Source organism: Malaclemys terrapin, chromosome 10 (genome assembly GCF_027887155.1).
Source record: "Malaclemys terrapin pileata isolate rMalTer1 chromosome 10, rMalTer1.hap1, whole genome shotgun sequence".
Taxonomy (NCBI): Eukaryota; Metazoa; Chordata; order Testudines; family Emydidae; genus Malaclemys; species Malaclemys terrapin.
The window spans coordinates 16,753,566-16,897,744 of record NC_071514.1 but is presented as its reverse complement, the minus strand read 5'-3'; the positions used below and the strand labels follow the sequence as shown (position 1 = coordinate 16,897,744).

Below are 144,179 nucleotides of genomic sequence, written 5' to 3'. Positions count from 1 at the left end.
ATTGTAAACAAAAAAGGCCACAAAAAATTCAGAAAATGTCTTAAATGTTTGTTTTGAATTTTTGATTTTCATTTTGAAATTTCCTTGAAAAAATTTATTTTTTTTAATTTAAAAGGTCAAAACATAACAAAATACTTTGTAAACTGATTTTTTTTAAATTTAATGTAGAAAAATTAATACAATTCTAAAAAAAAAAAAAAAAAAAAAATCCCAAGCAGAGGTGGTTGATTTTTACCCCTGCAGATCATTGGTGTCTTTACTATGGTAGATTTAACAGAAGATTCTGCAAAAACAGTTTTTTTTTAAATGTGACCCAATTGTGGCACGTATCATGTCTTAAATAACTAACTCACTTTGTCTGAGTAGGGTGCCTTAACTCTGATCAGGAGAGACCACCTCCAATAATTCCTTAGCTTTTCTGTTAATACTGGTAACAAGGCCACATTTATGCTATGGACATTTGCATCCTGTGACAAAGAATCTGACTGCCAATTTATTTCATATAAATTAGCATATTCTAATACCTTTCAAGCAGCTGGATCAAATCTGATACTGTGGCATAGAGGGGGAAGGCCCTGTAGAATATTACCTGTCCTCTCAGCCATCCGACCCATTCATACAGATACATTCATTTTTTAAAATAAAAATTACATATATCTTTCTCCGCCGTAGCTCCTTGACACATAGCACACAAAATCACACCTTAAGAAAAGCCTCCTCTTCTTCACGACTCAGTTTGCACAGCACCTGACTCATATCACGTTGAGGGGAAAGGCTCAGGTCACTGCAACAGATGCAGATACATTGAAAAATAAATTGCTAATTCATCTTCATTAACAAAGAAGTCCTTCCAAAGTGGATGCAGAGGCAAACAGAGTGTGTGGCATTTGCAGAGATTTAGGGAATATCTGTGTTTGTAACGACAGAAGATTCATTGCATGATAATGGAGCTAAAAGTCCAAAGGAAAATCGTTTAATTGGCAAAAATAAAACTAGAGGGCCAACTTTCACTATTTTTTTTTTTTTTGGTAGATTTGCTCATTGACATATGGTAATCTGATCACCTTAGTGCAGGGGTTCTCAAACTGAGGGTCGTGACCACTTAGGAGGTCGAGAGGTTATTACGTGGGGGTCACAAGCTGTCCGCCTCCACCTCCAAACCCCACTTTGCCTCCAGCATTTATAAGAGTGTTAAATATAAAAAAAAGTATTTTTAATTTATATGGGGGGGTTGCACTCAGGGGCTTGCTGTGTGAAAGGGGTCACCAGTACGAAGGTTTGAGAACCACTGCCTTAGTGCTACGGGTGGCATTCCTACAGGGCAATGAGTGCTAGTCAAAAGGGAACAAATTACATACACACCACTACACGCTTTACAGTTGTGGTCCATCTTTTAGCTTCTTTGTTTAAGAGAACAATGTATTCTAGTTTAGAATGCAAATTTCAGGGCTTGTCTACAAACACAAATTGCACTGATTGAATTAAATCAGTTGCTAAATTGATTCATAGTTAAATTATGTGGGCACCTTAAACTGCTTACCAAATTAACCTACATCAATATTGGCTACTCTTAAATCAATTGAAAGTTATCCACACAAGAGGGTTGCACCGATTTAACTAAATGAAGTTAGAATTTGATTTAATTAAATCAGTACAATTTGTGTGTAGATTAGACCTAGGTTTTATTTAAAAAGGAGGCTCCAGAGGGGGAGATATCTTAGCAATCTTAACAAGAACAGTGAAGCTGTTTTAAACAATGTATATGGAAGCTATCATAATATTTGGCAGAAAAGAACAACAGAATTGCATGAGAGTAACAGAAACAGGAAATGATAACCATAAACAAAAAATGAAACTGACCAGTCTAGTTTTATAACTCAGTATTAGAGCTGGTCAGAGAAACTTCGAAGGAGCCATATTGCATAAAAATATACAGTTCTGTCAAAATCAAAAAGCTTCAGAAAATCAGGTCAATTTTGCTGGAATTTTGGTTTAATTTTTTTTTAAATGTTCTGAGAACATCCACACATTCCCTTTCAATATTTTGGGAATGAAATATTTTGATTTCTTGTTTTGAATTTTTATTTTGCATTATACTATAATACAGTATAAAATAAAGTCTAAATTGATTGAATCAAAACAAAACATTTTGAATAACCCAAAATTATTATTATTTCATATTTTCCTTTGTGGAGAATTTTAAAGTTTTAGTGGTTGGTTTTTTGTTTTTTTGTTTTTGGTAAGTTTTTGCTCCGATTTGGAATGAAGCCAGATTTTGACATTTGAAAATCCTTTGCGAAATAGAATTTTTGTCCTCTGCACAGCTCTACTCAACATACATGAAGAACAAAATGTTAACTAAAGCACCTAGAGTGGGGACCATTACAGATGTTTCATTTACTAATATATTATTCTAAAATAGGGAATTATCACAAATACAGTAAATATAATAAACAGTAAAAGAGAAGTTAGTAAGTGTGCCCATTGTACTTTAGGAGGAAAAGAAGCATGTATTTAATGTGGCTAATACATTGGGCTAGATGTATGGAGATACTGAGTCCCATGGTATTTCAGGCTTAGCCTCTGAGTTGCATGTGTGACCTTGGGTATATCACTTAGCTGCTCTGTGTTTCAATTTACATGTCTGTGTAATCTGGATAATAACAGTTAAGTTAGGAGTGCATTAAGGCTTTCCTTAGTATTCATAAAGTACTTGAGATCCCCAGGTGAAAGGAGCTATTTGAAGCACAAAGTATTATTATTTAAAATTCTTTAGGTTTTTTAAGCCCACGCTTGACACGTTATTTTTATTAGTTCTTTTTTTATAATGGTTGTACCAATGGCATAATGGCATAATAAACACACTTTACAAGAGATGGATAAGGAGGAAATTCTCATTGACAAAGTGAAGCATAAAAAGACTGATCATAAATTATTACACTTTGACAGCCTTCTTCACTGCTGTCTAAAGAACAGTACATACAAGTTCAAAGCAAAGTGTAGATCTGATCCTAATCCATTGAAATCAGTGGCAAACTTTGCATTGACTTCAATGAGATCAGGGACACGCTCTAGAGCAGGCCTGCACAACATGCGGCCCGTGTGGGCTCATTGTGCGGCCCGCGGGGGTTGAGTAGATGGGCTCACTGTGCAGCCCGTCGGCGGAGGGGGGGGCGAGTAGACAAGCGGCGGGTGAGGGAGGTGGGGCTGAGTAGGTGAGCGAGCGGGCAGTGGCAGGGAATGAGTAGGCGATCCGGGAGGGTGGAGGGCTGAGTAGGCGAGCCGGGGCAAGGGAGCTGAGGAGGCGAGTGGTGAGTCGGTTGCTGACCTATTCTACTGATCTGGTCTCGCTTCCATCCCCTCTCCCAAGGCCGGCTCCAGGCACCAGCAAAACAAGCAGGTGCTTGGGGCGGCACATTTCTAGGGGCGGCATTCTGGCGCCGGCCATCATAGATGCCGGCTCCGGGGCATGGGAAAAAAGTGCCCTCGCTACCCCAGCTCGCCTCCGCTCTGCCTCCACCTGCTCCCCTGAGCGCGCTGCCACCGCTCCGCTTCTTCTCCCTCCCTACCAGGCTTGCTGCGCGCGAAACAGCTGTTTTGCGCAGCAAGGCTGGGAGGGAGGAGAAGCCAAGCGGCGGGGCGCTCGGGGGAGGCGGCGGAGGTGAGCTGGAGCGGGGAGTGGTTCCTCTATCCCCCCGTTACTTCCTGCACCCCCCCACCTTAGCTCACCTCCGCTCCGCCTACTCCCCTGAATGCGCCGCTGCTCCGCTTCTCCCCCCTCCCTCCCAGGCTTGCCACGTGCGAAACCGCTATTTCGCGCAGCAAGGCTGGGAGGGAGGAGAAGCCGAGCGGCGGGCGCTCGGGGGAGGCGGTGGTGGTGGAGCGGAGGTGAACTGGAGTGGGGAGCAGTTCCTCTAACCCCCCCATTACTTCCTGCGCCCCCCCCACCCTACCTCACCTCTGCTCCGCCTGCTCCCCTGAACGCTCTGCTGCTCCACTTCTCCGCTCTCCCTCGCCTGAGAGGGACGGGGGAGAAGCACAGCGGCGGCATGCCCGGGGGAGCAGGCGGAGTGGAGGTGAGCTAGGGCGGGACGTCACGGGGGGCCCGTAGGAAGCAATGGGGGCGAGAACTGCGGCACGCCAGGGGAGGAGGCGGTGCTGGGGATTTGGGGAAGGGGTTCGGAAGGGGTGGAGTTGGGGTGGGGCCGGGGGCACGAAAAAGAAAGGGGAGGCGGCCAAAAATTTTTTTGCTTGGGGCGGCAAAAATCCTAGAGCTGGCCCTGCCCTCTCCAAGCGTTGCAGCTGTCCAGAGGTGCCTGCCTTCCACGCCTTCCTCATTCACACCTCAGTCATTCAACAGGGCAATTGATTACAAAGTGGGGGGAAGATCTTATTCTACTTCTAGCAAAAAGACATTTTTCTTTTACCTTAATTATACTACCTTAGGGGCCGCTATAACATATTACCGAGGTTCAATACTGCTGTTTCGGTGGGGCAGCGCTGGGGAAGAGGGATTAATTCCGTGGAGCAGATGGCGCGCGGGGGGGGGGGGTTCGGCGGCGCTGGGAGGTTGTTTCCGTGGGGTGGGCGGTGCTGGGGTGTGTGTGTTGTGTTTCGGGGGGGCTGGGTGGCACTGGGGGGGGGGTTGGCGGTGCTTGGGGGGTTTCGGCCCTCAGTTGTTTTCTTTGGAGTAATATGGCCCTCGACGCTTTACGAGTTGTGCAGGCCTGCTCTAGAGTTCACATTCTAATGAAGAAAACTATTGTGGGTGGCAAAATTGTACTGAGAACTCCATGAATTTCAATCTACTGCATTCCCAGTTATCCATTCTACCGAGAGGTGGGGTCTTCCATCCTGCAGAGGGGTCATGAGATAGCCACATAGATGTCTCAAGATCCAAAGTGAATTCGCATGAATCTCTGAACATTCTTGCAAAGGGCTGGACTCTGCTATTCACCTCCTCCAGTGCTTTCCCCAACTGACTCAATATTTAACTTACTGTAGATATCTGCATATAGTGTGTATAGCACCCCCTCTTTATGCTGAAAAATCAACCAGAAGAACCCTCCAAAGTTAGGGCTGTAAAACTGTAGCTTAAGTTTTTCAGCCAGCTGGCCTTCCACCAGAAAACCCATCATGCTAAGTATAGGGTGCTGTTTGTGGTCATCCACTTGCATGCCAATCTGTCACCCTCCATGCTGCTTTCTTTACTGTGAGTGCACATGGTTTAAGAAGGCAGAAGGATTTTCCACCTGTGTCCAGGGCTTGTTGGTGATGGCCTCATAATCATTCTTATTTTATGAATTCAGGTGTTTCAGAAATGACCATGCGTGGTGGGCTACTGCTAAACAGGGAAGAGTCCAGAATGGTATGGTATGAAGTACAAATATAGTGTCAGCTTAGATACGAGTAGAGACAGCAATGCTGGATTGCATGACTAAGCCAGTCTCCTGTTACCAGAGGGGAGAGGGAGGCAATGGGGGAACTCCCTTTTGATCACTGTTGCTGTTGGAGAAAGGATAGAACCAGAGTCTCTATTTATATTGATTAATTGAGTCTACACTAGGGATTTGTACTGGCGAGCTATATAAGTATAGTATACCTGTGACTAAAAACCAACTGTGAAGATAAGGCCTTACATAAGTTTCAGCTCTCCTTAATAGGGTGCTATATGACTTATACAGGCTTTTACTGATTAAAGAAGTTCTGTGGTAAAATAACAGAGATGCACAGGATTTTATTTATGAGACTTGCATTGATTTTAATACACTGCTTTAAAAATTTATACCTGACATAAGAAGGCAATAGTCCATTCAAAATTACAAGTTTATTTTCTCCTGCCCAAATCTGACCTGTACTCTCATTTACCCCATTGCAGGGTTTTGTAACAAATGTAATTCATCCCCATTTCAGCCATCTTGGCTTTCTGGCTAAGATCATGTATATTGTCAGTTTATTATCTGTTGTATCCTTCATTGGGAGACTTTTGTAAGGGGAATGGGGTGAACTTAGTGAGCTCTTAGATACCTGGAAGCCAGGAAAAGAAAACACCTATCTTCAACAAAAGACTAGAAAAAACATTTGCATTACACATGTATCCCTTTTAAAATATGTCCTCTGCATTTTAAAGGTCTTGCTCAGTGAATTCCATGATTATTGAATCATAAATGCAGACTTTTATATTGAAGTTGTGTCAGCACTAATTTTCCCCATGCAAAATCTATTTTGGATAGATGAACTTTATTGCTAACCCTTGTTAATGCTGTTATTTGTAGCCCAGATCTCCCATAATAACTTCTTTTAAATAAATATGATGTTAAGTTAGGGTTAAATATCATGCTGTACCTTGAAAGGTAAAAGGGGAATGAATTAATTTGGAGTTCTTCCAAGGACAAAAATGTTGTTATACATCACTGTAATGTGCCTTCTGTTCAGATCAATCAAATCACATCCATTTGGACTACTCCAAAGTGAGGAATAATTGTCTTTTTCTTTTGAGAATTATAAAAAAAAATATGAGAAAATCTAGTATGTTGAAAAGTTAAAGGTGTGCTAATGGATTATCAAATGTCTCATTCAAGCTTAGTGGAAATGTTTTCATTGGGAAAACTCAATTTAATGCAGCATAATATTATTTGATGATACATTTTGAAGTCCATATAATGAGGTTTAAAAGCAAAGAATGAAAGTCCCTTTGGAGCAGTCTGCTAACATTGATAGTTGGAAATAGCCATAACCTTATAACTTTTTGGCTGCATGATGCGATAATAATATAATTCTGGGGCTGGGTGGTATGGTGATATATGCTTCATTTATATCCATTCTACCAAGTGACATTTATTGAAAACTGACTGTTGAACTGCTTTCCATGTCGGTTGCTATCTATCTGCCTTGGTGCTGTTGGAGATTGTAATTACATTTTGCTTCATTTCCTGTATAATTTATGTGAAAAATCCTTCAATGGCAGGGAAGTACAAAGCCCAGACAATGAGAACATGACACTGTGTAAGATTGAAGGTGGTTGTTTGGAACCAATAGAAGCTGGCCGTGACTCCGGCAATTTCAAGGTCATCCAGTGCAGACAGAGCCCAAGCAATGCAGCAGTTTTGTGACTGTGGAAGCTAAAAATGGTTTGCTACTTCTATAAACATTGATCTTTTGTCATTCTCAGAAATTAAGGTGTGTCTTATGGGGAGAATAATTAGAGGTTATTAATTTTGTTATGTTTAGTTACCAGGACATTTAGAGACTAGGATATATAGATAAGGTGTAGAGTGATTAAAATGTTTTTAGTTCCAGAGTTTAACATTTTGTTATATTGTTTTGTTTAACCTCTCATAATTTTTTTCTTTTGGCTGTTTCTTGATGGTGCTAGCCATTTTAAAAAAATTAACAAGTATTTTAGTACCAAATGATTATTGCCTGGCCGGGGGGGGGGAAATTAGGAATTTTTTCTTCCTAAATCTTCATCCTTCTGGCTTCTCTCAGCACTACTCAGGTGTAAAACGTTACAGTTTAGCGATAATAAGCTGGGTTCATTTCTCCAGGAAAAAAACAAACCTCTCTTCAGCGGATGCTTTAAAAATTGTTCAGTGTTTTTCTTCCGAAAATATTAGTTCTGTCTACTAATGACATTGCTGTTGATTTCCATAATGACGTGTGAATAGTAGAGGAAGGCAATCTGCAATATGTATCCATAATCTGTGTTTGGAGACCACCTAGCACAATGAAGTCCTGATCCATAACTGGACTCCTAGGCTTTACCCACAATGCACATAATAAATAATAATAATAGCATTGTATACAATAAATAATGCTGGGCTAGATTTCCCCTCCTGAATTGCTGGTGGTGGATAACGCCTCATTTGTAGAGAAATAATTTAATTGTCTTAATTCATTATTGAAGGCCTTTTTAAATTGTGGTGCACTCTGCCTCTACTGAATTTTAATACTGTGAAAATGAACTGACTTGCTGCTAAAAACAAGGAACACTGAATGTGCGTATTGTGCAAAGGCCCTTCCGCATGTCTGCTCAAGCCCATGGCTCCTAACCTGAAAGAGACACTTCCTTAGCATGTCCAGATCAGAATTTCTCAGTCAAGCCAAAATGTTGTATGAGTTTGACACAATTCCTTGTTAAGATGTTGTGCTATATTAGGTGTGAATAATTTCCAGCACGATATAATAGAATACTGCCCATCATGTTAGAAATTAGAGACATGATTGAATCAGCCCTCCTCCCCCAGGTCTGAATACCCCCAGATTTGTAGTATTTGAAATCTGGAACTAGAATTTGCAAAAGCCCACTATGTATATAGTAGTTTAATCCAAAGGCATAGGTCTGAACACCTCAGAACCTTGAGATGTATGAAGCTTGAATCTACATTTTGTGGGTTGGGCCCATCTCTATTTAAAAGTTACTAAAGGAGAAAGCTGGTAAAATCTGCAAGAATTATTTTCTTATTCTTTCAATGCATCTATTTTTCTTAGTTTCTCTTTAAGACACCCAATGTCTCTTTAAGTAATACTTACCAAGGAAATAGTTTTTCACTTGATTAGCCAGGCATGTGGAATGTTCGTTTCTAAAGCCTTTCCCAAAATATTCACTACAGACTCTTTAAAATTAAGCCCTTGTGTTTCATATTTAATGTTTCTTATCAATATTTCAGGACACTAGGATTCTAACGAGTCATCTTGCAACTGGAATAATTGGAATGCAAATTATATCATTTCATTTCAGAGCTGAAGTTGATTCTGCACAGATTATTGTTGAACATTATAAAGACACACACCCCCAACACAGTGTTTCAGATTTATTGCAGAGCAGAGAGCATCCTCTATTGAATTAACCTAGATGATCATCATCATTCATGGGCCTGCCAGACTTTCTGTTGCAATTTACTACTTTCATTTTGTTGCATTTGATTGTCCTGTCATTATGTCATTTATTACATTGCAGATGTCTAACTGTACTTGGTCTCAGTACTGGATGATTTCCATCATCCCCGTTATGCATGTGATGGCTTTGCAAAAATATAATATCAGAAAACATTTTGAAATCCAAAGCACTGCAGAGTAAAGTAGAATAGCTCTGACTCCAATACACTGAACTTCTGTATAGGGCCTCTCGGACAAGGATCTCAAAGTGGCTTACAAATATTAATTAATTAAACCCTAAACCTCATAACAGCCCTGTGTGGGATAAAGTATTATGCCCATTTTACAGATGAGATTAAATAATTTGCGCATAGTTCAACAATGAAGCAGTGGTACAACATGGGTTAGATACCAAGTCCCTAATTTAGCATGATGTACCACATGAATAAACCCCCTGGGTCTGTGCAGAGGCCCATTGAAGTCAATGGGGCCCCACACCATGCAGGGGTCCACCCCACTGTATTCTTGAGGAAGCAGATAGCAAATGTTTACATTGTGAGCAGTATAGTAGCACAGCTATGGCACAGTAAGTGTGCTGCTGTAGCACCGTAGTGTAGATGCATCTAACACCAACAGAAGGGGTTTTCCCATCCCTGTAGATAACCTCCCTCCCTGAGCTGCAGTGGCCAGGTCGACGGAAACATTCTTCCACTGAGCTAGTCGTGTCTACGTCCGAGGTTAGGTTGGCACAACTGCAGCACAGATAGGATAAAAACTGACTTGAACTGAACCACAACCAAACTTTCTGAAGCTCAAACAAGTCTGGGTTAACTTCACCCCTCCCACATTATCCTTCGTTTCTGCAGGTCTTTACACTTCCTGGAGCTGGCCAGAAATGGGAAAAGACAAGTCTGTTAATTTCACGAGAGTCTGTGCTCACAAGATTTCTAGGGCAAATCTGCAAAGTCAAGATATTCAAAGGGTCAGAAAAGCATCTAAACGTTTGGCCGCTTTTCCCAACCACTGAATTTCTTAAGGTTTTTCCCCCTCACTAATATGCTGATTATTTTTTTTTTCACTGCATCCTATGTCTGCCTTGTAATGATTCATGTTAGCGAGAAAATAATTTGGTTAACATGCTTTCAATGAAGTCCCTGGTGAAATTAATATGTTTGTAATATACTTAACACATTGATGTCCTCTGAAGGACAGGCAGACTGGAATCAGGCAAGGTGGAATCTTATACTAAGTACCGCTTCTCTAATGGCAACAGTAGACTGCCTGAGGCAATAATGAATCAAGCTTTCTTATAGTTCATAGTTGCTCCTCTTCCCACCACAGCAGACAGTGCTGAAAGTCACAGAGCCCAGATTCTAACCTGTGGGGCCAAAGCTAGGGCATATTCAGAGAAAGGAACTCACTTCCACTGAAACCCAGGCCAAGTCAAAGTCTTTTCATTTTTAGCACAAGATGCAAGACTCCACTCTTTCTGCATGTTTTCTCCTCACAGCTATGTTGTGGAATGGGCACAGCTGCATGCCCCAGAGAAATAAGTCACCCGCATTACTTCTTTTCAAGTAAGTGGCTTTGTGATTGAGAGGGAGTGCTTGAAAACGGCAACCTTCTTAAATGAGGGACTTGATGTATTTATGGCATAAACTCACATAGGACTAGACCCTGGCATAACATCAAAGCCCTGCTCCGGTAGTCAGGCAGGCTGTGCCCTCATGACAGATCAGCAGTACACCCACAGGTGTGAAGAGTGGGTGGGGCACTCCTGTCACGAAGTCCCTGGGCGATGTTCTGGAGCTGCTCCCCACAAAGCCAGTCAGGACTTTGGGGAGCCTCCTCTCCCTCAGAGCAGACCGTCTTCAGGGCAAGCTCACACGTCTTCACCTCCTGGGTCTGACCTTGGAGCATTCAGCATATGCCCCTCCATGCGCTTCCCACAGCGAGTCCGCCCAGGTGGGGTCCTGGGGAAGCCAGAGGTCCTGCACACACCCCCACTTTGCAGTCAGACGTGACTCTTGGCCAGCCAGTAAAACAGAGGTTTATTAGATGACAGAAACACAGTCTAAAACAGAGCTTGTAGGTATAGTGGTGAACGGGACCCCTCGGCCGGGTCCATTATGGGGTTCAGAGAGCCAGACACCCCCGTCTGCACTCCCTTCCCCGTTCCCAGCGAGCACCCCACTGAAACCCCCTCCAGCCCCTCCTTCTCTGGGCTTTGTCTCTTTCCCAGGCCAGGAGGTCACCTGATCTCTTTGTTCACCTTTAGCTATTTCCTTGCAGGGGAGAAGGGCCCTGGCCATTTGTTGCCAGGGAGACAGAGTGTCAGTGATTTATGCACACTGGCCTTTATCCCATCACCTAGAGACTTAAGAAATGCATAGGGGAAACTGAGGCACCCACACAGTATTCAGAGGAAACATTAAGAACAGTCTCACTTCATCACAACCCCTACTTAAGCAGAAGAAATAATCTCACTGCACTGGTTATTTATGGTGCATAGCTGTGCCGATTGCAAAGGGTTGTTTGTGGTCAGCTAACACACCTCACTCGAGGCACTGCGTTACATCATTGTAATTTGGTCCAGCTGTCCCAGTCAGCACAGTTTGTTAGGGATGGCAGCACTGACTACCGCTTGCTGGTGTCACACAATCTGTAGAGAGGGATTATTTGCAATAGCACAGTGTTTCTCAAACTGGGGCCGCCGCTTGTGTAGGGAAAGCCCCTGGCAGGCCGGGCCGGTTTGTTTACCTGCCCCATCCGCAGTCTGGCCAATTGCAGCTCCCACTGGCCGCGGTTCGCTGCTCCAGGCCAAAGGGGACTGCTGGAAGTTGCGCGGGCCGAGGGACTTAAAGAAATTCCCCCCAAAGTTGTCATATTATCAGTTCAAAAGGTTAATTTTATTTCTATAAATCCTGTAACATATTTTGCTGTCTTCCTTGGAGAAATTAACCTTGCCTAAAATAAGAAAACATTGGCCACTAAAGTTGATGGGTACTGACTAGAGCAATCAAAAACTAGCAGGTAAAATTCATAAGAATTTTTGCAAAAAACATTTTCTCATCTTTTTGTTGAAATTAAAAATGTCAATACAAAATTTTGTTGACATTTCTCATTCTTTGAAATTTCTACCAGGTGTAAACTGACCCCATCATATCAACCCAGACCCATCTCAGATAAGTGGACCAAGATATAAAGAAGATGGACCAATGACAATTTACACCAGCTGAGTATTTGCTCCCAATTTCATACCAGAATTCCTGTGTCATATTTATAACACATAAGATCACCCTATAATGTTTGTACCTAAGAGCAAACTTTCTTTCTTTCTTGATCAACTGTATTGTCTCCTAATCTTAGCCTCAACCTGCCCTGAAAGTGAGGGCCCCCCAAATTGTGTCTCTGAGTTTTTCGATGAGTTCATAGTAGATAAATAAATACAATTTGCCTTGAGTGTAAAGGACTTTGTGCTTAGCATATCTCAGGCTGCTGCTCAATAAAAATGCACAAGGTGCTGATTTTCCAAGCTTTTGAAATATATAGAAAAGTGTGGACATACCACAGGGACAGAGCCATATAAGAACTTAGAAGGCTAGATAGACGCAAACCCTGATTTTATGGAGCTCTTGGGGAACATCTGTAACCTTTGTAAAATTGCAGGTTGAAATAACCAGGCGCTTCAATCCTGTGAACCTCCTAAGCATAGAAACTTCACAGGGAGTTAAGGGCTTAATTTCAGTCCTCTGGATCTCCCTAAAACCAAAGCTTCACAGGACTATGCAAACTCAAGGAACATAACGTTTTGTTAACCTGGAATTTCAGCTAACCAGAGTTCAGAAAATCAAGGTTGTGTTGTATGTATTTGTAAATATATGAAAGTTGCTGCATGACAAATAAGTCTCCCTGCCATGCACAGATAGCAGCAATTATGTTCATGTGTTAAAGGGTTAAAATGCTCTTTGAACCCTGAAGATTATAAAATATTAAAACACCAATTAGAATCAAGAATATAATCACTGTAATATTCACAAGAAAAAGAATGAGTCAAAATGCATTTTTGGCTGAAATACAGCATATGGGAGTTGGTAGCTGGATTTTCTGGCTGTTATCCTAATGGGTAAAAAAGTTAGCGAAGGATTCTGCTCCGAGCTCTGAATTAATAGTTCTGTTTTTAAAAATAGAATCACAAGAATGGTGGACAATGGTTGAGTGCCACCAATTCGTCCAGTGAGTGCTCTGTGCCTGCTTTCCAGTCTCTCAGAAAGCGCGCTTTGCATCCCAGGGTATAAGACAATTTCACAATTCATGACTCATTGTCCATTTTTGTTTGTGCTTTTAGCATTGAGTAGTAACTTCAAATGAATGTCAGTAATCTAACTCCAGCACTAGCAGCATTAGAGTTATGCTATGCTAAATTGTCTCCTTGTTTTAAGATTAGACTTCAAGGGTCTTTTTTTTTTTTTTTTTTTTTGTAATGAAAGGGAAACTAATATCCTTCCTTTTGACAAGTTAGGAAACATTAGCCAATTAAATCTGTTTATAAAACTCCCCTGCATCATTTTCTCAAGCTCTGTTTTTCATTAGCTCAGCAGCATACTGTTGCTGGCGTATAAAAGGACACAGTTTTATTCATGGAATGAAAAAACCCTAATGAACTAATATTAAACCTTAATCTTTCTTGTGTAATTCCCTAAAGTGTAATCTAGGGCTTCTGGGAGCCCATCTTAAGGTGAACATTGGAAGTCTTGCCAGGAACAGCAGCACGGAATGAGGGTCGGGCAATTTCTCTGCTACCTGTTAGTCATCACTCGTCTTGAGTAGAAGGATGTGAGGCAGCTAGGTACCATGAATAAAAGAGCTGCCCTTTCAGTCAAACATTTCCAGCGACATCTGAAGATGTGGAGATATAAAGGGCCCCAGGCAGTCAACCAAAATTGCAGTAAGTTAAGTGTAGGAGCAGAATCCTTTTGTGGGGAAGGGTAGCTTCTGGAAAGAGGAGAGATCCAGCAAAATTTCACCTCTATTGACTGAACATGCCCTGGTGGGAATGTTAATGTTTTAACTTAGCCTTGAGTTTGCAGCCATTGGCCTTGCTTTTCAGCTGCTAGTACGGTCACAGCATGTAGCTTCCTGACATTGCTTAAAACTACATCACTCAGCATCACTGCTCTATGTCTACTACTGAGAAACAAAGTCAATGTACCATAGTAATCCTCATCCTTCCTTCCCTGTCCCCTCCCTACTCTCTGTCAGCCTGATTTAGTGTGTCACTTTGACTAGTTAGACTGATTGAGGCAGAGAACATGTCCTTCTCTGAGGTGGCTACGTTAGGTTCTATTGTAGTATCTTACCAATGAGTAGATTGGTTTCAAGATACAAACTCTTTCTTGAGAATGAAAACTATGTACAGCAATAAGGTCACAAAACTTTCTACTACTTTCTAGCTGTAGCCTGCGACTTTGCTGTCCAGGGTTTTTGTGTTGGCTCCCCAGCAGCAAGTGTGTCTCAGGAAACTCAAAGACCACGTGATATTGTACAAGAAGTGTGGCACCTGCTACTCTCTATCACGTTTTAGTTTAATGGTTAGGTTTATTGCAGTTCATGCATATTAGCCCCCATGCTGGGCATTTCCTATCCTCATGCAAGTTGCCACATCCCTGGCATTGTTTCCTGCTTTCCGTGTTTCTGTCCTTGTCCATTTTAATTTCTGTGAACTTCTCCCTGGCTGCTCTAACTGTTGTACAAAAAGTCATATGCTTTGTGCCTTTCTCTAGGCCAAGGATCGGCAACCTTTGGCACGCGGCCCATCAAGGTAAGTCCCTGGCAGGCCAGGACAGTTTGTTTACCTTCCGTGTCCGCAGGTTCGGCCAATCGCGGCTCCCACTGGCTGCGGTTCGCCGTTCCAGGCCAATGGGGGCTGGGGGAAGAGGTGGCCCGACCCGCACCATTTCTCGCAGCCCTCATTGGCCTGGAACAGCAAACGGCAGCCAGTGGGAGCCGCGATTGGCCGAACCTGCGGACACTGCAGGTAAACAAACTGTCCTGGCCTGCCAGGGACTTACCTTGATGGGCCGCGTGCCAAAGGTTGCCGATCCCTGCTCTAGGCTTTCTGTTTGTACATATATTCACCTTTCTAAAGTCAGATTCATCTCCTTTAGTCGTTCATGGACATTCTTATTGTTACACCCCAGATCAGTCTGGTCTTTAACAAGCGAGTCTGATTTAATATTCTATATTCACAGGATTGATTTTTTTTTTTTTAGTTATAAGCCTGTGAGAAACACCTCTATAGAGGACACAATGATCCGCAAACCTTTTAATTGTTTCTGCAAAGCTTTCCTCTCTTTCCTCACCACCATCTGTATGGGATGCATTGCATACATCTCGCACTTTCGTCCTTGCCACTAGCAGCAGAGCAATATGTTGCTCATCCTCCCGTTTGCACCCGTGGCTTTCATGAACCTTGAAGCATTTCCAGATACATTCCGCATTTCCGCTGATTCTCCGGCCTGGTGCGGGAGTTACTTGCAGTTGCACAGGCTGTAGCATCCACTTCAATATTACCCCTCCCACTGGGGCTTCTAGTATTCTGTTGTAACTCCTGCCTGCTTGGTGTGGCGCTCTGTCTCCCTCTAGTGGCACCTAGCCCAGTTAGAGATTGATGAGTCTGCTACAGGCTTAGCTAAGGGCCTTGTGGCAGTAGAGACTCAGACACTAAGCTTCAGAGGTCCCACTTTCGACCCTGCCTACCAGGGTCTGTCAGCGTTACACTTTGCCTTCCACCGCTGGTGCCATGTAGTATCTTACCGACGAGCAAGCTATATCCTTTACTGAGAACAGAAACCAAGTACAGCAATATGGTAACAAAACTTCCTACTATTCACTAGCTGTAGCCTGTGACTGTTCAGTCCTGGACTCCTTTGTTTTTGCTACCCAGCAGGAAGTGTAGCATCTCTGTTTCCTGGAGAACTTACCCTACAGCACACTGTTAACCAACAGTTCTCTACCAAATGCTATTTGCTGCAATGGTCTAATGGGCTGAGCATAATAGGGATGTGAATAGAGAGCCTGGCATCTATTCACCATTTCTCTGCCACTAGCTTCTTTGCTCCCTCCTACAAATCTCAGGGTATGTCTACATTACCCGCCAGATCGGCAGGCAGCAATAGATCCAGTGGGGGTCGATTTATCGCGTCTAGTCTAGACGTGATAAATCGACCCCTGAGTGCTCTCCTGTCAACTCCTGTACTCCACCTCCGCGAGAGGTGCAGGTGAAGTTGATGGGGGCAGTTAACTCACCGCAGTGAAGGCACCATGGTAAGTCGATCTAAGTACGTCGACTTCAGCTATGTTATTCACATATGTTATTCACATAGCTGAAGTTGCGTAACTTAGATCTTCCTCCCCCACCCCAGTGTAGACCAGGCCTCAGTGTTTGAGAGATGCTTTAAAAGTAGAGTTAGCTTTATGAGTCTGAGCCACACCCAGGGCCAGTTTTAGGAGCAGTTGAGCAGGGTAGTTATCCTGGGCACCAGTTTCCACTGGGCACTGCCATATCGCTGTGCTGCTGAGCTTTCCCCCCACCCCTCTTTGCTCCGCTGATTCACTGGCTGTTTTGTTTTGTTTTTTGCTGAGCCACTCGGGGGATTGGCACTTTCTGCACTGACTGGCAAAACAGCTCGGGCAGCTCCTGGCTATACCACACATCCTGCTGAAGTAAACTCCTCAGCTGTACTAAACTCCCAGACTTGAGTCAGCTCCTTAAAGCTAAAGCAAGACCCTGGCTAGTCTGAGCTTCCAAACAGTCTTGACACTCTCAGGGCAGGAGCAGGTTCCTGGTTAAACCAATGTTGCCAACCCTCACAATTTTTCACAAGTGATGGGATTTCAAACTGGGCTGGCACCTGACTCACGATGATGTGAGAAGCTCCAGCCCTGTTGTGAAGTTCAGCCCTGCCAGAAGCCAACAGAGTATCTCTTCACCACTTGCCATTCTCACGATGGGGGGGAGGGGCTGGCTTAGGGCAACTCCTCCCATCCTGTGAGCAATGGAGATGGGATGGCACCTCTGTTCCTCCCCCTTGCAGCACCCGGCCTTGGAAGGGGGGGTGAAGAGCCCCCAGAGCTGTCCCCCCCCCATCCTGGGAAGGAGAAGAGGGGAGCCTGCTGCAGTCCCCCAGGTCTGGGAAGTGGGGGGAGGCATTGAAGAATCCCAGGAGGACCAGAAGTGAAGCTGGGGCAGGCGCTGTGTGGGGACAAAACTGATGGGAGGACTGGAGGACATGATTAATTGTTGGGCAAGGGACAAGCAGATGTGCAGGAGAAGTTCAAAAATCAAAAGACAGATCCAAAACACAATGTAATTTTAAATATATGTATATTTAGTAATTTAAGGGGGTTCAATCACATGATTTGGTGAGGGGACTCATATCTCTTTGATCTCTTGAGGTTGGCAATACCGTTAAACCATGGTTCCAAACTGCAGGGAGTTTCTCTAGGCTAAAATAAGCTTTTCTAATCTTAGTCCTACCCACTAATGGGTTCTGGCCCATCAACTCCTTCCACCTAACCCAAAAAGGAGTCTCCCAAGCAGCTAGCAGCAAAAGTCACAGTTTTACCCAACTCCAAGAAAACGCTGCTAGCACACTACTCCACTGTAAAGGTGTCTAAATTGCTATTATTTCTGAATAAGGGAAAGAGGAAAGGAGATACTCACCATGTAGCACAAATCCTGTAGTTGGTTTCTATTTTCCTATTCCTGTTTGGGCCGCACTGAAGATTTAAAATGTAAAAACCATCCATTTATCTTTACACAAACCAGCAGTCTGGGCCTCCACTCGCCTTGTGAAGCCTGTTCTATCACACTGACTGTCAAAGCTAAAAACACATCTTAACTATATAAATCAGCAAAATCATTTGAGGATATGTTCTTCTATGGGCTCTGGATCAAGGGTCAAGTAAATGGAAGGACTCCCATTAAATGGATGGCCTTTAGATTGCGCCTGAAAGGAGCTGACTGGCTAAAGCAGTGTACAAATGGCAACATATGCAAATACGAAAGAAAACTAATGTCAGTATTTCTTGATAGTTGTATGAAGTAAAATTCCAACATATGTTTAACAGAGTTTGTTCATTTGAAATCTTTGCTAGTGTGGTTTGACGTTAAACCTGATAGGTGTTTTGGGGTGTAATGTTTAATGTGACTATTTGTGGACATATATTTGAAATTTCTCTCATTTCAGAAGATAGGTTTTATTGTGTTGTTCAAATTGTGCTCTGTCTTTTGCATACCTTTTTGAAAGCACCTCTACTTTAAGTTAATGTGAAACAAACAGAGCATTTAGGTCATGAATTTCAAAATCCTAATCATCAGAAGTAGTGTGGCAGCAGTTGGCTATATCAGCATACTTCACAGAGACCTGAATCACATGTGACATGAAATCGAGCATTTTAATTTCTTTTTGATGTAGTTATCTAAGGTGATCGGCTTGAAATCTATAATATGCTGCATGGAGTTTTGTGGAGGCTTAATTAAATTATGTTGGTAATGTGCTTTGAGAGACATATAAGTTCAAATATTTTAATTTTCAAAATGAGAGCAATAGATAAATATCAGAATATAGCTGGAATAAATAACACTAATGGTTTTCAAAGGCTCAGCTTGTGGAGGAAGGGGGGCTATTCAGCATGAATGAAAATGGCAGAATCTGGCTCCTAATAACTAATCACTGACCAAGATGGGCAGGCACATGACTAAACATAACATAGGAAATATACTTGAACTGACTTCTTATTGCCCTTAAATCATAAAATTAGAGGCTTATCTCGCAGCACTACAAACAAGTAGTTGCTCAGGCTCATTTGCAATAATGTTAATGAGCATAAAGGATTTCATGGGCTTCTCTGGCATTCAAAACAGTCCTCTTGTTTGTTCATTCCAGCTGGGAGGAGGTGATAATCCTTCTAATGGCAGAAAAAGGAAGTGTGTGTTTCTGTCCTGATATACCCCTGACTCTTGGCTGCTTGCTTTAACCTGATTTATGTTCTGATACATAGCTATGTAGTCAGGAGATTTTCTTGTGTTGTGAATTAGTAGCCAAAAAGCATGCTGTCCCCAGGCTGGTGGATTTACGTGCAGTACACATGGCTTGATGTGTCAGAGTTCTAACAGTCTTTGTTTTATAGATTTCATTATTGAGAATATTAAAATGTAGCATAAAGAAAGTCAATATAGACCTCTTTTTGGAGGTGCAGTGGGAGGGAAGATTATGGGAAACTAGCAAGCAAAATCCTAGTCCTCCAGCGGGCTTAGAGGAGGTGTGTATCAAAAAAGGAGAGTAGCAGTTTTCTACTTTTTGCATAAGGTGAATTTATTGGGGCCAGCTCTGCCCTGAGTGTCTTCACAACACCTGGGTGCACCAATGTGCAGTAAAAACCAAAAGTGCAGAAGCCACTTTGAGTTAGCCTAACATGCATCATAAAAGGCAGATTAAAGGGGATGGAGTGGCATGTAGTGGAGTGATTTTACAAGATTTGGCCCTGAATGTGGACATTTAGTTATCCCATGGTGGGGATCCTGTTCATGTGTGTGTGTGTGTGTGTGTTTGCTGATTTTCATGGGAGCTCCACACAAGAAGCAACTGTGGAATTGGGCCTCATTGTGGAAGTTTTTAGAGCACAGTCACGTCTTTATCAAACCTGGTCCTTCCCTGTCTGCTAAAGAATGTACAGTGAATTAAACCAAACTCATTTAAATTAAACCACAAAACGTTCTGAGTAACCCAGTTACGGACAATAAATTATGATGCCTGTGACAATTTAGCATTTTGCTTACTTAGCTGTGTGCTGTGTTATGTTTATAACAATGACCATCAAAAAGTGACATTTCTCAGCAAGCCTCACACTGTAGATTAGTCGACGGCATGAACGAAAGCAGGCTCCATGCTGTACTCTGCAGCAAATCTAGTGGAGAGAACTTAATGTTCTGTCTTGTCAGAGGATGCAAATAAAACTTAAGTACCATGGAACGTTGATTTATGCAACTTGAAGCCTTACACCCCATCTCGTACAGAGCTTTTATGGAGAGAGAATACTGAGTTAGGAACCAGACGTATCTTTTCCTGCGTTGTTGTTTTTTTAAGTGGAAGGGCCAAATTGTGTCAGTAAAATCTATTGATTTCAGGGCCTGTAGGTTGTAATTTTGTTCTCTTTTTATAATTTGACCCAGATCCTCTGCCAAGCCTCAGCTGAGTGCAGTTCAAGAGAAAGACCATCAAGGAGCTATTTACAGCTCTCAGATCCTGTGGCTAGTTTTTTCCCCGGTCCTTCGCTCCGAGCGGGAGTGAGGGACCGTCTGCCAAATTGCCGCCGAATAGCTGGACCTGCCGCCCCTCTCTGGAATGGCTGCCCCAAGCACCTGCTTGCCAAGCTGGTGCCTGGAGCCGGTCCTGGCGTCAGCTATGAAAGCTCTACTCAAGCTGGTGGCTCTTCCGTGTCAGGGGAGTTCCCATCAGGGGAAATGCAACCAGGTCCTGCTCCTATTGCATTGCTGGAACAGCACAACGGGATTGGCACAAAGTGCCAGCATTTGGTCCTGAGTTCCCACCCATATTAGGCTAAATTGTATCAGGGTATAAATAATGGGCCCCATCCTGTTCGTGTCAAAGTCACTTTAAAATCATTTTCAATAATTTTGTAAAAATTGTAAAATCTGTCAGTATAACGAATAGCACTGCTCTTCCAAGTGTATGATTGCCTGTGACAATAAATGAACTGATCATCACTGTGATGAAAACTATGCCAATACAAAAAAATTGTAAATCAGGTAAAGCACAATGTATTTGTACATAAAACGTGCACTAGAAGAGCAGAGTGCTATATAGAGGAACTGCTTTTTAAATACAATGTAAAGTGGGTAAAAGCTGTGGTTATGGATGTTTGGTTTTCAGATCTGTCTTTGCCAGAGCCTGGGGTTTATAAGGTCTTGATGTTCTTAAGGCAACGGCAACATCCCCATCTACCCACCCTCCTCCCCAATTATTTATGCTCTGGGAATATGAATATATTTTAAAACGTGGTACATTCCAATTGAATGGGTAGGTTTTCAGAGGCTATTTTAGATTGTTTATCATGCAGGAATATACTACATAAAACATTGTAGCACATAGGGAAGTCCAAAACAAAATAATACATGTGAATGCCCCTGAACATTGGGGAAAATGCAGACCCAGAGTTAAACTTTGTGACTCAGGCTTATCTGTGGTATCCTGCCACCCTTGGAAAAACATTAAAAAATGACACAGTGGGCAGAAGGGGAAATCATTTATTTCTTGAAAAAATTATACTGATTTCTGTCTAAATGTAAATTCTATATGGTTCTTATATAATGGTAGTTCTTACATTATGGTAGTATTCAAGCACTTCGCACTCTTTAATGGATTTATCCTCACAACACCCTTGTAAGGCCAGGCAGTGCTGTTTTCCTCATTTTACAGATGGGGAACCAAAGCACAGACAGACTTGCCCAAAGTCCTACATGAAGTCTGTGGAGGAGCAGGGACTTGAACTCAGGTCTCACAAGTCCTAGGCTAGTGCCTGAACCATAAGATCGTTTCTTTTAAAGCAGACATACATTCTCTACATATCACATAGACAAAATCAGTATCATGCCTTTTAAATGTATTTAAAAACTGGCTCACTGATAGATCGCAACAAGTAATTGTGAATGGAGAATCTTCATCAAATGGCAGTGTTTTCTGGTGTGGGACCTTCTCAGCCCTGTGATAATCAATATCTTTAGTAATGATTTGCAAGATGTTGCTTGTAAAGTCTGAAGATTACACAAAGATTGATATATCTTGACTTTAGTAAGGTTTTGATACTTCTCATAAACAAATTAGGAAAATGCAACCTAGATAGAGCTACTATAATGTAGGTGTAAAACTGGTTGGAAAACCGTTCCCAGAGAGTAGTTAGCAGTGGATCCTAGTCACGCTGGAAGGGCATAACAAGTGGGGTCTCACAGAGATCAGTTCTGGATTCAGTTCTGTTCAATATCTTCATCAATTATTTAGATAATGGTAGGGAGAGTGCACTTATAAAGTTTGCAGATGATAGCAAGCTGGGAGGGGTTGCAAGTGCTTTGGAGAAGAGGATCAAAATTCAAAATAATCTGGACAAACTGGAAAAATGGTCTGAAATAGGATGAAATTCAATAAGGACAAATGCAAAGTACTCCATTTAGGAAGGAACAATCTATTGCACACATACAAAATGGGAAATGACTGCGTAGGAAGGAGTACTGTGGAAAGGGATCTGGGGGTCATAGTGGACCATAAGCTAAATATGAGTCAACAGTGTAACACTGTTGCAAAAAAATGAACATCATTCTGGGATGTATTAGCAGGAGTGTTGTAAGTAAGGCACAAGAAGTAATTCTTCCGCTCTGCTCTGCACTGATTAGGCCTCAACTGTAGTATTGTATCCAGTTCTGGGTGCCAAGTTTCAGGAAAGATGTGGACAAATTGGAGAAAGTCCAGAGAAGAGCAACAAAAATTATTAAAGGTCTGGAAAACATGACCTATGAGGAAAGATTGAACAAATTGAGTTTATTTAGTCTGGAAAAGAGAAGGCTGACGGGGGACATCATAACAATTTTCAGGTACATAAAAGGTTGTTACAAAGAGGGATAAAAATTATTATTTTTAACCTCTGAGGATAGGACAAGAAGCAATGGGCTTAAATTGCAGCAAGGGAGGTTTAGGTTGGACATTAGGAAAAACTTTCTAACTGTCAGGGTGGTTAAGCACTGGAATAAATTGCCTAGGGAAGTTGTGGAATCTCCAGCATTGGAGATTTTTAAGAGCAGGTTGGACAAACACCTGTCAGGGATGGTGTAGATAATATAGTCCTGCCATGAGTGCCGAGGACTGTACTAGATGACTTCTCGAGGTCCCTTCCAGTCCTATGATTCTATGATAAGATTGGTGGAGCTGTAAATAATGACAGCTCAGTTACACAGAACAAAGTGAATTACTTGGTAAACTGTGCTCATTCAGATAACATGTGCTTTATTACATCCAGATGCAAAGTCATACATCTAGGAACAAAGAATGTAGGTCACCTTTACAGGAATAGGGGACTGTATCTTGTTCAACAGTGACTCTGAAAAAGATTTGGAGGTCATAGGGACATCTAGGTCAGCTGAAGATCTGGAGGAGTGCTACGCTCTGGCATTGCAAAGCAGCTGGCTTTGAGGCTGAAAATCTAGCCCCCATATTCTCAGTTTATCACAGTTATAAGAAATCAGTCTAAATGTGCTACATTTGTTGCAATGCATCACTTGCAATGACTTCCATCTCTTTAAGTGCTCCTCATCACACTCTTGATTTGTGCTGAAAGAAAAAATGATTTCTAAGTCTGCAAAGCAGAGACACTGTAGACAGCCCCTCTATATTTGTTCTTCATGGTGCTTTGACCCAAAGGAATTAAAGTAAGGAGGAGCTGAGATTTATCTTCAGTACAATCTTCGAGCACTGAATTCTCCCCAGATACGTGTAGATGGCTTTCACAGATGGTACTCGAGGACTATACCCCTATAATCTCGGGCGCTTTTCTAGAGACCTGTGTCCTGTGGCTATTAATGCTGTAACCCTGGGGTGTCTTGGTGCCACATGGCAGAGGGCACCAGAGTGCATCAGGAATTCCCCTGGGTCTGGTATCCACATAGTAGTTCACCAAAGAGTATCATGAAAGGTGTCTAATGAAAGCCTGTGTCACACCGGTCTTCATACTCAGGGTAAAATATACGTATGGATAATATATAAGAAGTTATGTGTGTATACTAAAAATTATGTTCTTAAGTTCTGCGACTTGGGGCTAGTCACCAAAAGGTGAGAAATGGGTTTCTTTCAGGCAAGAAACGTTTATTTATCTGTCTATCAACATATAACTTGAGTATTGTATGTTTCGCAACGGTCACCCATTTACAGTCTGAGCAAAATGCTAATCGAGTAATTGCACAGTCTCCGGGGTTGATTCTAGACAGAAAAACACAAGTGAGGGTGGGGATCCTGGTTTTAAATGCAGACAGTGGATTTTTGGACTATAACAGGACCGACAGAGCAGAACTCTGGATCTTTCCACCGAGGAGGCAAGAGGACAGTGGGCTTGTTTCATGAACGGAAGACCACAGCCAAACCTGGTTGTAAACACTGGCAGAATTTAGGGTGAGCTTTTGTTCTCCATGACATGACAACGTCTTATTAGTTAAGTTTAAAGCAGGGGTCGGCAACCTATGGCACGTGTGCCAAACACGGCACTTGAGCCGATTCTGAGTGGCACGCTGCCTGCCCGGTGAGAGGAGGACGAGGGGCAGAGGGGCTGGAAAGCGCCACGCTGGGGGAAGAAGCGGGGGAGGAGGGAAGCTTGGCTGCCGCAGGACCAAGCTTCTGCCTCCTGCCCTGGCAGGGGAGAGCGGTGGGGGGGGGTTCCAGCTCCCCGCCCCACTCAGCCCCCCTGCCCACCGCTCTCCCCTGCGGGGGCAGGAGGCAGAAGCTTGGTCCCGCGGCAGCCAAGCTTCCCACCTTCCCCGCTTCTTCCCACAGCTTGGTGCGTTCCGGCCCCTCCTCCTCCCCCTCCCTTTCCCTGCCGGCAATGGCTTTTGCGAGGGGGAGGGGGAGCCAAGCCGAGCGGCAGCGTGCTCACTGCTCTGTAGAGAACACAGAGAGAGGTAGGGACGGAGCCTGGGGGAAGAGGATGGAACAGGGCATATCCCTTCCAGCCCCCTGCCCTGAGAGCACCCCCACAAGCCGAGCACCCCAGCCCTCTGCCCTGCACCTCCACACACACCCCAGCCCTCTGCCCTGACCTCGAGTCACCCCCAACACCCAGCCCTCTGCCCTGACCTCGAGTCACCCCCAACACCCAGCCTTCTGCTCTGCACCCCCTCACGCACCCCAGCCCTCTGCCCTTACCCCTGAACCCCCCACACATCCAGCCTTCTGCCCTGACCCCTGAATCCCCCCACACCCCCGGCCTTCTGCCCTGAACCCCCCACATCCCCATCGCCCTCTGCCCTGACCTCTGAACCCTCCCCCCACACACCCAGCCTTCTGCCCTGAATCCCCCCTCCCCCCAGGTCTGGGGTCCCAGCTGCCGGCCCCTTGCCAGCCGGGGTCCCAGCCACAGGCCCTACTCAGCCCGCTGCAGGCCTAGGTGAACAGAACCCCAGGCTGGAAGAGGGCTGAGCAGGCTGGCGGCGTAAGATCAGCATTTTAATTTAATTTTAAATGAAGCTTCTTAAATATTTTGAAAACCTTGTTTACTTTACATACAACAATAGTTTAGTTATATAATATAGACTTAGAGAGACACACCTTCTAAAAAACTTTAACATGTATTACTGGCACGCGAAACCTTAAATTAAAGTGAATACATGAAGACTTGGCACACCACTTCTGAAAGGTTGCCTACCCCTGGTTTAGAGTCTAGAATGCATGCTATGATTTTGTTTTATTTGTCACCCTTTGTTGCTAATATTTCTGCCTGCTACCATTTGAATTTCTGTTCTTACTTATACTCGCTTCCTTTACAAACAAATCTAAATACTGTGTCTTAAGCGGAGCTGTGTTCTGTGGTGTGCTGGTCCTCTTTGGGAACAGAAGATCTAGGAATTCCGTGTGTGTCCAGTGGATCGGGACTGGGCACTCTAGAGCAGGGTTTCTCAAACAGGGGTCGCCGCTTGTGTAGGGAAAGCCCCTGGCGGGCCAGGCCGGTTTGTTTACCTGCTCCGTCCACAGGTCCAGCTGATCGCGGCTCCCACTGGCTGCGGATTGCTGCTCCGGGCCAATGGGGGCCGCTAGAAGCGGAGGCCAGTACGTCCCTCAGCCTGCGCCGCTTCCAGCAGCCCCCATTGGCCCAGAGCAGCAATCTGCGGCCCCTGGGAGCCGCGATCGGCGGACCTGCGGACGGGGCAGGTAAACAAACCGGCCCGGCCCGCCAGGGGCTTTCCCTACACAAGTGGTGACCCCTGTTTGAGAAACCCTGCTCTAGAGGGATGGTTGGAGGACCTGGGGTTGGTGTGTTCCTATCGTTAACCTGTAAAGCAAAAGCAGGGCCAGTGGAGGCCTGGGAGGCAGGGCTTGTGTTGCCACAGGCTGGTGGTGTTGGAGAACTGACACGCAGCAAGCAGAGACAGGGCTTTCACGTGGTAAGGTCAAGTAGTAGCGAGGTGCCTCGTAACTGTGGTTACCCCCAGGAAGCATCACAAATGCCGTGTCATGTTTGTATGATATATTTACATATATGTATTGCACAATGTACTTGTATTAATGTATGGATTTTGTTAGGCTTGCTACTGTATCCTAGGTCTGCGCTGATATGAAATTGAATCCATTGGGTCCATGATTGATGTGATATGTGATTCCAGAGGTTAAATATCAGAGCTTACTTTGAACAAATAGGCTAAATAAAAGGTGTGATCCTAGATTCCTGAGTAAAGCCCTAGTCATGACTCTGTAAGGGGAGGGCGAGACAGAATCCTCCCTCCTTCCCTAGTTGGCAATTTTAGGGCATCCTTCTGCAGCCACTGCTATAGCACACAGGCTGTTGTAACAGCCATGCCCACTGCACATCCACCGACCCATGTGCAGGGGTTTTGGCCAATGGATCCACATACCTGTCTAGGTCTATCCCACAACCACCACTACTGTGATGACATTAGCCATAGGCCATGTTTGGTAGTTTTCTCCCAAACTTTTTCTGAAATCGTAAGGGGGCGGAAAGAGTGCCTGCTGTTTACAGAGGCCTTGATCTGCTGGGGTCCCCTGCTTTAGAAGTCAGTTTAGTCACTGCCTAAGGCTTGTCAGGCTGGTGAACCAGGAAATCCTCTCTCAGCTGTTTCTAACAAATGCCCTACAGACTTCTGTGCTTTGGCAGCTCTGCTCCACAACTCCCACCCCCAATGGCTGTGTTAGCATGATGGGTTTTTGCAGCCTGGAGCCCAGAAGAGAGGGAGGATTCTTCAGTAGACCAGAGTCTATTTCCATTTTGCCCAAGTCTACCCCAATGGGGAAAATTCAAGATCCATAAGTTATGTGGGAAAACGAGATCATATTTTCAGCTGTTAGTAAAGACAAAGAAAAAATGTTGACAGCTCTACTTTGCCCCAGGTCTTCTTGCAAGGTGGTGAGGCAGAGACTCTGGCAGCCTGGCCCAGTGCATTTGATTGTATTACTCAGATGTTAATATGAACTCAATGCAGTGATGTGGGTTCTGGCCCTTTAAGAGGGTAGTCTACACTGCAATGTAAGCCCAGGGTTAATAGAAGTCATTTGGTTAATGAAAACCAGGGCTTCAGTTGAGGCTTGAAGTCACAACTTCAGCATGTCTCTACTCAGCACTGCTCTTTAAGTACTAGGGGGTAGCCAGTTGAGCCACTGGAGCACCCTCAAGTTAGCAGATCCTGGATTTGTTAACCTAGGACTTGTGCATCTACACTCATTTGTAACCCCCAGGTTAGGAATTGTTGAACCCTGGGTCCCAACCTGAGGCTTCAGCATCTGCACTGCATTATGCAGGCCCGAGTCCAACTACCTGTATCCCAGACTTCCTGGCGGCCTCCCAAAATGTGGCTACTTTAGCCCTTTGTTCATGATGCAAAGTGGAAAAACTTGACTGTCCACCAAACTTGACTGTCCAGAGGACACAGAAAGTCAGCCCGTGGGATTGTAGAATACTTTTAGTGGACCCCCAGAGCATGAATCCAGTGGAGCTGCATCTACACTGCAAAGCAACAGGGCTTGAACCCTGGATCCCGGCTTGACTCAAGCTCGGACCCTCCACCGCTGGGGGGCTCCTGGGACCCTGGGTCTGAGCTGAGAGTTAGCACAATTTGTGTGTAAACAGATGGGGTGGAAGTGGTTAGACTTGAGCCTGAGTTTGAACCCTGGACTTATATTGCAGGGCAGACATACCCTAGAGATTAGTCACTATCATACTTGGCAATGGCATCTGTGCTCTGGATTTTGGACTGCAGGATGCCCAGACACACTCTGGGAAGCTACGTAGAATGCCCCAAGGATACCAGACTGAGCATCTTGTGTACTGCCACTTTAAGACTATCTATGCGTTGCCAGGTTTCAGGTCTTTCCCACTCTTAGGAGCACCAGCTGCAGGAGAGTAGTGTTCTGCTTCAGCAGGGCTCGGGAGTCATTCTGTCAGTCTCTAGTTCTAGATAATAAAGTTTGCTGTTTAAGGTACTTCACCTGAGAGCCTAAGTCTTCCTTCTAGCCTTCCAGAATGCCATCTGCTGCAGCTGGGTCTAACACAGCTTCAGGTATTGCCAGAATGACAACAGTAAGTGGGTCTGCTGCAGTGAAAACTACGAAGTCCTGCAAAAGGCACAAAAGTGTGAGGCAGCATGCCAGCATGTATGCGTACAAGGAGCCACCCCACAGGTGAGAGATTTTCTTCTGTTCCACTTGTAATGCATATTAGATAAAACTATTATTGATCTGGGTGAAAAAAAGCATCACCCCTCTACATTTTCTGCTACAATCTATCCAAATGATGAATAAGAACATGAAGAGATAGAGGGAACCTTCCGTTATATTTTTCCTTAAATCCTTTTTTTTCTTTATGTTCCTTACAGGACCAAAATCATCTCCAGTGAGGATTTATTTGAGTAATTCCAAAGGTGTCCCATTTTTCAGCAAAGCTGCAGGAAAGTTTTAGTGGGTGGCATTCCCAGCAAATGTAGGAAGCTGATATTAAATTGTTGGCTTTGTTTCATGTAGCATTGCAATTCTGTTTATATTGTTTCTAAAGGAAAATCTTAATTGCTGGAGCTTTTAGATGCGGTCCCCTGTAAGCATGAGCATTGCTTGTTCTTCACTTACAGTACACAGTATGCGTTACAGACGGGAACTGAGATCCTTAGCTCCACTGCTTAATTTGTAATGAAAGAGGTGTCGGGGCTCAAGTAATTTTTTTACATGCATAACAGATGCAGCAAGCCCAGAGGTGCCAGGGCTATGAACTGTCAAGCCTAGAGGTGCCGGGGCTCAGTCCTGGCAAGCCCTAGCACAAATTAAGCACCTCTTAGCTCAACAAATACACTAACAACATCAGAAAAAGATAATTGTCTGCAGAAACCAGTATCTGGGTACATGTCTCATTTTCAGGGATGTGCTACTCTTAATGCTCCTGTAACGGGGTCCCACAGTTAATCCCCAATACTCGCAGTGTGGAGGATTGAAGGGCTAGAGCATTCTAGGCATTTGTTGTCATCATTTTAACAAAGAGACACTGTATCCTAATCACAATCAAAGTAGAAGGTAGTGCTGCATACGGCAAATACATTTGTATTAAGTGCACTTGCTGGAAATGTTTACATAGCACTTAGTTCCTGAAAAATATACTGAGTGTATGGACAGGACAGCATGGTGTTTGAGCTGTATGATTTAAATGTGGGGAGCTGAGGGTTTGAACTCCTGCTGAGGGATACAGGGGTACTCCAAAATGCCTGACACTGCGTGCAAGCTGGTGCATTCCAAAGGCAAAAAAAATTGCTCTTCAGAAGTATTTTTCTGAGCTACAGGGATAAATGTCATCTCTAGCAGTGATAGTCTAGGAGTAGCCAAGGAAAGCGGTGACTCCAACTGCAACAGAGAAATCAGTCCAATCCTTCCTCCAGTTTGGTGGACTCCTGTTTTTATGTTGTTATAAACCGGATTGTATGTGTGTCTATTCTTTGCTATAGTTCTGAATGGGAATAACTTGTTTTGTGTTTGTCCCCCATGGGTGTGGGTCTCTTCAGTAACTCAGGTGATGATAATGGTGATTTAAACGCGGACAGCAATGACCCAGAGCAGATCTTCCAGAATATACAATTTCAAAAAGAGATCATGGCAAACATCCGTTGCAGACCATGGCCCATGAGGCAGAAGCTGAGGGCACTCAGGTAATAGAGTTTTCGTGGACACTTTCAATCCCACCATTTATTACTGCTTTTCCAAGTCTCACAAATTTGTTAACCTAAATTAGGTGTGAGCATAGGAATGGTTTGCAATTGCTAGAAAATCATGCAGCAGCTATCTTCCTACTACATCATAGAGTAGTACAAGGCTGGGAATCATAAGATTTTGAAAATTTAAAAGCTTCTAAAAGTTGATTACAGCTCATTTTTGTACATGTTCATTTAACTTTGGATCAGGCCAGAATAGCTTTGTCTTTCTCTTTGCCCAGCATCTACAGGGTGCTGTAGGTATCACACAGCTCTTCATTCTTTACACTTCAGCCTTGTTTTGGGCTCCAAATTCAGAATCTTTGTATTGTTGGTTAGTGGTGATCAGAGCTTTTCCTGAGCCATTTGGAATATTAAAACTATTAAATGATTCTGCATTAGAATGCTCAGGAAGGCAGGGCCGCCCGGGGGGGAGCAAGTGGGGCAATTTGCCCCAGGTCCCGGGCCCTGCAGGGGCCCCCACAAGAAGGGGGGCTCCCCCCCACCTCCGCCTTCCCCCAGCGCCTCAGCGCGCCACATCCAGGAGCGGCCCTGGACAGAGCTAAAGCGGCGTGGCACCAGCAGGGCCTGAGCTCCTCCCACTCAGAGCCGCGTGGTAAGGGGGCGGAGCTGCAGCCGAGTGATGGGAGCTCAGGTCCCGCTAGAGCCACGCCGCTGCAGCGCTGTCCAGGGCCGCTCCTGGACGCGGCGCGCTGAGGCTCCAGGAGGGGGGGGAGGCGGGGGTAAGCGGCATGGTAAGGGGGCCAGGGCCGGTGGGGTTGGATAAGGGGCAGGGAGTCCCGGGGACAGGGAGGGGGCTGAGGTTTGGCGGGGAGGTCAGGGGATGGGGAATGAGGGGTTGGATCGTGGGCATTCCGGAGGTCTGTCAGGACTCGGCGGGGGCGTGGATAGGGGTCGGGACAGTCAGGGGACAGGGAGTAGGGGGGGTTCATTGGGGGTGGGGTCCCGGGTGGTGGTTGGGAGGTATCGGGGGGGCGGTCAGGGGACAAGGACCAGGATGGGTCGGGGATTCTGAGGGGGGGGAATCGGGGGGCAGAAAGTGGGTGGCGGTCAGATAGGGGGCAGGGGCAGGCTGTTTGAGGAGGCACAGCCTTCCCTACCCTAAAGCTCATTTAACAGTTTGAGGCTTGCAGACAGCTATTTAACATAAAGAGCCAAGCTGTTATCTTTTCCCTTAGGGCTACCATCCCTTTCACTTCTCAAATGCCAAATTATAGTCTACATTTAATTTCAGTGCCATAGGGAGATTCATGTCAGGGGAGGGTAGCGTCATTTAAAATTAGCCACTTTAGATTAACAGTGGTAGAGCCAAGTGAGCCATGGGGGAGGGATCACATGAGAAGAGCAATATCCTACATCACCTACCTCCTTCCCAACCCTACCGAGGGAGATCCCCCCTCACCTGCATTCCCCGAGGCTCCAGAGGGGTTAATTAAGTGGTTCTCAAACTTTTGACCCCTTTCACATAGCAAACCTCTGAGTGCGACCCCCCCTTATAAATTAAAAACACTTTTTTAAATATTTAACACTATTATAAATGCTGGAGGCAAACCAGGGTTTGAGGTGGGGTCTGACAGCTTGCGACCCCCAGTAATAACCTCGTGACCCCCTGAGGGGTCCTGACCCCAAGTTTGAGACCCCCCCCCCGGGTTAATTTAATTTTAGCAATTTAATTTAATTTAATTCACATGTATGTGCTATTTTGAGCATTTCAGTTTTCACAGCATAGGCTCATCCCATATTCGGGAACAAGCTCAAATGCTCAGTTCATGGAGTATGTACATAGTCTATACTAAAGACAAACCCAGAGTAACCGTCTCCAGTTTGCGAGGGACCCCATGGAGCAAGTCTCTAGGAAATAGATAAATTCACGGAGGTTAAGTCCATTAATGGCTATTAGCCAGGATAGGTAAGGAATGGTGTCCCTAGCCTCTGTTTGTCAGAGGGTGGAGATGGATGGCAGGAGAGATATCACTTCATCATTACCTCTTAGGTTCACTCCCTATGGGGCACTTGCCATTGGCCACTGTCGGTAGACAGGATACTGGACTAGATGGACCTTTGGTCTGACCCAGTATGGCCATTCTTATGTTCTAACTTAAATGAATCCAAAGTTATGGAAACAGATATCAGTCAAGGAAGCCAGCAGAGTATTAGAAACCTGGAAAAATCTCTGTCTGGATGGGCTCAGGCGTTTGGTCACAAGCTGAGGTGGTTCAAAAGTTTTGGATTTTTTTTAAATAGAATTTTTCATTGTTTCTTTAAACAATCAAACAATCAAATAGCAAATATTTGGCCACACACTTCTGAAACAAACCCCAAACCAGATTCAGGTTTTGGCAGACTAATTTCAGCTTTTCAATTAAAAAAAAACACAACAAATTTTGAAGGAAAGCAGACATTGTCGTGATTTTGTCTGCTTTTTAAAAACCCCTAGTTTTCAATCCAAAAAAAGTGTTGACGGAGAATATTTGTACAACCCTTTTAATGAGCTTTTAGTGCCTTTTAGCACTAGCTGATGTGGGGAACCAGTGATACCTTGTAAAGGTGACTTGAAAAGAAGTTTTCTCAAAAATGAGTTTGTGCCAAGATGCGGAAGGTATTTAAATGTTTATTTTTCCCACGGCCGTCCGGGCGGGGGGAGGCAAGTGGGGCAATTTGCCCCGGGCCTCACAGGGCCCCCATGAGAATATAGTATTCTATAGTATTGCAACTTTTTTTTATGGAAGGGAATCCCTGAAATTGCTTTGCCCCAGGCCCCCTGAATCCTCTGGGCGGCCCTGCAGGAAGGACCACTGTGATGTCACCATATGTATTGTACATTCTGTCAAAGATACTCAACAATATGTTATCAGCTAAATTCTGTCCTTGTGCTCTGTGAAACACTGTCAAAAACAGCACAACTTCCCACTATTCAGGAAGGCTGTGTTTGAAAGTAATGAGGCTTTGTTGGATGAGGAGACAGAATTTGGCACTTCAGCTTTAAATTATGTTTCAAATGCCAGAGACTAGTACCCATGTTTGCAGATTAATGAGGTACATGTAGACTGTTCACAGCATGCAGTGTAGTATCATCGTGACCATAAAGTTTAAAGCCATAAGTGTTAATGGTTCGAAATTTGAAACACAGTATGAAAGTTCATAACTTTCTCTAATATCTTATCTAAACAGCATCAGTCTTTTCACTGTGCATTCAATTTGACTTTTTTTTTCCTTTCTATGAAATCTTTCCCTTGTCACCTCACTGTGTGCTGGAATGGCACTTTACTAACAAAGAAGGTTCATCGCTCAGGCCACCTTTGCCTTGTCTTGGGAAGCAAAGGGAGACTTTTCTCATATCCCTGGAGTGAGAACCCATAATTTGCAGCTAAACCCAAGCCGCCTTCATGGATGTGCAAATGCCCTGTTCCTGCCCTGTCTGATTGCCTATGGCCCCTATTCAGCTCTCACAAAAGTAAAAAAAAATCCCATAACTTTAGTGTAAGTATAAAAATCATAGAATATTAGGATTGGAAGAGACCTCAGGAGATCATCTAGTCCAATCCCCTGCTCAAAGCAGGACCAACACCAACTAAATCATCCCAGCCAGGGTTTTGTCAAGCCAGACCTTAAAAACCTCTAAGGATGGAGATTCCACCACCTCCCTAGGTAACCCATTCCAGTGCTTCACCACCCTCCTAGTGAAATAGTGTTTCCTAATATCCAACCTAGACCTCCCCCACTACAACTTGAGACCATTGATCCTTATCCTGTCATCTGCCACCACTGAGAACAGCCGAGCTCCATCCTCTTTGGAACCCCCCTTCACGTAGTGGAAGGTGGCTATCAAATCCCCCCTCACTCTTCTTTTCTGCAGACTAAATAAGCCCAGTTCCCTCAGCCTCTCCTCATAAGTCATTTGCTCCAGCGCCCTAATCAGGCCCGGCTCCAGGCACCAGCGCAGCAAGCAGGTGCTTGGGGGCACGTCCGGCTCTTCGGCAGCGGGTCCCTCAGTCCCTGCCACCGAATTGCCACTGAAGAATGAAGCGGCGGCGGTAGAGCTACCGCCCATCACGGCTTTTTTTTTTTTTTTTTTTTTTTTTTTTGCCACTTGGGGCAGCAAAAACACTGGAGCCGGCCCTGCCCCTAATCATTTTCACTGCCTACTGCTGGACTCTCTCCAATTTGTCCACATCCCTTCTGTAGTGGGGGGACCAAAACTGGACACAATACTCCAGGTGTGGTCTGGAGTAGGATTAGGCCTTTATGCATATCTTGTCCAATACCTCTGATTAAAATGTAACCAGTAGTTTAATATTAATCAGTTGCTATATTGATCAACCCCATGCTTTAGACTATACTTTCAGAAGAAGTGTTGGTATCCACATAAACTGAACTAAATGAGGTATTATATTGTTTTTACTTTGAGACAATTTAGGTTACATTATTACAGAAAAATTCTAGAAACCAGGGAGAGGGCACAGGAAAAAATGTTACTGAAGCTCTCCCTAAAGTGAAAATCTTACATTCGTTTTGCAAACTGTTGGGATCTGATCCTGTGGTTCTTTCTCAGACAAAACTCCCATTAATTTTAAATTGTTAGCAATACTCTTATTTTAAGTAAAAATGAAGTTTTGCCTGAGTAAGGACTTCAGGATTGGGCAGGTAGTCTGTTGTGACAATATTTCCCATTACTTGGCAACTTTCATTTATGTGTGGTATGGCCCAAGTTCAGAGTGTAATAAGATTTTTGGTTACATGAAATAAAGATTTTGTCTTCCTCTGCAGACAAGCTAAGGAGATTGTGTTGAAATATGAAGGCAGGCTCACTAGAACAAGAGGTTACCAAGCAGCTGGTGCAGAGGTACGTCTGCTTTTCATTAAAACTACAGCTCTTTCCTATAACAATTATCTGGAATTCTCATTTACAGAAGTACCTATTTTCTGTGAAACACTGCTCCCCAGTTCAAGAACTGTGTGGAAGAAAAATCCAGTTATAAGCTTCTTTTTTCTATTAAGAATTTAGTAATTACATTTTTGCAAACTAATTTGATGTATGAGGGATGAGCCTCGTTCTGGTAACGTGAGTATTTTTTCTTTTCAAATACTCCAGCAAATAATGTGTGTCTGCCAGAAGGTTGGTGATGGGAACAGGAGCCAAACAATGTGTATTCTATAAAGAGTTGTTTTGCTGAAGTAGGGGCCCAAGTACAGTCATTTAGTATGAGAAGTGTTTCTGCCTTTTTGTTTTCAAGGTAATGTTATGAACACTTTTGGTAGAGATCCTGTGGAAAAATAGTATGTGATCTAGGGTTACCACCTTTCTAATGGCTGGTAACCAGATCCCCGAGGCCCAGCCTTTGCCTTGCCTCTTTCCCCAGGGCCCCACCCCTGCTTCGCCTCTTCCCCCAAGATCCTGCCCTGTCACTCACAGGGTCTTCACCAGCACAGCCGAGGCCACCTTGCCTGCCACCTGTGGGCTGCACAGGGCCATGCGCCACCACCAGTTGCATGAGCAGCCTGGCTCTGGAGGTGGCAGCAGCTGCTGCTGCATTGCCTCCTTCCTTGCACTTTGGGTTGCCACCTTTTCCACAGATTAAAAAGAACAGACATCAGGGCTTGTCAGATGGCATCCGGGGACTGTGCTGAAAACCAGACAGGTGCCAGGCAACCCTAATGTGATCATATAATTAAAGACTGTATCATAATGCATACGCAGAAGGGGACTGAATTAAGGTTGCACAGGCAACCTCAATACTGGTACTTCCTAACTTTTGAGGACTTGCATTTACAAACTTAATAATGTGCTTGTACTGTACTGTACTGTACTGTGGTGCGTGTGTGTGTGTGTGTGTAATAGAAGATAAAATGCAGCATAACCAAACTAAAAATTGTAAGGCTAAATATTTATCTGTTGTTCTATTGACACATAAACAACAGTACTTTAGCTTTGCTCTTATGTCATCAGAAACAGTTGATTAAAAAATACAACCTTCCTGGATAGTGGAAAGTTGTGTTTTATTGGTCTGTCTGTGGGGGCAGGCCCATGCACACACACACATTAGGCATTATGAGTGAAGTTTTGCCATTAACTTCACTGGGGCCAAGATTTCACCCGGTTTGAAAGATTTGAGTGCCTAAGGACTTTGAACATGTAGACAGCTGCTAAATTGTACAGGTTGGACTTATTAGTTAATACTTGCTATATTGTAACAAAATTTTGGCTTTTGCTTTATACTTCACAATGCCCTCAAAATCTGTGGGTATCTCATTTAATTATCCATTTTGTGTGTTTTTACTTGTCTCTGTTCTGAATACATCTATATATTTCAGAAGTTCATTACCAGTAATTATTGTGTTTGGCGTAATAGTATCCCCTTAGCTTGCCGACTATGAATTAGGGAAACTAGAAAGTCCTTTTTTTTTTTTTTTTTCTTTTTTTCTTTTTGTAAAGGGTTAAATTCAACAGCACAAGCTAGAGAGCTGAATTGTTCTTTAAACTAGGAAGACAGGTTTAGACAGTTTTTTCCAGAAGAATATTGACTGATGGCGCATTTGGCAAATCATGAAATACACAATAGAAGCATTACACCACCAGAATAAGCATTCACTGGTTGAATAGTCTGAGAGTAGGATACTTAATTAGCAACTTGTAAGAGTTTACTAACCCTTCCATAGGTTTTGCACCCATCACCGTAGCCATAGTTTAAAAAAAAAAAAAAAGCTGGCAAATGGTATGTAGTATTATTTTCTAGCAATTAGATTAAATCACTTCTAAAGTATTGTTCATTATGATTAAAACTAATAAATCAATGTTTGTTGATATAAAAATTACCCAGAGTCTTGACTATGAAGATTAAAATTATTATTCCTTTTTATTCAGGTGATCAGTATGCAGGACTAGAAGTTATTTTTTTATCAGCTTTTTCAGATTGACATCCAGATATATATAGTTTATATGCCCGCAGTGCAACCTGTACACGTTGTTTGATCCCTTTTCCAGCCTTATGAACACTGCCTTCCAATTAAAGTAGCGACTTTGGTGCCGTTCATAGCATCTTTTAATTCTTGCAATAACACCTTAATAGCATCATAAAAATTAATTAACTTTGACCACGTAGATTGATGCATTTATTAATTAAAATGTAAGTCTGCTTCTGCTTTGGCTTTAGCAGATTAGACTATTTGTAATATGTTGATATTGCCATTTGCTAATATATATATATATATTCAAAATAACTAGATCTACTGTAAATTTGTGTTTAAAAATGACTAATGTACATAAATGTTGTTGCCATCCTGAAATTCAGTAATGAACAGAATGTACAATATTTCTCTACTTTTTACAAAACAGAAGCAGATAGCATAAGAAAATGTCTATGAAATTATCTTGAATTACCTGATAAAATACTGTACTTGCATGTAGTCAATTTACAATAGATAGTAAAGTTACTATTCATTTCTGAATTAAATAAGAAAAGTTATTATAATGTTTTGTGAGTAGAGGTTACTGGCATGAAATAATCTGAGTGCATATTTAAGGTTATATTTTTATTTCAAGGACTTTCAAAATTTGTCCTCAGTTGTGCACACAGTCACTTGTGCATTCTCATTTGCACATGCAAATGCCATTGTGTGTGAAAAATCTATCTATTGTCTATTAAAATAATTAGGCACACACAAATTAGAGGCTGAGTTGAGGTCTCTTTGAAAATGTGTCCAAAGTGCTCAAAGTAAATCCTCAAGTATAGAGTTGAGACCACGTGATTATGCTGCAGTTCAGTATTAATGATCACTGTCTCTAAGAAGAATTAGGACTTGGCTCAGATTTACTTGCTCTTATACATTTGAAATTAGGTGTTATGTATTCGTTCATTCATTCAGTAAGAAATCTGGTTTCTTATTCAGTAGGATTCCTTAATAAAATACATAAACACTGTGATAAATGCTGGCTTAGTCTGGTAATAATTTCGGAATCTGTTTAAAATGCTTTGTGCTCATAAATTCATCTACTCTTGCATTCTCTGTCCGATGCATACTTTACTTCACTTAAATATTCATTTTCCTTGTCACAGGTTTAGTTTATTCTTATCTTTCTTATTTCTTGTCTAAGGGTCATAGGGTGCCTTCAGTCACTTTTGTGCAACTTTCCCTGAGTTTATCCCTGAGGTTGTTCTGTAGATGGAACTTGAGCTTGAGAGAGAAAGCAATGTTTGCATCTCTCCAGAAGAGTCTCCACAGAGTAGGCAGAGGGGGGAAATAAGGCATGATCCCCTACATCAAAGCAAAATAAATCTTTCTTGTTCTGTTGACGTACATGTTCCACAGCAAAGCTCTTACGGTGTAGGAGATGTAAGTGGAACAATTCTTACCAGCAGTGAACTTGGAATCTTGAGCACTGAAGCCCAAACCTCTACCATTTGAGCTAAAGGAGTAACTGCATTAGCTGAAAGCAGAGGTAGGGTGTTATCCTCAGTGTGGGCATAGACTTTAGAGGTATGTTACATGAAGAATTCCTTTCAACTAAGAATGTAACTCTTATGCAAAGCATTAAAGGTTCTGTGATGCTGTTAATATATACAGCTTCAGACAAATAATGTGCTGATGTATTAAAATATATTTCAGGTATATTTCAAATGGGTCTAAATTTAAAATATATTGTATTTGGTTGTTCCAGATATAAAAAGAGTGGCGGAAAATGCTCTTTGTATGTATTCTCTTAAGATCATTAAAACTTCTCTCTTATATATGCATGTGTGCTTTAGTGATTAGAGCAGGGGTCGGCAACGTTGGCACGCGGCTCGCCAGGGTAAGCACCCTGGTGGGCCGAACCAGTTTTATTTACCTGCTGACGCGGCAGGTTCGGCCGATCGCGGCCCCCATTGGCCGCGGTTCACCGTCCCGGGCCAATGGGGGAAGTGAGAAGCCGCGGCCAGCACATCACTCACCCGCGCCGCTTCTCGACGCCCCCATTGGCCCGGGACGGCGAACCGCGGCCAGTGGGGGCTGCGATCGGCCGAACCTGCCGCGTCAGCAGGTAAATAAAACTGGCCCGGCCCGCCAGGGTGCTTACCCTGGCGAGTCGCGTGCTGAACGTTGCCGACCCCTGGATTAGAGCATTCACTTGGGAGTTGGGACTCCTGGGTTCTGTACCTGGTCCTCTGACTTCTGGAAAGTTTCTGAACTGTTTGTCCCCCCCACCATGACTCAATTTATGTATCTTACGTACCTCACAGGAATGCTGTGAAACTTCTTAGTTGTTTTTTTATAACTTGCTTTCTGATACTAGATGAAAGATGCTACACATGGACAAAATACTTTCACACCTTTTTGACAACTATTGCTTTATGTGCAAAAGTTACAAATCTCTTATTTCTGTGCCCTTTTCTTAGCTCTGGAAGAAGTTTGTTCGGCTTGCATATAACTTTATGGTAATCTTCATTCCTTGGGAAATGAGAATAAAGAAAATAGAAAGTAAGTATGGAGATTTAGTGGGATTGTGCAATGCAAACCATGCTAAAATACTAGGCTTAAGGGTTATGTTAGAACTCACTGAATTAGTGAAATATATAATAATATTATAAAAACATTAAAAGTTTCATCAAAGTAGTGTGGTTGTCAATAAAAAGTCAACACGTATTACTCTTGGTGTGTTAGATACCACATTTGTTTCTCAATTATAGTCTTTAGTGATACTAGTATAATGTTACTACAGTGTGGCAACTGTAATTTAAAAGGCCCTGTAGTGCTATAAACTGCTGAAGTATTTTTGCAATACAGACATAGGCCCAGATGTCTGTATTGGGTCTGGCCCAAGATGTGCTCAGCACAGGACATGGAGTGGGAAAACTGGATCAAAGCCATCTATCCAGCCATTTGGCCTCTAATATAATACTCTGAAACCTGATATAATTTAGACAGTGGCAGTTCAGGCCATATTTCCTTTTGACTCTTGTCCATCCCTGACCAGCCTCTTACATCAGCAAGCTGGGAGCAGATGTCACAGAGCCAGCTATGTAAGGGAAATTCTCCTAAAGCAGAGAATCTCCACTTGCCCTGTTAGAAGCAAAGGGAATGGAGCCGGGAGCCAAGACCTCACATATAGTCTATATTTAAAAACTAAACTTTCCCTCCAGTGTAAAGTGCTTTGAGATCTATGGATGAAAAGCACCATATAAGAGCTAAGTATTGTGACTGACCACCTTTAATAACTATATTAAAGATGGTCAAAAATGGAAAATATATTTTCCTGACAATGTTCACATCTAGCTCTAACCTTGTTCTAAATGGAAGGGATGTTTCTGTACTGCAGATATTTTCACGTGGATAAAAACAGCTCCATAATTTTGACAATTTATTGGCAACTACTGTATTTATTTGGCTGTAAAATGAATGTTCAGACCAGACCATTCAGACTTTTTACACTGCTCCCTGTTTGTATCGACTAAGGGAGCCAGCAGTGTATGTACCAGTGGGCTCTTCCTGCTCCTTCCAGATGACAGGCGAACATTCTCCCTGTCTACATGGTGTAGTATTCCTTCCCGACATGCAATGAGGGCCTAATACAATCTGCCTCCACCCCACACACCTCGTTGTTAAAACCCTTCTGACCTTCTTGAAGTTACAAGCACCCAGACTGCCCATTTATCCGCTTCTGCATCACCTTACTGACCAACATCGCTGACCCAACCAGTCGTGTGCCAGGGTCCCTACTCCCACTTATGTAATGGAGATTGTGGATGTCAGTCTGAGGCCCCATGTGACTTGCTTTGCACAAAGCCTGCAGTACTTAGGACCAAGTGTGATCATGTGGACAGTGATGGAAATCAGAATTTTTGTGTAATAAAATTGTAAACAAAGAGGGCCTGATTCTCTACTCCTTAATGATGTTATGAATGATGAGTAGTTCTGCTGTAGCCAATGAAGATGCACTGTGAAAATCAGAATTGGAACCACTATTTTCAGTCCAGACAAAATCAGGAGATACTAGAAATATCACATTTTAAAAAGGACTGATCTTATTACATTTCCAGCCTGGTTTGCAGAGCAAAATGGTTTGCATAAACTTAAGATGAGAATTCTTAGATGCTGAACTAAACAGGTGAGATTAACTACTACTAATAGCTACACATGCATTTTGATGTAAGTTTCTGTATAAACAGCAAATAAGAAGCTATGTATAACTTGAACCAAGAAGATTCCTGTGATCATAACTACTTCACTTGTAAATATGGTTGTGATTTTTAAACCTACAAATAGCAGTTTATATTACAGTTCTGTATTATTGATGTTATAGCATTTTCTCTGTCTTGATCTGTGCATTGCAGAGAAGGAAAAGTTGTTGTTTTTTTTAATGATCAAATAATACTTCATTAATAAGTGATACAGCTTCTGATAAGCTTCACAGCTGATATAAGTATTTCCTGTGGTTTCAGGTCATTTTGGATCCGGAGTTGCCTCTTATTTCATCTTTTTGAGATGGCTATTTGGAATCAATATTGTGCTTACCATAATGACAGGAGCATTTGTGGTCTTACCAGAGGTTAGGACATATCTCCAATATCTATAGAAAAACACTGACTGTAGCATTTCCCTTCCTGAATTAAATAAATGTTCTGCTCAAAGGCATACATGATTTTTTCCGAGTGTACAATTTAAATGATTTAAAATACTTTCCTCTGTTGAGCATTATTCTGCCAGAGGAGGAGAGAGACTTGCCATTAATGTCTCAGATGACATTTTACCAACATACCACTGTAATGTAGATGTTTTTGATTGCTGATATTAGGGACCCAATCCTGCAAGGTGCAGAGCATGTGTTCAGCACCCGAAGCGTCTCTTCGCTTCATCTGGAGAAATCGGAGCTCAGCATCTTTCAGTTTTTGGCCCTCAGAGCCTGATTTTCAGATGTTCTGAGCATAGGGTGACCAGACAGGAAGTGTGAAAAATCAGGACGGGGGTGGGGGGTAATAGGCATCTATATAAGACAAAGTCTCAAATATCGGGACTGTCCCTATAAAATCGGGACATCTGGTCACCCTATCTGAGCATCCACAACTCTGACGCTTCAGCTGGAGCTCTGTGTGATCATCAGTGCAAACCAGGCCTTTAGTGTCTATATTGTCTTATGTATAAAGAGAAAAAGTCTAGCACACCAATCTAGTATAGTAGGAAGCAGGTTTTACTGTACATCAGTGTGATAAATGATCTAAAAATGTATCTTCCCCATCCATTATACTGTGCTTTAATAGCTCTTATGTCTATACAGTAATAACTTACCTAAAAATTAGACTTCAGGGGCTAAATTCTGCTATCAGATAGACATGGCCAACACTCATTGACCTCAGCAGGAGTTGAATGCAGAATTTGTCACTACGCTTCTAGTTTAGGAGAATGAATGACAGTAATAGTACTTCTGATACTTCCCCTCAGGTAGGCAGTTTGTTGCAGCTTGTTCCGGGCTGTGTTCAACAGACCATGTGGTAACACTGTCTGCTTTACACAGTTTTTAAGACCTTTTCTCTCTTATCAGCTCCTGGCAGGAGCACCATTTGGAAGCACTATCAGCAAGACGATCCCAAAGGAGCAGTTTGCATCAGCACAGGACCTGGACACCATCTGGTCACTGGGGGCAAGGCTTAAAAGCACACTTCATTGCTTTGTTGCATGAATTCTTCGTGTGTTAATTTAGTCAGGTGTGGGTGCTGATGTTGACTGTATGTTGTCTTTGCAGGGTTATCTCCAGTACTCTGTTTTATTCTATGGCTACTATGGCCGAGATCGGAAGATTGGGAAAGCTGGGTATCGGCTGCCCCTGGCTTACTTCCTTGTTGGAATGGCAGTATTTGCTTATAGCTTCATCATCCTCTTAAAAAAGTAATGTTTCCCTTTTGTTGGTGTTTGCCCAGAGATATATAGTCAGGCCGTTTGAATGATATATTCTCTCCCCTTCCCTCAAAGAGTTCCTCCTGGATTTAATTCTGTAATTCCTGTATCGTATTCAAGCCTGCTAATATCAGAGAGGCATCTTTACTGGTAGATTAAAGACAAGACCGGGATCCAGGAACTCCTGAGCTCTAATTGTAGCTTGTTCTTTTGCTGTCACTTACCCTGTCTCCTTCAGCTTCCCTGTCTATAAAATGAGGGTAATGTTTAGCAGCCTCTAAGGGTGTTGTGAGCATTATATAGTTAATGTCTGTACAGTGCACCAAAGATGTAGGGCCTGATTTTCACTGAGGACTTTATTAGGCTTCCATTCTTCCAGAACAAGTATTATGACAAGAAACTTAAATTGCTACCTGTACATTTGCCGTACTACGATTCCTATCCAGTTAAATACAAATATAACAATGCTGTCATAAAACTCTTCATGTTGCTTGAACTGGTACACTGCACAGTACTCAAATGTGGGCCTATTTATTTCCTTTGCTATTTAGGTAGAAGGACTGGAAGTAACATAGGCAAGACAGCCTGCCAGTGCTGACCATAAATCTAGAAACGTGCAGTACTTAGTGGGGCAAGGTCACTTTATCCTCTCTCCATTCAGTTTCCCTTCCTCTCAGGGTAACTAATTGTCTGTTAAGTTGCAGTCCAGGAGGATTTTTAGTATGAGCTGTAATAGCTGTGTCAGCCACAAAAACTATCACTCCTTTTTCATTAGATCTGTTATTTTAGGTCAGGATGGTCATTGTTTTGGACACTGGTTCACACACTGATTACACATTCAGGTTCTGGATGAGGTCTGCTTTTCTCTACCTACAAAGGGTGCCGCCTTAGGTCATTGACTCTTTGTTTGCCCATCTGTTGTGACCCTTCTACCATTTCCTGTCTGAGGTGAAACAGTTCTTATTAGCCTCTGGTAAGCCACACCAGATGCACATTGTATTGTGTTATGTGAAACATCTGTGGAATAATATATAGTCATATGGCAATGGTAGACCCATATGGCTATTACATACACAGATGGGCCACATTTCCAGAGAAAAGGAGGAGGTGACTGAATTTCTGACTGCTATGCTGATCCAATGAAGATATTTGAACCGACTATTTGCTGTACAGTAAAATTCTACCTATAATTATTTTCTATGATACTTAGAGAGAAACATGGTCTCCAGGGCTGGCACCAGGCACCAGCTTAACAAGCAGGTACTTGGGGCGACCAAGGGAGAGGGGCAGCACCTGCGGCAATTCAGGGGTGGCAGGTCCCTCACTCCCTGTAGGAGCGAAGGACCTGCCGCTGAACTGCCGCTGCCGATTGAGGCTTTTTTTTTTTTTTTCCAATTGCCACCAATTGCTTGGGGCGGCAGAAATGCTGGAGCCGGCCCTGATGGTCTCATTTAATGTATTGTACAGTACAAACTCATATTTAATATTCTGAAGAAAACTGAGCACAAATATCTTTGATTAAAACAATATCATTTTATTTTCATATTGTTGGGGTAGTTTTTTTGTAATGTTTCAGAGTAGCAGCCGTGTTAGTCTGTATCCGCAAAAAGAAGAACAGGAGTACTTGTGGCACCTTAGAGACTAACAAATTTATTAGAGCATAAGCTTTCGTGGACTACAGCCCACTTCTTCGGATGCATATAGAATGGAACATATATTGAGGAGATATATATACACACATACAGAGAGCATAAACAGGTGCGAGTTGTCTTACCAACTCTGAGAGGCCAATTAATTAAGTGAAAAAAAACTTTTGAAGTGATAATCAAGATAGCCCAGTACAGACAGTTTGATAAGAAGTGTGAGCATACTTACAAGGGGAGATAGAATCAATGTTTGTAATGGCTCAGCCATTCCCAGTCCTTATTCAAACCGGAGTTGATTGTGTCTAGTTTGCATATCAATTCTTAATTCAATTGATATGCAAACTAGACACAATCAACTCCGGTTTGAATAAGGACTGGGAATGGCTGAGCCATTACAAACATTGACTCTATCTCCCCTTGTAAGTACTCTCACACTTCTTATCAAACTGTCTGTACTGGGCTATCTTGATTATCACTTCAAAAGTTTTTTTTTTTCACTTAATTAATTGGCCTCTCAGAGTTGGTAAGACAACTCCCACCTGTTTATGCTCTCTGTATGTGTGTATATATATCTCCTCAATATATGTTCCATTCTATATGCATCCGAAGAAGTGGGCTGTAGTCCACGAAAGCTTATGCTCTAATAAATTTGTTAGTCTCTAAGGTGCCACAAGTACTCCTGTTCTTCTTTTTTTGTAATGATCACCTAACTCCTTTAAAGACCTGGAATTGATTTCTTACATCCTTACGAAGGTCTACTCATCTGAGATGGGAGGGCTATTTTTTAAAACAAGGTTTTTTAAAACTAGGTTTTTCATCTGACTATCAGTTGTCTTTTTACTGTGCCATCGCTATTGTTATCTGCATTCATAATAAAGGATAGCCATCGATCCTGGGTAAGATCATCACATTTTTGCCAAGCTATCTCTTGATCATAGTGCCAATGTTCTTACCTTGCCATGACACCTTTCCTCCAATCAGATCCGACACAGAGGTTTTAAAAGTGAATTTTGTTTGGTGAAAGGTATAAGATGGACAGCCCTTGAGACTGAAGTCTTCTATCAGAAACAAGCAACAGAGGGTCCTGTGGCACCTTTAAGACTAACAGAAGTATTGGGAGCATAAGCTTTCGTGGGTAAAAACCTCACTTCTTCACTTGCATCTGAAGAAGTGAGGTTCTTACCCACGAAAGCTTATGCTCCTAATACTTCTGTTAGTCTCAAAGGTGCCACAGGACCCTCTGTTGCTTTTTACAGATTCAGACTAACACGGCTACCCGTCTGACACTATCAGAAACAGGCAGCAGTGCACGTTTTCCCATACTATCCAACCAATGTGCTTGAACTCTGAATTAGAATGTGCATTTCTAGGGACAAGGAGTAATTCAGTCCCTGTATCTTTTTCTGTTCTTAGGTTCTCTATTGAGATTGCCAACAAAGATACCAGTTAATTCCAATTTTGGTCATTTTTTGTGGTATAGACACCTGTGAGCCAATTCCCATCACATAAACCGTCACACGTTGACAACAATTAACATTTATTCTTCTTCTTCTTTTCCAGAATGGCGAAGAACTCAAGAATGAGTCTAGCAAGTGCCTCTGATGAAAATTATACTTTCTGCTGGAGAGTGTTCTGTGCTTGGGACTATTTAATAGGAAATCCAGAGGCTGCAGAAAGCAAAGCTGCTGCAATAGTTAATAGTATCAGGGTAAGCAGCGAGACTCTGAGGAAAAGCATAGTTTAGGTCAGAGAAGGGCAAACTACAGCCCACAGGCCACATCCGGCCCGTGGGACCATCCTGCCAGCCCTTGAGCTCCCAGCCGGGAAGGCTAGCCCCCGGCCCCTCCCCTGCTGTTCCCCCTCCCCCGCAGCCTCAGCTCACCGTGCCGACAGCGCTCTGGGCGGCAGGGCTGCGAGCTCCTGCCGGGCAGCATGGCGGCCAGTCCTGGTGCTCTGAGCAGCATGGTAAGGGGGTGGGGAGCAGGGGGGTTGGATAAGGGGCAGGAGATCCCGGGGGGCAGTCAGGGGATAGGGAGCAGGGGGCATTGAATCTTGGGAGTCTCAGGGGGCCTGTCAGGGGGCGGGGGTGTGGATAGGGGTTGGGGCAGTCAGGGGACAGGTAGTGGGGGGGTTGGATGGGGTCCCAGGGGGCAGTTAGGGGCGGGGGGGGTCTCAGAATGGGGCGGTCAGGGGACAAGGAGCAGGGGGGGTTGGATGGGTCGGGGATACTGAAGGGGCAGGAAGTAGGAGGGGGTGGATAGGGGGCGGGGGCCAGGCTGTTTGGGGAGGCACAGCCTTCCCTACCCAGCCCTCCATACAGTTTCGGAACCCCGATGTGGCCCTCAGGCTAAAAAGTTTGCCTACCCTTGGTTTAGGTCTATTGCTTTGTAAATAGCAGAGTGATTTTTCATCCATTCCATTCCATACTGTTTCTTTCCTGTTGTGCATTGTGTTTATTTCTGACTCTGATTACCTAGCAGAGGGCTAGTATCAAATATCTTACTGATGCTTCATGCACTTGATCTGTGTGCCCAACTTTCACTGATGACATGAGTTATGGTTAACAGGCATGATATGTCACTTTGTCACGTGACACTTTTTTCAACAGTGTCATTCCATTTCATTTATTGTGTGATGTTCCAACAGCAACATCTTAATCCCCATTATTACATGTGTTATTTGGAGTTAAAAACCTTGAGACAAATTCATCCTCGGTGCAACTCTAATGAATCTTTGAATCAGGATCCTTTTAGTAACCTGATAACATGCATTTATATTGTACTTTCATCAAAATAGTTCAGGGGCATTTTATAACTAGATCAACATTAAAAGCTGCATTAAACATGAACCCTTTCCATTTAGATTTTAAAAAATAGACACAGCTTTCCTAATATCCAGAAGTAATTGATTCTATAACCTTGGCACATCATCACTAAAAGCCCTTTGTCCAAATGACTCCAAATTGTCTAGGACAAACCAATAAATAGTTTGATTTGTATCTCAAACGCTGGGATGACTTATGCTGATATTATTTTGTAACATCTACATGTGGCTGTTATGTGCCTCAGGGGAAACACGCAAGTGATGTATGCAGTGTTGTTGTAGCTGTGTTGGTCCCGGGATATTAGAGAGACCAGGGTGGGTAAGGTAATATCTTTTAATGGGCCAATTTCTGTTGGTGTCAGAGACAAGCTTTTGAACTACACTGAGCTGTTCTGAAATGGGAGCTCAAAAGTTTGTCACTCTCACCAACAAAGGTTGGTCCACTAAAAGATATTACCTCACCCACCTTGTCTCACCCACCTTTCTCTGAACAACTCATGATCTAAGGGTCCTATTCTGCATTAATATCTGCTAGTGGGGACCTCAGCTGCAGTCCTATTGAAGCAAATGAGACAACACAACCCACAGGTCCACATTAATGAATCCTAGAACAGGACTGGGATCTAAACAATGAACAAAGTGGAAAGGAGTGAATAGCATACACCAGGAAAGAGAGGGTGATAAAGTTCTTAATAAAACAGGAGTACTTGTGGCACCTTAGAGACTAACAAATTTATTAGAGCATAAGCTTTCGTGTACTACAGCCCACTTCTTCGGATGCAGTGGGCTGTAGTCCATGAAAGCTTATGCTCTAATAAATTTGTTAGTCTCTAAGGTGCCACAAGTACTCCTGTTCTTTTTGCGGATACAGACTAACACGGCTGCTACTCTGAAAAGTTCTTAATGTCTTTACTCCCTCCAATTCTCCTTCACTAAACCCACAGCATGCAGTATGTTTATTAAGTAAAGAAGCACAGAGCTGCATGTCAGCTGTTCCCCAATGCAGTGCAGGATCTGGCCATTTTAACTTTTATGGTTTGTAACAGGTAGAGGAAATGTTTATTGATTTTACTGAATGCTGCTAAAATGGTAATTCTGTGTTTCTTTCAAGGAAGCAATTTTGGAAGAGCAGGAAAAGAAGAAAAGCAAAAACCTGTAGGTATACATGGCTGAGGCTATTTTCAAAACTACTGTTTAAATGCAGATAACACAGTGTTAACTTGTTTGTTTTATGACCTAAAAAAAAAATGCGGGAAACACCTACTTGTGCAAGATGGCCCATCTGTAGCATTTGCTGTGTGACTCTTTTCTAGGGCTGTGACAATATGCTTAAGGATTATTGCAAACATCCTTGTGCTTCTCTCACTTGCTGGAAGTATTTACATCATTTACTTTGTTGTGGATCGATCCCAAAAATTAGAGCGTACCAAAAAGGAACTGACGCTTTGGGAGAAAAATGAGGTACAGTATATCAGCTGCATTTGACCTCTTTGTTAGTCTGTAACTGTGCATTCTGGTTAGAGTTCTGTGTTCTGCAAAGTCTTCACAAGCCTCTTGGCTGGTTATAAATTACTGTTGATTTTGCTGATATCTGTCCTTAGTATGGGGCCAAACTCTGCCCAGCAGCCCCTCAATGGATATACAAGAGGCATGGACTTACACCTGGTAGTAAAGTTAAACACACGCATAATTGTTTTCAAAGTCAGGGCCTTAGGGGAGACCCATGAAGGAAGTGTGTGTAAACAATTGATTGCACTGGAGTTTTAGGGCGGCGGGAATAGGTCAGGGGAGACATGGGGATGGAGCTTCAGCTCAGGGGGCGGGGGGGGGGGGAGGGGAGAGGGGAAGTGGGGCAATTTGCCCCGGGCTCCGCAGGGGCCCCCACGAGAATGTCGACCCCTTCCCCCCCCCCCCGCCTCCACCTTCCCCCATCCCCCGGCGCCTCAGCGCGCCGCATCAGGAGCGGCCCTGAACAGAGCTAAAGCGGCGTGGCTCCAGCGGGACCTGAGCTCCTCCCGCTCAGAGCCGCGTGGTAAGGGGGCGGGGCTGCGAGCTGCGGCGGGAGCTCAGGTCCCGCTAGAGCCACACCACTGCAGCGCTGTCCAGGGCCGCTCCTGGACGAGGTGCGCTGAGGCTCGGGGAGGCGGGGGTAAGCGGCATGGTAAGGGGGCCAGTGCCGGGAGGGGTTGGATAAGGGGCAGGAAGTCCCGGGGACAGTCAGGGGACAGGGAGGGGGCAGAGGTTCTGGGGGGGGCAATCAGGGGATGGGGATCAGGGGGGTTCGTGAGGGGTGGGATCCCGGGGTGGTGGATGGGAGGGGCTCTCGGGGGGTGGTCAGGGGACAAGGACCAGGATGGGTCAGAGATTCTGAGGGGAGCAGTCGGGGGGGGGCAGGAAGTGGGTGGGGGTCAGATAGGGGGCAGGGCCAGGCTGTTTGGGGAGGCACAGCCTTCCCTACCCTAAAGCTCATTCAGCAGTTTGAGGTTTGCAGACAGCTATTTAACACAAAGAGCCAAGCTGTTATCTTTTCCCTTAGGGCTACCATCCCTTTCACTTCTCAAATGCCAAATTATAGTCTACATTTAATTTCAGTGCCATAGGGAGATTCATGTTAGGGGAGGATAGCTTCATTTAAAATTAGCCACTTTAGATTAACAGTGATAGAGCTAAGAGAGCCATGGCGGAGGGATCACATGAGCAGAGCAATATCCTACACCAGGGGTAGGCAAGCTATGGCACGCGTGCCGAAGGCAGCACACGAGCTGATTTTCAGTGGCACTCACACTGCCTGGGTCCTGGCCACTGGTCCAGGGGGCTCTGCATTTTAATTTAATTTTAAATGAAGCTTCTTAAACATTTTTAAAACCTTATTTACTTTACATACAACAATAGTTTAGTTATATATTATAGACTTATAGAAAGAGACCTTCTAAAAACGTTAAAATATATTACTGGCACACGAAACCTTAAATTAGAGTCAATAAATGAAGACTCGGCACACCACTTCTGAAAGTTTGCTGACCCCTGTCCTACACCACCTACCTCCTTCCCAACCCTACCAAGGGAGACCCCCCCCCCCCCCCCCGCCCCTGCATTCCCCAAAGGGGTTAATTCAGTGGTTCTCAAATTTTTGTACTGGTGACCCCTTTCACATAGCAAACCTCTGAGTGTGACCCCCCCCCTTATAAATTAAAAACACTTTTTTATACATTTAACACTATTATAAATGCTGGAGGCAAAGCAGGGTTTGAGGTGGAGGCTGACAGCTTGCGACCCCCAGTAATAACCTCGTGACCCCCTGAGGGGTCCCAACCCCGAGTTTGAGACCCCCTGGGTTAATTTAATTTTAGCAATTTAATTTAATTTAATTCACATGCATGTGCTATTTTGAGCATTTCAGTTTTCACAGCATAGGCTCATCCCAGATTCGGGAACAAGCTCAAATGTTCAGTTCATGGAGTATGTACATAAGCTATACTAAAGACAAATCCACAGTAACCGTCTCCAGTTTGTGAGGGACCCCATGGAGCCAGTCTCTAGGAAATATATAAATTCATGGAGATTAAGTCCATTAATGGCTATTAGCCAGAATGGGTAAGGAATGGTGTCCCTAGCCTCTGTTTGTCAGAGGGTGGAGATGGATGGCATTGGCAGGAGAGAGATCACTTGATCATTACCTGTTAGGTTCACTCCCTCTGGAACACTTGGCATTGGCCACTGTCGGTAGACAGGATACTGGGCTGGATGGATCTTTGGTCTGACCCAGTACTGTATGGCAATTCTTATGTTCTAACCTAAATGAACCCAAAGTTAAGGAGACAGATATGAGTCAAAGAAGCCAGCAGAGTATCAGAAACCTGGAAAAATCTCTGACTGGATGGGCCGAGGCGTTTGGTCACAAGCTGAGGTGGTTCAAAAGTTTTGGCTTTTTTTAAGCAGAATTTTTGTATTGTTTCTTCAAACAATCAAACACAGCAAGCCGCAAATATTTGGCCACACACTTCTGAAACCCTAAACCATGTTCAGGTTTTGTCAGACTAATTTCAGCTTTTCAATTAAAAAAACCACAACAAATTTTGAAGGAAAGCAGACATTATCATGATTTTTTTCTGCTTTTTAAAAACCCCTAGTTTTCGATCCAAAAGAAGTTTTGACGGAAAATATTTGTCCAACCTTTTTAATGAGCTTTAGTGCCTTTTAGCACTAGCTGATGCTGAGAACCAGTGACACCTTGAAAAGAAGTTTTCTCAAAACTGGGTTTGTGCCGAGATGCGAAAGGTTTTTAAATGTTTATTGTTCTCAGGGCTGCCTGGGGTGGGGGGGGGAGTGGGGCAATTTGCCCTGGGCCCCGCAGGGGTCCCCACGAGAATATAGTATTCTATAGTATTGCAACTTTTTTTATGGAAGGGGCCCCTGAAATTGCTTTGCCCCAGGCCCCCTGAATCCTCTGGGCGGCCCTGCTTCAGCTACATGGATGCCATACACAATTACCACCTCCACTGTATAGCGAGGGGTTCTTGGTGGCCACTTAATGGGAGTGCAGCAGTTCCTCAGGGCACAGGGCCTGCAATTCTCCTTGGCCCTTACATGGCTGCAGAAAGAGGCAGCTCTCTGTGCACCCACATAAGAGCCAAGCAAACACTGGTCCATGGGCAATAACAACTATTTGAAAAGCATTAGCTTGAGGATAGCAACTGACGAGTGAGATCGGAGAAGAACACTATCTTCAGATTTCTTATTGTTAATATAAAAGTAATACTTCTATAATAACATAAACTATAATGTAGTTACTAAGGTGGGAGGAATGGGTTAGCGCACAGTACTAATAGAGCAGTGCTGTGTGGGGTGATGCTGAGGTTGTAAGTTCAAACCTCACTGCAACACAAATTTGGGGGGGAGAGATAGCTCAGTGGTTTGCGCATTGGCCTGCTAAACCCAGGGTTGTGAGTTCAATCCTTGAGGGGGCCATTTGGGGCAAAAATCTGTCTGGGGATTGGTCCTGCTTTGAGCAGGGGGTTGGTCTAGATGACCTCCTGAGGTCCCTTCCAACCCTGAGATTCTATTCTGTGATTCTTAGCAATATTCCAGATCAAGAATTCTGGGTCACAAATGTCCTTACTCTTGTCAATGACACATTTAAAAGTAGAATTTGCTGAGTTATCGCAATCACCACTAAGTATTTCTAGTGCATCATCAAGAGTTCAATCAGCAAGCAAACAATTCTTCAAGTACCAAAGGCGGCTACGAAAAAGCATCATAAAGACTGTCTTTCTATTCTGTAGGTGAGTGTCGTTGTTTCACTAATTACTATGATTGCACCCTCTGCATTTGAACTTGTGGCAGCGCTAGAGATGTATCACCCTAGAACCACTCTTCGCTTTCAGCTTGCCAGGTACAGGGCATATTCAGTATCAAAGCAATTTTTGGTTTGTTTGTTTGGTGGGAGGAAAGAAATGTACTGATGACACATTTTACTTCAGCCAGTGTAGAACATGAATAGAAGTCTTCAGAATAACCCTGCTGGATGACTGTGTCCCATACACTATGCTTGTTGTTTTCAGGGTTCTCGTTTTATATCTGGGAAACCTCTACAGTTTAATTATTGCTCTGTTGGATAAAGTGGACAGCATGAGTATCGCCGTAAGTATAGCTGGTATTATTATGAATCTTAAAACTAGCTACTTTTACACATAACTCTTATTGTAGAGCATATTTAAAGTCCAAAATAAATTGGTTTGAAACCAAAATATACCTATTAAAATATAGTGAAACTCTGATTAGAAGATCAGTTGTGGTATTCATTTATAAATCTTTTCAGTCAGCTAGAAATTCAGATCCATAGGGATGCTGATAAATAACACAAATAGATAGCCATTCTGTGCATCGTTTAACTACTTTGGTAAAATAGGTCACCATTTTAGGCCAAATATTTCAACCTGGTATAAAATCAACTTCCTGTTTTGTGCCTACAAAACTAGTAGATCATTTGCACATACAAATCAGGAAATTGGGTGCCTAGCCACCTAACTCGTCCATGAAATTATATGGCTGAGCACATAAATGGGTGCCTTTGCAATTTTGGACGCATGGACATCTGCACGGTTTTGCAGGCAGATGGAGACCATAGCTGAAAATGTAACACTTAGACATTTAGATTAAACTTCTGTTCTATTCTTTCAGGAAGCTGAAGCTAACAGCAGTGCAAGTAACTGGATAGATTCCACCACCTTCTTAGCCACCAGAACCCTTCCCGAAGAAGACAACTTATCTACAACTATCCCTGATATAAGAATTAAGGGAAACAGCACATTGACACTGGAAAAGAGTCATACTCAGAACTATACAATACCTGTCATGCTGGTTAACAAGACAACTTCCTATCCCTACAGCAGACAAAGTCAGAAGGATCAGTGCTGGGAAACGTACGTTGGTCAGGTAAGTCCCTTTTTTCCTATTAAGAAAAATAGACCAAATACGCTGCTTTGCTTTACTGACAAATTAAAAATCACATGGTGGTGTTATATTCCTTTCCAGAGACCTTATCAAGGCCAGAACTAAGAATATACAGAGTGACATGGATCTAAAATAAATAGTACCTGTTGTCTCTCTTTGACCAACCCTCCCATTCAGTTCACTTGGTAGAATTTCTGCCCTTGTACAGTGACAGCCCACCTGATTTATTATTTATATGCCAGATTCATAGATAGCGAATCCAGCTGTTGAATCAGATTTGACTTAGCCAGTTAGCAGGAGCAGCTCTAGGCACCAGTGCAGCAAGCGGTTGCCTGGGGCGGCAAGCTGCGGGGGGTGGCGTGCCGGTCGCCGTGAGGATGGTAGTCAGGCAGCCTTCAGCGGTATGCCTGCGGGAGGTCCGCCGGTCCTGCGGCTTCGGCGGCAATTCAGCAGCGGGTACGCCGAAGGCACGGGACCCGCAGAAATGCCGCCGAATCACAGGCGTCCCGCCAAAGGCCGCCTGACTGCCGTGCTTGGGGTGGCAAAAAACATAAAGCCACCCCTGCCAGTTAGTGTGCACAAGTGTGGGGGCACAGAATGGGGGCTCTCTCATCCAAACAGGGCATCTCTGAGAATGCAGAAGAGCATGAATCCCCCTGCACTCAGTCACCACCACAGCAGTGCCAGGGTGGCTGGTGGAGTCCCTGCAGGGAATTCCCCTCTGGTACTTGCAGCCCTGCTGGGTGCCTGACAGAGAGACATTAGTGGAAGCTGGAATGAGTAAGAAAATCTCATAGAAAACCCCGGGTAACCATTGCCACTTCCTTTTTTTATTTAAAATCTTGAAAATAAGACGAGTGTCAGACCCCACCAGTCCTTGTTCAGGCCTCATAGTTCGTAAGTGCCTACCCTACTTGGGCAACTGGCATTCCCCTGGGGCAAAAGGAATCCCTGGGTGGCATAGAGGGCATTTTTGGACAGTGCAGGACTGGGAAGAGGCAGACCACAGCACAGCACACTGATCTGGTGATGGAGGAACAGTCCCTAGGGAACCTCTGTAGCTGTTTCAGACATTAGGAGACTCTACATTTGACAGGGGTTGGTCTCTAGTCAGACTGAGGGTCAAATCAATGGAAAGATGGCTTGGAGCCCTTCTTCCTGCTCCAGTCCCAGATCCTGCATTGAACACAGCTCAGCTAGACCTGGTGCATCAAGCCCATAGGGGTATACAACTGTTCACATCTTGTCTCTTAGGGCTTGTCTACACTTACCAGGGGATCGATGCATTGGCAATCGATTTAGCGGGTCTAGTGAAGACCCGCTAAATCGACCACAGATCGCTCTCCCATCGACTCCTGTACTCCACCAGATCGAGAAGAGTAGGGGGAGGAGATGGGAAAGCATCTCCCATTGACATCGCATAGTGTGGACTCTGCAGTAAGTAGATCTAAGCTACATCAATTTGAGTTACGCTATTAACGTAACTCAAATTGCATAGCTTAGATTGAATTTCCCCTGTAGTGTAGACAAGGCCTTAGACTGAGCAACCAACCAGCACACACTCAGGATACTGAGCGCACATTGCAACTAGAACTGTGTGAAAATTTTGCAACAAATTGCCCTATGGGCAAAATTTGCATATTTTCAAATTTGGGAGGGTGTGTGTGGGGGGGGGGGGTGGGAGTTCCACATATCAGTGGCAGTGCTGTGAAAGTTTGTCCCTGAGCCCTGGTTGGTTAGGGGATGGACCAAGGGGAGGATCTGACCTCTCCGCCACTTTCTCTGTCCACTTTGCAGCAATGAATGTGGACGTTATTATTCATTATGCTTTGACAGTGTTTCGGTGTTGTGCAAATGTCCTTTTCTTTCCGAGTTTATATTCTAAAGCCCTGATCTTGCATTCACATCTGCACTGGAAGACCTCTGCAACTGTGCACAGACTCAGAGATCTGCCCGGACAGATCTGAATGGAGGATTGAAACCTAAACCAATCATGTGATTGTGCACATGCACATTGTCCCATGTCTCTGCATGACCTATTCACTCTGTTCTTGTAAGCCAGAAGGGAATTAGATGCTTTTCCAGTATTTCAGACAATAGGAAACGTGTTTTCAGACCCCTGCCAGTTCATCAGTATAGAGGCAGGTGGGTGGGGGAGGGAGGAGAAGAGATGTACAGTGTACAGATGTGCTGGTTATTGCAGAAAACCATCTGTCCTGGGATAATGGTTGTTGGTAGATTGCCTCTATGAGAGGCTGGGATTTGAGAATTGTTTGTAGCCCTTATTTTGGATTGCTGATGATGGAACAAATACTAAGGAGAAATTTGAACTAAGTCCACTCCACCCACCCACCGACCCCAATAAAGGTAATTTAACTCCATTATGTCTCAATGTGTTTTGGTTTCAAAGGGCTTCATTTATCAGTGTCATTTATCCAGTCTGGTGACCTGAACCTCATTGGGTTAATGGGCCTCTGCATTGTTTAGCCCCTTGTTCAAAAACAACATAAGAAAGGCCATAGTGGATCAGAGCAATGGTTTATCTAGCCCAGTATCCTGTCTTCCGGCAGTGGCCGGTGCCAGATGCTTCAAAGGGAATGAACAGAACGGCAATTATCAAGTGATCCATCCCCTGTCATCCAGTCTCAGCTTCTGGCAGTTAGAGGCTTAGGGACACCCAGAGCACCAGGTTGCATCCTTGACCATCTTGGCTAATAGCCATTGATGGACCTATCGTCCATGAATTTATCTAATTAGTTTTTGAACCCAGTTACAGTTTTGTCCTTCACAACATCCCTGGCAACAGGTTCCACAGATTCACTGTGTGTTGTGTGAAGAAGTACTTCCTTATGTTTGTTTTAAACCTGCTACTATTAGTTTCATTGGGTGACCCCTGGTTCTTGTGTTATCTGAGGGGGTAAATAACACCTCCCTATTCACTTTCTCCACACCAGTCATGATTTTATAGACCTCTATCATATCCCCCTTAGCCATCTCTTTTCTAAGCTGACCAATCCCAGTCTTTTTAATTTCTCCCCATATGAAAGCTGTTCCATACCCTTAATCATTTTTGTTGTCCTTCTCTGTACTTTTTCCTATTCTAATGTATCTTTTTGTGAGATGGGGCGACCAGAACTGCATAGAGTATTCCAGGTGTGAGCATACTATGGATTTGTATAGTGACATTATGATATTTTCTGTCTTATTATCTCTTGCTTTCCTAATGGTTCCTAACATTGTTAGTTTTTTGACTGCTGCTGCACATTGAGCAGATGTTTTCAGAGAATTATCCACAATGACTCCAAGATCTCTTTCTTGAGTTGTAACAGCTAATTAGACCCCATCATTTTGTATGTATAGTTCGGATTATGTTTTCCATTGTGCATTACTTTGCATTTAACAATACTGAATTTCATCTGCCATTTTCTTGTCCTCTCACCCAGTTTTGTGAGATCCCTTTGTTACTCTTCACAGTCTGCTTGGACTTAATTATCTTGAGTAAATTTGCAATCTTTGTTCAACCCTTTTTCCAGATCATTTATGAATATGTTGAATAGCAGTGGTCCCAGTACAGTTCCCCTGGGGGATGTGGCTATTTACCGCTCTCCATTCTGAAATCTGATCATTTATTCCTACCCTTTGTTTCCTATCCTTTAACCAGTTACTGATCCACATGAGGACCTTCCCTCTTACCCCATGACTGCTTTGTTTGCATAAGGGCCTTTGGTGAGGGACCTTGTCAAAGGCTTTCTGAAAGTCCAAGTACACTATATCCACTGGATCACCCTTGTCCACGTGTTTTGTTGACCCCCTCAAAGGATTCTAATATATCAGTGAGGCATGATTTCTCTTTACAAAAGCCATGTTGACTCTTCCCCAACAAATCCTGTTCATCAAGCAAGAACCCTTTATTTAAAAAACAACAACACAAATTATTGAGTTCTTTAGCCTGGTTTAATCATCTGGGGCAAAATTCTCCTCCTGGATTTGTCTGGCAGATCTCTATTCTGATATTTTCCTTGCCCTATATCAATGTTTCCCAAACGTGGGACGCCACTTGTTTAGGGAAAGCCCCTGGCAGGCTGGGCCGGTTTGTTTACCTGCCACGTCCGCAGGTCCAGCCGATTGTGGTTCCCACTGGCCACGGTTCACTGTTCCAGGCCAATGGGAGTTGCTGGAAGCGGCACGGGCCGAGGGACGTACTGGCCACTGCTTCTAGCAGCTCCCATTGGCCTGGAGCAGCAAACCACGGCCATGGGAGCCGTGATCATCCGGACCTGCAGACGCAGCAGGTGTGACGAACTGGGACTGTTCTTAATGTGGTCTCTGAATGCTGAGTGGGAAGTGTTGGCCTGGGAAGGTTGCAGGGGAGTTTGGCTGGGACGGTCTGCATTGGGGGATGGGAGACTGGCCTTGAGGGAGCATACCTGAGCATGTAACATGAGAACCCAGGGGAGGGGTTGGAGGCCAGGTGACACCTCTGCCCGGGAAACTGAACAAAGGCTGGGGGAGGACCTGGCAAGAGGCTGGGGGAGAGACACTGGAGGGAGTTAGAGTTTCAGGAGCTGGCTGGTGTAATGGAGGGGAACCCAGATGGGGCTCTAACCCCCCCAATGGGGCTGTGATGCCCCTGGGACCCCAAGATGGACCTAACTGAGGGGTCCTGTTGTCTGTACCTGCAAGACCTGTCTTGGACTGTGTTCTTGTCATCTAAATAAACCTTCTGCTTTACTGGCTGGCTAAGAGTCATGATGAATCGCAGGAAGCCAAGGGTGCAGGGCCTTGTCTCCCCCCACACTCCATGACAAGAAGTAAACAAACTGGCCCGGCCCAACAGGGGCTTTCCCTACACAAGCGGCATCCCAAGTTTGGGAAACACTGCCCTATATGTATGCAGCTCCCATTGAAATCATTAGGACCTGCAGTCTTGTAGGGTGAGGAGAATATTCATGTCATAAAAAGAAGAACAGGAGTACTTGTGGCACCTTAGAGACTAACAAATTTATTAGAGCATTATTAGTCTCTAAGGTGCCACAAGTACTACTGTTCTTCTTTTTGCGGATACAGACTAACACGGCTGCTACTCTGAAACCTGTCATTATTCATGTCATAGTGTGTCACCTGGCCCGTTTAGTGTAACTATATCCTACAGGTTCTATTTATTATCTTGTGTTTGGGGGCAGTTGAAAGATTTGGATGATTGGAGTTCTTAGAGGAATGAGGTAGTTATTTATAATTGGTTGATTTTTTTAAAAAAGTATATATGTATGGGCCAGAATTGTTTGGGGCTGGAGTTTTCTTGTTTAATTATGCGTTTGAACTGTGTATTTTTTAAGACTCTGTTAAAGTCCCATGAACCTTGGATAGCCACTCACAAATACAAGTTATAATAATAAATAGATCCAATGTGTCCCTTTCAGAGCACTGTGATCTTATCCTTAACTGGTTATGCTCTTGGTGTTAAGAGGCAGTATTTCTCAGCACTAATCAAATATGCATTAAAAACAACCATGTACAGTAAATCCAGAAGCATGACTGCATAGCAGAAGTGAAAAACTTTGTTAGTTAATAAAGATAACTTTTCAAAATAGACAGATTAAGTCATTAAAAAGAACATTCTAATCCACAATGACCGGTACTTTATCTGATGCAAGCAATAAGCAGCATAATGAACACTGGCACCAGACGTTTGCCCTTCCTGGAACAGAAACATGTAAAGAAACATTAAAGTAGGAAAAACTAATTGAAGGGTACATTATACATTCAGGGTATGTTACATCAGGATTGTAAGCATGAGTCAAGTGCAAATACATCTAGAGCTTTATGCAAATCCTTTGCTTTGAACATGACTCAATAGCTTGGTACCAACTGTGTTTCAGGAAATGTTGAAGCTGTCAATTATTGACATGATTTTCACAGTGGCAAGCATTCTGCTAATAGACTTTTTCCGTGGACTATTTGTCCGATACTTAAGTGATTGCTGGTGCTGGGATCTGGAAAGCAAGTTTGTAAGTATAGACTTTTATTTTAGTAAAATCATTCTAATGAAAATTGGACAGACTTAGGCCCTTGTGTTGATCAGTAGCTTCTTTGGCAACAATTAGGTTATCCATATGGGCACAGCAAGCCTACGGATATATTTACACTTCAAGCTGCGGGTGTGATACTTGCACTAGCACTGCTCAAACTAGTGCACTAAAAATAGAACATTGCTGTGGCATGAGCAGCGGGAGGGGCTAGCCATCCCGAGCGTGTGCCTATCAGAGATGCTAGGTTAGGTACTCAGGGAGGCTAGCCACTTACACTGCCATGGCTAAACCCTGAGCTAGCTCGAGTATGTCTCCTTGAGCTGGGAATCACACCTTGAGCTCGAAGTGTAGACTTACTCTAAGGGCGTAGGGAGGCTGAATTTAAATTGGAGGGCACAGAGCAAACAGTGAGGCCTTGGCTACACTTGCAGCTGTACAGCGCTGTGAGGTAAACCTGTCTTCATGCTAGGGTGACCAGACGTCCCGATTTTATCGGGACTGTCCCGATATTTCCTTGTTTGTCCAGTGTCCCGACCGACGTGCGGTCGGGACACTGGACAAACAAGGAAATGCTCCAGAGCCCGGAAGTGCTCGCGTCCCCGTCCCCTCCCGCCCCGACTCCACCCCCTCCTCCCCTGATTGGCTCCCTCCCCGAATCCTCGCCTCTTCCCCAGGCTCACCATTCCTCCTCCCTCCACAAGCGCTGGAGGGAGGCCCGGGAGATGCAGGGGAAGCACGGGGCCGGGGTGAGTAAGAGTCCCGCCTGGCCCCGAGCAGGCAGGACTCAGTTGGGTGGTAGGGAGAGGAGGGGGGCAGCCCGTGGGGCCAGGTGGCAGCTGTTCTCCCCCCCTTGGGCAGCGGGACTCGGGAGCAGCCGCTGCTGCAGCTCCCACTGCCGCGGGGAGAGGAAGCGGCCGATGGCCAAGCTCGGCGGCTGCAGCTCTGGCGCCCGGGCCCGAACCCCTCGAGCCCGGGCCTGCTGCGGGGACCCAGCAGCACGCACGCTGCACCCAGCCCCTGGCCAGTCGCGTCTGGACTGCCGCCCAGCTGGTGCTATCCCGCGGCGGCCCCGGAGTGGGGGCATCGGCAGCCCAGCCCCGTTCGTTCCCCTGCGGGACCCGAGTGGGACGGGGGGGATGGGGCCTGCTGCCCCCACTCCGGGGCCGCCGCGGGATAGCACCAGCTGGACAGCAGCCCAGACGCGACTGGCCAGGGGCTGGGCGCAGCGTGCGCGCTGCTGGGTCCCCGCAGCAGGTCCAGGCTCAGGGGGTTCGGGGGCGCCAGAGCCGCAGCCACTGAGCTTGGCCATCGGCCGCTTCCTCCCACCGCGGCAGTGGGAGCCCCACGGGCTGCCCCCCTGCTCTCCCTACCGCTCGACTGAGTCCTGCCTGCTTGGGGCCAGACGGGACTCTTACTCACCCCGGCCCCGCGCTTCCCCAGCGTCTCCCGGGCCTCCCTCCAGCGCTTGTGGAGGAAAGGTGTGTTTTTTTTTTTTTTCTTTTTTTGCCCCACCACGCCCTCCCCCCGCGTCCCGATATTTGACTTGGGTGATCTGGTCACCCTACTTCATGCAGCTGAGTAGGGAAAAGTGCTGCAGTCTGTCCACACTGACAGCTGCCAGTGCAGTGGTGTGGCCACACTTGTAACATTTGCAGCTGTGTTGGGAGCGGTGCATTATGGGCAGCTATCCCAGCATTCATGTGGCTGCAACGTGCTTTTCAAAACGGGGGGGAAGGGGGGGATTGTGACAGGGAGTGTGGGGGGAGAAAGAGTACTTTTTGGAGCATGTCAGCTCTCTATTTTCCAAGTTCCGAACTCCCGGCCCCCTGCTCATTCATTCACTCACTCAAAGCAAGCTGCAATCCGATTGCTTTTCTCTCTGGTATGAGATTTGAAACCGGCACTTGCGCATTCCTGCAGTTGGTCACAACAATGGAGAGGATTGGCCACTTGACAAGGTGATTAGTACAGCCCTGCAAGCATTTACACTCACACCCATGAGTAGTAGCCACTCCGCTGCAGCTGTTATTCCTCTCGGAGATGTGGAGTACCTGCAGCGGTGTACCCAGGGAGATACAGCGCTGTAAGTGCCCTGCCAGTGTGGACAGGGAGTGAGTTACAGCGCTGGAGGAGGCTTTACAGCGCTGTAACTTGCAAGTGTAGCCAAGGATTACTTCAAGCTCACTGCCAATTGTGGCCAAGGCACAGACTCCCACATCTTTCTCATAATGAGATCATGGATCAGTCCTACAGTCAAAGATGACTAATCGATGGACCTTTTGAAAATGGAGAGAGTGGGTGGCTTCTAACTTCCTCTCCAGCTATGACAATGCCCCATGAGATATCAAGTGATGCAAGACACAATAATTATAAGCACACAATCCTGAAAAATAAAGATCACAGTAAGTAATGCTTGGCTAAGGAGCAGCTGTTGCCATGAAATCCTGAAATACAGTCTTGTCTTTAGCAGCTAATTTAAAGAGTGGAGTGGAGTACAATTAGTTTGAGTGTCCCCACCCCCAGGTGCAGGTTTGACTACATTCTTACTGCATGTCAAAGAGTGATACTTACACTGGAGATTTCAGAGTGCAATCTATTCCATGCATTTATAGAGGCTCATATTTTAGATAGTAGATATTAAAAATATTGAAACAAGTTGTTCACCATTCATTGTATTTCTTGTAGCCGGAATATGGAGAATTCAAAATTGCAGAGAATGTGCTACATTTGGTCTACAACCAAGGAATGATTTGGTATGTAATATATATAAGCATTTTTCTTGTCCTTGGTTGGTTACCAAGATAATTTATTATCTAAACCTCAAACTCACGATAAATCCAAATAGGAGTTTAGTAAAGGAGCATTGCATGATTATTAACATTATCACACTGATACAACATGACAGGTTATTTAGAACTACTCATATACCTTATTGTAACATAACTAAAATTAATCGGAGGCGTGTTGATTACTTTGAAATTACATATTTCTTTCTAGGATGGGAGCCTTCTTTTCACCCTGCCTCCCAGCATTCAATGTTCTGAAGTTGATTGGGCTTATGTACCTGAGGAGCTGGGCTGTGTTAACATGTAACGTACCACATCAGCAGGTTTTCAGAGCTTCAAGGTTAGTTAAAATAAAGACAATATTCAATGTAAGGAAAATAAATGTATTATCCGACTGTAAATGAAATGAGTAGCCTTGCATGCTGGAAATAAAAAGTAAAATTAGTTTTAATATATTAACTTTGAGGCCTTCAGCAAAGATCTGTAAAGGAAAATATAGTTAGTGAAGAGAGGGAAGTAGAAAGCAGCGTTGTACTGGAGAGAATTAGCATATAAAAGTGCATCACAAGGGCATAAAGGGAACTGTGTAGCTTGGGATTTGGGATTGTACACAGAACCTTTCACTTCGACATCACAGGGTCAAAGTCAGTAGCAGGGTCGGCTCCAGGGTTTTTGCCGCCCCAAGTGGCGCCAAAAAAAAAAAAAAAAAGCCGCGATCTGCGGCAGCAATTCAGCGGGAGGTCCTTCGCTTCGAGCGGGAGTGAGGGACCGTCCACCGAATTGCCGCCAAATAGCTGGACGTGCCGTCCCTCTCCAGAGAGGCCGCCCCAAGCACCTGCTTGGCAAGCTGGTGCCTGAAGCCGGCCCTGGTCAGTAGTGACCATAAGTTATTACTGGATGCCTGTTGAGATTTGAATCAGGCCCTGTAAGAGTAAATCATATGGAGTATCCAGTTTATAGAATAGAGTAGAGTAGATGAAGCTTATACTATCAGAAATAATGCTTCTGCTGAATAGCCTATACTGGTTTCCAGAGTAAAATAAGCTACACAAGCAAAAGCATTTTTACAGCAATATAACTGTCTACACACTAGAGCTTTTATGGGTATAGAAACATTGCAAAAAAAAAAAAAAAAAATCACACTCCGAAATGTCACTGAATTCAATCATTCAAGTAGGTGTTTGCAAGATCGGTGCCTTGGTGTTTCTTTATGTATAGGGCCTACCAAATTCAGGGTCCATTTTGGTCAATTTCACAGTCATAGGATTTTTAAAATAATCAATTTCATGATTTCAGCTATTTAAATCTGAAATTTCACAGAGTTGTAATTGTAGGGGTCCTGACCCAAAAGGGGTTGTGAGGGGCAGGGGGGTCACAAGGTTATTGTCGGGGGGGGGGGTGTTGCGGTACTACTACCCTTACTTCTGTGCTGCTGCTGCTGGCAGCAGTGCTGCCTTCAGAGCTGGGCAGCTGGAGAGCAGCGGCTGCTGGCCAGGAGCCCAGCTCTGAAAGGAGAGCTGCCACCAGCAGCAGCGCAGAAGTAAGGATGGCATGGTATGGTACTGCCACCCTTACTTCTGTGCTGCTGCTGCTGGCAAGGCACTGCCTTTAGAGCTGGGCATCCGACCAACAGCCGCCACTCTCCGGCCACCCAGCTCTGAAGGAAGTGCAGAAGTAAGGGTGACAATACCATGACAGCACTCTAACTCCCTTTTGGGTCAAGACCCATAATTTGAGAAACACTGGTCTCCCCCATGAAATCTGTATAGTATAGGGTAAAAGCACACAAAAAGTAACAGGGTAACGCTGTTGTATAGCTTAAGATACAGTAGTTGATACATGGCCATGAAAAACGTTCCAGATGTCTGTGGAACGTTTTTCATGGCCATGTATCAACTATATCTTAAGCTATACAACAGCGTTACCCTGTTACTTTTTTTTCTCAAGAATACCTCAATTTCTTGCCAAAAGGTAAATAATTAAGGATTTTTTCAAGTCTTTAAAACATGTGAAAAATAACACGTTCTTAAGATCTAAAAATAAATGAGTACCCAAACCTTCATAATTACTTTTTAAACTGAACTTTGCAGCAACCTCAGTTTTTGCAGTGTGGATACTATAAATAGTTATCTGGAGAGCAGAGCAAATAGAATTTTGATCATTAACAATCTGCACAAGGCCAGTGTGTACAGACTGCCCGGATTTATTTCCTGATCATAACTGAAAACAATATTGAGGATTCAGAAGTGCAGCTCTTGCACTTGTCAGGTTGATGTGGATGTGTATCTTGCACATTGGCTCTGGTTGTTTGTATTGTTAATACAACATGAAAAATGTTATTTTCTTGCAGATCTAATAACTTCTACTTGGCTATGTTGCTGTTTATGTTGTTCTTGTGCATGTTACCAACAATTTTTGCTATTGCCCGATATAAACCATCTTTAAGCTGTGGTCCATTTAGGTAAGTTGTACTGAAATAATAACTGTAGAGAGTTGTTAGTTCCCTTGTCTCAATAAATTAAACAGTTTTCAATGGAAAGATTGCTGGATTACTGAAAAATAAAAGTTAATTTGGGACTATGGTATATATGGTGTCCTACTTATGCCAAAAATGTCTAGTTCAGATTCAAATGGTGTTAAACTACCTGAATATATACAGTGGTATCTGACCCAAGTCTTTTCATCTGTTTTATCAACTGCAGACATTTTGTCATTATCTGCATTGTTCAGTTGTCATATGTTTGCGTGATGAAATGCAATATACTACAACAGTGGTTCTCAAACTGGGGCCGCCGCTTGTGTAGGGAAAGCCCCTGGCGGGCCGGGCCGGTTTGTTTACCTGCCGGGTCTGCAGGTTCGGCCGATCGCGGCTCCCACTGGCCGCGGTTCGCCGCTCCAGACCAATGGGGGCTGCAGGTCCCGTGCTGCTCCTGCAGCCCCCATCGGCCTGGAGCGGCAAACCGCAGCCAGTGGGAGCCGCGATCGACCGAACCTGCGGACCCGGCAGGTAAACAAACCGTCCCGGCCCGCCAGGGGCTTTCCCTACACAAGCGGCGGCCCCAGTTTGAGAACCACTGGACTACAAGTCACAGCATTTCTGAACATCAAGTATCTCAAGTCACATACCCTCAAATTGAGGCACCCAAAATTGGGGAACACATGAAAATTCTGGCCATTTTTTAAAAAGAGATTGATCCCATTCAATTTTTCCATTGATTTCAATGGGAACTGGATTAATCATAATGGTCTTGCATAAAAATATGCTTTATTCAATCCAATATTACTTTCAAATGATAAATGGTGACAATTTTCTTAGAGTTAAATTTAACTTTTTCCCCCTTAGTGGACAAGAGAAAATATATGATATTGTGTCTGAAACAATTAAAGCAGATTTTCCTGTATGGTTCAACACAGTGATTAATTATATCAGCAGCCCTGTAGTTGTCCTCCCTGCATTATTACTTCTATTGTAAGTATTTTACATTTCATAGTGATATTACTCTGTATCAGTACTGTATCTATCTGTAAATAGTTAAATCTTAATAGCGGGAGAAAAATATTGCGTGACAGTAATTTTATAAAACCTATTGGAGAAGTCTTGTTGAATTATGGATTAGGGATCAGTCGGGAGTGGCAACACGCTTAAAGCATAACATCAAATGTTTAAGATAAACACTTCCTCCTTCCATTAGTTTCACTGGAGTGAGTCCTGTTAAATATTTGATGGCATGATATGGCCATTTGATTTTCAGATTCATATGAGCCAATCTAGGTTAGTCTTTAATTTAAGCAACAAGACCTGGCACAACAGCCCTTTAGGGGTCCAGCAAAGGCCAGTAGGGATAATTAAGTGTTGAGACACAGCTGACAACCCTTGCCAACCACCTGGAATACTGGGTTTGCTCTCCCAGTGTTTAGTAAGGTTATTACTTGCTGTCAAGGCTTGGCTAATAGTAGTTCTACGAGGTTTCCAGACCTCTGTTTCTCTTTCAGGAGTGTCTCAGAAACCAATCTTCTGTTTATTATTGGTCAGTAGTTCAGTATATGACTGCACACAGGGCTCAATCTGTCATCTATAGAAGCTACCTCAATCATCCTGATTACTGACAGGATAAATTAATTATCAAGGCCTGCTCTCAAATGTTAATTTAATATAGTTTTCTGCAGTCTCTCCAGTCCTTTCCACCCCACTCCTTAAATAATCACATCTGGGAGCTGATATTTATTTTGAGCTGTTTGAAAGATACATCACTTTCACAAAATATCATTCAGTCCATATTTTCTCCTTTATATTGGATACGGTCATTTCCTATGATCAGGCCTGGAAAAAATTAACCTGTTCACTTCATTTGAGCCAGGCAGATGGGCATTTCCTAGTTCCTCCACTGTTCCCTTAAAGATCCTTTGTACCTTATCTCTTGTTTTGTTTTTTATCAGTTTCCACCTAACGTCCTCGTTTGATTTAACTCTATGCAGTCAGGCAGGATAACAACAAGCAGATAAACTGAGGTGTATATGATATTCATAAAAAAAACCCCTCATACACACATTCTCCACAGAAGGTGAGATAGATGTTGAGAAGAGAAATAGCCATTGCATAGCAAACACTTCACAATGGGCAGAAGCATTATACTAAGTTGCATTGTGTATCAAATATGCAAACCTACTATGTTTTGTACGTTGTCCTCAAAGCTGCTGCTATATTCTGCCCATCTCCACAAAAAGAACTTAGTTTTGAAAGCTAAAAGAGAAGGGGGGAGGGAGTGAATGCCACAATGTGTATTATTTTGTTTCTGAGTGCAGTACTCAGAATGAAGGTCCAGATTCTCAACTGGTGTGAATCAGAGCAGATCCATCGGGCCCTAAAATGTTAAACAAGAGGGTGGGATTTTTGAATGTGCAAATAATGCATGCACAATTGGAAATGTCTGTTGAAAATTTAGTTTTTAATGTCCCCTATCTCTTAAGCTGTGGAATTCCAAAGAATTAACTGTTCGACCTTCAAAAAGCTTGTCTTTTGCATTCCTGTCCCAATGCAAAGGAAAAAACTGGAGAGGAACTGAAATTATATTCCATTTCTGTGACATGTGAGCCTTTCTGAAAGAAAATTGCTAGAAACGTTTCAGATGTGATTCACAGATAGCCCTGTGTTCCTCTCTTCCAGCATGCTAATTTATTACCTGCAGAGTATTGCAAGGTCATTAAAATTCACCAACAGGCAACTGAGAATGCAGATCCAAACTGTAAGTACTGATTGAAAGCATTTATTACACACTCCTTGGTGGCTTTTCACAAAGCATTAACCGTAATTAAAATTCTAAAGTTGATTTAAGTGTTTTGCAACATAAAACTAATCCTGTATTCATACCTCTTATTTGCTAACTCATTTGCTTTCTAACATACAAACTACTAGTTAATCATCCCTAAATCTATATATATTTTAGGAAAGAACCGAAGACAAGAAAAAGGTGGTTCACATAGCAGTAGGTAAGTTGGGAGCTTTTATAAATACATCTATAAATAAAGCATTTGGCCATTTTGATCTCTTGTATGCACAGTAAGTACAAATAAAAAATATATTGTGTATTGTAGAAACCTTCTACTTCTAGTGTCAGTTTTAGCATTAGCCTAGCATTCACTGTAATTGTTTTTATCCTATAAGGTGATTATGCTATGAGGAAATTATTATACATTTTACAACTGATAATAAGTGAAATGTGGATCTCTCTAAAGACCTTCTAAAGGCTTTAGGTTGCCTAATCAAATTAAAATCATGGGGCCAGATTCTGCTCTCATTTACAATAGTGTCAATCTGTAGTAACTCATTGATTTAAATGGAATTTCTGTGGATTGACACTGATGTAATGAGAGCAGAATCTGGATCTAGATGGAATGTTCGGTTTACCTTTATTTACTAATTACTGTGTAACAATGGTGATAGTGTTCAAACCTATACATTCATGAAATCTCTCATTAAAAAATAATTTTTACTGGGCCAAATCCAACAGAGACATAAATGGTGGTATATGCTATTTGTTGGGTCAGAAGTAGGAATGTAATATGCTGCAATAGTATACTATTTGTAATTGAGAATGTAGCCAATGCGGTCTTGGGATGCATTAGGCGAGGTATATCTAGTAGGGATAAGGAGGTGCTGCTTCCGTTGTACAAGGCACTGGTGAGACCTCATTTGGAGTACTGTGTGCAGTTCTGGTCTCCGATGTTTAAAAAAGATGAACTCAAACTTGAACGGGTACAGAGAAGGGCCACTCCGATGATCAGAGGAATGGAAAACCTGTCGTATGAAAGGAGACTCGAGGAGCTCAGGTTGTTTAGCCTAACCAAACGAAGGCTGAGGGGGGATATGATTGCTCTCTTTAAATATATTAGAGGAATAAATACCAAGGAGGGAGAGGAATTATTTCAGCTCAGTACTAATGTGGACACGAGAACGAATGGATATAAACTGGCCGTGGGGAAGTTTAGGCTTGAAATTAGACGAAGGTTTCTGACCGTCAGAGGGGTGAAATATTGGAACAGCCTTCCGAGGGAAACGGTGGGGTCGAAGGACTTGTCTGGTTTTAAGATTAAGCTAGATAAGTTTATGGAGGGAATGGTTTAATGGGATAACATGATTTTAGTCAAACGAACAGTGTGCCATCGCTGGTAAATAGTATCAATGGCCAATGAGGGTCTGGCTGGAGAATCTTGCCTACATGCTCGGGGTTCTACTGATCGCCATATTTGGGGTCGGGAAGGAATTTTCCTCCAGGGTAGATTGGCACAGGCCCTGGAGGTTTTTCGCCTTCCTCCGCAGCATAGGGCAGGGGTCACTAGCTGGAGGATTCTCTGCTACTTGAAGTCTCTAAACCAGGATTTGGGGACTTCAACAGCAGAGTCAAGGGAAAGGGTTGGGACGGCTTTGTGGCCTGCATCATGCGGGAAGTCAGACTAGATGATCATAATGGTCCCTTCTGACCTTAAAGTCTATGAGTATACAGTAATAGTTTACAATTGGTAGTATACAGTAAATTACACCAATATCGGGGGGGGGGGACAAATTCAGCTCTTGGCATTGGTGGGTGCAATGGAAAGTCCATGGAAGCTTTGCCCACATACATTAGAGCTGAATTTGGCCCCGCTGCTGTTAGCAATGGTGCAATATAAGCGCAACTGATGCTCTTCGGAAGAGACTGCTTTATCTTACATCCTCCAGTTGGTTTATTTTCCTGTAATCCTCATTTCATGGATTTGGTGTGTAAATTACACTAATTTTGCATATCTACTAAATGACAAATCAGTGCAATTTACAATGCTTTTGCCACTTTCAACAATTTTCTGATCAAGCACCTGACATGCATTGAGCACCATCTATCCACCCGGTTTCTTACACGGACTCGGATCACCACACCATCTCGGTGCTCAGTGCTTATCTCCTCTGAATTTGCCCAGAGGATTCCATAGGAGTGCCATCCATTTACTGCAGGCTGAAGTTGAGCCAATGTGTTTTCCTTCTTAAAGATCTGACAGCTCAAGTTACAATCACTCTCTGCTTTTTCTAGCCAGTATCCAGAATCTAGAGGGAAATGACAAAAGACCAGAGCAGGAGAATGACCTCCCCCATCAGGAGTCCTCAGCTCGGTCATCAACACCCCGTAAGAATGGCAACGTCTTGAATTTTGAATCTCCAGTGACCAAAGGCAGCAGAATACAAACAATCTCACAATCTGTACCCCAAGCTGATGTTGCTAGGCCAGCAAATATAACTCCAACAACTTTAACACCAACTACCTCTGTTCCTAGCATACAGAAGCGTAGAACTGAGCAGGTTGCAAACAGGTGAGGCTGTCTCGTAGTTCTGAAATGAAATATATTTCAATATTTCCATGAAATAGTTGTTTTTATTTACAAAATTTGTGTATCCAAATTAACTCTTGTCATGAACAAAACATTGGCAGAATAGTTTTTAAAAGCAGCTTTGCTCACAGGCACTTGGCTACTATGGAATGGTAGCAATCACCTTTGATTGCTAGAGTGGATTATAGTATTTTTGTGCGAATATAGTTTAGAAAGTTCCTACACTTGTTTAAAGTAAAGATAAAACCCTCCAAATTACACTGCATTAAAAAGCAATTCAAATAGGATATTCTTTTCACAAAATTGACAAATATAGTAAATGTGAAGAAACATGTCAGAGGATTATCTAAGCCTTAACGAACATTCATTGAGTTACATATTTTGGATGGGTTTGTGGTTAGGGCACTCGCTTGTTGCTTAGGATGTCTGAGCTGGATTTCTTGCTCTGCCACAAACTTTTTCTGTGACCTTGGGCAAGTCACTTAAGACCAGATTATGAATGAAACTCACATTGTAGATCATTTGCTCACATGAGTAGCTCTTTGACTCCAAAAGGACATCTTTGTGTAAGTAAGGGATTCACAATCTGTCTCTAATCCTCAGTGCCTCAGTTTCCCCAGTTGTTTAGAAAAATGGGTTGATTATTTACCTTAATTGCAGGACTATTTTGGGGATAAATATGTTACTTCCTTTTTTTTTTTTTTTAAGGTATTCAAGTGTTGTACATGGAAGTGCAAGTGAGCTCTGTAAAACAAAGCCCTACACTCCTGTGACTTTCAAAAAGCGTGTTGAAGATGTTCATTCTGAGCCTCTCTTTAGGAAAGGTATCCAACAAGTAAATCCAGACACTCTTGGGGCAGGAGCTCCAGCTTTTGTGGGACGCAAAGTACCCACCACAAGGTATTTTATTGTTAACGAACATGAATCCCGCAAAAAGTTTCTCCGTTCCACTTCCCGGCTCCCAAGGCATTTCAGAATGGAGGAGTCAGGAGACATAGTTGAATTATATCCAAGGAACGTCAGAAGATATGTGGTTCGAACACCACACAGGACATACTCCCCTCACTTCAGTGAAGAGGAAGAGGAGGAGGAGGAATTAAGGAGAGACTTGATAAACAGATCCTACCGTCCACGCTCACTCTCAGATCTTCGCCCAGGTCCCCGATTTTACATTGGTGAACGTGTGGACAGTCAAATCCTTACTGGCAAGGATCTAGCCAAAGTGCACTACAGATCCTGGGATGATGGCTTTGAGCTAGAACGAGATAGGCCCCCACATTCCCACAAAAAGTCACACATGAAACATGTGGATCTTGATCAGCCCTATCCAGAGCATCATGTGAAACCTAAATCCAAGCATAAGCTCGAACAATCTCTAACAGAGTCGGATTCCATTTCCATTGGATCCAGCAGCGATCAGCAAACCAGCAGCAATGATCAATACATCCAAGTCATTCATAATAAGGAGAAATATCTGAAATCTGGGGCAAAGTTTACCAGAAAGAAACCAAAGGCTAGCGTTGACCTAAAGATGTCTGAATCTAATGAACTGATATGTTCAAATGTCTAGGAAAATGCTCCCGTTGTTTTGTGTTATGAACATATGTATTTGTAGAGACCTTTCAGCTGCCATTTGAACCAGAGAAGACCATTGAAATATATCAGAGGGGTAGCTGTGTTAGTCTGGATCTTTAAAAAGCAACAGAGAGTCCTGTGGCACCTTAAAGACTAACAGATGTATTGGAGCATAAGCTTTCGTGGGTGAATACCCACTTCCTCAGACGCATGTGTCTGACAAACAGGGTATTCACCCACGAAAGCTTATGCTCCAATACATCTGTTAGTCTTTAAGGTGCCACAGGACTCTTCATTGAAATATAGTCTTCTGAACTACAGTACATACAACTGTTTGAAGTGGATAAAGCATTCTTTATCTGTGTGTTTAATTTTAATTGTACCCAAGTTTAGTATCACATCACAGCGGCATTACAAAAATCTGAAGAGAGAAGTATTTCTGCATTATTGCTCATTACTATACAGTAAAAATATATTGTAAAAATAAAATATATGCATGGAGCACCAGGAATAATTAAACCCATGCAAAAGTATGTCAGGGGCAGTTTATTTTACCTTCCTCTAGCTCTCAAATATGTGCATAATCTTCCCAGTCCCAACTGAAGATGCCATAGTTCGAAGAACATAGTCTATGTTATCCTAGAAAAAGGATAAAATAAAGGGTTCTTGCTACAGTACATTTTATAGTTGTGTGGAGTCTAGCAGAAGAAACCTGAGCTGGAACAGAAGTTATGAGCTTGATTCAGAGGTTACTGAGGTTCAATGGCTTGTTTTATGCTCGCTCTCTCACACCCACCCCTCTCAACCTCCCTCTCTCTCTCTCTCACACTCACACACACCCCTCCCTGTCTCACACACTCACACACACCCCTCCCTGTCTCTCTCACACTCACAAACCCACACCCCTCCCTCTCTCTCGCTCACACACACTCACACACCCCTCCCTACCCCTCTCTCTCACACACACACACACACCCCTCCCCCTCTCTCTCACACTCACACACCCCTCCCTACCCCTCTCTCTCACACACACACACACCCCTCCCCCTCTCTCTCACACACACACACACCCCTCCCCCTCTCTCTCACACACACACAGGGCACTGGGCAGCTCGGGAAGAGGGGTCAGGGCGCTGTGCCGGGGGCGGGCAGGGCAGCCGGGGCCGCGCGGTGGGCGGATGGAGCCGCCCGCAGGCGCCGCGCCGCCCAGCTGGGGCGCTGCTAAGCCCCGCCGCCGGGAGCGGAGGCTGGCGCTGGCGGCCTGGGGAGCGCAGCGGGCCCGCGCGCTGGGGAGGCCCGCCCAGGATCCCTGCGTCCCTCCCAAGGCGCGGGCAGCTCCATCAGGTGAGTGGGAGGCACTGGGCTCGGCCTAGGCTGGGAGCGCCTATCGGCGAGAGCCCGGCCCCCTGCGGGCGGCGGCTCCTCCTCCAGCCGGCCCGGTGCAGCGCCGCAGCGGAGCCGGTCGCTACCATGGCTTTCGAGGAGCAGGTCCGCTCGCTGGCGGACACCGTGCAACTCTACCGGAAGGACCCGAGCGGCTGGCGGAGCTGTAGGCGCACGGTGAGCAGGCCGGGCCCGGGCTCCGGAGCGAGTCCAGCGGGGACATGGCAACTAGGCTGCCCCGGTTCCTGTTCCTCCCCCGGGGGAGGGCAAAGCCGGTCACTGGTGTGTTCATCTGGGCGCTGCAACAGGAGGGTGTTGGGTCCCCAGGGTGCCCATTCAAACCCTGGCCGGTCCTGCGGGGTGCTCTCTCGCTGGTCTTCCGGGAGTGCCCATCACCCTCGTGGCTGGGCGCCAGTGATAAGCAAGGGTCCATGGGGAATTAGTAGGAGGCGCTCAGTCCCCTGCAGAGTACGGCCCCGAGTTGTTTTTCCAGCTTTCTGACTCTACTGGCAAAGTGTTAGCAGCTAACCATGATCACAACTTTGTTGTGACAGTTCAGACTTTTATACAGTTCAGCTGTTAACTGTTGTCTCTCTGGTCAGAGACACTGAGGTGGGATTTGTAATTAAAATCTTTGGAAGTTATTGTATTTGCCAGTCCTTTAAATGAGTCAGTAACCACTGACAAAGAAAACTAGCTAGCACAGTTGTCAACTTTCACGCAGTAAATAAGCACCCCGACTTTCACAATAAGCCAAAAATCAAGCGAATCCCATTTCAAAACAAGCCAATCCCTAAGAACCCCAACACTCTATGTGACTAGATCCCCCTGGTGTGCAGACTGGGATGATGGTGGGGCCACTGTGCACCATTACTTCCCACCCCCTTGCCCCTGCTTGCTGGGAGCTGATCAAAAAAAAAGACGGAACAAGCTACAAGCCAAACAAGCTATAAGCCAAAAATTAGCCAACAAACAACTCACAAGCCAGTTAAGCCAAAAACAAGCCCAATTTCTGCATTTTTCGTGGGTTTGGAATGTGCTAGCTAGCTGTGGCAAAGAGATTAGCCTGTTAATTGCTACATCAAGTCTGAAGGCTGTCTTCACTTATTTCACTTTTGATAGAATGAAGTTTCAATTTATTGGAGACCATCAACTGAGTTTTCTGGCAACATGTAAGTAAGGTATTCCAAAATTACAAGGGGTAAAGGGGGTGTCCGTGTGTGAGCGAATAACTCTTGTCTGTTGTTCAGGAGAAAAATTCAAAGGTAATTTTAGTTTCATGTTTGTTTTCCTACAGATACAAAGGAGATGGAATTGTCTCTGCGAGTCCTGAGGCTGTCTGGGAGTGCTTAAAACCAGAAGCTGGTGGACTTAGAACAAAGTGGGACCAAAATGTGAAGGACTTTGAGCTGATTGAAACTATTAGTGATGTAAGTTCCATGAAAATGATAAGGAGCATTGTGGTTAAATTCTCATCACATAACAGATCTGTTACAAAAATCTGAAGAGAAAATTATGTGCTCATTACTATAAAAATATACTGTAAAAATAAATAAAATATGTACTTGGGGCACCAGGAATAATTAAACCCATGCAAAAATATGTCAGGTGAGGTTTCAGTGAGAGCGGAAATGGACCCTTATGTTTTCAGTCACATTTTTAGTGCCTTATACTGTATCTTACAGTGTATACATAAACAGATATTTACAGGATCCTAAAGAAGGTATTGCAGCCTGGTGTGTGTATCTCACCCACAGTCTTAAATCACTGTTAGAAATTGGTAACCAGGAATTCTTTTGTTTTGAACAAGCTGTACAAAATTGTTTTATTTTGACAACGTAAATCTCATATGATTTAAAATGTTTGCATGTATTTACACAATACACTGTAATCCCTTTGAATGAGTAGCTATAGCCTGTTGGCTAAACAATACACACTTTATAACCATTCTAATTTCAGAACTGACTCCAAAGTTATATTGTTTTATCATGCTAACTCTTATAAGTGTTCATAATATTTTAAACAATAGTTATTGGTAAAAGAAGGTAATCTTAAAAAAATAAAATACACAAATCTGTGTTTCACTAATGAAGAGGTTTATCATGACCCAACAAATGCAAAGTCATTTATATATTTAACTCAGCCTTTAGTTCAGGCAGTTTGCCATCACAGCACATACTGCATTGAACTCATCCTGCCTTTCTTCAGTATCACACCAGCATGAGTGCAGGGAACATTCAATTGAATTTCAGAGCCCTTTATTTTTATCAGCTTGTGAGAATCTTCAAGTTATTTAGAATTAAATACAAAAAGATACATTTGTAAATCACATATGATAGAGTCTTCCATTCTGTATTTACAGACTTGTCCGGCTTATATAACATATCACCAAACATGGTGGAGCAGATGTTTAGATACAAGGGAACTGTGTTAAATTTCCTGTGGGATAACAAGTTATGCGCCAAGTTTGATGTAACAAAGTTATTAACTGAAATTGGAGTTTGTAAATAACTACATCTATGAGTATATCCGTGGGTGACTCTCTTCTTAAAGAGCATTGTGTTGCTTGTTCTTATGGCATTGGATCCACCTCTCATCACTGTATTTTTCCCATCAAAAATGCTCTTCAGTCAAGACTCTTAGCTGATACATTTGTTCACGTTGAATAGCAAGTTATTCCACAAATTGTGTAACTGAAATAAATGGCACTGCTTGTCAAGTAAGCATGAGAAAAGATATCCCAATCTCTCACTTACTATGTTAGAAGCACATCACTGCATTTATATGTACATATACAGTGATTTAATGCTGTTTTGTATTTTGTAGACTATCTCTATATGCAGAACTCTTACCCCATCAGCCTTCATGAAGATTATTTCTCCTAGAGATTTTGTAGATGTGGTGCTAATTAAGCAGTATGAAGACGGGACTATAGCCTCTGCTGGTAAAATATTTAAATTTCCAATCCATTTATATTATATTATATTGTATTGTATTATATTTTATATTAACAGTAAGTTAGTGAATATAACTGAAAATCTTTCAGGATATATTCTTTTTGTTTTTCAAAATATATATATGTTGGATATACAGTAAAAATCTTGGTCAGAAGATGCTTAATCAATAGTTATTAGCAAGTATTAGTGCTTAATTACATCATTATCATCTAGAATATCAGCAATATTTACACTCTTCAGTGAATGATTATACTGTTTGCCTATCATTCCTTTTCATAGTGTTCTTCTGAGAAGGAATAGATATTTCAGTTAGTATTCAGCTGGGTACATTTTTTAGAACTTGTAGAAGTGTCTAAGAAAGTCCCTTCAGAAGCATTGCCTCTGAACACTTCATAGGATGTACTGAAAGCTGTTAAGTTTTGCTTAACTAAAGACCGTGAAGAGATGTGCCCATAGAGCATCCCAACAGTGATCAGTTTTGCTGCAGAGAGCAACTATTTCAAGCTGCTGGTACTATGTGCATATATTCATCTTTCTTTCTTCCCGTTCATTTACGTCTTTCATTAAGTCTTAAGTCAAGAGTGTCAATGCCCCACAGTTCCCTCTTTGGATCACCAGGCAGGAATCTCTCTCGATATAGATATAGATATGTGCAGTGAGCTTATGCCTTCTCAAAAGACCAAGAGAGGAACATCTTTGTGAAATGCATTTATCTTACTTTTAGATTAGCGTGCAAGCAACTTAGGTTACTATTAAAACACTGGGTGCCATAATACTGTATAAGCCCAATAAATGTCTTTTGAAGTGCCTTGGTGTACAGTCCATACCAGCAGAAATCATTCCTATAATGCATGCAGTACTTTGATTCATAGATTTGATGGCCAGAAGGGAATATTATTTTTATGGCGATATACCTATCTTATAGAACTGGAAGGGACCCCAAAAGGTCATCGAGTCCAGCCCCCTGCCTTCGCTAGCAGGACCAAGTACTGATTTTTGCCCCAGCTCCCTAAGTGGCCCCCTCAAGGATTGAACTCACAACCCTGGGTTTAGCAGGCCAATGCTCAAACCACTGAGATATCCCTCCCCCCAGATAGCCATGTTATGATCACCAGGCATAATACAGGCCAAAGAACATCAACCTCAAGAATCTTTGACTAGCTTTCATCGTAAATGCCTTTCAGCTGGTGGTGTTTACTGTGGTAGAAAACTTTTACTGTTAGTGATTTTTTTTTTCTTATAGCAACCAATGTGGAACATGCACTCTGTCCTCCCCAACCAAGATACGTGAGAGGGTTTAATTATCCCTGTGGTTGCTTCTGTATACCTGTTCCAGGGTAAGAAGTCTATTTGAATATTACATTTGCTGTACTTGAAAGTTCTATCCATAGCTATCATGTGTATGTATTAATGTGCACCATTCAAGAGAGAACCCTCTGGCAGTTACTGGTTTATATCTGGTTGTGGCTGGTAGACATTGTCATTAAAACTGAGTGATGTTCAATGCTCCAGGTGAAATGAGTTAGTCTCTTTTTTCCATTTCCTAGCGGACATCTGTTAACATTACAGAAACTATCATCACAGTGGGTATCCTTGTTGGCATCCTTAGCTGAGAAGCCCAGGATTAAGAATCTGATTCAGTAGAACACATAAACATGTGCTTAACTTTATGAGTAGTCCCACTGACTTCAGAGGCAATTCACATACTTAAAGTTCAGCATATACTTAAGTGCTCTGCTGAATCAGGGCCTAAATTAATTGGGAAATTTACTATCCTTTCCTTGTAGGGGTAGGTAAAGGCACATTGATGGGTGAGTAATCGGGAAGTTTGCTTTGTGCCCATTCTATGGAAAAGGCATAGAAATATTTATCCATAGATAACACATCCCAAAGATAAGAAATCTTATAAAGTCCTTAATATTTTACACTTCTGGTTGTAAGATAACTTGCACTGATGTTTTGTTTTCTCAGGGAACCAGACAAGACCCAAGTCCTCACTTTCTTTCAGACGGATCTTGGTGGCTATCTTCCCCAGACTGTAGTGGACTCATTCTTTCCGAGCAGCATGGCTGGATTTTACAGCAATCTGACCAAAGCGGTAAAGACAGTGAAAACTTGAGGCATTTTCTCAAAGGAAATCCGAGTCTCATTGCTGGGACTTAGAAGGGAGGGTAAGAAAGGCTATTATTGCTGGCATAACAGATTAGATTAAGATAAAAATGGAAGAAATGATGGGATCAGAAACCGACCTACAATGCCTTTCTAACAATATAGATATGTAGGAAAGTTGAAGTGGGAACAAAGTCGCAAAGTCCATTTTTAATATAGGATTTACTATTTTTGTACCTGCCTTTCTGTTTAAAATTGCACTACCTTGTCATACTGTATTTTTGTAACTATTAAAATAAGTGACATTATTTCAGCAACTAACAGTATTCTAGAGGAAGTTCTGCTGCCCCCTCCTGGAGCAAAAGCCACACTTCAGGTCTGTTTATGATCATACTTCATCAGTGTAAACCAGGTTACTCCTGAGGGAATTCTGCGCCAAAAAATTAAAAATTCTAAAAATTTATGCACACACTATTTTAAAATTCTGCAAGTTTTATTTGTCAAACAAATGTGGAGGCTCCAGCATGACAGTGAGGAGCACAGACCACTGGCTGCACAGCCTCCCTCCCGCATCTCAGGACACTACCTCGGTGGTAAGGTTGCACTCAACCCTGACACAGCATCAGGGCTGGGCCTGCCTCAGAAACACCCCAGGGCCCTGATCCTCTGTGCCAGATGCACCAGGTGTGGGGCAGGCAGACTCAACCAGGCAGGATCTAAGTGTGGAGGGGCTTGGTGTGGGGTGAGAAGGTTCTGTATTGAGCAATCTGGGTGCAGACTGATCAGTGAGGGGTCTGGGTGGGTGGAATCTGGATGCAGAGGCTCTTGGGGGAGGGGGAGTTCCAGGTGCAGGGGCAATGGGACTCTGCAGGGGGTTCCAGGTGACGGTGGTTGGGCCTCAGTGGGGGATCGGGGGGGGGCTCGGCGGGAGGGGTCTGGGTGCTGGGGGATTGGGGATCCAGGTACAGCTAGCTGGGGTTCAGTGGGGTGGGGGGCTCTAGATGCAGGGGTTTAGGTTCAGCAGGATGAGGTTCAGGTATGGAGGGCTGGGGGGGATCTGGGTGTATGGGGTGAGGATTGGCGGGGGGGGGAGCAGCTCCCAGTACAGCAACCCATCCCCCGCAGCTGAGGATGCTGAGCTTCCTACAGCCAGGGGAGGTTTCTGGCGTGGGTCTAGCAGCTGATTCCGGTGCAGGGTAGGAGTCACCATGGTGATTTACCTCTCCACCAGCTGCTCCAGATGCCTGAAACGATGTGCCTGCACTGCTAGGGAAGAGTGCGTGACCGCTCTTGCAGCTTCCCTTTGCTTCTTTATCAGAAAATCATTTTCTGCGGGGAAGCAAAGAAATCTGCGGGAGACATGAATTATGCATGGGCGCAGAATTGCCCCAGGAGTAAAACAAGGAGCAGCTCTGCTGAAGTCAATGTAGTTCCACCAGTATAAGTCAGATCCGAGGGAGCCCGGTTATATCTCAGATTCTACCTAATGACCCATATGAAACAATGTTCCTTTCTTGAAGGGGAAGAGCTAGCTCTTTTGCTGCTTACATCAGTATAGTTTGAGATATTACATTGGGACCAACACAAAAAATGGGGTAGACCACAATGAATAGGGTAGGTGAGAACATATGGCCCACTCATTCTAGACTATAAGGGCCTGATTCAGCATGTGCTGAAGTCGGACTGACTTCAGTGCTAATGTTAAGCATATACTTAAGTGTTTTGCTGAATCAGAGCCTAATATCCTCAACCAATTCACAGATCCCTGGGCCTTGTCCTCTCCCATCATCCCCTCTCTACCCAAAAATTCTGATTACAAATTGTCATACTGCACTGACATAATGGCAATAAATAAAGAGATGTATTGAAGCACTTTACTTGTCATTTTTCTAACTGCATTTGAAATGATCATGCATTTGAACAATTTTCCAATATGTTGTTCAAAGTGTTGTGAACTTGTGAAAAGTCCTTTCTGTAAAGTGCTGTGGACTAATCTTGACTTGCTTGTTCATAAAAGTAGGACCTTCTTGTTTATGTCTCCAAGACTGACACACCCCACGGCATATCTTAGGAAATCAGCTATTGGTGTAATATGCAGTGCAGTATGCAGCCATCGAAAATATTTATGTAGCTGGTTACTTAGGTAATGTCAGAAGTTATTATAAACAGCATACTATTCATTTATCATTTTTTCTTTTATAAAAGGATAATTTATGATTGTTGAGTTGCAAACATGTAAATCAGGTTGTAATTTTCATGCTTTTACTTTATTAAGTATTTATTTGTTAATACATTTAAATTTCCGTTCTTGTGTTTGTTGCATATGTGGTGTGGTTTGTGGGACGTTTATGTACAAATATTTCCACTGTAGTTTTTAATGTATATAATAGAATTTTAGGGAAGGGGGGTTAAATTTTAGTCTCTTTTGTGACTGGCATTTTTAAAACTTGCCAGTGTGTGTTGCAAATTAAATAAAATATTTTCTGTTTCACATTTTTGTTCTTCTGAATTATCCTTTAACTCTGTCATAGTGTCCCCTCAACTCCCATTGCCAATGAGACTCAAAGGAGCTCTGCACCTTTCAAGATTGCTCCGTGCTCTGTTGGAGCTTAAGGCCAATTCTGTGAGGTTGTGACTGCCCTTAGCTACTCGGACACTATGGAGATGGCTGCAGGATGAGTCCTTAGGTAGATATTTTAGTGAGGGGGGGAGAGTACTCAGCATCTTGCAGGATTGAGCCCTTCAGCTTTTGTCTAGTCTGAGTTTTTTGGATTTTTTTGTTTTTAACTTAGACTGCTGCATACTGCAACTCTGAAGAATGACAAGTGACTTTGTGAGAGAGTGGTTTGGGCGCCTGTCCTGCAAAGGCTTAGGTTCATGCTTAACTTTATGCACAGTGAGTGGTCAGTAGGACAACTCAAGGTGTGTAAAGTTAAGTAAGTGTGTAAAGTTTTTGCAGGATGAGGGCCTTGTGTTGTTCAAGCACTCAAAAGATCAAGTGTTTATCTAAACCTTAGGCCTGATCCAACCACCTTCACTCATGCCTGTAGTCCTTTTGAGGTCAACGGCATTACCCATGAATAAATATTGGTCAGAGGGACAGAACCAGAATCTGAACAATTTAAAGGATTGGTCCTGTGATGTGCTGAGCACACGCGGTTCAACAAGATCTGAGGGTGTTCAGCCCATCACCGGACTGCTCCATGAGCCCTCTACTCTGCCAAAGTAGGCTGGAAATTTGTAAGTACAGGCTGTCTTGTAAGATTTCTGGGACTTCCTGCTTTGGGAGAGACTGGAATACTGGGAGACACTTCTGTTTTACATGGTACATTGACATTTCCGTTTTTGGTGTCAGCCAGAACCAGGAAATGCAGAGGTTCAGAAACCTAAAAGACTGGTAGCCAGGAGAGGAAGGAGCAGGCAGGTGATCTGAAATTATTACAACCTTTGAAAAGCTTGGTTGAAGTTTTGGATGATTTTTTTGTTTAATGACTAAAGCTGATGCTACTGCAGGCCGCCCTGTACGTGGACTGTTATCTAATACAATCTCTCTCTTTCTGCCCTGTACAAGGACTGTTATCTAATACAATCTCTCAGTCTTTCTGAGCAAGGCTGTGAAAACCCACAAAAAGAGTTTGACCTGGCTTTTGCAGACTTGAGCCAGAACAGAGCTAACGAGCTCAGGGCCTGCTTCACTGGACAGCTGCTAAAGTGATCATTGATTCAGATTTTTCATGTTATCTGTATCAGTGGCTCTCAACCTTTCCAGACTCCTGTATAGGAGTTTGATTTGTCTTGCGTACCCCCAAGTTTTACCTCACTTAAAAACTACTTGTTTACAAAACAAACATAAAAATACAAAAGTGTCACAGCTCACTATTACTGAAAAACTGCTGACTTTTTCATTTTTACCATATAATTGTAAAATAAACCAATTGGAATATAAATATTGTACCTACATTTCAGTGTATAGTATATAGAGCAGTATAAACAAGTCATTGTCTATATGAAATTGTAGCTTGTACCGACTTTGCTAGTGCTTTTTATGTAGGCTGGTGTAAAATTAGCCAATATCTAGATAAGTTGATGTACCCCCCAGAAGACCTCTGCATATCCCTAGGAATACGCATACTCCAGGTTGAGAACCACTGATCTGTATGGACAGCTGCTTTTAAAATTTTGATCTTCCTGTATACACACTGTGGAAATGATACTTACTTAGAAGTGGCTAACCAGATGAGATTTCACATAGAGAGAGCGCTAAACAGGAAATTGTAAAATATATACTGTGCAAAAAAAGTAGTCATGGCTTGACTAGACTCTTGTATTGCTTATCTTTACATTGCCTATTGCTACAATATTTCTTTTGACTGTTGATTAAAGAATAACAATTGCCTTTGTGCTTTTCAGGAACCTGCCCTTTAGGATTAACACCGTGGTATGTAATAATCAGTGATCTTAATGTTATGTCCCTATATTAACAAAGCAGGTCTGAGGAGACCAAAAGGACCACAGGGCAAAGAGGCATTGTCTTGACCAAACTAAGCAGCAACTTCATCTGTCATAAGACAGCTCTTTGGAGCAGGGACTGTCTTTTTGTTCCGTTTGTACAGCATCTTGTATAATAAGACTCTGGTCCATGACTGGGGCTCCTGGGTGAATCTGATAATACAAATCATAATGATAATGCAGTGCTAGGTGCATGTACACAATAAGAGACTTATTTTGAAAATGTGGGGCCAATAGAAATGTGCAAAAACTTGTCTCAGTGTTTAAGGCCGTTGTATATTTTAAAAATAACAAAACCTTAAAATTGTACTAGCAGTGGTAACAGTGGAACAATCCATGCTTGGTGCTGCCTTCAGCAACATCTCTTTAAACAAAGAGGGGGGGAAATAGTTGGACTGTTGAACCACCGATTCCAATGCTCTTAGGGCTTTTTTTTTTGTCATTCATATTGATTATGCATTCGTTTACTGTATCTGAACTAGCACGAATCACAGAATTCGTTCCCTTCTTGTCTTTTAGCACAATAATAAATTAAGCAAATAAGTTACAGTTTCATTAACTTCCTGTTAATTTAAATTCTATTATAAGTGATAGAAATACATGGAGGAGATCAAGGAGGTAATATCTTCCAGGGTACTGTACTAGTAGGTACTGAAGACTGGTCAAATCTTGGGGGTACTTACAAACCGTGACAAAGATGCTGTAGTACACTATTTTGCACAGAACTCTCCATTTGAAGCAATGGCATGCCTTGTGTAACCATCAGTGCCAGATCTGTCCCCAAGGTATTTAGTATTTCCAGTCACCAGCTGGCTCAATGAGCCTTAAATCCCATAATCAATCACTGATATTTTCATTTAAAATACTAATACAGTGATGTTAAAAATTACACAAACTATATATTCAGACAACCAGGTTCAGTTCTAAATGTCCTCATTCCTCTGGGCCAGATTTTTAAAAGTATTTAGGTATTGCTTTGCTCAGTGTTCAGGGCCTAAGTCTCATTTTCAGAGGTGACGTCGACACTTAGGGACCCATTGACTTTCAATGAAATGTGACTTTTGGTGACTTAGGCTCCTGAATCATGTAGGCATTGCAGCACTGAGCAGAGCAATCCCTGAATGCCTGTCAAAATTCTCAACCCTGTACTGAGGATATTTGTAATTCACAACGCAATGCCTGGGTATGTTTCACAGTAAATACTGTGCTGCGGTACAATATTCTTCAGATGCATGTGCTCAATTCTCGCTCAGACAAAGGAGATTTGCATTTATATTAGCTTGATTCTCTACTTCATCCAATTTAGGGGTGGGGGCGCTGCAGAGAACTAGTCACTCCTTGTTTCAGGGCTGCTTGGCCACTGAGCAAATGATTGCTGTCCAGTGCAACTCTAACTTACGTGTCCGACTGTTACACCAGGGGAAGATAAGATGGAGCTCTGCTACGTCCTGTCCCGTCCTCTCCTCTCCCTCTCGTGACCCCAGAATACCCCCAAACATCCTCTTTTTCCCCTTACAATGGGGGTGTGGGGCAACTGGTGTAGAAGGCAGCAGAGCCAGCTTTATGCTAGCAAAGAATTCCCCTTCTCCGCTGGGCGGCCCTGGCTCCTTTGTGCTCGATAGAGCCCATCCTTCTTTGGCTACTTGCCCTGTCTTCCTCCCTTCCCCATGTGCTGGAAGCTGTGGGGAGGGAAATTTAGGAGCCAACCATTTCTATTCTGCACCCACCGAGAGCTACCCTATGTTACGGAGTCCCCAGCTAGGGTTTGTGGTCAGTCTCTGGAGCAGGACTGAGAATCTGCCTTAGGGTTTTGGCCTGTTTCTAATTTTCCTTAAATTTGGTGGTTAAATTAACTTTGCACGCTAGTGTGTGACACCATCAAATTGATTTACATGGGATAGAGAGTACTGCAATTTTCACACATTTTATTACACTCATTATATGAAGATCCTTTTTTAGTCTTCTACAGTTTTCAACAGCTGCTTATGAATATTGTAAAAGGAGTTGTGAGCATTTTAGATCAGTCTCTTATTCCAGACAACTTGCTTTGCGGTTGCAAAGACATCTGTAAAACTTGCAATATGATCATCTGCACTTTCACAATATCTCTGCTGTGTTGGTAAATGGCTTTAAGTAATTAAATGTTCTGGGTTGGTTTGTTTGTTTGTTTTAATACTGGCAGCAGTTTCATTCTTCTCCTTGCAAAGTTTCAGATGATTTGGTGGTAACAGAACTTGGATTTTTCCTCTTGATGATAGCAGTGATGGGCCCATCAGGTAATGCCTTGATGATATTCCAAGCTTCAAAACGGGTGAGTCCTTGCATAACAATTGCGTGCACTTGCAATAGCTCATCGCCAGGCTGAACAGTGCTGCTTTGTTCTGATGCAACTCCTGTGGGGAGACAATGAATTTACTTCAGTTCTTTTGTGTGGGGAAATCTTTTGTTGTTGTAATTATGGATAGCTGTACTAGGACGTTACATGGAAGATGTGCACAGCTGATGCACCAATGGAGAATCAAGTATTTGCCACAGTGCAAATGTAGAGACCTCCAAACCATTGAACACATTGTGAACAAGTGCCCCCTTTTTTCATTTCCAGGAGGTACAGCAAAAGTGCACCCTGCATCTTCTGAAACCCTCAAATGGATTTCAAACCTTTCTGCTGACTTGTAAATGTTGCCATTTCCATGCAAAAGAAGAAGTGTGTTTCTGTATAAATGGTATAAAATGCGTCTGGTCTAATTACAGAGCAAGGAGTTCATCCCGCACAACAAAATGTAATGCTGCAGTTTAAATAAAAATGATCACGGACTGGATCCTCATCTGGTGTAGATCAGTCAATGGAACTACTCCAGTTTACCGCAGCTGAGGATCTGACAGTGTGTGTGTGTGTGTGTGTGTGTGTGTGTGTGTGTGTGTGTGTGTGTGTGTAAATAAATAGAGAGAGAGAGAGAGAGTGTGTTTAAACACCTCTACCTTTAAAAATCCTGTTGATGATGATGGGTTTATCTCCGTGGATGGAGCCTTTCCCTCCTTCCAGACTGAATCCTAAGCCAGCAGGTGTCTTTTCCAGAGTTACAGTGCAGATTGTGTCTTCAGTTGCTGGAAAGGAATAGAATGGTATCAGGAGGGGTACAAAATATTCTGAAAAGTGAAAACATCTGAACAAAGAATGAGTTTTTGTTTGTTTAATTTTTGTAGGTAAGTAAATGATAGAGCAAAACAAGGCAGAAAATGACAATTTTCTTCATCTTTTTGCTCACTGTAAAGTTGTTAATTGCTCCTACAGAAGGTTATGTGGGCGGTGGGGGGGGGGTGTATTTTTAGTGTATTGAAATCTGAACCGAATGAATAGGATGGATTTAATATAAACAGAATTTGCTTGAATTACATAAACATGCTAGAGCCACATTAACATTTCCATATACTGTATATATTCCAAAATTAAGTGTTCAATACAAGTGACCTGATGGTAAGATTAAAACTAATATTACCTAAACAGCCAGTAATGTTTATTTGGGGTATGTAAATATGATTACAAAGCTCTGACTTCTGAAAAAAAATCCTAAGAATGAAGATGATTCTACAAAACTGTATGTCCTCTATATGTTTTGAATATAGCCAGCTGGTGTGCTGGAGGCCAGAGTATGATTTAGGTAATCTGGAGAAAGTATCCTTTCAAATAAAATATTTTTCACAACACAGGAACTTCTAGGGGCTTGAAATGAAAGTTCATTACTACTCCCATGAGTAGCCATTACACATGGAGTTAATCCTGTTAACTACGCTTGACATTATCTGAATTTTTTTAGAGCTCCATTTTGAGGAATCTTACTTTTTGGTGCAGTTTAGTGAATTATGTAACATGTGTATATATAACTTCTTAGTAAAACTAACAGACTTATAATATCTTTATTTATTGCATTTTCCCAGCATACCTTTTCCCCACCAATATTAATTGATTTTTTTCTTCATATACAGCTGAGCCCCAAATCAGCATCTACCACATAATTATACAGAATAAAATAGCATATGTTGTTTTACATGAAATTGTCAATATTTTATGTTACAAAATTGCAACTCTGATTTATACTGAAGACTGCATAGATTTCAATCTGTAATTTTATGATTATTTATATATACACCTAGAATCTTGATTCAGCTGATAGATTTTGCAGGACTGGGACTTTGGACAGCAGAGAGCAGTATCAACTGAGTAACAGGTTGTTTAAAGCCTACTTCCTGGATTTTTAAACAGTTGTACAACTTTTAATCACAACTCCAAGATTTGTCTAGCTAAATCCCATGCAACCCTTTGTAAAGGGCAAGGATTCTGTGGTGGTATATTAATATCTAGATAGGTAGTGGATGTGGTTTATTGCAGGTGTAAAGTACTCACTAGCTTCTGTTGAGGTTTCACTTTCTGTAGAATACGTAGTAGAGTCAACTGAAACATTAAGACTTTTTTCTTCCTCTTTAGCTTTTTTAGTCACTACGACGGCTTGCCTTGGCGGCCGAGCCTGGCGCATGATCGCCAAAGCATCGTTGTGAGTGGCACCTTTAAGAGACTTCCCATTAATGGATAAGACTTCATCTCCTTTCTGGATAGTTCCTTCCTGAGATGCTAGTCCATTAGGAAATACTCTGTGAACCTATTAGAGACCCCAACCGCCACAAAAAAAGAGAAGACGTGACTAAGTCTCACAGTTAGTAAACTTGAAATGTGACACATTTTCATTTCTTAGCAAGAAAGAGAGCTGATTTTTAAGGCTCATGGATTGTAATTGTTGTGGTAGAAGCTTATTAAGATACAGGAGATACAGGGTGACTTGTAGCTGGTACCACCTTATGCTATTAGCCATCAGATTTCACAGAGTCTAACCAGGTCAGTCATCTTGTCCTGAATCTGCACCATTGACTTAAAAAAGAGAGAGTCAGGAGTCTGAAAAGAGGGATTGGTTATTTAGTAGATGACCATCTTCCTCTGAATCTATGCTGCAGTAGGTACTGTGCTCCTGAAGGCCTTCATCACTATTGATGATTAAATATCCCATTGCACTTAAAATAGGCATGCTAATCCCAGTTTTCTGGCAACATTTCATTCCAGTTTGCTAATTATCTTCTGCCACCATAAATTCTTTTCCATTTCCTGCCCTTTGCTGCTTATGTAGGGTTGCTGGGTACTGTTAAGGAGCTATATTTTTAAAAAAGGAAGTTCTGAAAAAATGGAGTGGCAAAATTAATTCCATTTTTCTTTTTGTCACTCAAACTTTTTCAAAGTTCGAAAAGTTACAGAGTAGGAAAAGGAAAAGATGGGGGGAAACCTAGATATTGTTTGTTTGTTTGTTTGCATAAGGTGACAAAAAGGGGAAAACCCAAAAATCTGAAAAAAAATTGAAAACCAAAATGAAATGACATGAACCTCAATTCAAAATTAAAATTTTGTTTCAAAATTTTCCATTTGAAATATTTTTTTGCAGAAAGTTTTCATTTTTGATGAACCCCCCTTTTTTTGAGAGAGAGAGAGAGAGAACACTTTCCAGTTGAAACCACATTGTCCAGCTCTAATTTTTTATTATTTCCTTATGTACAGACTATCATTCCCACCATATTCTTATTTTCTCTAGCCTTGAACTTGCCCAGTTTCTTTAATCTGTCCTCATAGGTCTTAGCTTCCAAACCTTTTCCATTTTTGACGTTCTCTTTTCAACCCATTCCATTTTTTTTGCCACCTTTTTTTAGACTGATTGTTTATTTTGGGAGTATTTTATGAGTGATGCTACTTACAGTAACAACTTTGTTTTCTAGATCGATTCCTCCTGCCAGGCTGAATCCAAGACCAGCATCTTCTTCTTTATGCAAAATTGTAACCTGAATATCATCAAATTGCTAAACACAGAAAAAAAATAATTTCGGATACATCCTACTATAATTCAAGATTACTAGAAGATCTGTATATTTTCTTCTGTATCCACTGTGTATTCTGCAGTGGCACTTAGATGGCTAAGACAAACTCTGTGTTTGTTTTTATTTAATGGGCTAACTTCACCTGGGTATCATATCTTATGAATGAGTTGGTGTCTAAAAGTTTTGCTGCTTCAGTGAATGGCTGTAAATTACAATATATTAAAGATCACTGATCACTACTGAAATAGAGAGAGAAAATATTATTGGCTCAATGGTGAGAACTATGCACATGGTCTTCTAACTGTGAGAGGAAAAAACTTTTGTTATCTACAACTCATCCTACTCAATGAATAATGGTCTGTGGCTCAAAAATGACTTCTAAGCTGGGTTGCTATTTTTAATGTACATTTTGTTAAAGTTTTAATTGTAACAATAGCCTGGAATGAGCTGTTTCAGTCTGTTACCCTTTTAGATTACAGGGGAAATTCCTTTTTTTTTTTTTTTTTTTTTTTAGTAGCACATACTCAGTGTTCTTAAGGATTCAAGTATAACACTCTTTCTTAAGAGAAACTGATTAATTTATCTTCACTTGTCTCATAACAATGTGCTTTTCTGTAGCTGGATGCATAGCTTGGTGGACAGGCCACTGAACTAAGCCTAGATTTTATTCTCTGCGCTTCCTCTAATTATATGATCTTGACCAAGCCATTTAGACCAAAGTCTTCAGAAATGTCCGTTGCTATTGATTGCCCAAATGAGAGACAATTAAGGCCTGATTTTCAGCTCTTCTGAGCTCCCACAACTCCTGTTGAGTGAAATGGGTGTTCACTGCCTCTGAAAATCAGGCCTCTTTAAGGTATCTCTAGTTGGGTACTTAAAATTGGTGCACACTTTTGAAAACGTTGGCTTTGCCCTCTCTGCACCTCAGTTATCCCATCTGTAAAATCGAGCTGATAATTCTTAGCCATCTTTGTAAAGTGATTTGAGATTTATGGCTGAAAGAACTGAGCGTTACTATTACATATTAATATTGGTGTTGTGTTTGTAAGAATTTCACATAGCAAAAATTAAACACTATTTTTTCAGAATAGTGTGTACAGAAAAGTGGACTTACCTTTAAGGTAGCCTCATCTAGTGATTTTACTTCTTCTATAAGCTTCTTTAATTCTTCAGGGGAAAGCAGAGAGATGACTGACTGCCCGGACGCACCAGATGCTTGAGATGAACAGTGTTCCTGTTTCTCTTCCTCTTTCCCTCTGTCTGTTAAACTCACAGTATAGTCTCTCAGTTCAGAGAGGCTTTTCCATTTTGAAAAGGGAAAAAAGCAACATTAATTTGTGATAGCAGCTTCCACACTGTGGCACAGAACAGGCAATTCTGGAATCTTCATATTTTGATCATACTAGAGTTTAACTGGTAATGGGCCAAGTGGTTCAGATCTCTATTTATTTGTTCCCAATAATGCCTACTGTGTAACATAGCAAGAGGTGGCAGGGTTGCTGCCTCAGTAGGGTGACCAGACGTCCCGATTTTATAGGGACAGTCCTGATATTCGGGGCTTTGTCTTATATAGGCACCTATTACCCCCCATCCCTGTCCCGATTTTTCACACTTGCAGTCTGGTCACCCTGTGCTTCAGTGATGACACACTTGTGTGAGCATTCACATGAAGGAATAAGAGCTCTCTTGAAACTTTGCCCCAACTCAAATTGAACCTTCCCTGGGCATTGGAAAAAAGTTCAGATAACTTTTTTTTTTTTTCTTTTTTAATGTGACTCCAGACTTCCTAGTTATACCTGGGATTGGAAACGGGTAGCAAAAGTACCACACTCTTGTAATTATATCAGACTCTTGTGAGAGAGATTGTTTTCATTGTGTTTCAAATTTGAGCTAGGAAATACCCATCCCACTTTTGCAGTTACCAAAGGTTCAGATGCGTACCTGAGAGTGCAGATGCTTATCCAAACCATAACCCCAAGGCCCATGACATTAATTCATCACAAACTATAACCTTTGTAAAAGCTGTTAAGCACATAGCCTCCCCCTCTTTATTTAATGACACTGTCACATCAAACTAACACCACAGAGGGCATGTCTGCAAAACAGAGACTAGACTAAAAACATTTATGTACAATATATTTTGAATTACATACTGGGACACCCTTGGAGAACAGGAGGCAAGGTTTGGGAGGTTCACGTCCTGCTTTTAAAATAACTTCCCCAACATTTTAATTCTAGTTTATTTAGCTATTCTTTTCTAGATTCCTCACCTGGTTAGATATTTATAAAATATTATGAAAAAATGGTTATTAAAAAAATCTAATGTTGATAACCTGAGCAGTGCAAATCCTTAAGAGGCAAGACCTCTCTGGGGATGTGCAATGCATTGTTTTGGGGAAGGTATGGAACCTGTGCTGGCTACTTCATCTGGTGTGGCAGCAGTCAGACCTTCTCCTTTACTGATCCAAAACGACCATCAATGCGCTGATGTAACAGCAGAACTTGGCCTAAAATGTTGGCAAATTGGTAGCATTGAAATAAAGGGGTAGGAGCAGCTGTATGGACTTACACTTGAAACTGCCCCAATATTGGGATTATCAGTTTTGGGTCCATTCTTCTGGCTCCAAACTATGGAGAACCTAGGGATATTGTTCTGTGGCTCAAAGAAGCTGGCAGCATAAAAGCTTAAAAATCTGTTCTCAATGGCAGCATGCATTCGACTGATCCTTTACATTCCTCTGAGGAGTTGTTAACTTTGTCTACACTCTAAGCAACCTATACTCCTATCTAAATTGCCTGAGGTGCAAATTGCTTTGTGCAGTGTGTGGGGAACTTTAATATGGTATCTTACTTAAGGGAAAATCCAGTGTCTGAATGATGACTCTCACTCGTAGATGAGGGAGGGGTCCCATTCTCTTCCATGGCGTGCTGAGATGATGTTTCCAAAGTGCTCCATGGATTGTTCCCAGAAAAGAGCGGAGACTGAGGAAGGCAAAGCAAAGATTTCATTAAAGCAGATGACACTTGATTGCTGATGGCATAGATTTTGCTGTATTTTTCATCATTTGTCTTCATCATCTCACAAGACTGGTTAGCAGTCAGGGGGAAGCTTCGTGTTCTTTGGCTCTGTGCTTTTGCTACTGGACAGTGAAGTTCAGTGGCTTGTGAAGACAGTAAATCCAAGGAAATTTCAGTACTTGTGCTGTTGCTTCTCTTTGGACTACAAGCGAGTGCCTCTTTGGGAGAGCAGGACCTATTTAGGCTCAGAGTCTCGACTGTAACCACAGGTGGAGTTGATTGTAGTTGGCTGTTATCAGACCCTTCATTATAAGTGGCTTGGTTTAAATGAACTGCGGGTGATTCTGGCTCTTTTGGGCTGGGAGAAGTTTCTTTCTGGACTGATGGCTTTGGGCTGGGAGAAGTTTCTTTCCGGACTGATGGCTTTGGGCTGGGAGAATTTTCTTTCCAGACTGATGGCTTTGGGCTGGGTTTTCTGTTTCCTTTTTCAGGTGACTGAGGAGCACTGAAAGTTTCAAAGGAGTTTATTCTCTGCTTTATTGATGATCCTCTGGGTGAGGCCCGGGATATATTGGACCCCCGATCTTTGCCAGAAACACTCTGGAGATCAATGGAATTTTGATCTGCCCGTGTGCTGATATCTGAATTTCCTTTCTTCAAACCTTTTAGACTTTGGCGAAACCAGGCTGGTTTAGGTGCTACTGGAGGGCCCTTTTTCCCAGTGTCACTTTCATCTGATTTGTATCCTTTTGAACCGTCTGCGTCTGCTTCTGATTTCTGCAGCACTACCTCTGGGCTGCTGGGACTTTGATTTTCTTCATTTGTGTTGTTGTTGGGGTCTAAGTCTAAGTGACTGTTTTCTTCACTCATAGTAGGATTAAACAAGCTTTTGATGCAATCAGAAATTCTAACCCAAGGGTCTTCTGCTGTAGTATCAAGACTGTAATCTACCCGTGGTTGTCTTCTAAGTACAGGCCTTTGTATTGATGAGATAGGATTCCCTGTGTTGTAGAAACAATTATTATACATAAGCTTTCTTTTCATTCCCTCCATATATCCCTTTCCATGCATCGCTGCTGCTTCACTGCCTGTGGGCTTCTCTACACTCCAGCCTCCAACAGGTTATTTAAAGTTACAACTCTCAATCTAAAGTTCTGCTTCATTGTGGCAGAAGCCGTTTTGTGCTGATACTGGATTTAGCTGCAAACCCAGGCTCTTCGGTGCTGGCTACTTCCCTCAAGGGACATGTAACCTCTGCAGCTAAGCCTCTCTCCTGACATACTGGGACACTGAAATCATTGTACATGCTACAGCACTGTCATGTTAAAATATAAGACTAAAATTATCTCATCTCAACTACAGCAGATTGAACTAGCTGGAATCGCAGCAGATAAAAAAAGTTATTCTTCCCTTTCTGCATTTTAAAGCAGGTTCTTTAAATATTCTCTCTCAGAGACCTCTCTTTGATTGATGTGTCTACATGTCTCTCCAAATGGATCCGTGCACTTTCCTAGTGTATACCATTTTCTCTTTGATGTAGGATGTTTTCTATATCATGGACTTATTAAAACTCTTACTGACTATTGGTGCAGACAGGACAGTGGTGAAGATTTTGGGTTTTTTTATGAAAATTTATTTCAGTATAATGAAAAGAATAACTGCTCAGGAACTGTTGCCATTTTAAATACTACTAGCTACCATTTCACTTCATTTCACGAACAGAATCAACAGTGCATCAACTTCATGTCAATTATCTATATTACATGCTGTTCAGTTTTGAAACTATAAATCAAAAATGTCATGTGGCACATGCTAAAAATAAAATTCAGTAACACTCAGTTTTTAATATAAACAAATAAAGTATCATCTGAAAACAACTAGTGATTCTTGTACGCCTATTACCACTTATTCTCTTTAATAACAGACAATCTATTCATCTTCTTTTGGTGTCGTTCACACTTTGAGTCAGAGATAGTTAATGCACAATTGTGTAAAAATTTGTCTGCTCACCCAGTAATTTACCGTTTTGCTGCAGTCTGTTTTTTAAAGATGGAATTGAAATGAATGCAAAACCATTAACCCTGCTAAATATTTTATGCACTCATAGAGGTTGCTTTTGAAGCAAATGGATGAAACACCTACCTAGGTTTGCTTTCCTCTCTTGGTCTCTCTCTGCTGACACTTCAGTTGAGTATTCAGTACCTCTTGGTGTTACAGAAGTTGCAGAGAGACTGTGTGTTATAACTGTTTTATTTCCCTGTAGCAGCAGGTCTCCTGCTTCCTGTGGAATAAACAGGAAATAGAACTATGTCAAAACGTAATCACACAAACCACATTATATATGAGATGTAGAAAAATGCTCTTCATTTTCTTGTTTTTAATCTGAGAATAAATATTAAACAGCAGTAAGACTGATTTATTCTGTGCTCCAGGAAAGGGAGCAAAATATTTTATGTATGCATGTAAACACATTGGAAATTTTTTTTGTTAACATCTCAAATTTTGATGGATTGTGTATGTTGTGTACCACAACAAAGCAAGATATTGGCTGCTACAATTTTAGACTTCTAAAACCAGCCACACAGTAATCTCTTGTAAATCAGTTAAGCAAAGACAGAAAATGAATTGTCTAGTTTCTGTCTTTATTTTACACAGTGCTTTTCTTTGTGGGTCCTTTACCCCCAAACACAAAATTGTAATGAGCCCAATTCATGGCTGGAACTTCAAGACTTTTCCCCCTTTTGTTCTTGGTTGGAAATGCAGAATGAGGGGTTTTGTTTGAGGTCATAGTCGATGCTACTGGAGGCAGCCATTTGCAGATGCTCTAGAATTACCAGATTACTATGTAACTAGCGACCCAAAGTTACCATCTGCCAGAGCTCCAGTGTTACTCACAGGAACCATGAACAAGCAAGAGAGAGAAATTCTGAAACAAAAGTGAGATTATCCTGTAAACATCCGACTACCTGGCAACTCCTGAGCATTCTGACAGTGATGGGATTAGCACTTACTGCTCACTAACCCAGTAAAGAGTTTACCTCTGTCAAATCCCTGATCATTGCTGGCTTTGGTAGTCTCAATCTGGGATCATTTTCTAATCACCTTCTGGATGGCAGCACCTTGTGTTCAGTCACCAAGAACAACTCCTGTCTTTTTAATATGGCGTTACCTTAACTCGCATCTTAGTGTGTGCTTATCCCTCACGTGAGACCACATGATGATAGTGCAAATGGTTAGAGTAGTAATGAATGATTTTCATAGGGACAGAAAGTAAACAATCCTGATTCAAATTCATTTTAAGCATTCTAATGCAACTAGCTTTGCATCTTTCTTCCAGTTAGGAGCCTGATCTTGTGTAACACTGCACACCCAGATCTTCAATTGAAATGAAATGGGAATTCTGGAACACACAATTGGATCCAACTGACTGTGTGCTCCTGGCTGGTAGGGACGGTATCTACTTGCATATTGACACAGTGCTAAGTACACCGCCAGTGCTTTATAAATAATAGTTGTGGCCTGTAAAATATTACAGTTTAAAGCACAGTCAAAATTTTAAATCAAATAATTTTGGCTTGAAAAAAGTAAGCTCACAATCTGCGGACACCGCACACACAACAGGGGCCAGTACTTTTCAAATTGAGTAATACGTCATGTTTGAGAAAGGAAAATAGAGAAGGGCACTAATAAATCTTTCGCTTAATTATCTGAAATCCATTTTGAAAAGTAGTAACCTTGTTTTCTATGCAGCCAGGGCCGGCTCTGGCTTTTTTGCCGCCCCAAGCAAAAAAAAAAAAATCAGGACAGCCAGAACGGCAAAGCAAAAAAAAAAAAAAAGCGGGGGGGGGGGGGAACCTGCGATGCGGCCAGAGTGGCAAAGCAGGGGAAAAAAAAAAAAACCTGCGGGGCGACTGGAGCCAGGGTGCAGGGTGCCTCCCTGCGCTGCAGACGTGCCCCAGCTAGCGGAGGGAGGGGTAGGGAGCAGGGGGAGAGAGAGAAGGGGGGCGGCCAGGGCTTCAGCGGGGCGCTCGCCATGCCAGGAGGGCTCCGCGCCACTCCGGTCGGTGGCGAGGGAAGGACACGGGCTGCCCTGCCGGGCTTGCTACAGACTTGGGGCAGACGGAGCGCGCAGCCTGCTCCCAGCAGGGTGCTCCCCTCCTCCGTGCCGCTGCCGCCCCCTATAGGGCGGCCGGATTGGCAAACCAAAAAAAAAAAAAAAAGCGGCCGCATCGCCCTAGGATTGGGCGGAATGCCGCCCCATAGAATCTGCCACACCAAGCACGAGTTTGCTCAGCTAGTGCCTGGAGCCGGCCCTGTATGCAGCCCCCTGCCTAAGAGACATCAAAAGTCTTTCCGAGGAATCTTTCTTTGACTGCACTAAATTTTGCTTAGTGCATATTGATCTCAGGATTTCTTTTGTTCCCCTTATCGCTGCAGAATCACACTTGCAGCTTAATAGCCAAGAATTGCATTGTTTCTCAGCTCAAATAATTACTTGCTTTAAATGGGACCTCGAGAAGCTGTTTTTCCTTGTCTTAGCTGTTTTCTCCAACAAAGCTGATTTTATAGTAGCTGTTGAGGTGCATGCATATATTTCTACTGCACTCCATCTTAGATGATAGGAAAGAAGTCTTCTTATTTTAGATGCTAAGCAAAAATGTCCTTATTCGTTAGCTTTATGCTATACTTTAACCAAGGCCTTTACTGTTGTGTGGGTTTATTTTCCTTGATAAGCCTTGAGCTAATGGTTGCTCAGTTTTGCTTGTTTCACCTGGCACTAAATTCTGTTAATTTCTACTAGCCTATTACTAAACCCTGGGTAAATGGGTTCCTTTTTTTAAACAAACCACAACTCAGTTTCCACACACACATCACAGAACTGTACACACTTATGCAAATTTGCTTCTCTGTTTCTGTTAATTCTTTTGGGGGTAGGAGGGATGTACATCTAATTGTGTAGGGTAATTCACCTAATTTTAAAAGACTTCAAAAGAGCTAAATTAATCAATAAATAGGAGAGAGAATCCATGGTTACTTTAACCATATAGCTAAAGCATTTAGGCCTTGTCTACATTAGGGATTTTGGGCAAACTGTTCCCACTGTTACTAATACCAGTTTATTTCCTCCAGTGAGCATGCTAGTGCGGTGACTGTTTCACATTCTTGTTCTTGTAGTTTACTGATCTCACTATTTATTGAATGGCTTGGATCTGAATTTGGTGTTGTGGAGTTAGGGAGAAGCTATACTGACTTGACAGTAGAAGTGGTGCAAACTATCCCAATCCTAGCCTGTAGCCCACTGGACTTCCAGTCCCGTTTGACCAGAGACTGCCAAATGCTCTACATGGTTTTGTACCAATGAGGGATGTTCACTAGGGGACTCCAGGGAGAACTTCACATTCATTCTCACTCCTGTCTGAGTTTGGACTTGAACACAGTTTTCCAGAAGTGAAGTACAAATGCATTACAGTATTCCTCTGCCTAGTGTCCCTCATTTGGGGGGTCCTATTTAGAACTAAGGTTCAAATTTCACTAAACAGATAACATATCACTTTACTTTCAAATATTCTAAAAGAAAAAACCCTGCTGTTTCTCCTAAAAACCCTGAGAACTATGCAGGATTTACCTGAACATTGGCAGAAGATGGGCTCCCATCATCTTGTAGCATAGGTTTCCCTTTCACGTCTGTGTTACACTGCTCAGTGTCTGTGCAGTCTTGTTTAAAATACTTCCTTGGTGGAGGTTTGGGCTTCAACGATTTAGGTTTTCTAACAAGAATCTCCGTAGATTTTTTTATGTTCTGAGAGGGGTGGCCTGCTTCATTGCCAGTGGGAGGGGAATGGTTCTCCAAACTGGTTCTGGACAATGAATCCAGCAAGCCAGGCAGTCTGGTAATTGGTACATCAATGCTGTGTACTTTTGCCTTCAAGTCAGCAAGCTGGTATGGGGTGCCATTACTGCAAGATGACCTGAGGTTGTAACTACTGTCACTGCTGGAACGGGTCATTAGCTTCTGAGATCTGCGGCTGCAATAAGCAGTGTTCTTCTCAATGTGTTTTTCATGCTGGTATCTGCCATGCCAGCTAGTTTCCAGTCTTTTAACACCTGTATCAGCAACATGATTAAAATATATAAAATGCAGCATATATATTGATGAAAACACTCAGATACATTCAAAGCATTTACTTCTAGGGGTGTTAATCAAATCCACTGTAAAAGTAAACCAGTTGAGTATAGCAATCTGATCGGTGTACCACAGCGAAAAGGTGGGGAAGCATTTGTGGAGGTTTTTTAGATCAAGGAATCATTTAATTATTGGATACAAACAGTACTGCCCAGATATACTGTTCTGTATAGTTTGCTGTTGGTTCAATCTATTAACCCTGTTTGAGACAGAAAGGGAAGGCGAAACATATCTCAGATTATAAAGCATTGCGATAATAGCACTCCATTCTGGAACTTGGCAAGTTAGCCCTAAGGGGAACTTAGTGTGCCTTTGGCAACTAGGGAAATGGGATGCTCATCCCATCCATGGATAGGCTGCATGTTACACTAACACCGCATTCTTGAGCTGCTGACATTGGGTCAGATAGCTTCAGCCAGTGACGGGGTTAGAAAGTCTGAACAAGCTCCAGAGGAAGTGAGCACAAGAAAATGTAATGGTTAAGAAAAGTGTGAAGGGAACGTTATCTAGCCTGTTTCTGACAGGAAATAAGTTAGAAATGGAAAGTGAAATCACAGTGAAAAAGTTTCAGTGGTGCAATCCCACTAAAGTTTACAACCATGCCACCTTTTTGAAAATTTTACCCCTTGTCACCCATGCTGTACCTCGGGCCTAGCATCTGAGTCTATCCCTTTAAGTCAAGGATGCAGCTCTTCCAGGAGCCCATCAATGTTGCTCCATCAATTGAACAGAGAGTGTTACTCAGCATGAGGATGATAGGGCTGGGCTCTGTCCACCCCTAGAGCCAAACCTGCTACCTCTGCGGCGCCCCCCGTGTGAAGAGCAAACCTAAATTCAGTCCTCCCAAATGGCAGCGTATTGCTCTGGCTGTTCTTACCAGAAAAACAGAACATTCTTGTGAAGCGCATTAGAGGCTGGTTTTAGTTGTGAGAGAACAGAGGGGCGGGGTGTGAAATACTGAATACAGCAAGAAGAGGGTGGGAAGCGGGGGGGGCCACAAAGCATCAGCTTCACTGGGGTTGAGTCAGGGCCGGCTCCAGGCACCAGCTGAGCAAGCTGGTGCTTGGGGCGGCAGATTGTTCGAGGCGGCATTTCACCCAATCCTGAGGTGGTATTTCACCCAATCCCAGGGCGGCACGGCCGCTTATTTTTTTTTTTCCGCTCCGGCCGCCCTGTAGGGGGCAGCGGCGTGGAGGATGGGAGCCCCCTGCAGCAAGCCCGGCAGGGCAGTCCTCGTCCTTCCCTCCTCGCCGACCGGAGCAGAGCCCTCCCAGGAGGCGGCGCAGCGGGAGGGGGCCGCGTGGCAGCGCCCCCACCGTAGCCCTGGCCGCCCCCCTTCTCTCTCTCTCCTGCCCGCTCCCTCCCCACCGCTAGCCAGTCCCCCTGTACCCGCGCTCCGGCCGCGCCGCAGGGTTTTTTTTTTTGCTTTGCCGTTCTGGACGCCCTATTTTTTTTTTCCTTGGGGCGGTCAAAAAACCAGAGCCGGCCCAGGGTTGAGTCTCGGAATGTTTGGGGTATGTCTACACTGCAGCTGGGAACAAGCCTCCCAGTCTGGGCAGACAGACTCATGTTAGCAGGGCTAAAGCTAGCATGCTAAAAATAGCAGTGCGGACATTGTGGCTCGGACAGAGACTCCGACTAACCACCCGCGCTCATCAGCACCACACCGAGCCCAGTCTCTGCCCAAGCGGCACCATCCACGCTGCTGGTTTTAGTGTGCAAACCCCCACAATGCAAGCCTGTCTACCTGAGCTGCAGTGTAGACATACCGTTGGAGGTCAACCAGGTGTCTTGAGCTTTTTACGCCATTCTCTGGCAGTATCTCTCAGGATGGACTTCAATAATATAGCTCTATGCCAGGGGTCGGCAACCTTTCAGAAGTGGTGTGCCAGCTTCATTTATTCACTCTAATTTAAGGTTTCGCGTGCCAGTAATACATTTTAACATTTTTAGAGGTCTCTATATAGAAGTCTATAATATATAACAAAACTATTGTTGTATGTAAAGTAAATAAGGTTTTTAAAATGTTTAAGAAGCTTCATTTAAAATTCAATTAAAATGCAGAGCCCCCCGGACTGGTGGCCAGGACCCAGGCAATGTGAGTGCCACTGAAAATCAGCTCGCGTGCCGCCTTTGGCATGCGTGCCATAGGTTGCCTACCCCTGCTCTATGCTCTTTCCTCCTTCTTTCCCTTCCGCTCCAGGTTACTTAACTAGTCTGGTATCTCTGTCAATACTAAGTCATAATGTCTCAGACAGCTGAATGAATTCCCTTACCTTCAGTATTCCATTGTTGCCTCTCCCTTCCAAATCTGTTGTTTTCCACAGCTTGTGAAACAGCTTCCTTTAGCTGCTGTTCGGATACCTATAAAATATCGTGTCATTCTGGGTCTTGCAAAGCTCACCAAAAGATTGGTTCACCACACAACTCTTCATTCCTGCAAACACTTTCTCACAAAAATAGTCCTTACTCAGGCAAGTGGCCTCAATGAATGTAATGGGCCTAAGCATGTGAGCAAGGATTACATGCATGAGTAAGGGTTTTCAGGCCTTTAATTAGTAATATATATTCAGGACAGTTGAAGCCTCTGTATTGACAATCTAGATAAATGGGACATTTTTCAAGAATAAAGGATAGTTTATCCATTGTACAAGATGCACAATTCTGGGGTTGCCATTATAAGGTATCTGGATGGTGTATTTTTTTGGTGCACAAATTAACCCAGTTAATAAGTCCAACAGACTGTTAGAAAACATTTCTGAAAAAAAAAATTCCCATAAGGACAAAATATTTCTTTCATATCACTCAATATAATAGCAAGAATTGGCAGGGCAAAATTCAATCAAATCAAAACGCTGACTTTTAATTACATTCTGGGAGAGAGGCTTAAAATCAATACTATTGAGTTTCACATTCTATTCTTGGTGTATATTTCATCTTTCCCGATTCTTACTCCCCAATGAAAAGTTTCATTTGAATGAGTTTCAGATACTCTTGTTTTCTAAGAAGCATATGTTGTACATCATTGTTCCTGAAAACCTGTTTCTTTACCTTGTTTATTCAAAGCACGTGAACTCTCATGTAAGACACTGTCTCCACTGATCCTTGCACCGCATATATCTCTATACATAAGACAGCGCACTATTTTGAATTTAAATATCTTGGGTTTGTACCTCATCCTATATCTTAGGTAAAACCAAAGGTACTGCATGTACATCGGCACATTATTTGCCAAACTGATTTATACCAATTCTGCTACCCGTATTAGTGTTAGTTTGTCAATATTTGCTTTATTCAAAATCAGAAAAATGTGGAATGTTACCTGTGGATCAGGGTGTCGGCTAATAATAATCTGCACGGCACCAGGACTGCAGTGGCTTAGAACAGCATAAACTTCGTTAAGTGTCATATTTTGGACTGGTGCTTCATTAATTTCTATGATTTCATCTCCACACCTACAAAGGGATAAAAAAAAATAATCCAGCAAGAGCAGCAGACTTTACATTGTTATTTCTAGCGTATTGTTCCATTGTGACTGTGCAAGAAACATACGTTCAGGTGGTTGAGCTTTGTTATGGTCACAGATTAAATTAGTGTGTTTCACTGGGTCCCTTCTCAGAAAATGGAAAGGGAATCAGCACTGAGACAGGACATTTCCTCATTGGTGCATTCTCCATAAATCTGAATTCTTTGCACTTCCCACAGTGCACGTTTTGTATTATAAATGGCAGGACAGACAGAAAATGACACAGAAGGCTGGCCTGTTGTGTACTGTTTACACCCACAACTTCCTTCCTGCCTATAATGTAGCATTTCACTTCTTGTTTGTGAAAAGTCTACTACTTGCACTGAAAGGACAGTAACAGTGCCTGAGGGAGAAGCTGGCTGAGGTAATATCTTTTATTGGACCTACTTCCAATGAACGATATTACCTCACCACTTGGTCTCTCTAATATCCTGGGACCAACAACACTGCTCCATAATATGGTGTCTGTCCTTTATATTAAATACAGAAGAGTAACTTATTAATAATCAGCTTTTAGATACTAATTATTGGAAGCTCTGTCCACTGTTGAACTCTGAGTCTTTCCTAATGAAATTCCAACATGGCACAGCTGGGTACTATTGTGCCCTCTCTCCCCTCCGTCCCAAACACGCACATAGGTGCTGAGGGTTTCAAAGTTTCAATCCAAATGTTGCAGAACTTGCGGCATTTTCAGCTGAGTTTCCAGGTACATTCAGGGTGCAGAACCAGGGTTAAAACAAAAATCATTTGAGTTCTGCACAACTCCAAATACACACAGTGTACCTGGTCCTCCTAACGTTATCCTCTGGCGATGAAGCTCTCAAATCTGATGGGATAAATTTCTGTTGGTGTGGAAGGTCCCAGATGCAGCAAAGCTGTATTTCTATCATATAGTAGGGGATAGACTTTTGGAAACGTGTGCAAGACCTCTGCAATGCCATCTGCACCCGGGAACACTCTGGGTGCACACAAGTATTGGGGATGGGATGGGAAGAAAGGGGCAGAGCCAGTGGATCAGTGACTATGCAGATCCTCTAGTCATTTCTCCTGGAGCAGGGGAATAAACTAGCTCCAGAAACAAGAGACTGGCTCCTTCCATCAACCCCATCTAAAGGCCCATGTATTCAAAGCCCATTTACTTGAACTTTGTGTGGGAGAGAGGGCACCATTTGGCCCCATGACAGACATTGTCAATATTTAGGTCAGTCTTAGTTTGATCCTCAATTTTCTCATGTATCTCTTTTCATTCTCCGTTCCTTATTTTCCTGGATTATAATCTCATTTCTTGCCAGTTTATACCCGTGCCTGTATATTGCAATACTTAGCGTCCTGCTTGGAGAGATGGGAGATCCATCTAAGATGACAGAGCTTATCTGGCAGGGGAATGTGAAACTTTCATTCTGAAAGGTTCTTTGATAAAAAAACATTCAACATACCTGAGCCTCCCATCCATATGAGCCACGGAGCCTGGTGAGAGGGTATGGATAAATATCCCAGAAATACACTGGGCGTAAGGAACACTGCACAAACCAATTCCTAGGCCAACGCCAGCTTCTGAAAGGGTCATAAGAAATATGAACACCAAGATAATTTGGGAGTACTGTTTCTAAACGAGAAACATCTCTTGCAGCTGAAGAAGTGGGTTTTTTACTCACGAAAGCTTATGCCCAAATAAATCTGTTAGTCTTTAAGGTGCCACCAGACTCCTTGTTGATTTTGTGGATACAGACTAGCACAGCTACCCCGATACGGTTTCTAAATGGTGACCTCAAAACACACTTGTTGAAAACAGAGCCATATCCTTGCGGTTATGCATTTTCCACATGCAAATGCACATTTTTTGCATGTGTAAGGCGAATGCACCCAAATGTTGCTAGCCACATTTGAAAATTTAGTTCACACATTCATTGTTAGCGTGTTGCAGATACAGTACAATGCAGCTTTATTTTGCAAAGGCTCTGTCATGCAAACTGTATCCCAAATCATTTTACAATGAGAAATAATAACAGAGAGCAGGAGAAAAATGAAGAAGGAAATGTGGTTGTGTGTAGCCTGAAATTGTTCTCTTTTTTGTTTTCTGTGCAAAATACCTTTAGATTTGTAAGAACTCTTCCTCTTTAAAGAGACAGCAGCCATTGAGTTGATGCAATCTATTCAAGAGATGAGTCACACTTATTTACTTTTGTTCTCTGTTTTGGTGCATCCTGTATTCTAAACTAAGTCATTCTTTCAATGTATGTGATTGCTTTTTGTGTCTGGAAAAACACAGCAGTTGGGGGAAGAGACAAAAGAAATGGCTGTTTTATAAAGCCATGAATTTTCATACTGAAATAGAGTTTGTATAATTAAGAATGAGAGTTGTGTAATGTGCTTCATTAACTGAGTTTGAACGCTCAGTGAGTGGTGTCTCAGAGGGATTTGCCTTGTAAACACTTTCAGTTCTTGTGAGGAGAATTGAAAGTGTCAATCTGAGTGGAACAATGGGTGGAAATATGGTAGGTGAAAGACAACAATTGATAGATAGCTTGGCAGGATATCATAGCAGGCATTGAGTCTGTATTAGGTGAGTTGGAAAAAAAATCTGTGCAAGTAGGGGAGGAATTAGGATAGAGTGAGGACAAACATGCAGAAAGTAAATGAGCCATCAGTTTGTGAATCAAGTCTTGTTCCGTGTATTCCTTGTTCAGTTTATTTTAGCACTTACCTTTGTTTAAGGAAACTTCCATTATGACCCTGTCATTGGGCTTTGTGGTGCTTAATGAGACGGCAGCACTATCTGAACTGAAAGAGCTGTTTTCCTTGGTTATCCGAGTGCTGGAACTCAGAGACCGACATAAGTGTGAAGACAGGTAGCTAGAGGCAGAATAAGGGGTGCTAAGGCTTGTCCTGACCGTAAGAGTGAGGAGACCCTTTTTGGCCTGCTAGAAAGGAAAAAAAACAATGAGTGGGCTGAGCTCACGGGCACCTTTTGTATAAAGATAGAAATTGTGCTGTGAGGACAGTGCATAACCTTGAATTTTTGTAAAGCATCATAATGCGTTAATCCGTACATTGATTCGCCGTTCAGTTCCAGAATTTCATCACCTGTTTTAAAAAGGAATAATTAAACTGTGTTACTAATTGCTATTACCCAATTGTGTGAGCGACAAATAGCCAAGAACGATCATGCCTTGAATGCAGTAATGCATGGAGATGAAAATATACCACCTACAGCACTGATTTCAGTGGGACCAGACAGAGCCCTTTAGTGAAATTAAATGCTGCTATAAATATTATGTGCTCTAAATCAAATATGTGAAAATTAAGTTAATGTTAGACTCCTCCTCAATACAGGAAATTATTAGATTTTTAAATTTTCAGTATTGCCAACTCTCGCAATTTTATTCTGACTAGATATTTTGAGTTGAGGCTTTTTCCCCTGCTTCATGAAAAGAGAGGGTTGCCAACTGTCTAATCACACAAACCCAAACATCCTTGCTCCGGCCCCTTCCCAGAGGCATCGCCCCTCCGAGACCCCGTCCTGCTTACTCCATCCCACCTCCCTCCATCGTTTGCTCTCCCCCACCCTCATTCACCTTCAACAGGCTGGGGCAGAGGGTTAGGGTGTGGGCTCTGGGCTGGGGCCGAGGGATTCAGAGTGTGGGAGGGGGCTCCAGCCTGGGGCAAGGGGTTGGGGCGCAGGAGGGAGTGTAGGGTGCAAGCTCTGGGAGAGAGTTTGAGTGCTGGAGGGGGGCTCAGGGCTGGGGCAGGGGACTGGGGCATGGGAGGGGGTGAGGGGTGCAGGCAATTGGAGGGAGTTTGGGTGTAAGGGGGGCTCCGGGCTGGGGCAGGTGGTTGGGTTGCAGGAGGGGGTGAGGGGTGCAGGCTCTGGCTGGGTGGTGCTTACTTCGGACAGCTCCCAGTCAGTGGTAAAGAAGGGCTAAGGCAGGCTCCATACCTGACCTGGCCCCGTGCCAGTCCTGGAAGCAGCCAGCACGTCCCTGCAGCCCCTGGGGGGTGGGGAGGGGACAGAGATCGCCGCATGCTCCCCAAGTGAAAACTCTGCAACTCCCATTGGCGAGGAACTGCGGCCAATGGGCGATGTGGGAGAGGAGCCTGCCTTAGCCCTGCTGCACCATTGACTGGGACGGGAGCCACCCAAGATAAGCGGGGCCAGGGGCCTCCGCGCTCTGCCTCCTCCACGCGCTGCTCCAGGAGGTTCTGAATGCTGCTCCTGCCTACGGGCACCACCCCTGCAGCTCCCATTGGCCGGGAATTTTGGCCAATGGGAGCTGAGAAGTCAGTGCTCAGGGTGCAGGCAGTGCACGGAGACCACTGCCCCTACCCCCCAGGGGCCGCAGGGATGTGTCAGCCACTTCAGGGAGTGGCACGGAGCCAGGGCAGGTAGGGAACCTGCCTTAGCCCTGCTCTTCCACGGACATTTAGCGGTCTAAAATCTCCTGGTTTGGCTTCAGTAGCCTCCGGGGAAATAGAGCCCAATTCCGGGAGACTCCCGGCGAAACCTGGAGGGTTGGCAACCCTATGAAAAGAGGATGAAAAGCTGCCCACTCTCAATTTTTCCATTTGTCAAAATGGCCACCATCTCCTAGTACCACCCTTAGGGCTGAAGCCAGCAAGATAGATAGAGTCCATCTGCATGTAACAATAAGGCTACCCATAATAGATTTGGCTACCACCTCCTGTTTTGAATCAGACTAAGGCCATTCCTACAGGCAAAATGGCTCCCGTGTTATGGTGCAGGGAATTAGACAGGACATATGGATTGCAAGGGGCAGCAGAGACACTGTGAAAAGTGGATGGGGGAAGGGAAGCAGGGCATTGGCTACAGCAGACGGCAGATTTAGGTGTTCAGGGGGACGTGGGGGTGCAAAGGACAGTGACAGGGTGGGGGATGGAATGGCAGCTCCCCTAGCTTGGAGTAATGATGGGTAAGGGGAGTCCCCTCCAAGCAGCCAGGGGAAGGCAGTGTCACCAACTCTCATGAACTGATCATGAGTCACAGAATTTTGGCGACTGTAGGAGGAGCTGTTCCAATGATGCCTGAAGCTCCTCCAATCCCATAATTTTCAGCACGTGGGCAGAGCTCTAGGCAAGAGCCTTGGAGCTGAGGACACAGACCTGCCCTGTCACCGAGCCCTGCCTTCATGTATAGCCCTAGAGCAGAGAGAGTGTGTCCTGGGGGAGGGGGAGTTGGGGAAGTGGTGCCACTGGGACCCAGGCACAGATATGTTGCTCTGGAGTCAGGGCAGTAAGAGGAAATGGATGGCAGTTCCCCTATCTTAGGGGTGAGGATTGGGTGAGTGGCGTCTCCATCTGAGCAGCCTGGGAGAGGCATGCATTTCTGTGGTCATTAAAGCTTGCCTTTTTCAGCTTGAAATGATCACATATCTACACTGGAAGAGGAGTAGAGGGGAGTTAAAAAGTCAAGACACACTAAACAATATGATCTGATTTAAAAAAACAAAAACAAAACTCCCCTCCTGATTTTGGGGGGTCTTGTTGATGATTTTTGATCCCTTGAGGTTGGCAATACTGCAGGTGAATGGCTAAACACTTTGAAATTTCACTGAAAAATGGGGGCTAGGGGGAAATAGCAAAAATATTTGATTTCCCCACTGCAGTTTTCTGCCTAGCTCTATTTACAGTGGCTAAAAAGGTAGCTGGTCACTAGTCTCTCTTCTGAAATTGTAAACAGAGGAGCCAGGCCAGCTAGAATATGGATATTTGTCATGCAGGTGATGAAATTAAACTACCATCTCATTTCACAGCAGTCACCAAACAATCGTCAGGGGAAAACAACTTTCATTCACAACCAACCTGAGCTGGCTTTGATCCTTACATCACCAATCCCACAACCAATCGGATCCTCTTTTGATCTACATTTTAAATGTCTTTATTGCTTCTGTACTAGAAATTTTTTAACCCCAAACAATCATTCTAAATATTTTTCATAGTAACTTCCTACCTTCTTGTAACCTTCCATCAGCAGCAGCAGCTCCACCTGGAAAGATGGTCTTTACATAGATACCAATGGGCCCATAAATGCTGTCCTTCCCTCCAACAATACTGAAGCCCAACCCCTAAATTATGAAAGAGAAAGAGAGAGAGACCATGTTTATTTCTCATAATGGTTGCATTGTTTTCCCTTCTGTACTAAAATGCTACATGGGCAATAACAATTAGCAAAATTGCATGATGGACATTAATATGTTCATTACAAGATTTAAAACAAAGGTGGATATAGTGATCCCCAACTTAAGAACTTAGAATGTATTTAACTGAAATTTTCTTTATAAAAGTCACAAACAATTAATTTGAGACAATATATGTGCTGCAATAGTAACGTGTAATGATTAGAGCATAGGACTAAGTCCCATACTCCTGGCTCTGCCACTAACATAATGTGTGGCCTTGGGTGAGTCATTTAACCTCTTTGCCTCAATTTCCCCACCCATAAAATGGAACTGATATTCACCTCAGAGGGATGTTCTGAGACTTACTTCTGGGGGAACTCTGCCACATTGCTCACCTGCAGAATTCATGTCCCCCACAGATTTTTTTTTAATCCACAGAAAATACATTCTGCCAGGGGTTGCTGTGACACCAGAACAGAGGGAAGCCGGTTCACCAGCCATAGGGAGGCTGCCAATAGGGAGGACAAGAGGCTGCCTTCCTCGCAGCACCCTGCCTGTGGGGCCAGGTGAGGAGGCACAGGATATGCTTGGGACAGACAGAGCAGGGCAGATGGGGCTGCTGGGGTTCTGGGATTCTGAAGGGCTAGCTGAGGGGGACAGACTGGTGAAGGAGCTGAATGGGAATGGGGGTGCAGGGCCACGAGAGGGTGGGGGTGGCTGAGTGTGGGTGCAGGGACAATGGAGGTGGGAGGTGCACGGGGTGGTTGAGTGGGGGTGTAGGGACACATGGGGACAGGGAGAGGAGGATGCAGGGCCACATGGAGATGCAGAGAAGGGGTGGCTGAGTGGGGGTGCAGGGACACATGGGGATTAGGGAAGATGTGCCTGACTGAATGGGAGAGGCTAGGGGTCAGCCAGAATCTGCATGGGGGAAGGTCCCCAACTCCCTAACAATCTCCCCCCTCTCCCCAAAAAAACTGTTCCCTACTTCTCCCACTCACATTCAACAGCCCTCCAGGTTCACTCCAGGCTCCTTCCCACCAATTACTTCCCTCTCCCTCAACTCCTCCATTACCCCCAACTCTCCCAAACCCTTTGCACTGCTTCTGAGGATGGAGGGAAATATGTTTCTGTACTGTAATTTAAATGAATTATTACTCAAAGTTCTGTATTCATATGCCTAGTAAGGAAACTATTTGTCAAAAAAAAAATTCCTGAATCTTTTTTGTTGTCTCTGTTGTTAGAGACATACTTGCTGACAGGTATTTTGAAATTGGTGTGATTATATTGTGTTATTTTGACCAAAAAATGCAGAATTTTAAAATATAGTGCACAGAATTTTTAATTTTTTGGCATAGCATTCCCCAAGGAGTAGAGACTGTACTTAATTAATATTTGTAAACCAACTGGAAATCCTTGGATGAAAAGTGTTATAGAAGTGCAAAGTACTACACGCAGTGGAGCCCTGATACATGACTAGGGCCCCTAGATGCTACCATAATACAGATGATGATGATGATGATAATTTATTTTATTGAACTCCACAGAAGGACTTTCTAATAGTTGTCCCTACATCTGTACTAGACATTGTTATTTAGAAAGAGATCTTTATTAGAGAATTTACAGGCCTAAAAGGCCTGTGTTTAAGTTCTAGCTTCCATATTTTATGCATCCCAAGTTACAAATGAAAGTCAGTCAAAAAATAATCACATATGCTAATACAAATGTGTGGCCAGAAAGAGAGCAAGAACACCCCTTTGGCATTTTTATTTGTAAGTGAGATAGCAATTGCCTTTTCTCTGTCTTATTCATAGATTCTAGGACTGGAAGGGACCTTGAGAGGTCATCGAGTCCAGTCCCCTGCCCCCATGGCAGGACCAAATACTGTCTAGACCATCCCTGATAGACATTTATCTAACCTACTCTTAAATATCTCCAGAGATGGAGATTCCACTACCTCCCTAGGCAGTTTATTCCAGTGTTTAACCACCCTGACAGTTAGGAACTTTTTCCTAATGTTCAACCTAAACCTCTTGCTAGAGATAGTCTTTGTAAATCTAAGTTTTGTGTACATGATTTTACCAAGAGTCTTGTTTATGTAACTATGCTTTATTACGACTGTATCTTGTGGAGTTTCCAGGCTTAACAAATCAGGATGATGCAAGCTGCAAGGCATAGTTTAACTAGACGATATAAACAAAGCTGGTAATATGTTGCCATGGAGAACATGCTCTAGCTAATGTGCACACATGCAATTCCCATTAGCTTCAGATAGGCACGTGCATGGAGAGTGAGCCCTCACTTAGAGTACAAGAGGTGTGCTATGAATTACTGCAAAATCCAAATCAAGCTGAAGACAAATTACACTAAAGAGCTAATCCTGCAAGGTGCTGAAGTCCCTCAATTCCTATTAAGTCAGTTGGGAGTTGAGAGCAGTCAGCACCTAACAGGATAGAGTTCAGCTTTAATCTTGCTGTGTGAATGTTTGGTGTTTGTGAAAGGTGACAAATCAAAAGGTTCTGGAGGCTGCAGTCCTTTATTTACCTGGAGGTTAGATACGGCACAGGCAGTGCATTCTTCCCCACACTGCCAGTCCACCACTGTCTCTCAGCTCTGACTTGGAGGGAGCATCTCTAGAAGGGAGAGGCTAATTCAGTTGCCAGACCCCATTCAGTCAGTGCCCCTCATTGCTAAGAAGGATGCCAGTGAAGGATGTCAGCTGTTGGTGGTGATTGTGTGATATGGACATATGTCCATTAGGAACTGGCCTGTGACCACCAACACACAACACAAACCACCAAACACTCAGCAGAGGATGGTGATTTTTAGTCACTGGCTGCCCAGGCCCAGATTGGAACTGGCAACCCAGAGGTGAAAGGCTCGCTGTCCCGTTACCAGCCTCCCTGCACCATTCACTCCCCATTTGATACGTACACCTGGGAAGATGACTAGTATTCTGTTTATAAGCATCTCACCTTCCCTTGGCCTTTCATCAAAACAATGTTTGATATTACGGAAGCCTGTGAGCCACAAGACGCGTGCGTTAACTGAGCAGTGCTCAGCGATCTAGAAGGTCTTGAAACCGTCTGCAAAGAGAAAAATAGTTTTAATGCAGTGCCAGCCATTTGTTGTACATACCAGATGAATGTGTGCAATTGCTCTGTGAGAGTATAGTCTTAATGGAACAACAGAGACCCCACAAGCGGAAAGTGCTGGGTTTTAAAGTATTTGTTTGCATGATTCAGATAGCTCGTTTATCCAGGCAGGGGTGGCTCTAGCTTTTTTGCCGCCCCAAGCACGGCAGGCAGGCTGCCTTCAGCGGCCCGCCTGCGGGAGGTCCCCGGTCCTGCAGATTTGGTGGCATGCCTGTGGGAGGTCCACCGGTCCTGCGGCTTCAGCGTACCCGCCGCCGAATTGCCACTGAATCCGCCGGACCAGTGGACCTCCCGCAGGCATGCTGCCGAAGGCTGCCTGACTGCCGCCCTTGCAAGGACCGGCAGGGCGCTCCCCCCGGCTTGCCGCCCCTGGCACGCGCTTGGAGCGCTGGTGCCTGGAGCCGCCGCTGTATCCAGGAACCAATGGGCTACAGAATTGTCTGGAACATGTCCTGGTACTTTAGCCTTTTTTCAGATGCATAGGATATTCAGCTAAAACCCTGAGGTCCTTATAGACTATGGGCTTGATTTTGAACTTGCTTAAATCATTTCTATGCTTGTCTAGCTACAGTGATCCAACCAGATTTAGAATCTAGATCCTAGAATAGAATCTAGACTCTCTAATAGTATCTATTATTTGAGTCATATTATTTGTGTTGGCATTTGATATTCCCATGCCAGAATTCTGTGTTTGAAGTCTTTAAACCACGATTTGAGGACTTCAATAGCTCAGACATAGGTTAGGGGTTTGTTACAGGAGTGGGCGGGTGAGATTCTGTGGCCTGCGTTGTGCAGGAGGTCAGACTAGACGATCCTAATGGTCCCGTCTGACCTTAAAGTCTATGATTCTATGTTTGGACATTTGGGTCACGACAAACACTGTTGTATAAAGGCCTGAGTACAGCACTGCGAATCCAGATCGTCTCCGGATTTCTATTCTTATTATTTATTGCTATTACTGTAGCACTTCAAGGCTCAGTCTAGTCATAGACAGGACCCCGCTGTGCAGTCCTGACTTTGCCATTGACTAGCTCTGTATCTTTGTCACCATTTTTCTACCTGTTTCCTTTGCCATCAAATGGTGAAAATAATATAGACTTATCTATAGCATCTTGGTTTTGTACAATTATTAGTTAATGCCAATATAAGTGCTTCAAGGATGTAAACAGCTATATCCCGGGATTAAGTAGTAGTAGAGAATTCTTCCAAACAGTGAAGGAAGTAGTTCCGTTTTGCTTGGATATATTCAGTGAGAAGCTGATAACCAATTTGCAAGTAGTCTGCTTCCTTCAGTTTAATAGATGGTGGATTTCTTAATATGTTTCCAGCCCATCAGGCACAACCAATTTTAATATGAGTCTGTATCTGTAGTGCAGGGGTGGCTCTATGTATTTTGCCACCCCAAGCATGGCAGTCAGGGGCTTTCGGCAGCACGCCTGCGTGAGGTCTGCTGGTAACGCGGATTCAGTGGCATATCTGCGGGAGGTCCGCCGGTCCTGCGCCTTCGGCGTACCCGCTGCCGAATTGCCGTCGAAACTGTGGGACCGGCGGACCTCCTGCAGGCATGCCGCCGAAGGCAGCCTGACTGCCACCCTTATGGCGACCAGCAGGCTGTCCCCTGCAGCTTGCTGCCCCAGGCACGCGCTTGGTGCGCTGGGGCCTGGAGCCGCCTCTGCTATAGTGATATACGTGTAAGCAGGGTCTGAATGAGCTCTACCCTGACATCCAGTGATGAACTGGGGAGAAAGACGTCAGGGGCAGACCGTATTTGCACAGACACACCTACTCTGCCTAGGTGTTCAGCAGACAGAGCTGCTTTGCCAAAGTGATCAATTTTGGCTGGTTTTGGGTTACAACCCACTTTGAATGCAGGGGTATCCTTATTGTATGAGTAAAGGGCAGCAGAACTTAGGTTCAGTCAAGGCATACAGTACTAACTTGCTAAGCAGGGGGTAAGGATGCCAAATCCCACTAACGATGAGAGCGGATGGGGACTGGTGTTCCTACCTGACGGTGTGCGTTCTGCCTAAAGAGTCCTCGCTACCATTTGACTCTCCCCTCTTCAATGTTTAAAGACAGAGCTGATTGGACTCAGTTGAGAGGCCTTGTTTCTGGTTCAGTGATTACTAGAGCTGAAACCACTGATGAGCAGGTCTAGGAGCTAAGCTTTGGACGTGGTGTGGGGACAGGGTTGCAGTGAAAGACATGAAGAGGGAGCAGCACCAAGGTTCCCTGCTACCCAGTGAAATCACTAAGAGCTGGACTAAGTTGGGGAACCCCAGAACACGGCAAGCGGCAGTGCAGTGATGACAGTGGCAGAGATGAGTGGTGGCAGCAAGCGGCCAGCAATGGCAGAGATAACAGCGGCAGCAAGCGGCGAGCATGGAAGAGATAGCAGCAGCTAGGGCATGGCTTGATGCCCTGCCCCCCCACCAGGGGTGATGGATGGACCCACGTGAATGCACCTCTGAACTCCCAGTTTTTGCTGACTAAGGACAACCAACTATAAGTGGGGAGCAGCGGAGGGAAAGGGGAAGGGCGTGTTGAAGGGACGTTCATTCGTCGGAGTTTCACACCACACAGTGGGAAACTGAGGCAAAGGACACTGCCCAACGTCCTGGGGGTGGGTGTTTGTTTATGGCTACATGCTTTTGAGTGGTGGTTGTGGTGTTTTCTCAAATGAATGCTTGGTTCCCTTGCCTTTTTAATACAAGTTTTTCTTTTGTTATACACAGACTCAATGCTTGCAAGTGGGGAGGTATTGCCTCTTAGAGGTGCCCAGGGATGGTGTTTAATTTTCCCAGATTACTGCATGGGGACTCAAGCCACTTCTGTTTTGTGTTGTTCAGAGGAATCCCTAGATATTGAACCTTGTTGCTGCTGACTCCAGCTGGCAGAAAGGTTACATACATAATGAAGACTTCCTAGATGAACATTAGCACGAAGCTCATTTAAGCACTGAATCAAGTTATTATCTAATGCTAAGTATGCATGAAGTTCAGCAGGGCCAGAAGCATGTGCAGGGAAGCTGAAAGTTCTGATTTCCTACAAATTTGTTTATGCAGCAATGTGAAACTAACAGCTGCATGAGGATCTAATGTATGGAACACCCATCAAGCATTCAGCTTCTGCGTCTGTCAGGAAATGAGGCTTGATTAGTACATGAGAATAAGCTTATTTGTGCAGTACCATAGAGAGAGTTAAGAATGTGAAGATCTGGGAGATGGCTGTGCAATGCCAAAAATAGACTCAGTGAAAGGTACATCTCTGTCAAAACCCTGGGCGGGCCCAACTTCCATTAGGGACCTGAGATATGTGCAAGTTTATACAGAGTTTGTTGAAATTCATGTCCCTGAGGAAGGGCTTGTGTAAGGCTCTTCAAGGTGCAGAAGCATTGCAATTTCTATCTGTGGCCAGCAGGATGGATCAGCCATTCAGGGGGCCTCTTCTGCGAGGGGGCTATGGGGGTGAACAAGGGAAGGAGCAACAGCATCCACTCTCCTGTGGATCCATTGTAGCTAGAAAACATGGATCGGGGATGATCGGGGCAGCAGCTGGTGGAGAAAGGACAATGGAGGGGCTGTGCTGTCATAGAGCCTTTCCTCCTTCTCTGGACCTGCACCTCACACAGTCAGTTCAGTGTGGCTTTGTGCAGGTGTGTGTGTGTGTCGGGGGAGAGTAGGCAGAAAATTCACCATGGGGAGGTTGAGGCAGCACAAACCCTTTCACTTGGGATGGCCTGCTGGCAGGGAGCATGGCTGGAGTGACTGAGAGATGCACTGATTCATTGTATCCCCAGTGCAGTCTCCGGGACAGGGCTCCTAAGGCGGGAAAGTTTTGGCAAGAAAACTAAGTGCAACTTAGCTAGAGTGTTCTTGTTTGTTGAGCCTGATGAATGTAATTTTCTAGTGGTGTGTGATTTCCTGTTGCACTTACCGGACCTCTTCCTACAGAACAGTCTAGCTGCTGTGAGAGTGACTTCCGGTTACTGTAAAGAGAATGGGGCTGTCTGTCTCTATATGCTGCTGATTTCTTTGTCACTCGATAGTCAATTTCCCCTATCCAGTAAGGATTTACACCTACAGGAGACAGAAGGCATGACACCGTATTTTTCATGAGCATTAACTTCAAACACTTCTGCGTCAAACACTTGACCAGGTGCTCAATAAATTCCGTTTAGAAACATTTTTCAAGTTGTAAATCTAACTGTCCCAGGCAGTGATGGGATTCCCTGAGCCACCATTAGGAACCACACCTCACAAGCTTCAGTTGCACCCAGTGACTTCACATGATCAACTGCTGGGCACACACAGCTAATAGAGAGAGTTGTGCATGGCAGACACACGGGGCCTTGTTCAAAGACTGCCTGCTGCACACACATTCCATTCACTTTTATGCACAAGCTTCTGCATCCATAACCCTCTCTCTCCATATCAGGGGCTCGTTACAAGGGAGCAGCTTAATTGCATCACATGCTGCACTGAGAGCAAAATCACATTACCCCGAAGTATAGAAGACATAGAGACAGTTATCACAGAATCAAAGGAGATACAGATGAAAAGACCTGTTAGCTCAGCCAATTCCTCCTTCTGCCAATGCAGGATGAGACTATTATCCATATTTCACCACTTTCCTTGAAAGACTATTCCACAACCTAACAGACTTCACTGTTCGGCAGATTTTTTTTTTTAGTTGTTACAGGTTTTCAAAAGACAGTAGGCTGGATGTGTACTTTTTTCCACAGCAAAACCCTGAGCGCAAGACCCCTGGTTGTGGAAAATCTGCCCACTGATGCACCGTGTCTACGCCGCTCTGCTCCACTGAGGGACTTGCACCCAGCCTGTGCTACCACAGTGGTGCTGACCAAGTTGTGGGGGGAGGGAGAGAAAGGAGGGGATGTGCTGACTCAGCATATCCCCAGGGCAGCCTCTGCCAGTGTGGGATCCTATGAAACCCTGACTCCAAATTCAAGCTCCATCCTTGGGAGAAACAGCTGAGAAGGACAGTGGTACAGACACTACCTACACTTCCCCAGGGGTGAGACCCTCTAGAACAGAGCAAACCCAGCTGTCTTAGAAGGGGGTAATCAGGCCCAATCACCTAATGCTAGACTATGTGTCCACAAAGGGGTTCTGCTGGCATAAGCCATGAGGAGGAAGATCAAGCAGCTTGTACCTGGATAAGGATGGCATTTCTAGCCGTTACAGACTTTCACAGTTTGAATCACTGGAGTATATTTCTGTTCATGTCACCGATGCCAAACAATCATAGGAGGCCAGAACCTGATCCAAGCTTTCTGGCTATAATAAACTGCTGCATCAGTGACCACCCTCTGGCCTATGCCACGTCTACTAGAAGGAATATGCAGTGCTGGGGGACTGGGCAGGTAATTCACCTGTTTAAAACTTTAACATGCTGACATACAGCGTATAGGCTTGGGTTTTCTGGCTGTATCCTGTTTCACTACTGCTACCCTTGCTATATTGTTTCTATGCTTTCACCTATGCTGTGTACAGGCACATCTGATAAGGATTTCATTTTATTACAAGCTATTTCAGCTACTGCACCTCCTCATAAAGTTTCTTTTCTGGCTGTTTATATCTGTCTTTGCATTTCCAGTGTGCCCATTGCCACGGTCTCTGGGCAAAAGTGAACCATCTCCTAGAGACTCAGCTAAGTTGTTCGTTTTAACTATTTCACTCGAAAGGCCATGCTGATTACACTCAGTGGAAAACAGACAACAGCATTGTGAATAATCATCTCCATATGACAAATATTTTACCAATGAAGCACATGGGGAACATGTATCTTTAGTCTGTGCATTTGATTAGAGAATAGATACTGTATTCAGCCCATCTGAGTACCCCGGAACAATATTATTTTTGTTTCCAGAAATTACAGCCAGAACTTGTATGCAGTTATTGCAGTCCTCTCACTTCTCCTAAAAGACATTAAAATGCAGAAAATCTTTCATTTTTTGGAAGTAAGGGCTCGGTTTTAAAACTTTATGGAAAATGATAAATTCAGAATACACTGTCAGAGAAGTAACCATGTGTGATGTCTGTCTGTGTACAGACAAAGAAAGGGAGAGAACATCATAATGTAGTTCATAAACTCTATGTCCAGATGTCTCATTTAATGCAAACATTTAACATAGCCTAACACTAAAACTACAGCACAGAAGCTAACATTGAGTTAAAGCGACATTCCCAACATAAAACTGATCCATTTAAAAATGTCACTGCCCCTTTTACTAACAACACTTGAGAGTATGGAAATATCAATAATAAAGATCTAATTTATTTCTCAGCATTTATGCTGCTTGTTTCCTTTTTGCATTTTCACTCAATCTCTCAAAGGGACCTTTGAAATTGAACCTACAAATCAAGCTCATGTGCAGCTTTGCACACAAACACAGTGGGTGAAATCCTGGTCCTACAGAAGTTAATGAGAGTTTTGGCATTATCTTCAGTGGAGCCAGGATTTCACTTGTTGTTTACCAGCATACATCAAAACGTCAGACACACAGTGTGTATGTGTATGCGCAAATAGCTACACAATGAAATAGGTGTGCCCATATTTGTGACTACAAATCAGGGAGGCACACTTGTAAATTTTACCCTTATTAAAGACTTGTTTATAGTCAGTTGTAATACCTGTTTCTCAAGTACACCTCTACCCCGATATAACACGAATTTGGATATAACGCGGTAAAGCAGTGCTCTGGGGGTGGCGGGGCTGCGCACTCCGGCGGATCAAAGCAAGTTCGATATAACACAGTTTCACCTATAACACGGTAAGATTTTTTGGCTCCCGAGGACAGCATTATAATGGGGTAGAGGTATATTGGTACATGTTGCCACTGGGAATTATAACACTTAAGAGGAATGTTTAAATTAAAAATGATTTTTTTTAATTACAAAACTATTTTTGTTAATGTTAACTTTAGTAAAAATCAAAGCTTCCTCCCCCCCCTCCAAAAAAAGTCTGAACCAGTTCAGGGTACCTTTAAAATATGCAAAATGGTGTGCATGTGTATGTATATACATAATTTTTATGTACAGGGATCATGACTGATCAGTATGTATGGATATCTGAATCCCTTCTTTAATACTAGCTTTTCATGCACCATGAGTCTTACAGAAAGAAGAAACTTTAGCTAAAACCCTCCAGAGTAAAGATTGGCAAAAAAAAGCTGTTTCTTTCAACATCATGATATCGTAACCTGAGAAAGTTTCATGCATTTAAATTTCCCAAGAGAATATATTTCCTCTTAGAAACTTACTGGTTGAATTACTGCGAGTCCTTTGGCAGCTGGCTTTAGTGTGCAGAAAACAATTAGTTTGTATTTCCAATTTAACAGGCCTTTCATTACAGACACCTGTTGAGGATTCCTGAAAAGAGACCCAGAATATTTTAAATACAAATCTGACCAGCTATGTTTTTACTGCGAATGCTAATCCCTTCACTAAGTGCAACAACAAAAAACATGGAAGTTAATCTCCATTTAAAAAAAAAAATTCTCACAATTTAGTTTGCACAAACTTCAGCCTGGATTTTAACTTGTATCCCAGAATTTGGGGAGGAAAGCAGTTTATCTGGCATAAATGGAATGATTAGGGATGGTGGTTCTAAATGATTTGTTTGATAATGTTTCTTTCAAAACATCAGAAATAATTGTAACGTACTGTACCTGAGAACTAGTATGGAAATAAATGCAGTTTAGAAGTTACATTCAAGATGCTAGGTAAAAAGTGAGTCTATCTCCCTCTTCTTCCCCCACCCCCAACAAACTTACAAGGATATTTTCATTTCTTGGTAAACTCTAGATATGCTGGTCTAAATATCAGGTGTGACTAGTGGTTTGGTTTTAAAGGGGCCTGATTTCTGGAGGGTAGATGATTAGCACTTTCTGAGAATTGGGCCCTTTCAAGGAGTTCCAAGATAGGCACTCAAAATCACTTTTGGGCTAGTGAGTTTGATGGGAAAAATAAATGATTACACCCAACTAAGAACCCCACTCTAAGCATACGTTAAAAATAACGAGTTCCATCCATCTATGGATCTAGGCAATGCAATTTATTGCAATTAATAGGATGTATTGAGCCCTATCAATTCTAAAAGAATGATAACTGTTGGCAGTGTAATCATCGTATAAAAGAGTACTAATTGCATGGAAAAACCTCTCTCTTTCTCTGAGTTAAATCATTGGGAAAATAGCTATGATAAAATTGCATGTATGTGACAAACTATCACTTTGCTAAAAAGCCAAGCCAATTTTACTCAAGGGAATCTTGCAGGGGTTGGGGAGGCCACAAAATGGTATAGGAGCAGGGTCTATATGTCATAAGATGTTGAGAGCCAACAAAAAGATGTAACTTACTTCTTGAAGTCTAATTTTAGTAGAGCTGTTTGGAGGTATCCTATCACAGTGAGCCAATGAACGATAACTTTCCTCTTCAGCAGCAGGTGGCGCCATTGCCAAATCATAAAAAAATATGTTTTCTTTCCGGCTTGCTTCCCCTAGTGAATTCTTTAGAATAAGAAGCACAAAGAAGAGTCTGAAGGGTGCGTTGTGAAACTGATTTTTGGCTAAGCAGCCAGTTCCAGAATCTCATTTCAAAAATGTTTTCTATTAACTTTTAGTTTTGTTTTTCAGCCAACATAATGTATGTTTTAAAGGGCATAGTGGGGCCTACCCTGGCTGAGGCTGTTGGGTGCTACCACAATATAAATGTTAAATATAGTCTGCCTTATAAAACGTAAGTCCTCTTTGATTTTGAAAGGAAAAATAAATAAACTCCTGGTTAGAGTCTAACAGACCACAGGGTGAGGGACAATGTACAGTATGAAGATGCTAAAAAGAGGCACACTCTGGGCAGGACTGCAGACTTCAGTTCTCATTTCTCTAACTAAGCCTGTACTGGCTACGTGAGTTTCCTGGGCTCTAGATAACTGAATTTTTTTTTTCGTTAACATTTAGGTCCCAATCCAGCAATGAACACCTAGGCAAACACCATTGACTTCAAAGGGACTCCATGCAGATGCAAGGCAGGGAAGTACCCCCATGGAACTCATTGCAGGAATGGTGCTTTAGGGCTTGTCTACACAGTGCTTCAGTCTGTACTAGCTGAGTATAAATTCTAGTGCAGTGGTTCTCAAACTAAGGCCGCCGCTTGTTCAGGGAAAGCCCCTGGTGGGCCGGGCCGGTTTGTTTACCTGCTGCGTCTGCACGGTCGGCCGATCGCAGCTCCCACTGGCTGCGGTTCACCGCTCCAGGCCAATGGGGGCTGCAGGAAGTGGCGCGGGCCGAGGGACTTGCTGGCCACCCTTCCTGCAGCCCCCATTGGCCTGGAACGGTGAACCGCGGCTAGTGAGAGCTGCGATCGGCCAGACCTGCGGATGCGGCAGGTAAACAAACCGGCCCGCCCCGCCAGGGGCTTTCCCTGAGCAAGTGGTGGCCCTAGTTTGAGAATCACTGTTCTAGTGTGCCCTAGTGTATTGCACACTAATTGGCCCAGGTGCACCCTGCTGGCGCACACTAAAAGCTCCCTAGTCTGCATTAATATAGTCCCGTTTCAAACACTGCTACCTTAATGTGCACTAGACTGTGTCCAGTACCCGCTGTCTTCATGTAATTTTTGCCAACATGCTATTTGCTTTTATCAAAAAGTGAATGCCCTGTCCAATCATTTATTCTGAGTCCTCCTACAAATTATGGAAGTAGGGTTTTAAATTAAATGAATGCATTTATGTAAAGTGTAATAAAGCCTCTGGCTTAATTTTTTTTTTTAATGCCTTTACACTATATGGCAGATTACTGAGAAAGCAGCAAGGACTAAATTAGGGAAATACAACTGGCACCACTCAGATGTGTGCTTTAGGGTAGATTAAAACCATGAGAACTGGATCCAAATGGCCCACCCACAAAAAAATCAAAGGGCTTCCAGTGAAAATTGTTTGTAATACTCCTTCCTCACTGTCCTGTTAATGGTACCTCGTGCTCTCCGATCTCCACGGCAAACCCTAGCACTCTGTAGCAGTGGGTCCCACAGCTATAGAGCCTTGGATCCAAACTTGGTGTGTCCTTGGCCCTTTCCCAGCCCAGGTCCTGGGTTCATGGATCTTCCCTTCATCCACTCTGTCTTTGGTCAATTTGTACATAGAAAACACACAGTGGTGGGCTATGTGCTTATGAAAGGAGTGATTGTATAGTCCCAGCTAGAATTTCCAACGGCTGATGGCTCCCCATAGTCTCTGTTTGTCCTGGAAGAGCTACACTGAAGGTTAGCAGACTTAGACCACATGAGGTTTTGGGGTTTGTCAAGAAGAGAAAAAAATAAATGTTCCAGATGTTCAGTGCACTGATCTCTCTTGTCTTTCAGGTAAATGCTGTTGAAATACCATGGGGATGTGGGGTGGGCCACAGCCCTCACACTTACCTTGCTAGCAATCACCAAATTCACCAGGCCTGTTGCTGATTGAATGAGAGATTCAGCCTCTTTGCTGGTGAGCTCTTTAAGTGATTGTCCATTTAGGGTTAACAGTTCATCCCCTGGGCTTAGACGACCATCCCTTTAAATAACACACACACAAAGTATTAGAGACCCAAGAATAATACAGTATAACTGAGATTGTTCTTGGTGTCTCACCCGCAAAGGAGCCACATGAAATCTCTCCTTTCCCCTGCCATCTTGAACACCCTGATGCAGGGGCTGGCTACAATCACAGGTGGCTCCTTGCTAGCACTCCTTAGTGCACAAGACATCCCAAAGAGCTCCCTTTTCCCCCACCAGTCTAAGCTGTGCAAAGGACTGTATACTGTGCTCTCTTAAGAGAACTCAGGGCCATAATGCCTTCCAGTACTTCTAGTAGCATGGTGGCCCTTACCAAGGGCTATTAAAAAGAGGGCACCATAAATCTTGTACAATGCACAAGCTAGCATCTTTCTAATCAATTATTTAGATAATGCATAGAGAGTACACTTGAAAAGTTTGCGGACAATACCAAGCTGGGAGGGATTGCAAGGGCTTTGGAGGATAGGATTAAAATTCAAAATGATCTGGACAAACTGGAGAAATGATCTGAAGTAAATTGGATGAAATTCAATAAGGACAAATGCAAAGTACTCCATTTAGGAAGGAACAATCAATTGCACACATACAAAATGGGAAATGGCTGCCTAGGAAGGAGTACTGCAGAAAGGAATCTGGGGGTCATAGTGGATTGCAAGCTAAATATGAGTGAAGAGTGTAATGCTGTTGCAAAACAAGTGAATACTATTCTGTAATGTTGTAAGCGAGACACAAGAAGTAATTTCTCCACTCTACTCAGCACTGATAAGGCCTGTGACCAGTTCTAGGTGCCACATTTCAGGAAAAATGTGGACAAACTGGAAAAAGTCCAGAGGACAGCAACAAAGATGATTAAAGGTACAGAAAACATGACCTATGAGGAAAGATTGAAAACATTGGGTTTGTTTAGTCTGGAGAAGAGAAGGCGGGGGTCGGGCGAACGATAACAGTTTTCAAGGACATAAAAGGTTGTTACAAGGAGGAGGAAGAGACATTGTTCTTGTTAACCTCTGAGGATAGGACAAGAAACAATGGGCTTAAATTGCAGCAAGGATGGTTTAGGTTGGACATTAGGAAAAACTGGAACAAAGCACTGGAACAAATTGCCTAGGGAGGTTGTGGAATCTCTGTCATTGGAGGTTTTAAGAAAGGGTAGAGAAAAGCCTGTCAGGGATGGTCTAGCTATTTCGTAGTCCTGCCTTGAGTGCAGGGGATTGGACTAGATGATCTCTCGAGGTCCCTTCCAGTCCTACACCTCTATGATTCTATGATTCTATAATCCTTATTTGCGATTAACATTGAGAAGAGTTAGAGCTGAGCATGGCTGCATCTTTTATTTCTAATATGTGTAACCATTTCCTCAGCTCAGTGCAATATAAGATGTTTCCTGTGCATCACTGCGTTCCTTTGGATTTAAGATCTTAAAGTGCAGCTAATGTCAGAAGATGGATCCTGCAAAAACCATCAAGTTAGTCCATAATAATAACTATAAACCAAGTACCTGTGGGCAGCACCCCCGTTGATCACTTGGCTGACTGTGAACCCTTTCCCAAAAGAAGTGCAGTAAGGGGTTCTCGAGAATTGGATCCCCAGGCCATCATTCCCTGTGGCTATACAAAGCCTCCGGATGCAGCCATCCTGGTTCAGGAAGATGAAGACAAAAACTCTTTATTGCGTCAAAGTAAATATGCAGAGAATATTTAAGTTATTTACAGTTTGCTTTTTTTTTTTTTTTAAAGCATCAATTTTCTTGGTCCTAGATCCAGATTACTTCTAAGCACAAGAAAAGTAGAAGCTGAATGCAGCTCACTTGTGAGTAGATGCTGTTGTGTGAGACAAACATCTCAAACAGTTCTTCTCCATGGGACTGCAATGGCTTCTGATTACCATAGGAAAAGATTATAGTACGACGTGTTTTGCCATGAAGAGGCAAGAGAGCAGCTGACAGATTTTGACAATAGGGATGTGTGAGTTTTTTGCCCATGCCAACTAGAAGGGAAGGGAGAGACAAAAATAGTAAGTTAAAGACACTGGGACACATTTATACTTGAAGTCAGTGGAGTATTTTCCCCTCTGTTTTATTGATACAGTTAAGTGTTTTCTCCTTACTACATTACAAGTGGTTAATGATCCTGAAAGAAGTATCCACCCACCCCGGGGGGAAGAAAAGAGAAAGAATGAGAGATTGAATTCCAGTAATACATTATAATATTCAACCCCTAGTGGCAGTAGAGTTAAACTGCCATTTTTATTTTGTTAACTTGGCTTTATGCACTGCTAAGAAACTCATGCCAGTACAAGGCCAAATTTTGCCTATAGAAACATACATGAAAGTCACTCTTGCTTCCAAAAACTGATGTGGGATCATAGGGTCTGGTGAGATTCTTGCACTAGGTTCACGGCCAAATACCTACAGCCTGGTAAAGATTTTGCAGTTGGCAATGCCATGGGCCGGGACAGCTAAGGATAAAAGTGGTAGTGGCCGTATGGTCTGAGGAGGTGCCCGAACAATGTTTCATTTTATATTCAGAATTCAGGCTTGGATCTTGCAAACCTTTTCTCACGTAAATACTTATTCCCATGAATAGCCCCTTTGAAATTAATAGAACTGCTCACATGAGCAATGAGTCTTCGTACAAGTCAGGGCTTACAGCGTTGAGCACTTAAATTTGGAGGATTTTATTTTTTGACACATTGGGGCAAATTTTCAGCCAGTCTCAAGCTCCACTCTATTCAGAGACACCTCCTCCCATTGAAACCCACATATGGGTTCCCCAACTTGTGTACAGGTCTTAGATCCCCATGCTGCAAGGAGAACTGCTCGATTCCCAGTTGAGTTAGTGGAGCTCCATGCAGGCGGCCTCATGGTTTTCTTTGCAAGATCAGAAGCTTAGACTGTAAATTCTTTGGGGGCAGGGATTATCTCAATATATGTTGTCCATATATGCAATGGGGACACTATCCTGACTCAGATTTCAAGGCAGGCGCTACTGTTATTTAAATGTCAAATAATAATAATAATAAGAGGTGATTTGGATATTTTTCTGGGCACAATCATTTGCATGCATTAAATTAGTGAGAATGCAAAAATGGAAGCTAGTTCTGTTGTGTGTCTCACAAAAACTAGAGAACAGCTATAATTTTTGTTTTAAATCCCTTTTTTAACCCCATCAGGCTTGGTTAATTTTCAGTTTAGCTCTATCTGTCAAACACATTAAAAATTAGTTTTTGTTGGAGGGATGTGTAGCAATTTGTATGTGTTGTCATCATTTGCAGTTTTGAGTTCCGGATATAGATCATTATATTAATATCCAAGTTATAGCAACATGACATAAAAGCTGACCTTTAAAAAATAAATATTAGACTGGCCAATGTTACAGCAGCCAATTTGTTTGGGCTTTGCTCTTTAATGTCTCATTTCCTGTCTCATGTATTATTTTATATATAAAAATGCTCTACTGGTGCTTCCAAGAGCAGAGCAGTTATTAGTTTTGCCCCTTTCTTTAATGTGTCCTGTTGGTTTTGTTAGGTGACTCATAGTTCCAGGCCTGGCAAATGTAGAGAACTTGTTAAAATAAAGTTGGCAGGTTTGCTGGGTGGGCAGGTGGGTCCCTCCTAGGGCACCAGACCTAGTCGTTACTGGAACGTATGTTTAATTGTTTAATGCATGTCGGTTCCAATGAATAAAAAAATCTTTCACTTATAGGCAGCTTTGCCATACAGAGCTTAACGAATCTGGTGAAACATGTATTTCACATCTGTTCAAATTTTATTGACCCCAAGCATGCAAATAAAATGAAGGCCTTTCAATAGTGCACTGTTAGTAAGATTACATTTAAGCAAAAAAATCTCAGTCTGAAAGAAAAATCTGAATCAAAGGAGTATCGCAAGATCTTTTTGGAAACTTTTGTGTATAGATTCAGCTGATCTTTCATGCTTTTCATTTTACGACCAATTTTCTTCATTCTTGTCATGCCAAAGGCCAAATCTCAGGATATTTTTATCTCTACCATTTCGGAGATTTCCTTTTACGTCATTTTCTCATTAGATGTTTCTAGCTGAGAGTCCTGTCTTGAAACATCTCCTTCCAGATGCTGTTTTGAAATAAGAGTAACCATGACTTCACTGGAAAACTGAAACACTTTTGTGCACTCCGAATGTAACTCACAATAGTTAGATTGTCTGAAATGAAATACATGGCTGCACATGGATGGTTCGAGGAAGGTCTGGTAATCACTTAACCAGGCATATGATGATAACCTGATTGACTCTGTTTAAAAAACAGTAATAACAATATAACAGTGAGCGCAACTATTAGGCTTCTGTATCCTGCTGAATGCTAAAGAGCTGTGTTTTCTGAGTCAATGACCAATTAGGAGAATAGAGCCTTTCTGAATTTTCTTCCAGAAAAATTGTATTGTGTCAGTTTTGAAAAATAGGGCCAGAGGCCTCGCTGGTGTAAATCAGCAGAGCTCCATTGATTTTGATATGTTCAGCTGAGGAACTGGCCCTTTAAAAACTTTTAGACAAAATTCCATTTATTTTCCTAGCATCTGTCTACGAATTCCCTTTGCAATTAATAAAGGTACCAGCTGGTACCTGTGAAAAATCCATGGGCTAGTGGAACTGTGCCATTGGAGGTGACCACCCTACTCCTTCCCTCTCTGTTTTACCTTCTTCTTGCCAATTGCCCTCCTCCTTGGTAGTGAGATTATGAGATCAGTGGTACATGAATTAATCGGATGATGCAACAGGTGGAGCATGGGATTCAGGTTCCCACAAAACCCTGGCTATAACTAGTTGATGGATAGAGAGACAGGTAAACAGATCACGCAGTGTGAATAGATCTGTCTATTCATCAACTATCCTTAGCCATGTTTTTTTATGGGAACCTGCCCTACCTGTTGCATCACCCACTTCCTACATGTCACATCACTCAGCAAGTTTAAGAGATAACCTGTCTCTGATCTCACAGTTCCATTTCTGGGAAAGGCAGAAGGGAGAGGACGGAAAGAGAGAGAGAGCACAAATGAAGAAAGTGAAGGAATAAATACAGTCTCCCTCCCAACCAACCTTGTCCGGCTGTCATGCCATAACCCTGTTTCTGAGACATCCCAGTCTTCTGCCATGGAAATTGTCCCGTCACAAAGAATGGGTCAAATCATCCTCTTCTGGAAAATGGGAAGTTAACAAAAAAATACACCAGGATGATGATGATGATGATGATGCAGAAAAAGTGAGTTGTTTTTTCTCTCAGGCATGAGAGATCGAGGGCCACATGGAATATGCCAGGGGTATGGTTCTGGAACCACATGGAGCCCTATGGTCCACTGAAAATCCTGACTCCAGTCTTTTGGCGGTTGGGCAGGAAACCTGCCCCTCAACATTGTACGCTGTCCTGGATACCCCCTCTCCCTCAGGAGCCTTATTGCCGTGGGTACTATTACAGTGATTGGGTGTTACATGCCACTGCCCAACATGGGTGAGGGTGGCATGTGCAAGAGAAGCCACATATCATAATGTAGTGCTGCCAGGAGCAGGAATAAACCAGATGGGGATTACTGCTTGAAATTGCTTGGGTGCCCAAAAGACCATGCCAGCTATGGTGGATGTCCCTGGTCCCACCCATTCCTCCCCATGACCGACTTTGTCTCTGATTTCTCAGTAGCCCTATCAGATATACCCTCCTTCCACAACTTTTGCCTCAGTGTCAGTGCACCAAGCGTCATCAAGAGCAGAGAGGCTATAAAGCAGATCTTCTTATTTACACACCAGCATCCTTACTGTTTGGTGCACACACGAAAAGCCAGGAAGTTACTTTGAGCAGCACATGACAGGCGAACGCATTCAGATTGGAGCATTCTTTCCCTGTTATCATCCCACTCAGGGTAAGTTATGATAGGCTACCAGCCTTTGGCTTGACACTCCATTTTCTTTGTTATTTTTTTAGCCAAGGTCGCAGTAGCTTGAGTCGTCTGCACTTTTAAGTATTGGATGTGTTGAAAGATCACAGCACACCCAGTAGAACTTACTTAACAAAATCCTTAACTTTTGTGACACATAGAAAGAGAATTCCAATGAGTGAGAGAGGTCAAAATAGCCCCTATCACTAGCCTCCCAAAGCTGCATTTTCAGACGGCTACCGACCAGCACAATATTTAATGCTCTTAGGATTCCATTGTCTGACATCAGAGATTCACCAATCCTAGACTTTAAAGCCAGAAGGGCCCCTTGTGATAGTTTAGTCTGACTTCCTGCATAACACAGGCCATAGGATTTCTCATAGGACCCATCCGGATGAAGATCGAGGGGCCTTCCTTTCTTGGTGAATACTGTTAAGAATACTCTGAATACTGCCAGACTATTCTTGCCATGAGAGTTGATCAAAAATAAAAAGATTATGTAGGCATCTAGAAGATTTGGAAAGCATTTTCATTCCATGTTTTTTCCAAGTGGACCAATTTTCATTTTCCAGACAACTTTTTGTATGGATGTATATTTTTATAGCGATATAGGGAAGTTTGTCTCAGACAATATCAAACTCACTTAGAACATAGCTTCATGCCAACTACAGAGTAATCAATGAGGAACCTTTGTTTCACCCTAGGCCCATCTACCCATTGGGAACATAGAATTGCATACCCCCCAGTTTAATCGCTGAGCATGCATTCTGAAGTTATGCATCTGAAGAAGTGAGCTGTAGCCCACGAAAGCTTATGCTGAAATAAATGTGTTAGTCGCTAAGGTGCCACAAGTACTCCTGTTCTTTTTGCGGATACAGACCAACACGGCTGCTACTTTGAAATCTGAAGTTATTAACGCTTTATTTGCTGGGTTAAAATAATCCCCAAAATGCATACTGGGGACTAACCGTGCTTTGAATGTTCCTCCTTGAAAGCAAAGGCAAATGGTTTAGAACCATAATGTAATCAGAATGTCAGAAGAAGTTTTCCATGATATTTTCAGTTTGAATTTACATCAAAGTGTTTATTTATTTTCATAAGCAGAATAAGTGTCCCACAGTGAGACTGTTACACAAGTTACAGTTCCCGGGATTCATTTGAAACTCAGCCACCCGGTATCAGTTATCAGAATTGTCACAGTAGACCGGAAATGTTGTGACTTTGCCTAGAAAACAGTTATGAAGCAAATCTAATACACAGCACTGTCTTCTACTTTATAATAATACACATGTCAGCGTGGTGAAGACTGGATGCAACCTCACACCTAAATGCTGTGTTTTCTGCACGATTGTTGCTTTAATGGTACAAATCACTAAGGTGGAACTGGGATAATCTACATTGGCACAAGTCATTTGTTACACTAGCACCAGTGTCTGCCCCAGGAGTTGCACTGGTGTGGCTACACCAGTATAACCACACTGGAACAAAAAAAATGTCCTTAGTTGCCTTGTGCTCAATTTCTGTTTGTTAAATAAGATTCTCAAATGAAAAACACTTTAGAAGAGCAAAGTAGTAGTAGTGTTCTCCTTAAACTCTGAGGATAGGACAAGAAGCAATGGGCTTAAATTGCAGTAAGGGCACTTTAGGTTGGACATTAGGGAAAACTTCCTAACTATCAGGGTGGTTAAGCACTGGAATAAATTGCCTAGGGAGGTTGTAGAATCTCTGTCATTAGAGATTTTAAAGAGCACGTTAGACAAACACCTGTAAGGATGGTTTAGATAATACTTAGGGCTGGTCTTCACTACGGGGAGATGGATGCTGCTGCAATCGATGCAGCAGGGATCAATTTAGTGGGTCAAGTGAAGACCCGCTAAATCGACCGCAGAGTGCTCTCTGGTCAACCCCGGTATTCCAGTTCTTTGAGAAGACTAAGGGAAGTCGACCGGAGAGCGTCTCCCTCGAAGCAGTGCAGTGAAGACACTGGGGTAAGTTGATCTAAGCTATGTCAACTCCAGCTAAGTTATTCACATAGCTGGAGTAGTGTAACTTAGGTCGACTTACCCCAGTAGTGAAGACAAGCCCTTAGTCCTACCGTGAGTGCAGGGGACCGGACTAGATGACCTCTCAAGGTCCCTTCCAGTCCTATGATTGTATGATTATGATGCAAGTTACATACAATTCTCAGGGTCTTAGTAAGCTGTCAGTGTGGCCCTCCAGGCCATAACAAACAAAACAAGCCAGGTCTTCCAGGGATCAGAAGTGTTGCCTTAGTTTCCACACTTCCATCTATTCACAGCTGCTCTGTTTTGACAAGCGACAAAGACCCTTGTAGTACTTTTATTATTCTTGTTACGATCACTGGTTATCAAAATTATTTCTATGTAATATATAAATGATAGATGTAATCAGATCATGGGACTTCCTATGATACGTATTGTGTCGATACATAGAACTTGCCAAGTATTTGCAACAAGAGTACCTGAAACTGGTTGCCTGAAATAATGATGCTGGAAACACTGTGTAATTTAATCACAGTGTGAACACTAGTGAATCATACACAATTAACAGGGTAAGGCTCAAATAGGAACATGAATTCATCCACCGCTGGGCCTGGAAGAAACTGCTCTTTGAGAGTTCAGTGCTCTGGATTTCCATCTACATCTGGTGCATCCGTACGCAATGAACAGTAAATAATTTAATATGTTTTTAACTTCTCCTCCCCTCCATTGTAGGTCTGTGGAGGGTGTTCGCACCTTCAGTGTCATGGGCACTAGGCATACAGCTGCAGGTATTGCAAGGCAGAAAACTGATGGGCTAACGCAATAGTCTGGCACAGCTGTGTGCCCCAGTAATGTCACAGAAAAATGGATTCTGATTCCCTGAAATGAGAATGGGCCATGCACTGACCAGTGAATTTCTGCAGCTTATTATAGAGAGGAATAGAGAGCCTGACACACTGGGACCTGAAGAAAATCACCAACTCTTTTCTTCTGGCTATTTGAGGAGAGAGGTTTCAAGAGAGGGCCAAGTGCTCTCTAATACATGCTGCACGAAGGAGCCGGTTATGACAGACCTGTGTGACATACAGGGGATGTACCGATCACTTCATTGCATATTGCAGAGCCTCAGCAAGATGACAGAGAAGGGAGATCAAAGTACATGATGCCAGCATCTCTGCTCTTGTAGGAGGAGAAATGAGGACTTGATGGCATCACCGTGATTCCACCCTGTATACAGAAGGTTAACAAGTGCCACTAGGGGACACTTACATTGCTAAAGATGAATTAATGTGTAACCGTTCTCCATTGGCAGTAGCTAACCTGACTACTGTAAATTCAAGGCACCTGGATGCTCTGACTTGACTATCTTTGGTAAAATGGTGAGAAGTCATATGCTGGTGAACCTGGGGCCATTATTGGAACTCAGAGTGCTTTGGGTTTGTGGATGGACAAGTTGCAACAGCTGACAAGCACATGAGAATGCACTGTGCAAGGAAGATAGAGAGGAATCCTTTGGCTGGCAGAGGCCAGCAGCCTCCTTTCATTTGCAGAGTGAGCTCACCAGCCAGAATGTGGAATGTTTCCATGCTGGAGGAAGGGTGTGGTTTTGCAGAGCTCCATTGTGATTGGGTGTCTTTTGGGGCTGACTCAATTTGTCATTTTTTTTCTTTCCGTTGGAATGCAGTAGAATATGGGAGGGGGCTCCTTTTTGAGACTGAAATGTTGTGCACTATATTCTCCTGATTCCTTTTTTGTCAAGTTTGGGCTACATGCGGTGATCATTAGAGAGAAGCTCAAGCGGCATGATGTAGGTTTGGATTCAGAGTTTGAACACCATAAATATTAGTTGATGTTTGGATATGAAGTTTTGATTTGAGCCCATCGCTAAAGAAGAGATGCGAAAATGAATGGAAGGAATATTTAATACAAAGGAATCAGTTCCCTCATACAGGACAATATTTGCATCGCTAATATGAATATGATGTAATAGGTATTAGGATACCATGGAGGTGACCAGCTATAAATTACCTAGGTATATAATGTATGTTTAGTTCCTGTCACCAAGAAGGTTCTCAAAGTGCTTTAGTCTTTACTGGCTGAGTGACAGACTATGTACTGTGTATTAGGAGATGTTTCACTTACGCCTGTAATGCAGCCACCTCTGGGATGAAACAATGTAGCTGCTTAACAGCAGAGAGCAACAATATACAACACCTTAGGACAGAAAGTGATAAAATATGCAGCATCCAACTGAAATTGTAGGGGGAATTTATTATAGGTATCCAGAATGTAATCACGCAATTTGAAAAATGGCCAGAATGGTGAGGTTACTACATTTCCTCTTGATAAAAGCGGCATCAGTTTTTTAATGACCAGAGGGACTTAGGATCTCACTTTTATATCTGTTAAAAAGGTGAAATCTCTAGCAACGTAGTCTCTAGCACCCTTCAAACTCAGATCATTTGCGTACTGGATCACCTGAGTTTCCCATAGTGCTAACCCAGCTGCACCTCACTTAGCTTGTAAGATCTGACAAGATCACTGTTTAAAAAGGACCCCGGCATTTCGCGAAGCCTGAGCTCGTAAGCTGGAAAAGTACGCCCCCCTTAGCTGACACCTTGTGAGCGAAGGGCTACGAGGTGCAGATGGACGCCCTGATTGTCAGAGCCCTGGGCGCCTGGGACCCCTGCAACAAGCGTGTGCTGCAGACCTGCGGGATCAGTCGACACTACGCACAGCTCATGCAGCGCCTCATGGTCTCAGACACCATCTGATGGTCCAGGGACATCTACATCGAGCACATCACCGGCCACCAACAGTACCAGGAGGCGTGAGCCAGAGTGACATCGTTCTCCCACTATGAGAAAGGGACGAAGTGACCTTCTCCGTTGGATCATATGAACTGGAACCATAAACTCCCTGAACATTAAATCTCACCAAATGAGGGTCAATCCATCCTCATCATCATATCCACTCATTATACTTCACACCCGAACATAGCCACCCTATGAACTTCATAGCCTCATATCTCAGTGCCTGTACTTTGACCCATCAACCTTTTACCCCCAATCGGGGATATTGCAGATTATGTATTCCTTATGCCACCTGATCTTAAACCAAACTTTGAACCCTCGATAATCTGTACGTTATTCTCTGATAACCAGAAACGTCTATGCTCAAACTCTGTTCACTTTTTTTTTAACATCATCTTAATACAATTTTTAAATGGTCTGTACTGTAATGACAGCTTTCTATTACGACAGCTGATCTGCTGCATTCCCGGTAGAGTGCACCTTCTGTGCTTAACATTCCACTGACTTCAATGGCATGTCAGTCAGCAGAGTGCAGTGGAGAGACCCTGTAGCCCAAGAGGGAGTGTAATACATTTTGTATGCTATTTATGCGGAGTTGGAACACTGCTGTCTCATGATCTCTGAGAATCAGTGGGGTGTCTTCTGTGCCCTGAGATTCATGAAACCATTGTAACATACAATAAAAAAGAGTCAGTGAATTGCCTACCTGGATGAAGAACTTTCTTCTCATATTCTTGCAGCTCTCACTTGCATCATCTTTGGACTGGATCACGTTGGTGATCACAAGAGGATAAGGAGTGCTTTCATCCCGTTCTGAACTGCACAGCACTTGTAGTCCAGGGCAACTGTCAATTTCCTCTTGATCCCAATTGGTAGAAATCTCAATGGGATCAGAGCATTTCTCATCTGGACTCGACCCATCATCAGTATTCTTGGCATTACAGAGTATAAGTGATCTTGAAATGGAGCGAAACTTTTTTGATTTCCTGCTCCCAACGCTGCTCTGTCGATCCATCTTCAGTGAGCTGGTGATGCTGCCCTTTTTCCTCTCATGTTCCCATTTATGTGGCATGACAGTGCCAATAACTGTCTCTAGTCCTCAGCAGCTAAATATCTTCCTGGAAGAGAAATATAAAAAGTGAATTATAATTTGCCTCGTCCTATTTCCTCTCCCAATAACCTACACTACTGAAAAGTTGTGATGAACAAACTGAGTCAACAAAGCCTTTCAGTCTGCTAACAACCATGTGATGTCTTATGACTTGCAACGTTTATTTCTGTAAAGTGCTGTACTAAATTCTCCTTCACCTTTCATTCTCTTCCCATGCTCTCCAAGCACAGAGGAGTGCTTTTAACAAATGTTTTTGAGGCTTCCGTTGTGTTGCTTCTTCCTGGTTTCTGCTGAATTTGCAGGATGAAATCCCAAATTGAAAAGAAGATACACAAAAGCACTATTCTATCCTTCAAACTCACATAGAAGGAGAGGCTCTGCTTGGAGCCTGATTTATGAAAGCATTATAATTCAAATAGGATTAATCAAATTGTTAAGGTTAAATTCTCTGCCTGGCACATCTGATTTGTAAGTGGTTTAGCTAAAGTAGATCTTGGCCATGAATAAGGAAGGAATGTCAGGCTGGAGTGAAACACATACCTTTGGACAGCTAAGCCCACTTAAAAGACTGTGTTTAATTGCAAAAGAGAGATCCATTGAAGCCGTTTAGATGTGAATACCTGATTAAGGATTAGTTTCAGAGTAACAGCCGTGTTAGTCTGTATCCGCAAAAAGAAGAACAGGAGTACTTGTGGCACCTTAGAGACTAACAAATTTATTAGAGCATAAGCTTTCGTGGACTACAGCCCACTTCTTCGGATGCATATAGAATGGAACATATAATGAGGAGATATATATACACACATACAGAGAGCATAAACAGGTGGGAGTTGTCTTACTAACTCTGAGAGGCCAATTAATTAAGAGAAAAAAAAAAAAAAAAAAACTTTTGAAGTGATAATCAAGCTAGCCGAGTACAGACAGTGTGATAAGAAGTGTGAGAGTACTTACAAGGGGAGATAGTCAACGTTTGTAATGGCTCAGCCATTCCCAGTCCTTATTCAAACCGGAGTTAATTGTGTCTAGTTTGCATATCAATTCTAGCTCTGCAGTCTCTCTTTGGAGTCTGTTTTTGAAGTTTTTCTGTTGTAATATAGCCACCCGCAGGTCTGTCACTGAATGACCAGACAGGTTAAAGTGTTCTCCCACTGGTTTTTGAGTATTTTGATTCCTGATGTCAGATTTGTGTCCATTAATTCTTTTGCGTAGAGACTGTCCGGTTTGGCCAATGTACATGGCAGAGGGGCATTGCTGGCACATGATGGCATAGATCTATGCCATCATGTGCCAGCAATGCCCCTCTGCCATGTACATTGGCCAAACCGGACAGTCTCTACGCAAAAGAATTAATGGACACAAATCTGACATCAGGAATCAAAATACTCAAAAACCAGTGGGAGAACACTTTAACCTGTCTGGTCATTCAGTGACAGACCTGCGGGTGGCTATATTACAACAGAAAAACTTCAAAAACAGACTCCAAAGAGAGACTGCAGAGCTAGAATTGATATGCAAACTAGACACAATTAACTCCGGTTTGAATAAGGACTGGGAATGGCTGAGCCATTACAAACGTTGACTATCTCCCCTTGTAAGTACTCTCACACTTCTTATCACACTGTCTGTACTCGGCTAGCTTGATTATCACTTCAAAAGTTTTTTTTTTTTTTTTTTTCTCTTAATTAATTGGCCTCTCAGAGTTAGTAAGACAACTCCCACCTGTTTATGCTCTCTGTATGTGTGTATATATATCTCCTCATTATATGTTCCATTCTATATGCATCCGAAGAAGTGGGCTGTAGTCCACGAAAGCTTATGCTCTAATAAATTTGTTAGTCTCTAAGGTGCCACAAGTACTCCTGTTCTTCTTGATTAAGGATTGAACCTCAGAAAAGAATACAACTCCAGCGTATTAATGCAAAAATAACCCATTAAAGGAATTATTTTTTCCACTGTATGTTTCTGCGTACCAAATCAAAATAAAACAGAGCAGAAATGCCACGGAGTAGCAATGTGACATAAAAATGGGTACTTTATAAAATGAATATTAAGTAAAAGAATAAGCATATTAGAAAAATTAAGAAAAACTGGTCAATAAATTTTCAGCATAACCGTCTTCCATCATAAAATGCAAGTTAGTTGAAATTAAAATGGTTTTCAGGAGCATATTGATTTTTGATGGGTGAAAGTTTAAATGAATCATTCTGACTTTCTCATTTCATTTTGATAATATTGAAACATTTTGTTTTAACTTTATCATCTCAAGTAATTTAATTTATACTTTTATAGTATATCACAGTATTAATTTGAATAGTATATTTAAAATTATCATAGAATATCAGGGTTGGAAGGGACCTTAGGAGATCATCTAGTCCAACCCCCTGCTCAAAGCAGGACCAATCCCCAATTAAATCATCCAACCAATTTTTGCCCCATATCCCTAAATGGCCCCCTCAAGGATTGAACTCACAACCTGGGGTTTAGCAGGCCAATGCTCAAACCACATATATTTATTGTTATATAGTATTATGTTTTGACATTATCTAAATGAAATGTGTTTTCCCTACTGAAACTAAATGATTTTACATTATTGAAATAAAATGTTGCTGATCCTAATTTTTTTGGAATTTCCCATTTCACAGAAAATTTTGACTTTTCATTCCAATTCTGAATGAAAACAAATTTTGAAATGTAGGAATTTCCTACAGAACAGAATTTTCTGGCCAGCTCTAGTAATAAAGTTATGCAATTATACAGGGTTTATTCCTCCTGTTTTTCTTTCTTTTGATCTGTTTATTAAAACGCACAGGTCCGGGAAAGTTATGGAATGTAGTTTACATTAAATTGAAAAGCATATTTAAAATAAATCTTTTCAAGTCTGTAGCTTTGACCCACGCAATTTGCACAATATGCTTTAGACTGGGATTTCTTTCTTTCTTTCTCTCTCTTTTAGTAACTCTAGTGCTGGTTAAAGTTGTAAGACTGTCTGGAATATCTGGTTAACCCCAGAACAGGTACACCCTGACCAGGAAGAAAAGTGCTGAGAGAGTGGTTCAATCTCTATGTTCCATTCAGTCCTTAGTATCTCTGAGAGTGCTAGCAATGATGCCAGGTAATGCTAATTATGATGCGATGAGTTGAGGATTTTGTTGGACATTTTTCAAAACAATGAAGTGTTCATATTATGAATGTTTAATAGCACAAAGATCATGGACAGTGCAATAAAGCACAGACAATGTATGCACAGGGAGATGATACTGTGGGAACGCTTCTCAGCGGGCTTAGCTTCACTGTTTACCAGCACAAACTGCACTTGAAAAAAAGGTGCAAAATTTGCACCTATGTTTTTCGTGTCAGCAAATGAATTGTGGGTGTAAGTCAAAAGCTGCATGTTACAACTGAGATTTCTACTCACAGCTCTGTTGGCAATGCAAAAATGTGGATGCAAATTTTGCATAGGCAAATTGCAGCCGCAAAAGGGAGACCAGCCACCTGAAAATGTAGGCTTGTAGATTTTACATCAAGCCAGCTCCACTGTATAATAGACCCCCACAAGACAGCCTCAGAATTACATTCCTCTCCTCTACCCCTCCAACAAATACCCATAGAAACCAAACCAAACCAAACTGAGGAAAAGAAGGAAAAATGAATACAGTAATGTGTAATAGAGAACCTGAGCAAAAGAGCTATATGATGGGAAATATGTAGCTGCTAGAGGAGTACAAGATCCAGTCTGCATCAAAGTTTGTTTAATTTTGTAAAAGAAAAACAAACACTGCACATAGCCTTTTCATGAGAAGCAAAGAGGTCCCTTTATCCGTCATTGAGAAGTATGCTAATACATATGGTGCCTTGAAGAGGTTCAGGCATTTTGATAGGTGATACTCTTTTATAAGAGTTTAGGATAATTTATTTTCTATCATACTACTAATAATATCCTTCTGCTTCATAGTGTCTTTCATCCAACTGGATCCCAGAATACTTCACAAATTACATACTAGCACTAGGTGAGAGATTTTCCAAAGGAACGTTCTTCCATCAGAAAATGCCGATTCATTGAAATCAAAATGTTGTGTTGGAATGTGTCGATTTCAATGAAAATTTTTATGGAAACCTGCCTGGTTTCCTGCCAGTTCTTCTGCCCACCTCCCAGCTCCTTGGCAGCTCTCCTGGTGTGCTGGCACAGAGACAGGGCTCCCTGGGCTTCTGGTTTCAGTTCTGAAGGAATCTTTCAACATCTAATCCTAATGCAGGGCTGTACCTCTCTAGTTTCCATTTTTTGTTGAATGGAATCCTTCTCTCTGAATAATCCCAGTACCTGTCTCCTCTTATTGCTCATAGTTTTGTCAAAAAGCTGAGTGAAGTTAACAAGGGTCTGGTCAGTTTCAGGGATGTTATTCAGAGGTGGACAGTAATGAAACTGACAAGAATCATGATCATTTCAGTTAGCAGCTGCTTGGGAAAACTAGAAAACGAGAAGCCAGGCAGAGGGAGGTACTGGGGTTATTCATAGAGAAGGATTCCCCAGGCTCTGAGCTACCAAGGAGTGTGGGGAGCTGGCCCTGGAAATCTTTGAAAAATTCCATTTCTGTTCTTCCAACAAGGATTTTTTTTGCTGTGAAAAAATTCATAGATCTGATTTAAAAAACAAAAACAAAAACAAAACTGCTCCAGGGCAAGCCCCGACTCTTACAACATATGACAAAGAAAAAAAAGGCCTTGATTTAGAAAAGCATGTGCACAAGACCCAAACACATGCTTAAAGTTAAGTACATATGTAATTGTTTTGTTTTGTTTTTTAATGGGATGCTTTCCTGCCTAAAAATCCCCACAAACAGTAGAACATGTGGAACTCCACCCACGTCAGAATAAAAGAGGGTATTTAGGCACAGCTAGATAGGCATGGAGAGGCAGCATGGTTGAATGGATCAGTAACCTGTGTTCTGTTCTCAGCTGTGATGCTGACTTGCTGGGTGACATGGGGTGAATCACTTCACCTCTCTGTGCCTCTGTTTCCCCATCTGTAAAATGAGGCTAATGATACTCACCAGAATCCTCTATTTGTAAAGCAGTTTGAGTTATACGGATTTAAAGCGCAATGTTAATCATAACGTTAACAGCCTAATGCATATTCAAATAACAAGAAAATGTGCACATTGATCTAATTAAGTATCACATCTGCAGTTTGTATTACACTTTTTACATGGGATAATTTGCATTAGTTAATGCTAAATGACGCCCACTCGTATTATTGTGTAACGTCTTTTGGGGGTTGTTTTAGCTTTGTTGGTTTTGGGTTAAATAAGACATTTTCATTGCTGCTGCAATTTATACCAGCCCCTGGTGTAGAAATCACTCCAGCTGCTACTTTTTGACATAACAAATCCCCATTAGGACCTCAATATGCTAAGAAATTAATCTTGAAAAACTCATGATAAAGGTTACATTTCCTGTAAGCTTGAGGGTATTTGAACGGAAGGAAGGATGGACCTTTTAGAACAGATGAAAGACAGAAAGTGGGCTTGGGTGAACAGTATGATTGATAGAGCTATGGGAATCTCAAATCCTGCTCAAGTAGAGATGCAGCTAGTCCAAGTGCATTCCCATAACATGGGCATAGGAAGCAGTGTGTCTAACCTGCTCAGGAGTGCAAGTAGGGTGGTACGCTCCAGTACGCAGCACCAGCAAGAGACTTTTAGTGGGTACGTTTTAGAGTAGCAGCCGTGTTAGTCTGTATCCGCAAAAAGAACAGGAGTACTTGTGGCACCTTAGAGACTAACAAATTTATTAGAGCATAAGCTTTCGTGGACTACAGCCCAGGTACGGGGTACCGGAAAGACTTGGGGAGGCTAGAACCCCCCCTCTGGAGGGGGTGAAATTGCACTATGCTCCTTAAAGGAGCAGAACGGGGCTAGGGAGGGCATTCATTCTTTATATGGGTCTAACAGCACAATACATATGCTAACAACCTTAAACAAAGGCTTTGTTTAAGTTTGTTAGCATATGTGTTGTGCTGTTAAGTTGGTCAGGAGTCCTCAAGGGAGGAATGGTAGGGGGGACGGAAGTTGTTTAAACAGTGTTTAGGGTTACCATATTTTGAGCCTCCAAAAGGAGGACACTCCACGGGGCCCCGCCCCCCCCTCAGCCCCGCCCCCCCGCCCCAACTCCGCCCCCTCCCCTGCTTCCCGCGAACATTTGATTCGCGGGAAGCCTGAAGCAGGTAAGGGGGGTGTGGGGGGAGGAGGCGCGGTCCAGTCTGGCCCCCCCGGCGTCTCCAGCCTGGGTCGGCTCGGGCCCTGGGGTGCCGGCCCCGGGCCCGGCCCCCAGCCGAGCACCCCCGGCCCGCCCAGCACTGCCGGTCCCCGGCCCGGCCCCCAGGCCCCCGGCCGAGCACCCCCAGCCCGCCCAGCACTGCCGGTCCCCGGCCCGGCCCCCGGCTCAGCACCCCCCCGGCCCCCAGCACTGCACCGCCGGCCCGGCCCCCGGCTCGGCATCGCCGGCCTGGCTCGGCACCGCACCACCGGCCCGGCCCCCGGCTCAGCACCGCCGGCCCGGCCCCACCGGCCCCCGGCTACCGGCCCCTGGCTCGGCACCGCCGGCCCCTGGCCCCCGGCTCGGCACCGCCAACCGCCGGCCCGGCCCCTGGCCCAGCACCGCCGGTCCCGCATGTCCCGATTTTCCCGGACATGTCCGGCTTTTGGGGATTTCCCCCCGGACGGGGATTTGGAGCCCAAAAAGCCGGACATGTCCGGGAAAATCCGGACATATGGTAACCCTAACAGTGTTTTTGATTCCCGCTCCAGCCTTTGGACTATGAACATTACTGATGGAAGCATTCTAACCAAGAGACTGGGAATTTTAAGGTAATCTGGAGCCTTCATATTTCCTTGATCTTTTGCAGATGGATTTATGAGTTGGATATAGTACAAAGACTGTTCTAGCCTCATTGACTGCTGATTTTTCTCTTGCAATGGACAAAGATCAGATGTCTGCTGACTTTCTCACATGAGTCAGCAGCCTTTGATACCTGTGATATAAGCAACATAGCCCTTGCTTGAGTGGTTTTGTTCTTTCCTCTCCAAATGTCAAAGCCTGTTCCTATTGAACTCAATAGCAAAACTTCTTTTGATTTCAATGGGAACAGGGTTTGGCCCCAAGAGATCAGATTGATCAATTGCTTCTCTGTCCAGAGACAGTTCTCATGCATGTTCTGCCAGGCTGATTTTGATTGCCCCTCCTGTATGTCGTGCTGAGGAAAATAATAAAACAATTTGGGCTGTAGTTCTATCAAGATTCACATGGCACACACAGTTCTATGCCTCTTTTCCATCAAACCCAGGTGATGCAGCATCTTTGCTTTCCTAGTCCCTGGCGGAGAGCAATACTTAGGCCTTGTCTACACTGGCACTTTACAGCACTGAAACTTTCTCGCTCAGGGGATGTGAAAAAACACCCCCCTGAGCGCTGCAAGTTTCAGCGCTGTAAAACGCCAGTGTAGACAGTGCACCAGCGCTGGGAGCTACGCCCCTCGTGGGGGTGGGTTTTTTTACAGTGCTGGAAGAGCTCTCTCCCAGCACTGGTGCCGCGACTACACAACCATGTTAAAGCGCTGCTTTAAAGTGGCTTACGTTGGTAATGAAGACATACCCTTAGATAAAGGTAAGCTGGCAGAAGCGTAGTTTGGATCTAAGGGAGGCACTGATAGTGTGTTAAGGGAAAGTGGGGTGATTGTCCTTCCTATCCTTTTATTTAAGAAGTTTTCAATTTGAGTTGCTGCTGGATCCTCAATGACACCTTGAAATACAGGTGGCATCAGGGGCTCAAAGCATCATCTTACAACTGCACCTGTTTAACAGATGCAGTTGTAAAATTTTAGACAGGTAAGCGGGGTGTCGGAGGGGACAGGGAGAGCGTGGGGGTCCTGGGCAGGGGGTGGAGTGGAGGGGGGGGGAGTCACATGGAGGGTCATGTGGGCGGTCACAGTGCCCCCCCCCTTGTGTCCCTCCCATGAATGCAGTACCGGCAAGAAATGCTTTCTACTTGCACCACTGAACCTGCTGTATTTTTAGAATGAGACCGTGGAATATGCATCACAACTTACCTCCGGATGTTCAAGGCCTTTCAGATGAGATTGGTTGCCCTTACAATGTGGAATCAGTGCTTCCAGGAACTCCTACGGTATATTAACAACAATAATATTAGAGATAGGTCTGAACCAAAAACTGAGATCTAAACAGCTCTGTGACAGTTCAGAGGCAGACAGCATCTATTGTTGAAGGGTTTCAGTGTTTTAAAATATTTACTAAACCTCACCTCCCCCCAGGAAGTAGTTAATTAAACCGAACCTTTCTACAACTGGGTAAACTGAGTCATAGCAAGATTAATGGCCAAACTGGTGCACCAGAGGAGGGCCCACCACGAGTGAGGATGGAGTGGGCAGCAGATGCCCCTTCCCTGCTCCAGCACACCCAGACAGCAAGCAGCCATACCCCTGCAGCCCCAGAGCACAAAGGGGAGCACATGCCATACTAAATGCCCTGGAAGGGGCCTCTCTCTACGAAGCTGGGACTTGGGGGGGGAAGTGTATAGGACACCTACTGAAAGGGGCAGGACATGTTGCATAAGTCCCACTCCCCCATCACTTCTTAAGCCTGCCTCTGCCTTATGCAGAGATAACATCTCCCTTCTTCAGTGCATGGACAGTACAACCGCAAGTCCCTCCATCCCCAGTGCTCCTTTGTGTCTCGAGACCAAATTGAACCCTACAAGACTTACCCAAGATCACACAGCAAGTCAGTGGCTGAGCTGAGGATAAAACCTAGGAGTCCTGACGACTTCCAGTCCCTTGCGCTAAGCACTAGATCATGTCCCTACTCCCAGCTTTTACCAATGCAATGTTGTCTGTAGAGCTGCTGCATAAGTGATACAACAACTGTAGGAGGCACCAAAACCACACTCTATAAGCTCTCTAATACAAATGTCCAGAAAGCAGCAATACAAGTGCCAGAAGATCTTCATGAATCATCGCCATCTTCCACCAAATTTAATTCAGTATATTGTGGGAAAGGCCAATTATTTCAGAGCCAACTCCCCAAACCATTTATCTTTCCCTTGGTGCGCTTGCTGCTTGTCATATTCTCTGGCCATTCCTGTACCTCCAGCCCTCCTGATGGAAGCTGTCTGTGGTTTGTAACTCAAACCAAATGTTACTTCTTTTTTCAAGGGTTCCCCCCCCCGAGCTTTATGTTAAAAAGCTCTCTGTCTGTCTTCTGTAAACAATATGCATAATTTTTGAGTCGCATTCATTTGGTTCACATTTTTGGTTGGATATTAAACCAAGCATTTACAAACGTAAATAATTTGGAGTCGTTCCCGGACGGAATGGGAACCCTCTGCTGTTAATGAAACAGTGGAAAAGTGAGATCTATTCTTTAATAGCAAGAACACGAAGGCTTTACATTACTTGGTACTAACAGCATAAACTCTTGCATCCTATTTTAAATCTCGATCCTGTGAGCTTTATCAGTTTTGTTACTGAGCTTTACCATAAACATTGAACGATCACAAAAGTCTAGGGCTTCCAGCCAAGAAGGAGAACTACTACCTTTTTGTTTTGGTAAAGAGCAAAGGCATTTTGGAGTCCTGGATTTACTGGGCAAAGCCTGTAGTAATTATAAAATAAAAAAATAATAAAGAGAACTTACAACAGAGAGGCAGAAAAACCTGACTCCTGCAGAAGGCTGTTTTTCTTCATAGGCCTGGCAAAAAAACAGTGAATAATTGAAAACACACCCTCACTGTCACATGACTTCGTTTTAGTAATTCAGTTCAGTATATTGGAATGAGACTATTGTTTCCTAATTGACCAAAATGTCAGCAGAGATAGATAAACAAAACCAATGAGATACACATTCAGGAAGATTGTTCCTGACTCTCTTGCAGCTGTTCAATGAAGACAGGCTTTCCAGGATTTTGTCAGTCCCTTCTTCTGAATAGCACCTGGATGTACTGGGGCTTTGACCATGTTACACCTCTTGAGGAGGAGGGGAACCAAGCTAATCGAGTGCAGGATTTCCTGTTGCTGGCCAGCTCAGCCAACATGCTTCTCGTAATTTTCAACAGTTATGTTACATGTTAAGTCAATAGGAATTTTACAGGCCACTTCCTTTCCAGAAGCAAAAACAATATGGGACCCTCCAAATATTGATTAACAGGAGCCACTGTGAGGCTGAGTCCCAATTCCCTCTCTCAATTCTCCTCTTCCTCCAAAGGGGATGTAAACTGAATGGTCCATACGACTAGCATGTTACTTTTGCCTTCGTGCTGGCTCAGATGCATTGGCCAGTGCTGGGGGAGACGCCAAGTCCTGAGCCAGCTTTCCCTGTACATGCTGTACCAATAAAAATACCCAATGGCTGAGAGAGCTGATTTTTAAACAGTTATTGTTTATTTGATACAGATTTTAAAGAACAAAGCTTATTTAGAGGCCTCATTTTTCTTCTAGACCCTATAAAATGTACATAATATCAGAGCCAGAAAACCAGAAGCCTGAATTACCCTCTCGCCCCTCAGTGTGGTCCCTCAAGCTCACACTGTCACTGCCCATGACTTATTCTGTGGATAAATACTGGCGAGGACTCCACTGCTATCAGTCTAAGGGTAGGTCTACACTTACCCGGTAGTTCAGCGGCGAGCGATGGAACTTCTGGGTTCAACTTATCGCATCTTGTCTGGACGCGATAAGTCGAACCCGGAAGTGCTCGCTGTCAACTGCGGTACTCCAGCTAGACGAGAGGAGTACCGCGGAGTCGACGGGGGAGCCTGCCTGCCGCGTGTGGACCGAGGTAAGTTCGAACTAAGGTACTTCGAACTGAAGTTGCGTACCTTAGTTCGAATTAGGGGGTTAGTGTAGACCTGGCCTAACACTTAAATGCCTTCTCCGAAGA

The 144,179-nt window shown here is 43.4% G+C and overlaps 3 protein-coding genes across 3 annotated transcripts; 2 read left to right on the top strand and 1 right to left on the bottom strand.

The window, feature by feature from the left end:
- The first annotated feature begins 28,233 nt into the window (after positions 1-28,233).
- Positions 28,234-72,077, top strand: TMC3 (transmembrane channel like 3). The gene is made up of 22 exons (XM_054042170.1): positions 28,234-28,343; positions 29,705-29,848; positions 34,679-34,754; positions 39,283-39,364; positions 41,326-41,432; positions 42,423-42,521; positions 42,624-42,766; positions 45,982-46,129; positions 48,356-48,399; positions 48,558-48,705; positions 52,527-52,636; positions 52,806-52,884; positions 53,425-53,679; positions 59,577-59,705; positions 62,412-62,479; positions 62,724-62,852; positions 64,863-64,973; positions 65,856-65,981; positions 67,677-67,755; positions 67,957-67,999; positions 70,075-70,351; positions 71,078-72,077. Exons 1-22 carry the CDS (start codon positions 28,234-28,236, stop codon positions 71,937-71,939), a joined length of 3,369 nt encoding a protein of 1,122 aa, XP_053898145.1. The 3' UTR covers positions 71,940-72,077.
- Positions 72,078-73,079: 1,002 nt separating this feature from the next.
- Positions 73,080-79,274, top strand: STARD5 (StAR related lipid transfer domain containing 5). Its single transcript, XM_054042193.1, has 6 exons — positions 73,080-73,504; positions 74,450-74,499; positions 74,625-74,757; positions 76,154-76,271; positions 77,528-77,621; positions 78,256-79,274. The coding sequence occupies exons 1-6, from the start codon at positions 73,415-73,417 to the stop codon at positions 78,401-78,403; spliced, it is 633 nt and encodes a 210-aa protein (XP_053898168.1). The 5' UTR covers positions 73,080-73,414; the 3' UTR covers positions 78,404-79,274.
- Positions 79,275-84,807: 5,533 nt separating this feature from the next.
- On the bottom strand, positions 84,808-141,407 carry IL16 (interleukin 16). The gene is made up of 22 exons (XM_054040988.1): positions 141,335-141,407; positions 132,829-133,240; positions 122,905-123,041; positions 121,272-121,404; positions 119,213-119,362; positions 118,115-118,223; positions 114,766-114,908; positions 110,650-110,760; positions 107,506-107,620; positions 104,551-104,624; positions 104,245-104,461; positions 102,977-103,094; positions 101,337-101,469; positions 100,291-100,378; positions 97,457-97,935; positions 93,973-94,111; positions 91,664-92,831; positions 89,927-90,110; positions 88,693-88,794; positions 87,305-87,557; positions 85,882-86,007; positions 84,808-85,295 (listed from the first exon to the last, which is right to left on the bottom strand). Exons 2-22 carry the CDS (start codon positions 133,192-133,194, stop codon positions 85,090-85,092), a joined length of 4,551 nt encoding a protein of 1,516 aa, XP_053896963.1. The 5' UTR covers positions 133,195-133,240; positions 141,335-141,407; the 3' UTR covers positions 84,808-85,089.
- Positions 141,408-144,179: the final 2,772 nt, after the last annotated feature.

Coding starts and splice junctions, on each gene's coding strand:
- TMC3 (XM_054042170.1), top strand. CDS start 28,234: ATGACAACAGTAAGTGGGTCTGCTGCAGTGAAAACTACGAAGTCCTGC. Junction 48,706..52,526: donor CGCTTTGGGAGAAAAATGAG/GTACAGTATATC, acceptor TCTATTCTGTAG/GTGAGTGTCGTTGTTTCACT. Junction 64,974..65,855: donor TTAAGCTGTGGTCCATTTAG/GTAAGTTGTACT, acceptor TTTCCCCCTTAG/TGGACAAGAGAAAATATATG.
- STARD5 (XM_054042193.1), top strand. CDS start 73,415: ATGGCTTTCGAGGAGCAGGTCCGCTCGCTGGCGGACACCGTGCAACTC. Junction 73,505..74,449: donor GGCGGAGCTGTAGGCGCACG/GTGAGCAGGCCG, acceptor CACTTTTGATAG/AATGAAGTTTCAATTTATTG. Junction 74,500..74,624: donor ACTGAGTTTTCTGGCAACAT/GTAAGTAAGGTA, acceptor GTTTTCCTACAG/ATACAAAGGAGATGGAATTG.
- IL16 (XM_054040988.1), bottom strand. CDS start 133,194: ATGCCACATAAATGGGAACATGAGAGGAAAAAGGGCAGCATCACCAGC. Junction 121,405..122,904: donor AACGGGGGTGCTGCCCACAG/GTACTTGGTTTA, acceptor TGTTATTTAAAG/GGATGGTCGTCTAAGCCCAG. Junction 97,936..100,290: donor GCAACAATGGAATACTGAAG/GTAAGGGAATTC, acceptor TTGCTGATACAG/GTGTTAAAAGACTGGAAACT.